This window comes from Callospermophilus lateralis, chromosome 13, assembly GCF_048772815.1.
Source record: "Callospermophilus lateralis isolate mCalLat2 chromosome 13, mCalLat2.hap1, whole genome shotgun sequence".
NCBI classification, from domain to species: domain Eukaryota; kingdom Metazoa; phylum Chordata; class Mammalia; order Rodentia; family Sciuridae; genus Callospermophilus; species Callospermophilus lateralis.
The window spans coordinates 20592063-20736241 of NC_135317.1; the positions used below are offsets into that span (position 1 = coordinate 20592063).

The 144179-nt window shown below is 42.4% G+C and overlaps 2 protein-coding genes and 1 non-coding gene across 7 annotated transcripts; 2 read left to right on the plus strand and 1 right to left on the minus strand.

Annotated features, from left to right (window-relative positions):
* The first annotated feature begins 26247 nt into the window (after positions 1 to 26247).
* Pfkp (phosphofructokinase, platelet) lies at positions 26248 to 83092 on the plus strand. 4 transcript variants are annotated; one of them, XM_076832269.1, is made up of 23 exons: positions 26248 to 26434; positions 38370 to 38443; positions 47740 to 47817; positions 49952 to 50141; positions 51494 to 51659; positions 52783 to 52827; positions 53047 to 53155; positions 56459 to 56554; positions 57721 to 57813; positions 58363 to 58488; positions 60132 to 60196; positions 60668 to 60737; positions 60956 to 61102; positions 63762 to 63832; positions 65865 to 65952; positions 66656 to 66808; positions 71592 to 71744; positions 75255 to 75419; positions 77142 to 77203; positions 77748 to 77859; positions 79005 to 79104; positions 82186 to 82288; positions 82664 to 83092. In XM_076832269.1, exons 1-23 carry the CDS (start codon positions 26323 to 26325, stop codon positions 82812 to 82814), a joined length of 2529 nt encoding a protein of 842 aa, XP_076688384.1. In that variant the 5' UTR covers positions 26248 to 26322; the 3' UTR covers positions 82815 to 83092. The 4 variants fall into 4 exon arrangements, with proteins under 4 accessions (XP_076688384.1, XP_076688380.1, XP_076688382.1 ...); XM_076832265.1 differs by lacking the exon at positions 71592 to 71744; XM_076832267.1 differs by lacking the exons at positions 71592 to 71744; positions 79005 to 79104; positions 82186 to 82288; positions 82664 to 83092 and adding an exon at positions 78733 to 78990.
* Positions 77398 to 77471, plus strand: LOC143379717 (small nucleolar RNA SNORD103/SNORD85). Its single transcript, XR_013088505.1, has one exon. It is a non-coding gene; the product is annotated as a small nucleolar RNA SNORD103/SNORD85 (small nucleolar RNA).
* Positions 83093 to 84122: 1030 nt separating the features above from the next.
* On the minus strand, positions 84123 to 118451 carry Pitrm1 (pitrilysin metallopeptidase 1). Of its 2 annotated transcripts, none has more exons than XM_076831608.1 (27): positions 118351 to 118451; positions 116037 to 116136; positions 113833 to 113939; positions 113344 to 113495; positions 112375 to 112489; positions 112172 to 112268; positions 111134 to 111294; positions 107111 to 107237; positions 106746 to 106834; positions 105752 to 105880; positions 105065 to 105178; positions 104793 to 104889; positions 104099 to 104233; positions 102666 to 102804; positions 99248 to 99364; positions 97608 to 97740; positions 96171 to 96291; positions 95963 to 96039; positions 95541 to 95706; positions 95121 to 95221; positions 93555 to 93675; positions 92504 to 92575; positions 91745 to 91857; positions 86389 to 86514; positions 85349 to 85494; positions 84632 to 84734; positions 84123 to 84507 (listed from the first exon to the last, which is right to left on the minus strand). In XM_076831608.1, exons 1-27 carry the CDS (start codon positions 118404 to 118406, stop codon positions 84414 to 84416), a joined length of 3108 nt encoding a protein of 1035 aa, XP_076687723.1. In that variant the 5' UTR covers positions 118407 to 118451; the 3' UTR covers positions 84123 to 84413. The 2 variants fall into 2 exon arrangements, with proteins under 2 accessions (XP_076687723.1, XP_076687724.1); XM_076831609.1 differs by having other exon boundaries at positions 116037 to 116139.
* Between the last annotated feature and the right edge of the window lie 25728 nt (positions 118452 to 144179).

The window sequence follows — 144179 nt, forward strand, 5'->3', positions numbered from 1 at the left end:
TGCTAAAAAGACCTAGAAAAGTAGGGGCAGCCCGGCCAGCGAGGCTTCCCGGGGACCCAGGCAATCTTCCAAACAGGGCAAGTGCAGAAATTGAGGGACAGGCAGGCTTAGGTGACTTCCAGAGGTCACGGCAGCGTACACCTTCAAATAGCACATTCGCCTGGAAGTGCAGAACACACTACGATAAAGTGAAATCTTGTTTGCCAGCTTCCCATGCTTTGTTCCAAGATTGCGGCTCTCTCCGGAGGTGGAACATTGCGCATCCTCAACTTAAAACCCACGATGTCGCCATTTCTCTTTTGTCCCCCAGCTGCTGGGTTTCATGTTCAAGTCTCTCAGCTCTGTGAGAGCTGCTAGTTTCTTTCTCCCAGTTTTACTTTTCCTTCCTGGGTGTAATGTTCCATTTTCTTAGGGATCATGTGCAGCTTTCTCATGCACCCTCTGCCCAGCTGTTTTGTCTTTTCATCAACATTTTCCTCTTCTCCCTACACACACACACACATACACTACTTCACCTAGATTCTCTGTAAGTACACATTTGGGGTGCGTCCCTAGAAAAATTGTAAATTTAGGCTGAAGTGGGGGGGATTCAGAAAAAGAGACATCCAGATTAAATCATTATTTTAATGACTGTGGGCTCTACCAGAAAAATCTGTAGACTGCAATGTATTGTGTATGGATCTTTAGATCCATTGACTCAGCAATTCCCATCCCAACGCGCATGTCAGAAAAAAAAGTTCAAGGAGCAGTATGTAAAGTTCTTCTGTGGAGCATTGCTTATGGCAGTAAAAAAGCAGAAACAACCTAAATATCCATCAAGGAAAATAAAGAAAAACATGTTGTGGGTGCACCTTAGTGGCAGTGGGGGCTTTGCTGCCCCTTGGTCCTGGGTTCCATCCCCAGCACCAGGTGAGAGTGAAAAGGAGATTTGGGGGCTGAGGGTGTAACTCAGTGGCAGAGTGTGTGCGTAGCATGTGTGAGGCCCTGGGTTCTATCCCAGCATCAAAAAAAGAGAGAGAGAAAATTTAAAGTTCACTTTGATCTGGAATGGGGAGAGGGAGCTGACTTCAGAGGGACTGGGAAGCAGAGCTCTTTCCTTTGAACACATAGAAGAGTAAAGAGATAGTTCTGCCATGACAGTTTTTTATTTCACAAATGCTTTGAAAGGCATTTTGAACATGATCTGTGCTAGAAAATAAGAGAACAATTATGTGTTCCGAGGAGAAAAGCAAACACAGTAAAAAGTGTATTGAGTCCGATGCTCTCTGAGATGTTGCCATCTGCATTTTACTGGAGTTGGTAGGCTTAGAGAACAAAGCACTTTTCTGGTTATTTGTGGGTGTGTGTGTGTGGGGGGGGTGATCTCCAAATCCCTTACTTTTAGCCACACTTGTTCTGCCCTGTTGCCTTATGGCTAACATTCAATCAATTGTTATTAAGAGCTCCCACTCCAAGTGCTGACACAAATCAGTGACAGGCTGGGTGCTTACTTCTCTGGTTATCTCTGCATTCCTACAGGTTGACTTACCTTCCTGTCATAGATAAGAAGACAGAGAGACAAGGGAAAGTAAATACATTCCTAAAGTTCACTGAGCAGCTGAATCGGATTCAAACCAAACTCTGCTGCCAAAGCTTTATATCTAGAAATTACTTCCTATAACATTTGAAAATACAGAACCAGTTCATATCAGCAGGTCCTCAAGGCCTGTAGAAGAGCATGGGCTGGATCACAGCCTGGGAGTCCAGACTGCAGGGGGCCCTGCCCCTCCCTGGACGTGAGGTCCTGGGCAAGTCACCAGATGATCCAAGGCTCAGCGTCCTGGCCGGGTCAACAGGAACCCTAACAGGACTTAACTCATGAGGTCATTAGGAAGATTATGTGACTTAGAAATGCTGGAAGGACTTAGCCTAATGCCAGCACATAGTGCAGCACTCACAGAAAAATGATTTAATAAAGTTGAATACAAAAGACCAAAGACCATACCCAAAGTGAGATCCTATGACCGGGATCTAATATGCGCCAGTGATGAGCTTCTTTAACATAAGATCCCGAACTGACCAATATTTTTCTCAAAAAAAAGATCATGTTGGGATCTGCATAGTATGTATGAGTTGTAATTTGTAAACATAACTCTCAGAGAAAAAAGGTTGCTCATGAATCTGATTTTACCTTCTATAATAACAGTGTTTCTCAATGTTCTTGTGGATGTCTTATGAAAAGAGATACTAAGGATATAAATCTTTTCTGGATCAAGTGAGTATGACAGGTTTTAGAAGGAGTCTCAATTATCTAAAGGTCAAATATTAAAGATGTTCAAAAAAGTGGTAGCTGAGATACAGCAAACAAGTACAGTTGGAATTTCCTCTTTATTGCTATATAATTTTAAAATAGCTTTGTTTAAAAGAATTTAAAGAACCTGAAGGGATTGAATGATTCAAAATGACCCTGTCACTCTGCAGATTAGGAAACTCATCTTTCAGGGAAAACAGTGAAGATGATTTTGCCCTAATCGTTTTGGTTCAACACAGAATTCCATTTCTTCACTGTGATTAAAATGGCTCACACTGACAACATGAGCTTTCTATGCTAAGACTCTCAACTTCTCCTTCTAAACAAGTAAGATAACTTAAAATTAATAAATAGCAGCATTCCCAGTGTTCTTAATGACACATTGAAGCCTGATCACTCCTTTAGCAGTTACACTAATAATTCCGAAGATTTTGTATTTTGTAAGCTTGAGCCAAATAATTTTTTCATTAATATTTTAGTGACTTTTCCTTTCCCTCCACCATAATGGACCAAATTGTCTATAAACATTGAGACTACATGTCCACAGGGAACTCTTAATACCAAAGATAGTCCTCATGAAGCAACATCTTCTTAAAAGAATCTGTTCAAAGAGCTCAGAGTAATAATTAATTCATCTCACAAAAGTACACATTGTCTTCATTAGGACAGAGAAACACTTAGAACTGAGTAATGATGGTTATGAAAAATAAAGTATTACCTGCATCCTTTATCAGAAATTACCTTCTTAAAGATGAAATTCTTGCAGGGCCTCTGAACTTGATTTGATATTCTCTGGCAGCAGATTCTTCACCACCAGTTAATGCCAACTCAGTACATATAAAGCAATTCATTTAAGTGAAGTTTTATGAAACAACAACAAAAAAAGAACAAATTCTTTATAGACCTGAATATAATATAGGAACGATGAGGATGCTAACTGGATGCTGGGTCCCTGCCCTGACTCTCAAGGAAGCATGGGTGAAGCCTCCATCCAACATGGCAGCAGGAAGGCTCGTGCCCATGCAGGCTATTTCCTCTGCTTAATTCTCATCCACACTGAGAAGATTTCTATTTAAAGTTTCATCTTTGCTCCTAAACTTATTCAAAATATAATCTGCATATGTAGTAATTTATGCTGAATTGATCCTCTCTCCTGTGTGTTGTAGAACATTTTGGATGAGGCTTATACAAGTTATCCTTCCAGGCTGAGGACACTCCCTCTGTGTTCCCTTTAGGGGATTTGCTTTCATCTCTCTACCATGGCAATGAGGGTGGGGTTGAAGGCTCACTATTTCCAGGAACTCACTTCCCACCTAGAACAGGAACTGAAAATGAGTCATTCACTGGAGCAGCACCATGACTGGCCATTTGTAATAGCATTAGACTGTTTCTCTCTCTCTCTCTCTCTCTCTCTCTCTCTCTCTCTCTCGCTGACTCTCTCTCTCTCTCTCATTCTCTTTCATAGAAACATTCTCACCACATTTACCAGGACTATTCCTGTTCAGACACTCTATTCTCAATGTCATGTGGGTTAGACGTGATTATGAAGCATCTAGACTTCATGATTATCTTTATGTCCTGGCTGACCAGATGTATAATGGGCACCGTAGCATTCGTGCCAGCGTTATAAAGGAAAGCTTCAACCTACACCATGATTGATAACTCCTCTTAATTTAATAGTTCAACACCATCTGTGCTGAGAAGTGGTCCATTTCTGGACCGGAGGGATTTTTTTTTATAATTTTTAATATTTATTTTTCAGTTATTGGCGGACACAACATCTTTGTTTGTATGTGGTGCTGAGATTCGAACCCGGGCTGCACGCATGCCAGGTGAGCGCACTACCGCTTGCGCCACATCCCTAGCCCCCGGAGGGATTTTTGAGCATGTATGAAACATAAGACTTTGCTGTCCATGTACAAATGCCTGTTCCTATGCATTTAATACAATAAGGTCATGGCTGTGACAGTCATTCCCTGCTAAAGGAAAATATATTGTATATACAGCCAAATGTCACTTAATGATGGGGATAGCAACTGAGAAACATCATTCTGTCACTGTACAACCATCATAGTGGGCACTTCCACAAACACATATAATGTTTCTATAGGTTGTGTGTGTGCGTGTGTGTGCAGATACAGATGCAGGAATGGTATCACCTTTTGCTCCTACGGTTGTGAAAAGAAAACCACCCAAGAGGAGATGATGTGCTCAAGAGACCCAGGAACTCTGTGGCTCACCCATCCTTACTGGAAGACTGAGTGTCCAGCTCATTGTCATTGGAGATGTGTTAATAGACAACAGCTGGTCTGTTTTCCACTGGAGGAACCTCCATTCTTTCCTTTTGATGCCATCAGTGGGTGCACAGTGAGAACAATAGGCCGATGCTCCCTTGGTGGGAGTCTCCCTACCAGGAAACAACTAGGGAAAACCACAGTCCATAATGCTAGGAAAAAAGGAAGAGATGTGCTGGTCACCAGTCACCACCCATGCAGATGTTACACTGTGGCCTACAACTGCAACTCTGTTACACCTGGTCCCAGGAAAAGCTTCCCTTTACAGCAAACTAACTTCCAAGTTGACTTGAGTGCATCTGCTCCTCATTTCCCACAGTTAATACCAGAAAGACTCAGACATAAGGATGGTTACTATCACATTTGGGATGAATACATACGGCTTACACCCACCACAGGACATCTAAACCAGAGAGCCCAAGTCTATTGGGAGAAATGTAGCCACACTTGTGACAAATGACCTAATTACACCTGAGAGTTCTGACAGACCCCAAGATATCAGTGTCAACATATTGTGATTTTAAAGGCTGATGGTTGGCTTGGGAATGATGGGTTCTTCAGGTCCAGAATTAGACAGCATGTGGAGCCAATTTATGGCCCTGGCTTCCTTCAGGCTGATTTTGAAGGCTCACTGTCAGGTACCCATGGATGCAAGGGAGGTGGACACAAAGAACAGGACAACCTGCAAACCTCCCCCAGGGTCCCAGCATAGAAAGGGGTGATTTTCATTGATCTGACCATTTAGCTTCTCTCTTCATCGCACACCTTGGTCTAGAGGATACATTACAGCTAATGGAAGCTGTGACCAGCTGTACTCAAAGAGCTCTCCATGAAACGGAGATAGGTCTTTCTCTCCTTAACATCAAGGTGACGTTCGAGAAAAGCCATTTTACAAAAACAAATGTCTCCAGACGTCCTCATGGTAGCCCAGGGAGGCCCTTGCACCATTGCCAGATGGGATGTTTCGAGCCCATTCCCGGCAAATCCAAAGATGGGACTTAAGTCCTCAGAGATCTGCACTCCCATGCACACGCTATGTCCTCATTGCCCTATCCTGTGGACATTTTGGTTTTCCAGAACTTTCAGATGGGAGAAATTGCTGTTATTATGCTCAGTGGTGTATTGGGGTGTTCTGTGTCTATTATCGTCTGAATCTTGTACCCATATTCTTGCCTTCCTGCTTCTCTCATAGGGCACCCTTCCCCCAGATGGTGTTTGTCTCTTTCTACTGAATCAGAGGTTCGATTGGCCTTACTCATAATCAAAGCATTTGAGTGACAACTAGCAAGGACCTACCTTATAGGCCCATATCCCTAAAGAGACGGAAGTAGAAATGATTTAATTCCATCACCGCTCTCCCTGTATGTGATTCAAGGTCTCCAGTCTTTGAAAAGGAAATGTTAGGTAGCAGTTCGTGGTGAACCTGGAATGCAAACTAATAGCACAGCTGGGGCCAGGGGTTTCTTTAGTTTACCTTTAAGACCAATGAATACTCGAGTAGCTTATAGGAAAACAGTCAGTGCACTAACCCTGAGAATAAACAGCTGAAAACAAGAGGATCCATTGAGAAACCTGTCTTCTGAACATGTTTCTAAGGCAGATCAATGGGGCTGGCTCCTGCCAGGGTCTACTGGCATCATTGTACAGTTAGGATTTATGGCATAGGTTTCCCCCATGCTCAGAAGGGAAATTTCATTAGTAGTACAGTTGCATTAAGACAAGGTTTGCCTGGTCATTGACCCCAGCACCTGCATGAACACAGGATTGACTTGTAGATGAAGCCCCTCAATAGAATTGTTACCGGGACAGGGATGAAAAGGACCAGCCAGGGTCAAACACTCCCTGCCTGACATGGAGGAGGAGTTAAGCTTCAGATTGGGGAAGACTCCAGAAGTTGGCCCCAGTTCCCACAGCAAACATAAATCTGTGATAAATTTGAGAGTAGCGTTAAGTTCCCTTTGCCATTCTCTGCTCAGAGACGATCCAGTCTCTTGCTCTTTTGAGAGTGTTCTTTGCTTGAGCCTCACTTTCACTTAGAACAAAATTCTCTTGCTTGGCTTTTGTGTCTAAATGTAAATTTTCTCTTGTCAGGACACAAGATTCAGCTTCCCACTTGGTGGAAAGCAGTTTTACTCCCATAAATGAACAAAGCCAATGGAGAAGAACATAAAAAGTGAACTTGAACTGCAGCCAAATTTCCTCAGAAAGCAATTATTGTGGCAAGTTCTAAAAAGGGTATGAATCAGTGAAAAAGAGAAAGTTGGTAGATGCATACCATCTTATTTCTAAATGCTAAAATAACAGAATGTGGTATTAGAAAAAGAATGGACACACATGAGTGGTATAGTAACAAGGTACAAAAATAGACTCAGACTTATGGGGCCAAATGATTTCCAAAAAATAAAGGCATAAAGGCAATCAATGAAAACAGAAGTATCTTTTCAAAATATGTTTCTGGAATAATGAAACATATATATTTTGTATACAATAATGATCAGACCCTACCTCACATCATAGACAAAAATTAACTGGAAATCTGAGCTAGGCAAATATTTCTCAGATATGACACACAATGCATGAACATAATTTTTTGAAATGATACACTGGATTTCTATCAAAACTGAAATTTTATTTTAATCTTCAATTAAAAACTGGTGGTGATTATTTTGTAAAACATGTCTGGTGAAAGATTCATATGGTTAACTTATAACTATTCTTGCAACTCAATAATAAAGAACCAAAGAACCCAACTTTAAAATAGACAAAAGATTCAGATAGATAGACTTTTTTCTAAAGGAGATGGCAGATGTCCAAATAAGCCCATGCAAAGATCCTGAAGCTTATGAATTGATAAGGATATGCAATTTAAAACAAGATACCACTACACATAAACTAAAATCTTAAAAATTGACCCTACTGTGTGTTGGTGAGTACAGAGAACATCTGGAACTCTCATACTGCTGACGGAAACATTCAGTGGTACTGCCATTTTAGAAACCAGTTCACAGTTTTTCTAAAAATGTAAACAAATACCATCAATATAACCCTAGCATTTCTTCCCCAGATACAGACTTGTACACTAATATCCACTGAAGCTTTATTTGCAGCCACTACCACCTGGAAACATCCAAATATCTATCAACAAGTGAGTAAAGTGGTTACAAGCTATCCACACAGTGGAATGCTGGTGGGCAGCAGAAGAGAATGGACTCTTGATACATGCGGCATGACCAAAACTGAATCTCAAAACCATCTTCTATGGTGAGAAAAGCTGACCAGAATAAATAAATAAATAAGAGCATACAGTATATTATTTCATTTTATAAAGTTCTGGAAAATACAAGCAAATCTATAGTGACAACAAGCAGGTCTTTCTGGTGAGGAGGTACAGGGAGAGGGCACAGGGCCACTTTGGGGGGTGGAGAGCAACAGTTTCATTTTCTTTTGTGGTCTAAGTTTCCTTGGTGTAATCATATGTCAGAATTCGGCAGTTTGAAGGTTTTAAATATGTGCAGTTTACTGTGCATTGATTATGCCTCAATAAAGCTGCAAGTCAAGGGGAAAATACTAATAAAACAAACAAACAAAATTCAAACTTTTTTGTTGTTATTTGGGCCTGAAAACTATGCAACAAGAAGTAGACTTTCTGAATTTTAAAGTAGACAGAGTCACTCTAAAACACTTGAGTTCAGAGATGGTTCCATAAATCTTGATGTTCTAAAGGAGAATAAATTCCTATAATAACTTAGTTACAAACTATTTTAAGTCTGTACTCCAGATGGGAAAAAAATCAAAAACATTTTATTGAAAGGGGCAAAAAGACACTTTACCTGTCGGGGACCGGTAAACTCCTACAGGTGTGGGAAACAAAATTCCTGGGAAAACATCTCCATCTGTGATTCATTCTCTCCTAATCAGAGACTCAGCATGACGGCTGACAACGCTCCTTCCTGCCTGCCTCTTTCACAGTTGGTAGGGCTCTGGCGCCATCTCGTGGTGATAAGGCAGAACATAATTGTCAGAGGCATACATCCTTGTGTCTGTGGTTAGGGTTAGGGTTAGGGTTAGGGTTAGGGTTAGGGTTAGGGTTAGGGATTAGAAGATTATTCTCTAAATAATTATTCTCTAAATAACCTGAAGATTATTCTCTAAAAACTTTGCTAGATTCATAATAAATAATATAGAAGTGATTAAAGAGTTTTTCAAATTTTACTATGCATAAGAATTGCCCAGAAGTCCTATTTAAATGTACCATATGATCCAGGGTCTGGGGGCAGGATTTAGACTATTATCACTCATCATCTGAGGATGGTAGATGCAAACCACAGACCATGCTCTGAGTATCAAGGTCTTAGAGAACGATAAAAGAAATGGAAATGAATTCCTAAGAGTGGATTTTGATACATTGAGCTAAGTCTAAAGAATAATTCAATACCACAAACATACACACACATAGTTTTTCAGATTGCAATGAAAAACTCAAGCCTTTGAAGTGTGAGAAGGGCTGGAGGCATCCAGTGTGGATGGATGGAGAGACTCTGAAGGTTCTCAGCTGGAACCGGTTGGCTTGTGCAGCAGATGCCACCAGTTGATGAAATCCCAGTCAGCTTGGACAGGATTTTGCTTTCTCAATAATCCAGTAATTATAACACTCATATAAAACTTACTTTTTGAAATGGCTTTCCATACATGTACATATGCAAGTATTTTCTGGATTCCAAATTTAACTAGGGATTATAGCAAAGACAAAGTGGGTGGGGTCCAGTTAGTTTCTGTAAAACAAAAATGGAAGTGCACATACAGGTCAGTTCGCCTGGTGGAAAACATTCCATGTTTGAAGCAAGACATGAGATGGGGAGTCTCTATTGGTCATTATGCAAAAAAAAAAAAAAAAAATGCAAAACCTATCTTCAAATATTTATCATGGTTGTGGGGTAAAGTCCATTTGAAATGCATGCCCCATAAATGAATCTGGCATTTTCCCAATGAATACCACGCCCCTTCATCTTGCTGTTTCTCATGCAATGTGGGCCTTTGGCAACCAGGTCCCTGTCCTTAAAAAGTAATGAGGAGGCATCCTGGCAGGAAAACCATAGGAGGAGGGGACAGGGAGAGGGGCAGGGATAACAGAAACATCAAGAGCTCAGAGAGGAGAGAGAGAGAGAAACAGATGCACCGTTTCCTAAATCAGTAAGAAACTTTCAAAATATTTTAACGTTTTTATTAAAATACCATTTACTGAAATTATGTTTTTAAAAAACACAAATCACACAGAGAAGTGAAATTTATGTTACCCACACACAGCTAAATTAAACTTTGCCAGCTTACTAAATATGAGGCATGTGTGTGTGTGTGTGTGTGTTTAATTCTATTTCATTGAATTATGCAAAAGCTACTGCTCCCCACCGACCTAATAGGCTAATCACACTGCCCACAAACAGAGGGGCACTTCCAGCCCCACACTGACTTGTCCCCAGCCCCACACTGACTTGTCCCCAGCCCCACACTGACTTGTCCCCAGCCCCACCCAGCTTGCTATCATAGTCTCAGCTTCTGCAGCTAAAGGAAAGCAGCCTGAGCTATTTTAAGTGCTTCTCTCTCTCTCTCTCTCTCTCTCTCTCTCTCTCTCTCTCTCTCTCTCTGTCTCTCTCTCTCTCCAGCCTGCTCTTTGGAATCTGCCCAATGAGGTCCAGACAGACACTGGAGAAGTCCAGGGGTGGGGTCGAAGGCCAGGCACCACCCCTTGGCTCCACTTCTCTGGCCATACAAGGAAGTCCAAATCCCCACCAGGATGACTAAGCTACTGACCTAATGGAGAGGGAGGGCTCAAGGGGCAGCATCTGGCCTCACTGCCAGACACCGTCCCACGATTCCCTTATTAGTGTTCTTCACTTAAAAGCCACCCATCTCCACTAATGAGCACTTGGTGTCTGCTCTCCTGACAAGGAGTGATGTCAGCTCCCAGGTCAGAGAAGCAGAAGTGGACACACACTGAGAATCAATATCCAAGTCTCAGTCCCGCAAAGTGAGAGGGCAGGTCTTGCCTGCCCCCCCCCCCCCCCGGGGTAGACAACAGGGCACCTGACCTTGCTTTCCTAATGGAGAAGCCCCCGACTCCCTGTGTCTAACTCCATCCTCTGTGGCTCCATACTGAAAATCACCAAGTCCGTCCTGTTGGGGTGCCTGCCCAACTGCTGTCTCCACCGGTTCCCTTTACCTGCTCCTCCAGTCCTTCTCTCTGCCTGTCCTGGTTGTCCCCTGCCACCTGAACTCAACCAGATCTTTCCTGGGTACTGCCCAGCACTGCCCAGCACCCCACATAACTCTGCCCTCTCCCCACCTTCTCAAGGCTCTTTTAAGAGCCAGTGCCTCATTTCCAACTCCTACTAGTCTGTCCTTCAGGTCACCTTCTCCAGGAAGCCAGCTTTCATCTCACTCGGGTCCCTCAAACATGCCTCCAGAGGACCTGGTCACCTCTGCTGGACAGCTGTTTTTTCCAGTTGTCTGTGTGTTTATCATTCCTCCCTAATCCCAGGGACTTTAGGCCACTGCTGCCCTTGAGCTGATTGGAGTGGGCCCTGGGTAGAGATGGTGTCTTGGAGATGCAAGAGATGAGTGCATGGAGCAGGGCCCAAGGCCTGGGAAGCAGGTTGGGAGTCCAAAAATGTCCTCTATTCTGGAAGATAGGCTGGCCAGAGGCTGGGAGGCCAGAGTCACTGAAGGGCCACATAGGCCATCCCCTCCCTTGGCTTCCCTGCCTGCTGCAGGTTCAGTTTCAAAAGCAAGGAGTACAAGCGAGGTAGGCTTCTGTGCCTAGCTGTGCAGTGTGTGCACATACATTCACAAGCACAGGTCCGCTCGACAGGACCCCCAGTCACGCAGGAACAATCAGGCAGGGCAACAAGGCTGCACACCTGAGAAGCATGGCCACGAGGAATGAGTAAAAGCCAGGGGGAAAATAATGCGCTTTGAGAATCCCAGGAATTCGTAAACAGGATCCATCCGGAATGAGCCATCTCCAGGGAAGAGTTCCAGAAGTGCTTCAGCGGAGGAAATTGGAGGACCTGTCGCCAAGCAAATGGAAGTCGTTCCTGGAATGTCATCAGGATACAGCTTGGGAGACAAGAAAGCAAGTCTATTTAAAAATAGATCTTATTTTTAAAAATGGAGAGGAAAGACCAGAAGAAGAGGAGAACGGGCACATTCTGGAAGAGAACTGTAAAGTCCCGACAGCCAAAATGCTATGCTCTGTGCAGTGCTTTGGGGCCAGGGCACACAGACACTGGGCCGTTGACTTGGTGCCTTGGACAGGGTGGTCAGTAGCTCTTCCCTCCCCCCCCTCTCTCTCTCACTCTCTCCATGTTACCCCCTGATGCTTTAGTAGAAATCCCCCTCCAAACTGTCCAACACGCCTTTCCTCCTCCCACACACCTGCCCTCTGGTCCACAAGATGCTATTGCATTTTCCCTATGGTGGTCACTGGATCACCGAGCCTTGAATCCTCAGGGAGGGGGGCAGTTCTCAGTGCCGCTCATGAGCTTGGGCCAAGGGGACAGAGGTCGAGGGAGGAAGAGACACAACTTGGACTGGTTCCTCGCCCAGGCTCTGGGACTGGGTTTGAGGCCATGGGAAAGGAGGGAGGACCAGGATCTCTGAGACTGTCACAGGGGAATGTGACAGCCCAGCCCTAGCAGAGCTGGCTGGATTTCTCCCCTATCTCTGCAGACAGGGTAATTGGGACAGGGACCTTTTTCCTTTAGTCTGGTTCTGCTAGCTTACAAAAGTCAGCTAGTTTGGATATTGGCACTTAACTTAATCTCATCAATTCTAACAGCTCTTGCAATTACCTTAATATTTCTAAAAAAAAAAAAAAAAAAAAAAAAAAAAAAAAAATCATGGATTGCCCCCGGAATTATTCTGTCATCCATGTCAACGGTTAGGCTTCTTTGGTCTGTCTCCTGACCTCATTGGATGTAAGGCATCTCTGTTAATGTAAGATGGTGTCATGGCTGCTGGCAATGGCTCTCCTCGCCCTATTAAATGAAAGAAAGACCCATGTCTACACTCTTGCACACAGGGAAAACATCAGCCTGGCCTCTGGCCAGGAACAGCATCGCCTTGTCCTTGCTCAGCCTCTGACAGGCTTGAGAGAGGAGGGGTGGCTTTTTAGGATAACAGGGACAAGTGCCATTTCAGACATGGTATTAGAATCCTTCCAAGTTGCCCCTTGGTTAGTAATGACCTTCGAGATTACAACTGGGGAATCTTTAAAGATGTCTGACCACCGTTTCCCTGGCTGATCTTCACCGCTTAGTAGTCCAGTGTGGAGAAGAGGGAAGGGGTGGTGTTCCCTAACTAAGGTCTGTAAGTGTCACCGTAGGGAGCCCCACCTGTGCAGCAGACAGACCTCTCCTCTCTTGACTCTAGTTTTTCAAAAATAATTCTCAAAGGTCCTTAGGCATTGAGGAATCTGAGATTCGTGTTCCCCAAGGTTTGTGTGTTGAAATTCCATTCACCCAATGAGGTACTGACAGGTTGGAAACTTAATCTCACCCTGGTGTTTACGAGTGGGATTTTGGGGAGGTGATTGGAATTCAATGGACTCTTTGGAGTGGAGCCCCATGATTGGATCCTAGTGGCACTGTCCAAAGAGGGAAAGGGACCAGAAGAAACTCATGCATGCTCCCTGTTCTTTGCCAATTGATGCCCTGTGCCCTCTCAGGACTCTGCCAATGAGAAACTCATCACCAATCAGCCCCTGGACCATGCACCTCCAGAACCATAAGTCCCCTTTTCTTTAGAGCTGGCTAACTCTGTGTAGTTGTGTAATTGGCAACAGAAAACAAATTAATGTATAGAGCCCCCCTGTCTCTGCAGCTGGTGTCCCCTGTAGGTGCCCTTTCTGGACCACTGCCATAGCAGTGCAGGTTGCAAATCCCCATGTAGCCTTCATGGGCTTCCTGCCACCTCAGACCTGCCACTCACAGCAGGTGCAGTGAGAACTATCCGGGTCTCTCAGTCCTGTCCTCACCAATGGATCTAGTGGAAACACTTCATAAATCATGGAGGCATTTATTCCTTACCATGTACGGATTTGTGTGCCCCACCCTCAACCTTAAATTCATGCTGAAGTTTTAAACCCCTGATCCCAATGTGATAGTTTTAGAACTAAGATTTCAAGCTGATAATTTAGGTTAAAGAATGTGGGCTTCTACTCCAGTAGGCTGTTATGTCTGTATAAGATTCTCCCCCCTACCCTGCCCACTTTCTCTGACAGTGAGAAGAGGCCATCTGCAAAGCAGGACGAGGCCCTTCCCAGATTCTGCATTTGCCAGCACCCTGATCTGAGGCTTCCAGCCTCCAGAAGGATGAGATAAATGGTTGCTGTTCCCACCACTCAGCCCGCAGTATTTCATTATGGCAGCCTGAGCTGATTAATACAATTTTATTCTCCAGAGCCAGGGAGAACAGGTATTATTATGTTTTTTAATATATAAATGAGAAAAGAAAAGGATGTAAAATGCACCTCCTTCTCCTGGATCAGACAGCCCAGAGCAAAACTTCGTTTTCAGCTCTTAATATCAAAAGCCTGGGTCTTTCCCCTGGCAACTAATGAGCTTATATGAAAAAATGTTCAACATCTTTAGCAATTACAGAAATGCAAATTAAAACCACTCTAAGATTTTATCTCACCCCAGTCAGAATGGCAATTGTCAAGAATACAAACAACAACAAATATTGTGAGGATGTGGGGAAAGGGTACATTCATACATTGCTGATGGGACTGCAAATTGGTGCAACCATTATGGAAAGCAATATGGAGAGTCCTCAGAAAAATTGGAATGGAACCACCATTTGACCCAGCTATCCCACCTCTCAGTTTATACCCAAAGGACTTAAAATCAGCATAACTATAGTGATGCAGCCACATCAATGTTCATAGCAGCTCAATTCACAATAGATAAACTATGGAACCAACCAAGGTGTCATTCAACAGATGAATGGATGAAGAAAATATGGTATATATGCACAATGGAATATTGCTCAGCCTTAAAGAAGAATGAAATCATGGCATTTGCCAGCAAATGGATGGAGCTGGAGAATATGATGCTAAGTGAAATAAATCAATCCCCCCAAAACAAAAGCTGAATGTTTTCTCTGATATGAAGATGCTAACTCACAGTAAGGGTGAGGGGCTAGGGAAGAATAGAGATACTTTAGATCAGGTAGAGGGGAGTTAAGGGAGGGGTGGTATTGGAGTAAGAAGATATTAGAATGAATTGAACATTATTACCCTATGTGTATATACAACTACACGACCAGTGTGATTCTATATCATGTACAACCAGAAGAATGAGAAATTATACTCCACTGTATATGATGTATCAAAATACATTCTACTATCATGAATAACAAATTAGAACAAATAAAAAAATTTTAAAAGCATTTCATGTTTTACTACTAAATCAACAAGAATTGGTGTGAGCAGAGAAGAAAGGGGCACCCACTGGTCATGGCGACTCCACCACCACAGGCAGGAAGCAGTCCCAGAGGCTACTGCGGACCCTGTCCAGAGTTGGCTTCTATTTAACAAGCGCATCTGCCAGGAGGAGATTCAGATACTGGGGTGAGGGAGAAGCAGCAGAATTGGGGGCCAGGCAGCAATATGTCCTGGCTCAGACAGAGGGTAGGGGAGGCAGCCCTAAGGGTCTCCTGGGCCCAGGACAGCTCCCTGACACAGAGGGAGAGACCTGGAGGAAGGGTTCCTTCCTTCATGGGCAAGAAAGTGTGTCCAGGCAGTAAGGAAATAAAGTATTAGGATGGGGCTGGGAGGCAGCTCAGTGGTACAGCACTTGCCTAGCACAGATGAGGCACTGGGTTTGATCCTCAGCACCACCAATAAACTAATAAATAGGAGAGAGGCCAAGATGTTTAAATAGGCTTTGTCCAAGTTACATTTCCATGCGGAGCTTGATCTGAAGGGAAAAGAGAACCACGTGACACTTGTGGGCATTGGAACCCTGCTTAGGACCCAGTTGTGGGTCCTTGTGCCCAACTGCCTCCATGCAGCACTTCTCAGACCCATCTCTGCCAGCCCCCTTCACAAAGAATGTTCCTTCTCTGTAGCTGCAGTGCAGCAGGGACATCTTCGCGTCTTTCTGAGGCTCTTGACAAAAACATAATAATAAAATGACAAAGAACTAAGGTGATAGATAATAAAAATAACAAAACCAGATTTTTTAAAAAGAAAATCCCTAGAATTTTATTCTTAAACACTAAAGGCACAAAGTTGCTGGCAAAAACTGAGATGAGAGTGAATGTAACTTTACTTAATGACGGTGATTTAGGGAACTGGGTTACTCTTCCAAGTGACTTCGTAGGAGCATGGCACCAGGTCTCAGGTGATTTTCACATTTCTGGGGCACTCACTTGCCAAAGAACCTTGCATCCATTAGTGATTCTGTGCCACCTGCTGCGCCTGGGCATGGTGACCAGATCAGAACTGAGCAGGACACAGGACACTCAGGTGAATCCATAATTGTTGTATGGGTCAGAATGTGATGTTTAGCATGAAATAATGACTACAAGATGTCAAGGAGTTTGGAGAAGAGAAAGATCACTTCTCATGAAAACCATCTCAGAAGACGTTGGTGGGGAAGAATCCCACTTCCAGATACCCACCTTCAGGCCAAGGCTGTGTGTTCCCAACATTACCTGTTATAGTGAACTTTTTTGTCACTGTGATCAAAAGAACTGAGAAGAACTATGTAGAGGAGGAAAAGTTTATTTTGGCTCATGGTTTCAGAAATTCAGTCCATGGTCTGTTAATTCCATAGGTCTGGGCCCAAGGTGATGCAGAACATCATGACAGAAGGGTGTGGCATTGAAAAGTAGCTCCAGATATGTCAACTAGAAAGCAGAGAGCTCTACACACCAGACAAAATATAAACCCATCTCCTTTGGTCACACCCTACCTGCCCACAGTTAATCCATATCAGTGGATTAATCTCCTGGTTAGGTCAGACCTCCCATAATCTAATCATTTATTATCTGGGGGCCAGAGGTGGAATGTTATCATTTAGATATGAGATGCCCCCAAAAGTTCATGTGTGAGATAATGCAAGCATCTTCAGAGTTGAGATGATTAGATTATGAGCATTGTAACCTAATCAGTGGATTAACCCACAGATGTGGATTAATCCATAGGTATGGATTAACTCATGGTAACTCTAGTCATGTAGGGTGTGGCTGGGGAGTAGGTCACTAGGGGCATGCCTTAGGGGTTTATATTTTGTCCCTCTGAGTTCTCTCTTGGTTCCCTGGTTGCCATGTCCTGAGCTGCTCTCTTCTGCAGCACCCTGCCACCATGACATTCTGCCTCATCTTGGGCTCAGAGGTGTGGACTCTGCCAGCCATAGCCTGACTTCTGAAACCAGGAGACAAAATAAACTTTTCCTAGTCTATATTGTTCTTGTCAGGGTTTTTGTTCACAGGGACCAAAAAATACCACACACACACACACACACACACACACACACAAACACACCTGACTAAAACAGATCCACATCTACAGGTGAAGGTGATGGGACAGACTTCTTTCTCTGGGCAATGTTGGCAGCCCTTTGGAATGGACACATTTCAGTCTTCCATAATCAATTCCAAATGGTAATAAGGGATTAAGAGATATAAGTCGAACGAATAATAAAATTCAAGGTCTGAACAACAATTTTCTTACTTGAGTGTGTAAAAAGGACCCTCTCTCTAGATATAGTTGTGATGTGGCTTCCATCAACACATGCCCCCTGCTTCCTGCTTTTGCCCTCTTTAATCAAGTGAGGAGGCTGAACTGCATGATCCCAACAGCCCCTTCCAGCTTTCTGTTGGCTGGAAAAACACCAATACCTAAAAAGTTAAAGTGAAATGTAAGTAGGGTATGGGATCATGTTCCACCACATACAAAATGGGACTGGAGGTAAAATGCTTCCACAGGTACAGATCTATGCTTCCATCTAAAGGACCCTGAAGGCAGGCAAGCCTCAGCCGTCATGAGGATCCACAAGACTCCCAGAGAGCCAAGCTTCTACCATTCCCTCAGCCACCTGATTGACGGGGGTTGATTTCCTAGATGGTAACTTTAGCGAGAAGCAAAAATTTTTTTTTCATCTTTCATACATTTGATTCATGTGGGTTATGCTTTTCCATTTTTACCCCAAATACAAATTGCAGAATCACATCAGTTATACATTCACAATGTTTACATAATGCCATATTAGTGACTGTTGTATTCTGCTGTCTTTCCTATCCCCTACTATCCCCCCTCCTCTCCCCTCCCATCTTCCCTCTCTACCTCATCTGTTGTTGTTCCGTAGCGAGAAGCAAATTTAAAGAACACTATGTATTTTCTTACCCTGTCTCTTTTTTCTGTCTCTGTCTTCCTGTGCTTCTCTCTGCCCCCTCCCCTCATCTCTTCTCTCTCGTAGTCGTCTTTGGCTTCACCACACAGGCTCTCTCCACCTGATGAGAGGATGACCCCAGAAATGGATCTCCCCATCAGCTCTGGGAGGGATCAACAGGTGCCTGCTGAACCAGCCTGAATCATGTTCCTCCCATGGCCTGGGCAGAGGGAGCCAGCCATCTCCCTAAGTGGTCAGTCCATGCGCTGAGGACCTCAGGCAAGTGAGGGAGGAACAGTTCACAGGAAGGAGGTGGCCCTGGCAGAGCACATTAAGTGACAAAAGTTATCTGTGTCTGCTCATTAGTAGCAGAAGCTCAGCTCTGATGTTGCACAGCCCTGGAGGAATGGCCTGTTACTGTAGAAAGCTTTTTAGAAAGAGAATCAGCTGTCCCCAAGGAGTGTTCAAATGGCTATCTCTCAACCCATAAAAATAGCTGGAGCTTTGAAGTGACGTGGGGTAGGTGTGCAGGTGCATTTGGGTACAGGAAGAGGTCCGTGGCTTAAGTGAAGACTCCAGCTGGATGCTGGCCATGTGCCACTGACAGGGGTGTGGCCTGGCCATGCACATCTGCAAACTGAAAAGTATAATTTTTATAGCTTTGGTTTCAGGAATGCTAGCTTGTCCTTGAATGCCCAGACTTGAACCACTTCAGTTCTGAGTTGGAACTAAGAGAGCTTTATTTTTTTTTTCTTAAAAATTTTTTTCCACAATGAGAACAGTTTTATTTATTTAGAAAAATGTTTGACAAATTTATACATTTTTATGATATATGATGTAATATATTGATATATATGTACATTATGAAGTGATTAACTAATTGCATATCTATCACCTCTGGTACTTAACTTTCTATGGAAAGAACATTTAAAAATCTACCCTCTTGGTCATTTTCAAGTACTTGATATATTATTACTATATTCTACACCCTGTTCAGCAGACCTCCTGAAATTACTCCTCTTATTTATCTCTGTGACATTTAACAAACATCTCCCCATTATTTCCTTCCCTCTCCAGGCTCTGGTTATCACCATTCTATTCTCTACTAATTTGTTTTTGCAGTTTCCACATGTATGTGAGTTCATGTATTTTTCCATGACTGGCTTATTTCCCTTAGTATGGTGTCCTCCAGCTTCATCTATGTTTTCACAAATGACAAGGTTTTCTTTGTTTTTTTTTGTTGTTGTTGTTGTTTTGTTTTTGTTGTTGTTGTTGTCGTTGTTGTTTGTTTGTTTTTTAAGGTAGAGTGGTATTCCATTGTATGTGTGTGTGTGGGGGGGACTTCTCCTTACCCATTGTCTTCAATGAGCACTTGGGCTGACTCCCTGTCTCAGCTTTTGTGAATAAGGCTGCAGGAACACAGCAGCGAAGATGTCTCCAACATGCGGATTTCATCTCCTTTGATACATACCCAGTAGTGGAGCTGCTGGATCACATGGTAGTTCTATTTTAATTACTTGAGGAACTTCCATAGTGTTTTCCATGATGGCTGTACTGATTTACTTTTCCACCAACAGTGTACCAAGGTCCCTCTTACCAGGGAGCTTTGAGAACTAGTAATTACAAATTCAAATTCATAAGCACAAACAGAGGACACAGGTCCATGTGTAATATATGCGAATAAATATTCAGATGTAGCATTTCATAACTGAAGCATGGAACGTATTTAACCTGACAGTAATGCTGCTAGAATCCTGATTTCTTTTTCTAATTGGAAAATTTGTATGTAACTCATTTTCCAGTGGAGACCAATCTCTCATTCTCAATTTGCTTAAGTAACTATGGAAATGCCTAGTGATGTTCCTGAAAAAGCAAGTCATTTATTGTCTACTTTATTTAACACCATGATTATTCTTGCTTTCCTGTTCCATTGAGTGTTGGAAGATGAGGACGTTTCCATTAATCAACTCATACCAAAACACTAAGAAGGAAATAAAGTTATTCTGTGGAAAAAAAGCTTTAGTGTACTTACTCGTTGATGAAATGGCCCAGAGAAGTCAAAATTCTTAATGGCCTCATACTTTACAGAAATGAAACATTTTTCCTTTTTTCTTTTTCCAGTTTCTAGATATTGTTTCAGGATAGCATGATCCTGCTTCGAAGTATTAGGAAACATCCAACTGTTTCCTAAATCATTTAAAGTTTAACTGCCAGATGGAGAGCTAAGTTAGTTTAAAGGACAGGCAATCTGACCTGCAGCTGGAGGGAGAGGCAAGGGTTGAGGATCTCCTAGTCCAGCAGATGGCTTCACTTCCTCCTGAATTTACCCAATCTCAGGAAGGAGAGGCAGGTGAGAAGGAGGGTGGAGTAGGCACAGGACAGAGAGGATGTCAGGCAGCTGTGGTTGCACATTAGCCCAGAGGCAGCCCAGGAGTAGGGACAGAAGGGAGTGGCCAAGGCAGGGCAGAGTCAGAGTCTGGATCCCGGAGAGTCTGCGTGCACAGTGGCAAGTCCAGCACCGCCCACAGGCTCTGTCCTCAGCCATGGCGACTGCAGCAGGTAGAGTATCCTAAGCTGCTTACATTTTTATTTAAGTTTGATGACACTGACCAAGGACAGTGCTGGAGCCCAGCGATTCACCCTGAGCACCCACAGTCTCCTAAGCTGCTTATGTTTTTATTCAATTTTGATGACACTGAGCCAAGCTGTCCTGGGCCATCCCAGTAAGAAGGAGCAAGGATGGCGGAGGCAGTGAGGAGAGGCACGGGGTTTCACAGCCTCACCTGATCTCACTGTTCTTGACTTCCTACAACCCTGGAAGTATTTTATTACACAGCAGGAATTCCCAAAGAGGGGAATACAGTGCTGTGGGAGCAGGAGTGGAGGATTCCAAGACTGAAAGATGTTGGGCATTTAAAAGGAAAGTAACAAATGAGCCTGAATATATTAATTACTGAAAAAACTGTTTCTAATAATGCTAAGGGGACACTCCAGGGGTGTTAAGGTTACCTTAGGTTGAGTGAAGATGGGGCATGCTGGGGGCCAGGTACTGAGTCCAGCACGGCCCACAGGCTCTATCCTCAGCCATGGCGACTGCAGCAGGTAGAGTATCCTAAGCTGCTTACATTTTTATTTAAGTTTGATGACACTGACCAAGCTGTCCTGGGCCATCCCAATGAGAAGGAGCAAGGATGGTGAAATTCTTCTGTGAGAAATTTCTTCTGTGAGAAATCCCCTCACTTTTCATCCACCCACCCATTCATGTACTCATTCAGTAAGTACTGATGGAGTGCTCCTGTATGGTTTGGACATGAAGTGTCCCCCAGATACTCCTGTGTGAAGGCAGCATGTTTGGAGGTGACATGATTACACTGTGAGAGTTGAAACCTAATCAGTCTACCCCATTGAACGGACTGGATGGTGAGTGTAGGCAGGTGGGGCATGGCTGGAGTAGAGGGTCACTGAGGGCTTGCCCTGGAAGGATGCATCTTCCCTGAAGCCCCTTCTCCCCCTCTCTGCTTCCTAATTGCCATGAGGGAAGCAGGGCTGCTCCAAGTCCTTCCACAATGATATTTTGCCTCACCTTAGACCCAGAGCTCTAGAGTCAGAGGGATGACTAAACCTCCGGAACTCTTGAGCCAAAAAAAAAACAAAAAACAAAAAAAAAAACCCTTTCCCTCCTCTAAGTTGCTCTTGTTGGTATTTTGGTCGCAGCAACAAAAAGCTAACACAGCTCCGTGTATGCCAGGCCCTGTTGGAGGACCTGGGACTGCCTCTGTGAATAAGCAAAGACTTCTGTATTCACGGCACTTGGAGTCCAGTGGGGGAAACCTGCCAAGGAACCAAGTAAACAGGGGAAACCAGGTAAGCCCGCAGTGCGGGTGACAGTAGTGAGCCACACCTCTGGAGGAGAGCGAGAAGGGGAGGAGGGTGTGTGGAGGCTGCAGTTTCTAACAGGGTGCTCCATGAAAGAGACCTTGCTCAATGACTGAGCAAGCTGACGGGGCGAGTGTGAGAAGCCAGTGCCTGAGGCTGAGGAAAGAGCAGGTGCAGAGGCTCTGAGACCTTCATCCGCCTGGACAGACCTGGGGCAGAGCAGGGCTGGTGGGATCAGAGAAGCTTCTGGGGGAACAGGGCACAGGAAGGAGCCGGATGTTCTACAGGCAGAGACGATGGCCTTTGCCCTGAGTGAATGGGGGTCACTGGAGAAGGGACAGGGCCCTGAATGACATTTTAGTCATCCCACTTTGGCTTCTGTGTTGACATCCACAGTAAGGGGAGTGGAGCGGAGCAGAGAGGAAGCTGTCACTTGGTCCAGGTCAGGGACAGTGGCCTAGACACAGGTGGTACCAGAGGTACTGCGCAGCCCAGGAGAGTATGCCTGCAGGATTTTCCAGTGGCTTTCAGATGTCAGAGGCTGGCAAGTGTCCTAAGGTTTCAGCCTGAGCAGCTGAGAAGATGAAGTCACCAGAAACGGAAGCGAGGAAGACTGGGGGTACAGAGACTGGAGTTCATTGACGGTCCCTGCAGGGGTGAGATACCAATATCCCAGACACTGGGAGACCACTGTGGGCAGGGGAGAGGCCCCAGCTTAATGATATCAGACCAGCAAGGATGGCATCCCAACATACCCCAGGCATCCTGAAGTGGGGTTCCCTCCTGGCAGTATTCAGTCTGCTTGCTGACCTGGTGAAATGCTCCCCTTTCCAGAAGCTCAGAACTCGGGGCAGGATGCTGCTTCATAGTCCATGCAGAGAAGAGCAAGAAAGGCATCCACTTCCAGCCTGTGCTGTACTTCCCCTTGCCCTTGGCAGCCCCAAGAATGACTTCCAGTGGTCTCTGGTCCCCAGTGTTCACACCACTGGAAGGCTGGACTCAGTGCCCCAACTAACAAGTCAAAAAGACAGCAGGTCTCCCCTGAGGCTAGGTAGTTACTCATGTGAGTTACTCATGGTGCCCAGTCTCACTGGTTCTTGTCACATACTCCTATGATAGACTCAGCCTAGCAAGGGCTGAGGTCAGCCTGTGGCCAGAGTGAATCTGAATCCTATCCACAGCCATGGTGGTGATCTTGGAAACTGTTCCTTCCCTTTTTGAGTTTCTGGGCACCACTTCAGACAGGGACTGACACCTGTAACAGCCTCAGGGAGACCCAGAAGCAAATGACCAAGTGAAGCCTGCCTGAGGACCTGGCCCACAAAACTACTGTGTTGGTTTGAGCCACAGAGCTTGGGGTAATGTGTTAGGCAGAAGTAAAACACACCCGCCACCTCCCGCTGGTGTAAGCTACACAAGTTAGGAGAGACGCAAGGTCCCCTCCTGAAGTAGAGGATTCTTTCCTAAGGCCCAAATTTTAAAAATATCCTCCAGTTAAAGAACTATTAAAATACTGTAATGCAAAAAGAAAGAAAAAAATAAGTGATGGCTATTTTTAACTATTAACTCTTGTCATTTATTAATATCTTAATCAACTGAGCATGGGGCTAGAGCTCCTCATGACCATGGCTGAATGATCAATTGTGTACTTGAGCCACAACTCTTCATAACGTAAACTCAAGCTTCTGAAAAATATACGTAACTTTGAGGAGCAGACAACTCTAAATCACACTGCTTCTTCACTGGGTACTAGGGATTGAACTCAGGGGTACTCTACCACTGAGCCGCATTCCAGCCCTTTTTATTTTTTCTTTTGAGACAGGTTTTCACTAAGTTGCTGAGGCTGGTCTTGAGTATGCAATCCTCTTGCCTGAACTTCACTGGGTTTACAGGCATGCACCACCAGGCCCAGCTATTGTTTTAAATTCACTATTTTTGTTCTAAAACCCATACTTTTTTTTTTTTAAGTGTGGGGGGAAGACAATATTCAGAACAAACAAGAGAACTGAACTAAAAATACCTAGGCTTGTGTACACACAGAGGCTCACACTGCTTCTAAGCCTGCCTCTTCACTTATTTATATATCCTGGGTGTATTTTCATGTGAATATATCTTTCTAACTAAAACAGTACTTGATTCTTATTCCAGTTTACATTTTTGCCATAATTTAACTCATTATTATGTTTAACCTGAGGTTGTACCTATCATTTTCTATGTTTCAGACAATTTGATAACCAATGACCAGTTCTTTAATTTTATGTAATAAAAATAATTTCATGAGAAGATAAAGGGCAATGGACTAAAAATTCAGTGTGGACCATGTTTTAAAATATTATTTGCTCTAGAAAGGAATGAATGATTGACATTCCTACAGCACAGATCCTAGGCCCTGGGCTACAGAAACCTCTGTGGGTGAGGGTGCTTAGAGCCTGGAACCTCCTGTCTTAACAAGATAAGTGGCACTGCCACTGCCAACTTCAAACACCTGTTATTCAATTCACAATAGCTAAGCCATAAAACTAGGTACCCTTCAACAGATGAATGGATAAAGAAAATGTGGTACATATACACAATGGGATATTAGTCATAAAGAAGAATGAAATTATGACATTTGCCAGTAAATTAATGGAATCGGAGACTATCATGCTAAGTGAAATAAGCCCATCTATTCACTCTATTGGGGAGGGCAGAATAGAGGGAAGGGAGGGGGCATTGGAATGGGAAAGAGTAGAATGGATCAGACATAACTTTCCTATGTTCATATATGAATACACGACCAATGTAACTCTACATCATGCACAACCACAAACATGGGAATTTATACTCCATGTCTCTATATGTCAAAATAAATTCTACTGTTTTGTATAACTAGAAAGAACAAATTTTAAAAAAGGAAAACAACAAAAAACGGTGATTCTCCTCATTAATAGGATAATAGTGTTTATGCTAATTCATTAGAGCAACAGCTCTCAAATTATGCATTCATCAGAGTAACCTAAGGAGCTTGTTAAAAATGTGTATTCCCTGAGTGCATTCCTACAAATTGGACTTCAGGGATGTGGAGAGGCCAGGTGATTCTGATGATCTTGGGGCTTAGGAACCACTCCACCAATTCTAGCCTAAGCAGAGATCAGACCATGCAGGCACCACCACTGTGATTTATTATTTTTTGATGCTCAGAGAGACGAGTCAGAGCAGGAGGCAAAACCCATGTAAATTCTCATACCACCATCTTTTGTCTAGAGTTGACTTAACGTAAAAAACTAGTTTGCGTTGTTTTTGCAGCCTTTGTTCAGTCTCTTTATTTTCTTTACCGTTCAACAGACATTTATTGTGCAGAAAGAAGGCTCGCAGACTGCCACCACGGTGTGGGTTCTTTTATGAAACTCTTGGGATTACCACTGAAGGAGATGTGTATCTCAAGAGACTGTTTCCGGAGGCAGACATCTCCACCACAGCACTAGGTGAAGCTCCATAAAAATTAACTTACTGCTCATCAATCGCACAAGACTTTGACTACAGACATTTCAGAAGTTGCAGTTTCCAGTAGAGCAGCTATCTGGCAGGCAATGCCTTTCTGGGTCTCCTCAGATAGGAGCAGCTGTCCTATTCTCCAGCCCCTTGGCTTCCTGGTCACGCCTTCTCCTGCTCCATGTGGATTCTCCAGACCAGGCCTGGAGGCGAGGATGTCTCAGAGGGTGGCGTCCATAAGTCCTCCTAGTCTCATTCCTTCTGTTTCTGCCAGTCCAGGGCTGGAGGACCCAGAAGCACCAACGCTCTAAAGACGACCCGAGAAATGACAGCTTTGTCATCACTTAGTCCTCAAGCCCACGTTTTCCCATCAACTTGAAGATCCGCTCACAAGTTCTTCCTCCCTGATCTCAGAAGGAGGTGAAACCTGTGGGGTCTCAGAGAAAAACGTTGGGGCACCCCACTGTTCCAGGCGCTTCTCCTGGAATAATCCAGTGGGAAGCAGTGCATGCGTCTCTGTGACGACTGGGACCCCAACCACAGGGCGACCCGGGCTCGCCCGGAACCTCTGAGCCCCACCAGAGCGGTTCCTACCCAACGCGGCGACGCTCGGCTGGCGAAATTCTCGCCCACCTGCTGCGCTCCGCCCACCTGCGGCATCCCCACCCCGGGCCTCTCAGCCTGGGGTCTCCCCACCCCGGGATGCTCCTCGTAAGCCCTCCCCGCCGCGGCTGCACCTCCCCCGACCTACAAAATCCGGGGGCGCTGCAGACCCCCACCTGCCGGGCTCCTCCTACCCCACGCCCAGATGGCAGCGCGCCCGCAAGCCCCGCCCGCGCGCCGGCCCCGCCCGCCAACGCCCATTGGCCCTCGGGCGGGCGGAGGCGGTTCCTGCCCGGTGCGGGCGGGGCGGCGGTTCCGAGGCCCGCGAGTGTGGGCCAGGTCCTCACTGCTTGCTGCGCACCCGAGCGAACCGGCGGCCTCCGGCCTCCTCGCCATGGCCAGCAACGTCCCACCGACCCCCAGGGGGTCCTTCCCGAGGTACCTGGAGCACCTCTCCGGGTCCGGCAAAGCCATCGGTGTGCTAACCAGCGGCGGGGATGCCCAAGGTGCGCGCCCGCCCGCTTCCCGAACCCGGGCGGGAGAGGAGGGCGGCGGAAGGGGTTACTGGAACGGGGGGGAGGGGGATGGGAAGAACTTGAGAGAAACGTTGCTGGAGGATGGCTGGGGAGAATGGATGGGGAGGGAACCGAGGAGAAGGGATGGGGGCTGGAGTGCCCGGGAAAAGAGATGGGGAAAGTGACAGGGGAGAACCGCGGAGAAGCTATGGTGTAGGGCGGGGAGAAACCCTGTTACCTAGAGCCATCTGGGGTTTCTGGGGGCGACGGGAGACGGGGATGGGACTTCGTTGCAGGGCGGGGTGCGGAGGACGGAGAATATGGCGGTAGTATTCTTCATCGGGAAGATAATTTAATTTTCCACCTCCAGCTCTATTTTAGCAATACTGGCAATGGGGTGGAACCACCCTTGGAGGTCGTTCTGTATTTGAGTCATAGAATGGAGCCAGGCATCCCTGCCAGAGCTTGAGTACCGCACGACTCCCCAGATGCCACAGTACCCACCCTTTGGGGATCTTCCCAGCCCCCCAATTGTAGGAAAAACAGCTCCCCCCCCCACCGCGCCTCCTGCCGACTCGCGCCCCCCGCGCGGCGCTGGCGTAGTCCCCTCTGCTGCATTGCGGGACGCGGCGAGGGTCGCGCAGGGGGTCCCTCCTCTGTGCTGCCTCGGCTAACCCGCTGCGCCCGACGTTTCCGCCGGGAGATTTTAAAAAAGGTTTCTCTGCTCTGACCTCCTGTCGTCTTCCGGCTTATGACAAAAGTGAAAACAAAAATGGGTCACTAGGCCCTCCCTGCCAGCCTCCCCTGGACGGGAAAGACCAGGAAGCGGGGACTCCGGGACGTCACCAGCACTCGGGGCGCGGACTCCGGGCTGCCCTTTACCCCTACGTGAAGACTGGTTTCAAGGCGGAAGGGACCCAAGCCTGGGACCCTTCGACTTGGAGAGTGGTCAGACACAAGGCCTTTAGCCCGGGGTGCACGTGGGGCGCCGGGGTTCCCTGACGGTGGGGTTCCCCGGTCCATGTAAATCCCTAGTGAGGGTAAACCAACCACTATAAAGTGGATCTGCGCGTCTCAGGTGAACACACCCTTGGAGCCTTCTAAATCACGCGGGCTGGACACATGTTCCCTGAACTGGGTTTTGGTTTTATTTCCCCCCCCCCCCCCTTTCTCCTAAATGAGTATGAAGGCACTGATGCCTCATTCCTCCCGTTTTGAGGCTACACATCGAGGAGGGATGCTCAGAGCATGAGCCCAGTACCCACGCCTTCTGCCCACCTTGAGGGTGACCTTCCCTTCGCCCTTGAGCGAGGCGGGGCCGGGCCTAGCTGGCGCGGGGGCGGCAGGTTGGGGAGTCCTGAGCACCGCCCCGCCCGCTGCGGGAGCCTACGTGATGCCCAGCCCGTCGCCGCCCCTGCGCCTTGGCCGGGACACGAGGGACACAGGGGCAGCATCCCCGGAGCCTAGCGTCAAGTGGGTCAGCAGAGGAAGCCCGCGCTGCGGGGTGGGGGTTCCCAATGAGTCAATCCTGATTGCTTTTAAGTTTGTTAGCGCTGCACCTCGGAGGCCCGCCTTCCTCAGTCCGAGAAAGGATTGCTCTAGTATTAGTATTATAGTAAGGAGAGCCCCAGTATAAACATTCTTTATGAAGGGCTGCTTTCCTAGGGAAGGAAAATGTTGTGAGATAGCAAAGGCTGGGGTTGGAAAAACAAGAGACTGAAATAGGAGATAACATCGCCTGAGTTATTTAAATAAACGCCTAAAGATGTGCTTGTGTAGGGCAGCCTGGAGGTCTGTCTTGTGACCTGAGTGGCTCCCCAGTCCAAGGGCTTCAAAAGCATCTGCATTTTTTCCAGAGACCTGGTGCTAGGTCAAGTTAGGAAGCACTTTGAATCTTATCCTGGGCTGCTGAAGAAGAAGCCATAGCCACAGGAAGAGGAACTAGTCCCCAAGCCATCTGGGCTGCACATCAAGATTACTTTAGGATGAAGATGCTGTATTGATTGATAAGTGTTTGTCAAAATACTTGCCCCAGTGTTTGCCAAAATACTTGGTGATTGGTGTACAAACCTATGAGATAACTGCTGCAATTTGCAGAATCAGTTTTCTGTTGCTTATCCGGAATCTGCCATTTGTGAGAAGTAATAAATACTTATTAGCTTATGTGATACTAACATGTCCATCTCTCCCCTTTCAGCAGAAAAGATACCTAGAAAATGAAAATTGTTTGAGAACTTCGTACTTGGTTAGTGGGAGATGGCTGCTCTTAGTTTAGCAGGTGGCATGGAAAATGGCGTGGTGCTTTTTCAGCTCTGGGCTCTCACTGGAGAAACCAACCGTAGTCTCCCTTGCTAGAGGATGAAGCCATTATTCATTTTCCTGAGGCTCCATGAAACCACCGAGTCTTGTTGTGTTTTCTTGGAGAGTTGCCACGTTGCTTTCTTAGAAAACTGGCCTCAAGATATATGCTCAGAAGCTTTGGCCTTGGCAGTAACAGGTTAACCAATCCTTAGAGGAGGTTATTCTGGAGATGGTAACTATTATATTCCCATGCTTTCACCATTTTGTCTTGACTGTATTAGTACTTGATTTTCCCTGAGAAGGTTTTTGCACAATAGCTAGAGAGCAAGGATAAAAAAAAAAAAAAAAATTTGGTCTCCTTTTTAGGGTCATTTTCTAATCAGGTATATAATTACAGTAAAATTTCATATTGAGATGGTTATAGGAACTATTTTTTTGTGTGTGTATTTTATGTACTAAGAGCTTTACAATTTCTTTCTCTGGGTCTAATCCTGTAGCCCCAGGATATGTATTTCTTAATTTTGGCATGGGGTTTTTCTCCCCACAGAAAGATGAGTAATTTAGGCAAAGCCATGAGGCTCCAGATAGTTTGGCAAGATTTAAACTAAGCTTTGAAATCTTACCCCCACCCATACTCTCCATTAAACCGTGTTCTTAGGGGGGTTTTCTCAGTGAGATCTTGTGATCCAATCATGCTCAAATGTGAGCAGAGCCCATCTCTCTAAATTATGCAGAGTAAGCCTTTGGACAGCTTTTTCTGGTGGAATGGAAAATGCCTTTTTATAGTAATGACAATCAAGGTGGCTAAAATGATGTACCATCACACTTGATATCAAAGTAACTGAGCACTTTTATTCCCAATGGAGTTTATATAGCATGAAGTAAAACTAAAAGTCCCCCAGCTGTATTCCTGACTCCTTTAGTCCCCACGTTAAGAAAGAGTATTTTAAGGCAATTTTTTTCATCTTCTTAAGTTTTACAGTATATCTGCAATATTAAATTGATTTCACTTTCATCTAAAATTAATCTCTGCTGTATAGACAGGTTTACCATGACCTAGTACCTACCCTCAAACAATATTGTTTCACACACCAAAAATTATCCATGATTTTAGACACAGGCTGTAGTGTTTGCAAGGCTTTGTATATGGTGGGGCTGAGAATGAATGCTTAGGAGTCAAAGTACATTCTTAGGGGAGGTGAAAGATGCTCAGGAGTCAACATGCATCTTTAGGGTGGGTAGAAGGGCTCAGGAGTCAAAGTCCATCCTTTGGTTAAATAGAGGACAATAAGGAATGTAAAGGCACCTTTTTTGCCTAAGGCAAGGAGAACATTAAAGCCAAATTTATGGACAGTACATATAGCATAAGTCTTATCACAGAATAGCCAACATTGAGTTAGTGTTATGTAGCATGCTTGCTGCCCCCAGGTTCTGACTTATTCCTGTTTTATACACACGCACTTGAAACCTGAGATGAACTGGCATTCCAGAGTTTGCAGAGCTGAGTATTAGTGCCTGGCCTTATGGCTGCAGTGAAAAGGTGCCAGACTGAGTACACCTGTGTCTGTTCACGAGACTGTATTTCCAGCACCCAGCACCGGTGGCAAATACTCAGATGTTTGTTGATTGTTCCCTACCTGGAGTCACCCCTGAGGAAGTGGCAGGTGATTAGGGTTCCAGGTCATTTCCTTTGTCATGAGGTCTTCCAAGTAAATGACTCAAAAGTTCTCTTTAATCCTCAGAGCAGGAACATATAGACTTGACCAGAGTGCTAGTTGGTTCTTCAGTGTCTGTCCTCCAATTTATGCCTTCTGCATTTACAGATTCAACCGACCTCAGATTGAAAAATATTTTAAAAAATATTTTAATATTTACATTGTATTAAATATCACAAGTAATTTGGACATGATTTAAAGTGCATGGGAGGATTGTGTAGATTATATTAAAATTCTGCATTACATCATTTTGTAGAAGGGACTTGAAACATTCAAGGTTTTTGATGTTTTTGATATCTGAGAGGATTCTTGGAACCTATCCCTGGAAGATACCAAGAGACAGCTGCATTTATTGAGCACCCAATTAGCATCCTGCTTGGGTCTCTTTGGTGCCCAGAGCTTGCTTATGAGCCTAGTAAAATGCACATTGAGAATACTAGCATTCTGTCTCACACAGCTCTGGGGCCCTTCAGTATCCTGGAATTCTGTGTACCTATTCTTTAATGGGATTATTTTAGTTTAAAATGTAATGATTAATTTAGCAAAAATTAGTGGGCCTAGGAAGCAGTGCTTGAGAATTGTAGCATAGCCCAATTCTGTAGGAGAGTGGTGGATCTGTGTAAATGCATCCTTTTCTATGAATTCAGATATTTTTTGTGGGCCATATGCAGATGACCCTAAGGGAAGACATCTTGTTGTCTTTCACAAAAATGCATATTTTCCTCCTTAGTTCCAGTTGCTGAAAGCTTTTGGTAGAGAACTCAGACCTTCTGGCAGGCAGAATTGGGGCTATTTAAATAAGCGCTACCAATCTAGGGGCTGTCAGAAGCCATTAAAATTAGAATACGAAAACCAAGTTAACAGCATGTTAAAGGGCAAACATCAGTTTATAAAACTGTGCATCCACTACCGTTGTGATGATGTTAAAATGCATATATGGATAAAGAACAGATGCTTCTATGTTAAGGAAATGATTGAGTCACTTTTTGAGTTACTTTTTTTTTTTTTTTTTAAATCAAGCTTTATCTGGTGGTTTATTTTTATGGGTTACATCTGCGGGAGGCTGCAGTTCCTCTTCACTAGTGCTCTATTCTTTGTAACTTTGCCATCATGGACTTTCTTTGTAATTACAGTAACTGCTTGTTTAGAAGAAAGAAGCAAAACATGGCAGAACAGTGTACATGAAACTCAAGAGACTTATTTATAGATCCTGATTCCTGGCTTTGCTATCTACCAGTAGTGAGATAGGGTCCTGGTTTTTGTTTTAGGTGTTTTTTTTTTTTTTTTTTGCATTTACTGCATGAAGACATTGAAAATCACTCAGTCTTCTCTCCCTGCCTCCCTTTCCTCCCCCAACCCTTATCATTAATGAGAGTCTCAGGCAAAATAGGAAGTGTCAAAGAAACAATGCAGGACAGCTCTGGGCCCCTGTCAATGTTTTCCCCAGTGCTTATTATCCTCTTGCAGCCACCTGAGGATCCTGAGTAGAAGTGGGTGCTGAGTGTAGGGGTTAGGTGAGGCCTGAGCCTCGCACTTCGAGGCCACTGGTGCTCAGGTCCTTGAGACTAGGCTCCTCTGAGGTTTTTCCAGAGGATACCATCCCAGGAGTTCCCTGTGATGGATTTCTGACCTTGACCCACATTTTGAGACTTTTTTTTTTTCTAACATACATTGTTTAAAAATGTATAGATAAGGGACTCAACCACAAGTTTCCTGTTTAGAAAAATGACTAAAAGAGTGACATACAGTCACCTCAGGCTCAGTCAGCTGTCATTCCTTCTCAGGGTTTTGGGTCTGGGCTAATATTATGCAGATGGAGGAGGAAAGCTGCTGTGCTCATCGCCACACTGATGACACAAACCCTTCAAAGCGGTGAATGGCCTAGTCCAGGAACACCCATGGAATTTTAATTTCCTGTGGGTGGTTTTTCACAATACCTCCGCCAACTTTTTTTTCCCCCCTGCTATTATGAACACTGCTGTTTAAAAAAAAAAAAAAATACCCTTTAGCCATCCTACCTGTATCAACCTCTGCTCACATACCCCAGCAGGAAGCGGGAGCCCTGGGGCTAGTGGGAGGAAATGGTCCTGGGTGGGTCCTGGCCACTGGTAGACCAGGTGAGGACTTTGGATTTACCTTGTGTGACCTGGAAGCTGTGTGAAGGTTACTGGCTACCTCTGATAAAGGTGGCTTTCTGGAGTGGAGCAGGGAGTGGGCAGGGAGCCTGAGAGAGCCTGAGGTTAGAGAGTTGTTAGGAACAGGATCAAGCCACTAATGGAGGCTTGAGGGGGTGGTGGGTCTGGGGTATGTGAGCAGAGGTTGATACAGGTAGGATGGCTAAAGGGTATTTTTTTTTTTATAGCAGTGTTCATAATAGCAGGGAAAAAAAGTTGGGGGGGGGGAGGGATTGTGAAAAACCACCCACAGGAAATTAAAATTCCATGGGTGTTCCTGAAATGGGCCATTCACCGCTTTGAAGAGTTTTGTGTCATCAGTGTGGCGAGATGTGCACAATGCATCAGGGATTAAGCACTCAGGACCACCTCTGTCCAGTGGGAATGAAGCTTGCATAGGTAGTTGGTGTTTTATAGGTAATTTCAATTGATATGGTTGCCACATTATTCACAGTAAATTAAAATAATGAAATTATATTTCACATAAAAACATTTATTTTCTTTAACCCACTGTTTCAGAACATAGTTATTGATTTTGGGTATTAACAAGATACTTAGATTATTTCCACACCAAGTCTTTGAAATCCATCGTGTGCTGGTACCTACCGCACATCCCAATCTGGGCAAGATGCATGTTTCTCTGGACAGTGTGGTGAGAGAGACATGGGTATGTTACCACCTGTAGTTAAAAGATCCCCATGAGTTTTATGTGAGAGGTTTGAGGAAGGCAGGGGAACAGCTGATAATGGTCCTGACTTCTGCAGAGGACCCTGAAGGTTGCACACTTCCAGCATGCTCTTTTAGGCCTTTGCTGGCCTGGCATGTTCTTCTCTAGATGCCCACTGGCTAACTTTCACCTTCTTCAGATCTTTCCTCAAACACCAGGTTTTCAGGGATGCCTTCTCCAATTCTTACCTGACTTTTGCAGCCTCTCTGGCACCCTCTACACCCTAGGTAGCCTCTGTCCTCATCTGCTTATTTTTCTCCTTAGCACTTGTGCCCTTTTACCAGTGGATATAGTTTATTTGTCTGTCATGTTTATTGGTCTCCCCTGACTGTAACAAGCTGCAACAAGGTCTGTTTTGTCAATGTTGAATCCCAGCAGTATCTGACAAGCAGGAGACTACAATCCATGTGACTCTGTAGATGGTGGAATGGATGAAGGCCTCCTCACAGATGTGTCTGCAGTTATCCCCTCCCTGAGTTAAGCCATGGTGCAGCAGCAGTTGGGCAGTCCAGGAGGCCAGAAAGAGAGGCTATCCTGGCTTGATGACTTTGAACTATGAGGGAGTCAGCATCCCAACAGGATTCCCCCTGGGATTCCCACCTGCCTAAGTTATCCAAAGAGAAAGCTTTAGGGAGAACTTTAGTAGCAAGAGTAAGATAGGGCATATTTTAAATTTGTCTTTTATAAGAGAAGCCAGCAACCTGACTTTATTTTTCAAAAAGGAATTTATAAATTACTGAGATTCGTGAAGTGAATGATGGCAAGTACTGTGAAATATTCAAGAAAAGTGGCTCAATGCTGTCAAAGATCAAGCGAGGAAATTTATTCCACTATTTGGATAAAAAAGGAAGTATAAGGATGGGTCCCAAGTATTTTATTAAATCAATATTTTTCTCATTTTTAGTAAGTTTTATTTTTAATTAGCCCAATTTGTGGGGTACAGTGTTGCAATCTGATGCGTGTATATGCTATATAATGATCGGATCAGTGTAGTTAGCCTTCCATATCCTCAAAAAGTATCATTTGTAATGATGCACAATATAAATTTTATTCTCAAGCATTTGGAAACTGTGAGGCCACCTCAGAGTAGCTCACAAATGAGGACTGACCTCCTACTTTCTTGCCAGGCCCTGCTGGTGGCACATGCAAGACTCTGGACTTCAGGGAAGAAATAACCTGATCCCTGTTAGTTGCACTTGACCTGTTGAAAATGTGTAATATCAAGAAAATAATAATCTGGGCCTTTCTGTTGCATTGAATTATCACTTATTTTCCACTTAACTAGCTGTCTCAAGGTCTGTTTTTGTCTATGGTTCCCATACCTGGATTCTGTGTTCCCTGAGGACTGAGGATTAGATTTTGGCAAATTATGAAGAGGTTACTTTCCCAATACCAGGATTCCTGCTCAGTAGGGGGATTACATTTTCCCACGGAAATGCTGATGAACATTATTGTGTCCCTGGCTTGGCTACCCAAACCCAAACAGAATGAATGAACCCTACTGGGACTGGGCTGTCTCTAAAAACAGTAGCTTGAGTGTTGAGTGGAGAACCCTGAAATGGCCCTTTGTCCCAAAAGGCCTGGTGGCTGAGCCCAAGAACAGCCCTAAGCAAAATGAGGAAACCGGGAATGTTGACCCACTAGGCTGTAAAACCAGTCGGATGGATTTGCAAGGGATTGTTCTCCTGCTTATTTCTTCCCGCCTTGCCTTCAGTTCTTCAGACTTTGGCTCCCTGCTGTGACCCCTCCTAGAACACTTTTTGAGGTTTTCCTTCCTCAGGCCTCTACCTACAGCACTCTGGGGAGGCAGCCCTTTGCAGTGTAGATCACACCCCAAAGCAGGGAGCTTTCAATCGTATCAGGCCCCACCCCTAAGCGATGAAATGAGAATCTGGCCCCTGAAGGCATTCTTATCCTGAAGCCTCCTTCTGAAGCCTTCTTTGGTGATTCCTACACTTGGTCTTTGTAATAGGTGAAACTGGAGAGCCTTTTAAGTTAAAAAAAAAAAAAAGGAAGGATTAAATTGCCACTTCACCATTTATTGATTTTGTTACCTTGGGCAAATCAATGTATCCCCTCAGAGCCCAGCTTTCTCAGGGACTTCTGGAGGGTGGCAGGATCTTAGCAGGCTTCCTGCCTGGTCCCAAACAGGCTGCTCCTAACTCCTGAGCTGCAGGAGTGAAAAAGGCCAGCTGGCTTTCTCCATTAGGGTAACTTGCAAGTGAACCCCCCCCCCCCCCCAGGGCTTAGAGCTGAGCTTCTTGCAATGTGGTTCCCACAACAGCTGGGAGCCTGTTAGAAAATGCCAACAAAGGCCTAACCACCTGCCCCAGGGGGTTTGAGCAGGACCTGCTGGGGCTGCTGCAGGCTTAGGAGAGCTGCCTCCAGGGAAACCAGTTTTCTCCCCCAGGTGGGGGATGGGGAGGCTCCTGGAGGAGGCCCTGGGGGCTCACCTTGTCTTTTGTGTCCAGCTTTTAAAAATTTCAGTCCTCTTGCTATTTCTTTTCCTTGGACATTTCTCAATCCCCATGATTGTTCATTTACAGGCCTTTATGAAAGGCCCTGGGCAACTGTGGTCTTCAGAGAAGAGGGGAGTAAAGGGGAGTCAAAGGGAAAAGGGCTCTTGTGGTACAGTTTATCCCCTGGTGCCACCCAGTATCTATCTACACAGGTATATCTTTGGTGGCTAATCTACCTGTTCTTAGTGTCTGTAGCATTAAGTCCTAGAACAACACAGTCTGTTGGAAGGATTTGGAAATTGCTGCTTTTATCCCTAAGCGTAAGGCAAGATGCCTGCCACAGGTGTGAGTGCCAAGAGGCAGGTGCTTCTCCCTGCAGGGGATAAGGAGAGACAGATGAGGGGGAGGCCAGGGAGTCTCTTGGAGGTGCAGGAGCTGGGAGGCTGAGGGAGAGCTTCCAAAGAGGAGTGTTGGCAGGGGATGCTGACAGGCACTTCCTGCAGCCCCCAGGCAGGAAGGAAGAGTCCCCAGAGCAAGGCCTCAGAGTCCCCCTGAAGAGTTTTCTTCTTGCAGGCCCAGGAGTCATGGGGAGGGGGTGGGTGGAGCATGGCACTGGAATGGTTTAAAACAAAACATTTGTGCTGATGTTGAGTACAAAAAGTGTAAAAATCGTGTACAGGAAAGAAGTATGGAACTATATTCAGGAAGATAGCCATACAGCATCTGATGGAGTTTTCAAGAAGCGGGGGAGGCTTATGTGTCTGTTACTTTATCTGTAATTAAGTTAACAGAATGTATTGATAAGTTATTTGCAAAAACACAAAAAAAGAAATTGCTTCAGTCATTGTGGCCAATTTCTGGTGTGGATAATGATTCAGGGAGACGGTTTAGGAAAAGATGTCATTTTTATAGGCAGGAGCTATTGGAGGTATTGGTTTGAATGGCACAGAAGAAAATTGTTGTGCTGAGCAAGAGTGAGTACAGGGGAAAGAGAAAATTACCAGGATAAAAGAGTTCATTGTATTTAGAAATTTTTTAAAAAAACTTTTTCTTTTTGTTATTATTCATTTATTTATATGTGGTGCTGAGAATCCAACCCAGTGTCTCACGCATGGCCAGGCAAGCACTGAGCCACATCCCTAGCCCTTTTTTTAAATTTTATTTTGAGACAGAGTCTCACTGAGTTGCTTAGCACCTCACTGTTGCTGAGGCTGGCTTTGTACTCACCATCCTCCTGCCTCAGCCTCCTGAGCTGCTGGGATTACAGGTGCGTGCCACCCACCATGCCAACAAGTTTGATATTCTTGAGAGATGGCCCCAGTTAATTCAGCAGGTTGTTAAAATTTCTTTACAGTAAACTGGCTTTTAATATGAAGTAATAAGGGTACTCAATATACACATGTACATAGACATCAGATGTATATCACATACATTTGTTTCTAAGACACAATCCCAAGGCTTTTCAGCTAAAGGGATAGTGTCATTCAAAAGTGGTAATGAACTTATTCCAGAATTGCAGAACTGGCTTAGCATAATTGAGGATTTTTTAAACCATCTTCTGAGCCAATTCACCATATAAATACACTCAAGTTTAGTCCCCTCATGAGTCACAGTATACTTTTGAAGAGCCACAGCTCATTTTTATGGGGCATTTACTTACCAAAAGATATTGTCAATATATTCTGTGACATCTCTAGTTCTAACATTTATTTCCAAAATGTAAATACGTGGAGGAGGCAGATTGGGAGTGGTTGAGTGGTAGCAATTTGACTGAAATTTCGCTTGGGTGTCCCCCCTTATGAAGGCATCTTTCTGGACCTGGTCCTCAGTCCTTCTGTAGCCAGAGCAGTGATGCAGGACTGTTCAGGTTCCATGCCTGTGGGGGGCGATTCCAGTCAGTTGTCCCTCTGCAGAAATGGGACTTAAAGGGAAAGCAACGCAGATTCAAGTCCAGTGGACTAGTATGATTCCACGTTGCATTTTGCTGCTCTTAGTTTCTTTTAAATGTGAAAGATGCCCTTGAGTTATCCTGGTTAGGTTTAATATTAACAGTAGGCAGGTTTTTATCTTCTAATAGAATTGCATGACTTATATTGCACTTAAAGCCATCACCTAATTGTTTATTATACTAATAGCTGGTAATGAAGTAACCAGTTTTTCAGCTCCTCAACTCACAGACTAGTTGCTCTTTTCAGTATTGATTTCTTTGACTGTGGCTAACTCTAAGAAGACTCTGTCTTCTCTGCTGTCCTGCCGCATGTGGAGCTTCTTGGGAACTCACACCAAGCCCAGGCACCGATGTTCTGAACTGAAAGTGCTCTGGATTCTGTTATGGCTGTGTCTCCCATACCCACGGTACCCATGGATGGGTGACCTTGCTTTACATTCCCTGTTTCTCTTAATCCTTACACTAATCCCTCACTTCTCACATAGGGGAAAAGGAACGTAGGAGAGGTTGCACAATTTACCTGTAGTCTCAGTTAATTAATGGCAGAAGCCCGTTATTGGGCCACAGGCTCTTGAGTAACAATTGTTCCTGTTCTTTCTCAGGTATGAACGCTGCTGTCCGTGCTGTGGTGCGCATGGGAATATACGTGGGGGCCAAAGTATACTTTATATATGAGGTCAGTGTTTGCTTCCCATTTATTGTTTATCTGTGCCTCCTACCTGCTCAGAGCTCTGCCATTGCAGGCCTGTCTCCCACTTGTCTCCCAAAGCTGAGCACAGGAAGTGAGGGAAGAAAGGAGATAAGACTGAGCACACGTCATTTTGCTGTCAACTTCCTTTTCTTGATTTGGAGGATCAGTAATCTCAAATGGTGGTATTTCTGCAGCTCTTATTCATGTACAAGTGATATAGTCCTTTCCAAGGTGGGCTGAGTTTGACCAAGCACTCTGAGAAATGGGGTAAAACAGCCACTTTGAGCTTTTCATTATTCATATGAAACCCAGGCCACCTCCCTAGTGTCAGTTCAGGCTTTAGTTTCAGAATGAAGAATCTGTGACCAAATAGCAGGGATGGCGCCTAGTCTTTGACTTTTGAGGTCTTGGCAACTTCAGAATCAGTAATAGTTGGATGAAAGGTGCTAATAGAGATTAAACCACATTATTTATTTTAAGAACTATTTGGAAAATTTTACCTTTAATTTTTACATCTATAAGTCAAAGCTTCAAAAAACTGGGAAGAGGAGAATGTTTATTTTTAAGATTGAATTTTTCTTAAGATGACCATTAGTGAGTATGATTCCTCCCAGCATTGTATATATAAAAGAATAGAAGGAAATATGTACATCTTGAAAAGTATAGCAAATATATATTTATATGCTGTATTTTATACCTGCCATTATGACTGTTTTCTGTTTGGTATATTGATTCCAACTCTTCCTTTATTTATTTATTTTTGGTACTGGGGATTGAACCCAGGGATGTCCCCCCCTCCCCACACCAGCCACATCCCCAGTCCTTTGTATTTTTTGAAACAGGGTGTCACTAAGTTGCTGAGGCTGGCCTCTAACTTGCAATGCTTCTGCCTCAGCTTCCCCATTTGCTGGGGCTTACAGGAATGTGCCACTACTCCTGGCCCAACTCTTGCTTTAAATGATCCAAAATGCTGTATCCGGATTGATGGCCCATTGTGTACTTGGCCCTCACTTCCATGATTCCTGATTCACCATAGCACTGCAAGATCTATATAATATTTAAAACCATCTAGGGTTTTTGTATCACTACCTGCCAAGACCTGGCATTGACTGAGTCCAAACTCATGGTCCTTTTAATGCCAATGTCTGGCCAAAGTGATTTCAAAAATTTCTAACCCCAGCCTGAGGCCCACCCCCACCCAGCACTGTGCCACCCATGCTTGCCAGATACGTGTGTGGCTGCATTCATGCGATTCCCCGGGAGCTGGCGAGATTCCCCTGCACATCTACTAACTCATTTTTCCCTTTTGTGAAATGTCTGTTCCCATTCTTCTCTCATTTGTCTATAGAACCATTTATTTATCATTTGCTGAAAAGAGGATTTTCCTGTGTTTTGGTTTGCTTTTTTTGAAGTGCTATGTGGTTTTTGTATGTACTTATCTGGTTGGGGCAATTTTAAAATGATGGGTTTAACCTCCGTGTTTCTAGACACTGTTTTATCATTTTGTGTTTGGATTGGTTTAAGGTCAAATTGCCCTTGTGAATTTCCATTCCTGGGCTTTGGCCAGGCTCTGATGGCTGCTTTCCCCTGCTTATTGACTTGGAATGAGCACATTAGTGTCGGTGCCACGGGCACCATCCTTCCTTCCACCCCACTACCTTCCAGTTTGCATTCAGTCTCCAAGTCTCTCACCTACACCCACTGGCTGCCTTTTCCTTCTCCTGCTGCAGAGCATACCTGTGCACCCTGAGTGGTTTCCGCAGCCTTGACTTTCTCTTTTCTTTTTATTTCTTTTAAGAGGTGAGGTATGCTCTCTGCCTTAGACCTGGAGGGACAATTTGGTGTTCTGGCCTGGAAGCTGTTCCTAATAAGTGAATGAGCTCTTTGGAATTGGAGCAGCCTCAGATGAGGTTTTTCTGTCGAAATTAGCAAAACATGTTCAAGTTCAACAAAGTACAGGAGGTTTTCCCAGGAAACCTTGTGATTTCAATGGCTGCTACAATCCCTGGCCTCTGTTAATGCTCCTGTTTTACAAATGCCTTCACAACAGCGACTGACTGGATCTTCGTGGTGACTTTGTGGGTGCAGGTTGTGAGGAAGGAAGTTATTTCTGTTATTTCATAGTGAAAGGAGCTGATCCATCCTAGACAGTTTATTTTCTCTGGGTCACTAGGCCTCATTTTTAGGGCTAGGAAGGTGTGTTGACTTCTCAGGCTCCCAGCCCAGGGTCAGGGGACTGATTGACCCCAAGGACACTTGCTAATGTTTGAGACTTTTCGTTACCTCATTCTTGGAAGGGTTCTTGGTGGTGGCACCTAGTGGGTAAGGCCAGGGATGCCATCCAGCACTCTAAAATGGACTGTGTAGCCCCCACCACTGAGGCCCAGCTGGCCTCAAATGTGAGCAGTACAGAGGCTGAGCAGCCCTTCCTTAAACCAGGGGTCAACTCTGCACTGGGTTTGGATATTGGTAGAAGGGGGACCTGGTAAGGCTGATGGATATACAAGGGTTTCATCTTTGAAATAGTAACTGGTCAACTTGATTGGATTTAATGGTTTTATCTTCCTGGCCCTTGTGTATCTGTTTTTATTGGCCACTGTGCACTGTGGTTGTCCACCTGTGTTCTGGTGATATTCAGACCTATGTCTACGAGACTAGGCACATTTTAAAATTAAGGAATTGGTACGGAACACATCTCAAGGGCCTGTAACTGGGAACATGTGGTCTGTCTTTTGAGGTAAACCAGATTTATTCTCTACATCATTGTATTCATTAAAGTTATAGCTGGGGATTTGTTAGACGGGTCCATAAGTTCGGAGGTTGAAAAGCCTCACTATGGCCATCTGCAGTCCAAGGAAATCAGTAGTTGCTCACTGCAAGAAGCTGGAAAGCTCAGTGTGAGAGATGCAGCCCCCAGCCACAGGCTGAAGGCCCACAGCTGCCTAGAGGGCCACTGGGTATAGTTCTGCATTCAGAGACTTAAGAAACCAGACTCTGAGGTCCATGGGCAACAGAAACACGCACTCTTCAGCAGGGCACAGCAGGACTGCAAGCTGTCTCTTCCTGCTGCTTTTTCTTCCATCAGGCCCCACCCTGTTGGATGGTGCCACGTTCAGGGTAGATCTTCCTCAGTTCAGAGACCCACACACCAGCCTTCCCTGAAACACCCTCATAGAAGTGTGCTCTGGAAGGCTCTAGCAGCCGTCCATCCAGCCAAGCTAGCACCCAAAATCAGCCGTCACAGTTATCAACTAGAAAAGTTGGGGCTCTGAGGTCCACACTGCCTGGCAGGCAGCGAAGGTGCCTGAACCCAGTGGTCTCTGTAGGGGCTGCGTTTGTCCTTTCCTCTCTGAAGCGGTGGCTAAGGGAAATTTTGGCTGGTGTGGGCTCCTCTTCCTATCCTTTCCTGGAGGGGGAATGAGGAGTCCTGGCTCTGGGCAGCTCCCATTTCCTTTAGGAACCTCCACAGTTCTTCCATTGAGATGTTGCCAAAGAGAATCCTGTGTGCGATGTTGTTTAAAGACATGGTAACTATTTTACTAGGAGTGGGCACCTTAGATAGAGGCTGTCTCATATCTGAATGTAGTAGTACCTGGATTTTAAAATTCTATCTTAGTGGAGTGTAATGGAAACACCCAAAAGATGAACTCTTTTGAATTGAAATTGCCCATCCAAAGATGATGAGGTGCTTCTCATGATACCCCTGTCCATCTCCCCGCAAAAGGTAATCTTAGTGGCAGAACTCTTCTTCAGATCCTTACAGGAGGATAGTCCTCAATATCTACCTTACCTTGGTTGGGCTCACTGGAAGCAGATTCTCAGACCACCTGAGACCAGAGGGCCTTTGTGCAAGCAGCAGGCTCTTTGCTCAGTAGCAATAAATGTTATCTACTTGATCGGTTTGGAGAATCATTTCCTCTCTACTATAGATTTAAAAATTTTTATCTGTAATTCTGAAATTAAAAAAAATTCTAAAATCTGCAAGATTTTTCTAACTTACTCAGCAATAGCATCCTGGCTGGCCTGTAAGGTTACCTATAAATCCTGGCTCACCCACCCAGTGTATTTGTACATCTGTAGGGGTGGGTTTGAGGTGGTGCATGCTCCTGAGAGCCTCAGGTTACACAGCAGTAATGTTTATACTGCTTGCTAAAATCCAAGCAAGTGTCTTTTGAATTTTGGTCTGCCTCTCACTCAGAGAGTTTGGGTAAAGGATTGTGGACCTATAGCAAACATCTTGGTGGCAAAATGAATAAATTAACCCGTATTCCTGTGTCTTCCTCTGTCCAGTGCAGAGGCCTCCCTACACTAGCACAAGGGGGCTGTTTATGACCAGACACAGCGTCAGAGTCTGACGCTGGTTTGTTTATAGACCTGCTGGAAATTGTGGGTGCCTTCTCCCTGAGCTCTTGAGACTGTGCCCACATTTTGGAGCTTCTTTCTTGACCTCAGCACTATGACATTCAGAGCTGGGGAATTCTGGGAAGGGAGCAGAGTCCTGCACACTGCAGGATATCCAGCAGCATCCTGTCCTTACCAATGAGATGCCAGGAGCACCCCCACCCTTCAGTCATGACAGTCAAAAATGTTGCCAGACATTGGTAAAATGTTCCCTTGGCAGAACAACCCTCATTGGGGACCACAATTCTTGACATATGTGGGCTCAAATTTAGAAGATGGTGCCATTTAGTATTTTATTGCATTTGTAATTTTTTTTTTTTTAGTTTAGTTTCTGTGTTTTGCCAGAGCTTTGGAGGTTACCATCAGACTAAAGCAGTTAAGCAGGTTAGTATGAAAGAGGGGGAATTGAAGGTTCTTTTTTTCTCTCTGGTAGAGGGTGTGTGAAAGTGTATTCATTGGAAGGTGCTGATGTTTCTGGTAAAAGTCTGGCACCATATTAGCCTGAGCTGTTCTATCTGGCTGTGGCTTGCAGACCTGTAAATCTGGGGCAGGCCTACGTGTGGTGCATGCGAAGCCCTTGGCTTACGTGCCAGAGAGCTGGGGAGGGATGGTGGATTAACCCGTTCTTTTCTACCTAGTCTGGCTGATTATTGACTCCTTCTTGTTCTCCTTAAGCTAGAGTTTTTCCTTAAAGACATGAAAGCCTTTAGCTTCTTGGCGATGCAAGAACAATGGTTTGTGGCCAAGGCTGTGTCCAGCCAACTGCCGTGGTTAGGATGGGTCACACTGAGTAGGAAGTGTCTCTTAGCTGCCCCCCAGATAGCTGCTGTGACTGCAAGAAGACCCTGCAGAAGAGGGCTGTCTCCTTGAGTTTAATTTGATATGTGGGTTTAATATCCTGTTGTCAAAAGCTATTTTGCAGATTTAAAAGAACCGTTAAATATGACCAAAAAGTCTCTCATTTTAAAAAGAAACTAGTTTGATGCTACTCATAAACAGGCATTTGTAAATATCATCAGTGTTCATCTCTCCTCTTGCACACCCTGAAATAAAAACTAGGAGTAATCCCATCACTTTAACTGCTTAATCTTACTGTTATTAAAAAGAGCAGATTCTAAATGTGTCTGTGTAAACCCTTCTTACAGTAAAGGAATAAGGGCTAATAGAACGGCATGGGCAGGTAATCCTGTGGTCTCCAGAGCTGCTGTGGTAGCACCTTTTCCCCTCCCTGTGGCCTCAGGGCTCAGGGTTCCCCCTTCCATCGCAGCTTCCAGCTTTCTCTCTGAAGGCCCAGGTTCACCCCAACTGGCCATCTGAATTATCGGCATGTAAATGTAGTGTTCCTTGTTCGGGCCTGAGCATTGTGACTTAATACACTAATAAAGAAGTTTTAATTAATAGATTGGTATCATTTTCTTTTCCTAATGGAGCCCCCTCCTTGCCAGAGGAAACACTGTCTGTCATCGGGGATAGGAAGCACCACCCTGCTCTCCAGTGTTTAAAAGCAAGAAATGGCACCCTGAGACAGGCTCACAAAAGTCTCTCTCATGCACCTGCCCCCTGCTTTGCTCAGAAGTGCTGCTGCCCCCTCTCCAGCCTCAGCATGCCAGCCACTGGAGGAGGGGCCATGAGGTGACTTCTCTGTAGACATGCTGGAATCCAGATAACACCTGTGCTCTTGGAATATGTGTGCAGGGGTCGCTGGTGAAACAAGACGCCAGGCCTTGACTGGGCTGACCTTGTAGGGACATGTCTGTGCCCCATCTCACCCCTCCCATTCCTGATGCTGACCTCCACCTTCCCCCAGCAATGTTGAAAATTCCTCTGGTGTGTCACTCGGGCATGTCTCTTTGATGTTTTAAATGTAACTGTGTTTCTTTTAACTTCATTGAAGCTGAAGCTGCTTAGCCACTGTGTCTGCTGGAAAACGACTGTCCCGGTTGAGTGTGTCCCTCTGTATTGCTGCCTGTGCTGCTGCTTCCCACCACTGTCAGAGGGGTGGGGTGGGGTGGGGGGGCTGTCCCCCCACTAACACGCGGGCATGGTGACCGCATTGCTTAAGTTGCTTAAATCGATTCACAAAAAGCCCATGTGTGTGACCTAGGTCTCTGCTGCATGCCTTATTACCTTTCCACTGGAACACAGGCCAATACACGTCCTGGGACATAGTCATAATTACAGGAATGAGCATTTTCTTTTCTTTTATTAAATGTTCACTGCATGCCAGCTCTTAGGGTAAATTCTTCAAGTGTGATTTGTCTCTGGTGACATGTTCTCAACAGCCAGCCATGTCTTGCTCCATGTTGCTGGGAGCTTCAGCCAGTTTCATCACAGTTAGCATTATTAAATTGCAAATGATCATGAGCTCCTTCCCCTGCCTCTGCCACTTCCACTGCCACCTTTGTCACTGTGGGGCTGGGGGAGCCCCCTTTGAGTTGTGAGATAGCCTCTCTCTGGGAGGAAGGTGACCTGTGTCTTCCTGCTGTTCTGTTGGTGTGACCACTGAGGTTGTGTACTGTTAGCTTTGACTTAAAGGACTTTAATAATGCCAGAGGGCTAAATTAACCGTGTTACCATATTATTTTTTTCCAAAGTGCCAAGTACAGGACTACATAATGGTTTGCTGTGTTCAGCCTACTTTAGAGCTAAGTCTTACCAAGGACATCTCCTAAGACTTCTTTCTCTGTTGGAATTTTCCATGCAATAATTAAATCAACATGCCCACTTTTATGGGATGACTGTTCAGGTCTCTGGACAAGAGCATTTCTTTAGTTCCCTAGTGGAAAGGTGAGCACGTTGGGGAGGGACTCTCCAATCTCAGGTTCTACATATGCATTCCCTAGGGAAAAAAGAAAGTCATGGCCCTCAACTTTGAAAATCACTGACAGAGAACTTTCTGTTGCCTCCTTTTATTGAGTGCCTAGTCTTGAACAAGGTTAAGACTGCGGAGCCATTATGCAGCCCACATAGCCATTCAGAGGCCCTGTGTGCTCACTCTCAAGTTCTGTAAGTGAAATGCTTTGGTTTATTCAGATATAAACTAGGGGAGTCCTAGTGCTGGCAAACTCACAGAAAATGTATACACATGGAAGCATCAAAGCCCATGGATAAATCTTTGAATGCAATAACTACATTCACAGGAAGTCAGTTGTAACAGCATCTAGAAAAATGCTTTCAAAGTGCATCATTTTCAGCAGCTTGTTTTTCAGTTATGGCTGGAATGTTTGTTGTTCAAACAGTTATTGACTGAAGAATTCAGGAAATCAGATTGGAAAAACAAGCTCCATCCAATTAAGATGCACGGATGCACTGAACAAAATTTCTGGAAGAAGAGGTATTTTGCTATAACACCAGCCCATAAATTCCCTCTGAGTCTTTTAAAAAAAAAAAAAATGCTTCTTAGAAGAGAAAGCCACCTACAGCTGGAGTAGTTCTTTTTCTATTTATGGCAGATTCAACAAATGCCTGAAAATACTGGCCCAAACTATTTCTAAAGAAAGCAGTGTCTGGGCTGGGGTTGTGGCTCAGTGGGTAGAGTGCTTGCCTAGCATGTGTGAGGCACTGGGTTCAATCCTCAGCACCACATATAAATAAAATAAAGGTATTGTGTCCATTTACAACTAAAAGATATATATGTAAGAAAAAGAAGAAGAAAGAAAGCAGTGTCTCCTAAGTGATCAGTTAGACGATTACTAATGTTTATTCTGAAATTGCTCCAAAGGATTTCAAACAAGAAATTGAAATGACTTCGGAGTCTGCGACGTGTTCTTAGATGTGAGCAAGTGACTTGCATTAAAACTTCTGCACGACAGTGGGTTGGGCACTGCCCGTGCGGGTCTCTTAGATTCCACTTATGAACTAGGGTCCACAAGACAGATAATGTTTTTGTTTATCGGTCAAAAGCTACGTATAGTCTTAAAGGTATTGTGGTTTGTTTGTCTTACATGAGTCATAGAACCGACTTGGCAAACAAATTCCAAAAGTTGTAGAAAATATTTTGCTATGTTAAAATAAGTATGTAGCCTTCCAGGGAGATTTCATTACGAAAGAACTCATCTGAATTTATACATTATAATACATTTGGGTAAAATTAGACCTACAATTTGGTGACATCTCCTTATTCCTAAAGACAGTTTAAAACTGCAGTTAGCAGTTAGTTACTTTTCAAATGTTACATCTGTGATGACTTTGCAAATTGAAGAATGAGTCATTTCCTAGCAACTTACCACATGTGTACAATGAAGAGACCTTTGAATGCTATGCTAATTGCCCATTGAGTCATTCTTTTTTACTTTTTAATTGTTTTCTTTATGTAAAATAATCAGATTATTTTTGGAAAATATGTCACTTTTTAAAATGTGTGTCATGCTATGTTTGGGGATGTAAGCAGTATAATTTTCACTAATGGCAAGATCAGACAGGTTGAATTCTTATTCACCTGTGCTTTAAAAAAAAAAACTTTAATAGATCCCTAATAAGCCTGCAGTGCCTTGTCAAGTTGGGACCCTGACAAGATGCTTTGACATGTGCAATGTGTTGGTGAACAGTTTGTGTGTGAGTTTGTGTCAAGTTATGAACACTCACAATGAATGTGTCCCTTTTCCTAAGAACTAGGGCATAGTAGGCAAATACTTTATTCCCAGATTTTCTGTTTGGATGAGTCTGGGAAAAAGCTTCCATTATTAAAGGGTAACTTCAGCGGCTTCATTACAGTGTAATACTATCATCCAGTCCAAGTATCGTGCTGTCTTCTAACCTTTATGTGTGGGGGAAGCTGTATTTGTGGCCATTTGTGATTCCATTTTGTGTAATTTGGGGATAAATTAATGTCACTGCAAAGTTCAACCCATTTTTAAGACCTCCTGTATTTTCTCGCCCAGGGCTACCAAGGCATGGTGGATGGAGGCTCTAACATTGTGGAAGCCAAATGGGAGAGCGTATCCAGCATCCTACAAGTGGTAGGTACCACGATGTCTCTCTGAGAAACTGTTTTAGTTTGAAACCTTTTTTACTTGGGCTTCAGTAACACTGAAAACACATTTATGTGCTGACTTCCGTTAGTTATTTCCTTACCGCTTGCATCGAATGAAAACATTATTAATTTGCCATTTAATTAAATTTTAAAAAATAAGAAGTTCTCCGTAATGTAAACCCAGGAAGTATCTGTGATCCAGAGTGTGTCATTGCCTGTTTTCCTGTGGCCCTACGACTGGATTTTTGTTTTCTTTTTAGATAAGACTACAGTTGAGGTGACTTTGTGTGTTGGTGCTGTGTGTTCAGTGGCAAATCTCTGTACTCATTAGGTTTTTGCATGTCTCTTGGCACTGGATGTAACAAATCCTGGGAGCCACAGCTTTAATGGGGAGCCTGCATCACTGTTGTAGATCAGGCAGAGCTGATTTCTGTGTAGTGCACAGGAAGAGGTGATCTCCACTGCAGCGGGGGGAACGGTTGTTTACTCTGAGATTAAACCTAATACCTTCCTGGAACATTTCAGCTCAGCGAAGTCTCCAAGTTGAAAAGTGGAAAAGAATAGACTTCATGAAATGCTTGTAACTTGTGGTTTGGTTTTTTACAATGTGTAGACTAATGCTGTGACTCATTTTGAATACTTTTTATTAGAAATCAAACTCTAGCACATTGGCTCAGAAGATGCTGGTGGAATGTGCGTTGTAATGCTGGCCAATGACTCAGTCTGCACCTAGCTCTGCTGTCCCCGGACAGAAAGTAAAGGAACTTCCATCAGTAATTAGATAGAACAATACTTGTAAGACTTCAGGCTGTGTCGGCTGAATTCCACAGAGAAGAACTTTCCATTCTGCCATTGTGATTGAGATAGGCTAATAGGAGGTGCTTACTGGTTTGGAGGGTGCGGGTGCGGGTGAGGGTCGGAATGGCTCTGTCCATCTTATCTTCCAACCTTGGTATTTCTGGGTATTTAACTCTTCTTCCAGGTCTAAAAAGTCACAGGATCCTCCAGCTGCTCTCTGTCAAGTGAAAGTCCAGAGAGCCAGCATACCCTGCTCTGACCTCTGCCCCTCCCACCCAAGGCCTGCCCCTGAGTGAGCCAGGTTGTATACTGTCGCAGTCACACTTGGAACTAGCATTGTGAGACCAGGAACACTCTTGGTGCTGTTAGTAAATATGAGTTTCAAAATTGGGAACTTTCTCATAATGCTTTGGCCAATTAAATGGTGGCGATTTTAATGTAAAAAGAACATGCATTTGTGTGGTTTAAAATGGGTCTTCATAAACGACGTGAGTTATACAGTGCACTTTTGGTGTCCAGACGTGATACCAGCATGTGAGCGCCAGGACTTCAGGAAGCCATGTCCCAGTAGAAGTCTGCGCAGTCCGGAGATGACACTATTCCTAAGCACCAGCAGACACTTGAGACAGCTGGTCCAAACTGGAGTTCTTATAATTGTATTTGTTATTTAAAGGAGTCTTGCATTTCTCTAAATGCTACAAACAAACCATCCTCAGTTTTTTAAACAGCTAAGTATGAGAAGTCATGATTCATCTCTTGGAAGTTTGAGGGATCAGGTTTCAGTTTCCTCAAGATTTAGCCTCTGAAAAGGGTGGAGGGATGTTTCTTGGGTTCCCCGTTGGTGTTGCTCGAACCTGTGGTGCAACCTGACTCAGGGAAGGAGCCTTGGTCACCTGGAAGCAGCAGCACAAGTTGCTTCTGGGGTCACGGCTGATGACCACGTGGTGGCCGCATGCCACTCTGTGTGCACCTGGTCACGCTCACCTGCTGTGGGTACAGCTTCCATGCAGGCCTGCTGGACAGCTGTGGTGACACCACAGACTTTCAAGTGCTCTGCATACTTGGTCCATGGCTGCCTTTGTCCTCAGCTCCACACCTTCTTGGCCACTCTGGGCATGACATCTGTGTCCTTCACCACAGAATTCCAATATGGGACTAAAAATGAGAAAATCGCCAACTTTCACAGTGGGCTGACGAGACATGCCAACGAGGAAAGTGTAAATTGAAAGTCCCGTGTTTACTCATCAGTCTGCGTGTGCTGATCCATCTGGCCTTCTTTCCAGTTGAAAGGAGATCAATACACATGATTTTATCTTTTCCAGGGTGGGACGATTATTGGCAGTGCCCGTTGCAAAGCCTTTCACACTCGAGAAGGTCGCTTACAGGCTGCTGGTAACTTGGTCCAGTGGGGCATTACCAACCTGTGCGTGATCGGTGGGGACGGAAGCCTCACAGGGGCCAACATCTTCCGGAAGGAGTGGAGCGAACTGCTGGAGGAGTTGGCCAAGAATGGTACATTTCCCTGTCTGCTCATGCTGGTCTCTGGAGCTTCTGTTTTCCCCATTCATCTTCCCTGGCCTTCAGTGAGATTTGAAATGCAAACATTTTGCCTTTGTAAAAGTTTTATTTTGTATATGACGGACAAATAGCAATTGTGCACATTTATGGGTCCTTTTTACTGTGTGAGCCTCTTAACTGTAGCCAAGTAGATTGGGCATCATTGTGGCGGTTCTTACAGCTTGTCATTTCAGGATTTAAATTGTGTTTCTCAAATAATAGCAGTGATGATGGTAAGCCCTACTGTGTGCTGGGAAGCAGTCAGCCATTTACATAGATAGTCCTGTGGAATTCCCACAGCAATCATCTGAGATAGGTTTTTACCTTATCTCAATTTTACAGATGAGGAGTCAGAGGTGACAGGGGAAGCGCACAGCTGTGGGAGTGGCTGGGACTCACGCCAGCCCTCAGACACCAGCTTCCACCCTTTGAGCCACCGTGGTACATTCCACTGGCTCTGCTGGGGTCACTTAAACCTGAGTTGTTGCAGGAGTTTAGACGATGACGATCTGCCATCTTGTCATCCTCAGTCACCTTTGATGCCACCTAGGAAAGGACTTTGGAGAACCCTGTGTATCCTGTAGCTTTCTCTCTTTCACAGTTGGTTTTGTTTGATATGATGTGTGATATGAAAGATGTGAAGGTGAGCTCACGCATTTGTGCTCAGGTTTGTACTTAGGAATGGAGCATTACCACCAGGCCAGAGGTGGCGAGGGCCTCCCGCATCCTGCCGTCCACCTTGTCTGATCTAACACAGATCTGTTGGTGGCACAGAGTAGGAATAGTGACCATGAGTCCAGGCCAAAGCCTGTCCCTGCTCCTTTGGCCATTCTAATTTATTTTTTTTTGCAGAACTGCCTGATCCAGGTGAGTCTGTCCAGAGAGCGCTAGGTAGGTGGATACCCACCAACTCGCTAGCTCCCTGTGGAGCCATGAGAAAGGAACGTGAAACTGGCATTTGTGTCTCAGTACTTAATTATGAGATTGTAGTGTCACCTTGTTTGTAGTGATGTCATTCTCCAAAGGTGTTGCTAGGTAAAGTAGAGGTTCATATGTACTGATTGCAACATGTGGGTCTTTTCATTTCTGTAATTCGGTGCTCTAGTTAAGTGCCCTGTGCCCACTCACGCTTCTGTGACGACTTCTGACTGTGCCTGGCTTTTCTTTCCTTAAGTCTACAGATGCAGGCTGCATATATTTCTGAGGAAACAATGAAGAGAAAAGTGTAGAATCCTTGCTCTCTTTACCTGTGGCCGTCTGCCTAGTCCCTGAGCAGCTCTTAACTGTGTTGCTTGTTTCTAATGCAGGTAAGATCAGCGAGGAAGCCGTGACGAAGTACTCTCACCTTAACGTGGTGGGCATGGTGGGTTCCATCGACAACGACTTCTGTGGCACAGACATGACCATCGGCACGGACTCTGCCTTGCACAGGATTATGGAAGTCATTGACGCCATCATGACCACTGCCCAGAGGTAAAATTCTCCGCAGGAACCAGGGGTGCTGACTGTAGGTAGGCACGTGATGTGCCAGCGCTCACACACAACTGCTGGCTGTGCCCAAGGTGCTGTGGAGGGCTGTCAATATGGTGCAGTTCCTAGCACAGAGAGTTATTCTGTGGTTTACTTTTCACTTTAAATTTTAAAATATTGCTTTTTTTAAAAAAAAATATGATCATAGAAGGAAGTGCACTTGTGGGAGAAAAATTGGACAACAAAATTAAATTATCCAAAGCCTTGCCCAAAATTTCCTTGAAGGAATAGCTTGCAGGTTAAAGGGATGGAGCGAATGAGCTTGTTGGAGAGCAAGGAGGCATTGCCTTGTGCTGGGATTCCAACCTGCAGTTGACAGGAATATAGACGGAGCCACATCAACTTAGCCTAGCCCGCCCAGACTCATGGCAGAGCATTACCCGTCACTTCAGGGCGGCTGAGATTTCCTGAAGCACTATTCATAAAAATCATGTGGAATAGGAAATAGGGCAAGTGCCACCCATTTTGAGATGAGAAGCTTGGGACTTGGAATTTTGGAAAAGTACCCAGAGGGTAGAGCCTCCCAAGTCCTCACGTATCTGTCCCGTTTGCCTCTGTTGCAGACCAGGTGTGAATGTGGTAGACACCTAGGAAACCACTTCATCTCCTCAGGTTTGGAGGGATTGCTTAGAGCAGTTGGCTCTTGCATTCCTTGGAGAGACAGTTTTCATTGGGTGTTCATGGAGCTGATCTGTGGCACTCATGTCTTTACATGGGATGTATCCAGCTATGGTTCTTGACAGAAGCACCTGCCTTTGCCCAGCACATCATCACCTTTGAAAGAGCATAGAATAAATGTGCAAGTTAGTCTTAGGCTCAAGCAGCAGGTGTAGAGTACGTGCCTAGAACCTGCAATTGCTGCTAATGCCCTTCTGCTCATAAGAATCTGAAATACTGATATAGTGGCATTTGCTTTTGTAGAAAATGAGTCATTTTTTGGAAGCTTGGGTACCTGCCATCATTAGGCAGCAGACTTTGTCTCACCTGGCTGGAAGAGCACTTTTCTGTTCACTTTCCATACTGTTCCTACTGGTGATAACTGGATTTTCCCTTTATATCTTTCCAGCCACCAGAGGACCTTCGTTCTAGAAGTGATGGGGAGACACTGTGGGTACGTATCTACAGACACGATTTGAGTGGAAAGGACTTTTCATTTGTCTCCTTCAGCATCCTGCACCCCATATTGTGTGGCTCCCAGAGAAGCCAGCATCTCCTGGTTCAAGTCCAGTGTGACATCTGACCTGGCTTGTTGTTGTGCTTGGGTGCCTGTGGTAGGCCGGCTGGAAGGTTCCTGCTCTGCGTATTCATCCTGTCATTTTGTTTTATGTAGGTACTTGGCCTTGGTGAGTGCCTTGGCCTGCGGAGCAGACTGGGTGTTCCTCCCAGAGTCTCCACCAGAAGAGGGCTGGGAGGAAAACATGTGCGTCAAACTCTCAGAGGTAATTGGTGATTTTGCCATGCGTGGCCGGGGGATTCTGGCTGTTGCTTTAGTTCGGATCTGTAATGGCCTTTGGAATTGCCAAATTGGACAGCTCTTTAAACAAGTGAAAACTTGCTGATAGTAAAACAAAGCAAAGCCTGTTGCGGAGGAGCCTCCTCTGTGGGCTGTCCACGTGTCTGTCTCCTCCTGAAGTGCCAGGAGGGAGCAACTAGCATAGCACTTGGTTGCTTTTCATTCAAGGTAGTGATCCTAGTTTGAGAAGTGAATTCCATGGGATTATGACTATTAAAGGAAACCAGATTTGGAAAGAGAATCTGTTTGTTGGCTCTGCTACCTCCGTGTGCCCAAGCGTGAAGAGACCCTTGTTCACCTCTCCAGTTTTAGTTTCCCCAGAACACTAGGAGTCAGGTATTGTGGCATTTCCTTCTCCAAGGTATGGGATCTGGAGGTTTGCCTGTTTGCTGATTGACATGAGCCAGGCTTCTTTCTTCCTCTGTCTAAAGTGAGCTGCACATTTGTCTCTCATACTGTGGCTATTAGTGTGGCTTGTTTGCCTCCAAGAAGGCTTAATACTTAGGGTATTAGAGGTCTCACTTAAGACCATGATTAGCTTTTAGGATAGCATCTCAATATGTGGGTTAATCCCCCACCCTATTTTGTAGTACTAGGGATTGAGTCCAGGGGCCCTCTATTACTGAGCTACACTCCCAGCCCTTTATTTTATTTTGAAACAGTGTCTTGCTAAGTTCCTGAACCTGGCCTCGAACTTGCAATTCTCCTTCCTCAGCCTCCTGAGTCATTGAGATTATAGGTGTGTGCCACAATGCCTGCCTTCCTTCTCTTATTTTTATAATCATTATTAATTGTTCAAAAGGTAAATTGTGCAAGCACCGTGTCACAGACCAAATTTAGTTGTATTCAGCAAGTGCATACATAGTGCCTGTGAGAATGGTCACGTGTTCAGTAAGGCTTTGACACAAGAGCCTACATTAAAAACTATTGAGTAAAGCTGAACTGTAGCTAGGGGAAATCATGCGTCCTTTTGAAGTTCAAGCTGTTAGTTGACATAGTACAAATACTGCCATTTGAGGAAGAGGTTCCCTGGTCCCTGGTTCTGACCCAGGGGACGTAAGCAGCATTGGGCTTGGATATCATGAGATGTAGGTCCTACTCCTTTTAACAGGCATGTTCACTGGGCCCTGGGGAATATGCAGTGAATTATACAGGACTTTTCTTCTGAGATCTCTGTGCTCAGTGAGCTTGGCCAGTCAGGTATCTGGTCTGATCCTCAGTGACATTGTAGGCCACAGGTCCAATGACAGCCCTTCAAGGAAGACTCTGGGAGGCTGGTTAGAAAGAAAGTCTGCAATAAGATTGGTTCAGTCATTTGTTTTCTAGATACTTCCCTCATATTTGCAGGTGATTAAACTGTGTTGTCTCATCAACAAATCTAATTGAATTCCACACTTATACCCTGCACTGTCAGGTATGACCAGAGGAGGGACACTGGCATCCCCCTTAGGCTTTGGCAGAGGCAGGACTGGTGGTCTGAAGTAATCCATATGTGGAAACACTTGATATCATTCTGTCATTTATTCTTCATTGATCATCAATGCCCCACTGCAAGAATTTTTTCCAATATTTTGGGAAATAAATTAGCCTAGGAAACAAACCCTCAAATGTCTCCAAGCTGTATGTATTTTAATATAAAATTTATTAGACCTTTCTGAGACATCAGAATTCCTAGGTTGAAACCTTGGCTCTACCACTCAACGGGTAGTTTAGGAAAAGTAACCTCACCTTCCTGCATCCAGTTTCTCTGCTGTAATTTGCAAAATCCTTAGTGATTTTGCAAAGAGTCAGTGAATGCATTTGTCCAATCCAGGTACAGAACAAGGAGGTGATCCATAAATGACAGAGGCAAGGGGGCTGTCTTCCCACCTCAATGTCCTGAGTACTATGGTTTGTAATCAGTCCAGAGTGGTGTGTTTGATAGTTGTTTAGCCAACCAGTTATTTATGGATATTGTTATTATCTCTGCTTTTTCTCTTTTAAGCAAGGCTGAAGTTATCACTCTGTACTTTGAACCCATAAGAAGTTGCTTCTGCATAGCAAATTCTTCAAAGCATCGCACATTTCATATCCATCAAGAATGAAAACAGAATATGAGTTTAACACTGATGTTATCAGAGTGAGCCATGTCAGAACAACCCGTCTTACCCTGGTTCTGGCAGGGTTGGCTTCAGTCATGGCCAGGGTCCTCACAACCACCACTGACACTTTCTACAGAATGGTCTTTAATTTGGGACCTTAAAGAAATGTATCCTTAAGAATGAGTTAATCTCCCTCATGCAGTGGTTGCTACATGTTATGGTTCATTATAGGCTCCCGGATACTTCTGTAAGTATCTAAGATAGTGCCCCCAACAGTACCAACTAGAGAGTCCAGACAGCATGACTGACCACTAAGGTACCGCTGCCCAAACTCTCTGTCTGGGCTATGGATCTGCATTATTCAGGTTTCTGTTGTTGTGACAAATTACCTGAAGAAATCAACTTTAAAGGAGGAAAGGTTGATTTTTGGCTCATGGTTTCAGAGGTCTCAGTCCATGGTCAGGACTGCCTGGCAGAGGAGGGGATAGGGTCCCAGTGTCCCTTCCATGGCCCACCCCCATTGACCTGTTTCTCTCCCTTGGCCTCTCTTTAAATGTCCCACCACATCCCAGTGGTGTTTTGGGGTGGGAGCAGGCCTTCAACACATGGAACTTTGGGACATTACAGATGTAGACTGTCACAGGGTCCTTTCCCGCCTTCTTATCGTGCCCCACCCATCCACTTCTCTGCATGTGCACAGTCTGAGTGGCAGCAGATTCCTGGCCCAACATAGGAGTGGGCTGTGTTGGGGGTGGGGCTCTTGGAGAGTAGCAGGAAGCCCCAAGTGTAAAGGGGACCAGACGTGGTTTGCAGGGAGACACAGCTCTGGGGGTCCAGCCTGTGTGGGACCCACCTCCCTGTTGTGGCCTATCAGCAAGTTGGCACTCTACCCCTGCCTTGGCTGGCTGGGGGTTCAATTCTGACCAGTATTTGCAATGACACCTAAGCCATTAAGTCCCACAGAGACCCTCAGCCCTCCCTGCTGTCACCCAGGCTACCTTGTTCCTTCAGTGTCATCAGGAAGCACTTCTTGAAAGGATTTCTGCCTACAAATAGGCCAGTTTACTTTGGGACAAACTTCTGTGGTTTTGTTGTTATTGTCAAAAACAGGTTAAGAATGCGAATGTTTTCATTTTCTGTTTCTTTAGAACCGTGCCCGGAAAAAAAGACTGAATATTATCATCGTGGCTGAAGGAGCAATTGATACCCAAAATCAACCCATTTCCTCTGAGAAAATCAAGGATGTAAGTTTGTATAATTTCTCATTTTTACTCTGTTGTGTACCTAGAAACAGGAGCTGTTAGCATGATTGACAGGGTTTGGATCTAGAACACTTCATAGTACCAATTTTTTTTTTTTTTGGTCCATGATAGTTTAGAATTTTTTTCCTAATGACTCGTAACTTCAATGGCCTGGGGAACATACAGCTCCCAGGCTGGCACTTCTTCTGTTCGCTCTTGTGATATTCCTCAAGGCTATGTGGCTCCAGCAGAAATAGGGAGAGACATATGGTGACCAAGCATGTTCTTTTGGTTAGGAAGTTTCAGCTATTGAGCATCAATTGCTCTGAGGGCGAGCAGGACTAACCACATGGCAGCTGACCTGGGCTTCTCTGTTTGCAGCAGCAGAAGTCCCTCCCCCAACCCGGAGCATCAGCTGAGCACATTCTCAACAAGCTGCCTCATTGGCCATGAGTCATTGTGTCTTTATGGCCATGAAGAAAGGCAGGGTCTGGCAGGATGCTGGCATGAGGCTGGCTCAGTACATTTCTCTCACTGATTTCAGTCCCAGCACTGCACATCCATATTCAATCACTGACCCATACCTATCAAAGACATCTGCCAATGTTTACGAAAAGTGATCCATAAAACCAAGGCAAAGATTTTCCTTCTCCCTTAACTGAGATTAAATCATGGAATACTATGCCAAAAAGGGACCATGGACACAAGGCAGCCAGCCCTGCTGTTGGTAGAGAGGAAGATTCTTGAGTCCTAGAGAATTTTGTCTCTGCACGTCAAAAGCTGGCATTCCTTTGGGTGCAGGGCTGACAATCCTGGGTGATGTCATTCAGATGACAGCTGTGCAAGTTGAAGGTGACTGAGGAATTGCTTACATTTTCAAAAAATATAAATACCTGAAATAGAAGCTACTTGAAACACAGCGCTTTTTGGAAAATAAATGTTATGTTCATTAGCTAGTTGGGAGATATGTTGTATTTGATAATAAAAGTGTTATTTCAAAAAATATCTGTTAGCTGTTCCACTGAACCTTCGGTAGGAACAATCATCTGTGCCTTTAGTTCTGAAGAAAGAGTAGAGAAATCTCTCCTCAGCACAGTGACTGTCTCCACAGCTGAGTTGATGTGCCACATCACAGTTTGGTACCTTCTAATGGAAGTCTTTCCCTTTAGCTTGTGGTGAAGCAGCTGGGATTCGACACTCGAGTGACTATTCTTGGACATGTGCAAAGAGGAGGGACCCCTTCAGCATTTGACAGGATTTTGGTGAGTGAGGATGGCAGGTGCCAATCACAAGGTCTCTGGGAAGGAAATATTTGTGGACATTTAAAGGAACCTGTTTGTCATCAATGCTGAGGGGCAGCCCATCCCTTGAGATGCCAGCAGTCTGCATCCTAAGGTTAAAGATCCTTTGAGACTTGCTCTCCTAGAGGGATTTCCCAGTTTAAAATCACCTCAGTTGATGGGGAAGTCAGTGTGCCATTTCAGAAAGGACCAGGACAGTAGAACCCAAGAGGCAGAAATGCAGTGTTCTGAGTGTAGGTTTCCACACGCTGGCCCGAGGGGACAGCGGGAACCCCGAGTCCAGACCCTCAGGTCTTAATACTCTCTGCTCCCTCGCCTTGTCCTGCTGCCCTCTTGCCAGTTCTCTCTGGAGTCGTTACGGGGAGGTGGACTGGAGGTGAGGAAGCAGGGTGGGAGGTGAGCACAGAAATGGCAGAAAGCCTTGCCATGATCTCTGTGGGCCACCGGTGCCTCCTGCTGAGGATGTGGAAGAGGATGGTGGGCCATCTTTGTCCCCACTCTCATTTCCAGGCTAGTCGCATGGGAGTGGAGGCGGTCGTCGCCCTGCTGGAGGCCACCCCCGAGACCCCGGCCTGCGTGGTGTCGCTGAGTGGAAACCAAGCTGTGCGCCTGCCCCTGGTGGAGTGTGTGCAGATGGTAAGTGTGGCCAGTGGGTGGACATGGAGAGGGGCTGCCCATCTATGACCAGTGCAGTCTCTACTCTCTTGTTTATAAGTTGCCATCCCAGTGGCACTCCAGTGTTAACATCCCCAAAGATGAGTCTGCAGTCAAGAACCAGTGTGCTCTGGGGGGCTTTGAGTGTCTCCTACAAGAGAAAGGATCAGGTGGCACCAGAGTCTGCTGGGAAGACAAGAGCAGGCAAATGGTCCTGCTGGGAATGTGTAGTGTAGCGCTTCCCAGGGAGAAGGCGTGGCATGGTGCATTTCTCCACTTTCAGTCACTCCCTGTCTGTCCGTTTGTCCCACAGGACATTCAGATCTGTGGTGGGACACTGGAAGAGCTTCCGGTGACATTCTGGGAAGCACCATCCCCTTTGGTCCACAGGAATGTCTGAAACAGGATGGAGGAAAAATGAGTTATAAGTTTTCAACCTTTGTTCAGTAGGACGAGGTGGCAGTGAAGTTAGTTGCATTAGAAATTGCTCTTCTATTTTTCCAAATATTTTGGTGTCTGTAACTTTGGTCTTTCCAGTGACCCTGAAGTGGATGCCTTTCATGATATGGAGAAGTGGATAAGTAATTAAGTCAAGGGGCTTAGGCACAGTAACCCTAATACACCTTAAAAATATACTTCCTGAAGCCATCAGGAGGGAAGAAAGTCTGTATATGTGTGTGGTCACGTGTATGTATGTGCAAATGTGTGGTCATGTGTGAATGTGTGTGGGCATCTTGTGCAAGCGTGTTCATGTCCATGTCCTTGGGAACGGGAGGACAGGAAGTGTCTGGAAGTGTGTAAGGGGTGATGGGCTTAAAAGGCCACAGCTCGTTGATTTTGAGCCTGTTTCTCATGTCTCGTGTCTGTTCTAGAAACCAGGGTGGCACATAAAACTTGGCTCCTTCTTGAAACCATCATATTAAGGTTTTGTTACTGAAAGTCACAGTAAGCCATTTGCTGGTTCCCTGCAGTTTGTCTGGTGTTTTCCTAACCGTCTGTTTTTAATAACCTTAGACAGTTTTGGAGAGGGGTTGGGTTTTTCCTCTTATCTTACAGTCGAGGAGATTGAAGTTGGGAAATGGGTAACTTGCCCAGGGTCCTAAAGTTAACTGGGATCACTGGAGCCTGTCATTCCTGTCACACCCTTTGTACTGGTGTGGCCCCAGCCCCTCTGTCCCCTCGGCCTGCTGTGAGCACGCTCAGGTCCCGGACACAGGCCCCCAGAGAGGCTGGGGACTATGTTTTTCTTCTCCCTGTCAGAATTAAATTGAGGAATTTTCAGAACCTTCCCTAAGAGATTGGTTTCCTCTAACTTTGCTCTTGTGGAGTGAAATCCTGGTGCATTGGAGGCCATGAACAACAGATCCCACTCCTCCTCCTCTTTCTGGGAAGCAGTCTGGGCTGGGTGGGTCAGGGCTCTGAGCTCGCAGCCAGGCACCGACAGTCCCACTGCTAACCACAGTATTGGACTCCTGGCCACCTAATCTTGGAGCTGCTGGTCATCCAAAGTGAGACTGAGAGGGTCCAGCTGGGGAGGCATTGACCCTTTCCGCCCAGCAATCCCTACCCAGGGACATAGTAACTCTTGGCACATCCTTATTTTTTTTTCTTATTTCTTTTAAAAGACCCAGGATGTACAAAAGGCGATGGATGAGAGGAGATTTAAAGATGCTGTACGACTCCGAGGAAGGTGAGATATTTTGAAGAACATTCTACTTCATGAGGAATTTATATTCCTTGGGCTTGGTCCTCTAGACTGTGCTTAGAGCTTGTGCTCATCCTTTCCCAAAAGACCTAGATAACAAGGTGGAGAAAAATAAGTTGTTTTTTGTTATGTTTTTAGCAGGGGTTGTTCAGACCCTAGTGAGATCAAGGTACAAGGAGACATGCTGCCTGCATTTTGAAAGGAAACTTAAGAGGAACCCAAGAGTGCCATTTTTCCTTAGCCTGTTTCTGAAGTAGAAAAAGACAGCCTCATAGGCCCTCTCAAGCTCCCTGTAGGACATGTGTAACATCAGGGCCTTGCTCTCCCTAAGTGGCCACTTGGGCATTTGCAGGGTATCTGGTAGGATTATTCTGTGGGGCCCTGCCCCTCAAGTGAGCTCCTTCCTGCTGTGTCCAGTGTTCTTGGCCCTCACTTAGCAAAAACCTTTCTTTTCAGGAGCTTTGAGGGCAACCTGAACATCTATAAGCGATTGGCCATCAAGTTGCCTGATGATCAGATCACAAAGGTAGGTGACTGACCTCCGGTGCCCCGGCCCTCGTGCACACAGGCCCCAGCTTAAATGCTGGCTTCTGGGGAATTATCCTTGAGCTCTGTGGCTGGCCTTCCCACTGTGACCTTTACGATACTGTGGAATGTGGTCACCTGCAGCGCAGCCCGGCGGGGTGTGGGCCAGGTGTAAGGTGTGCAGCATACCTAATGACCTGGGCCTGCCCTCTCCTGTAGAGCAACTGCAACGTGGCTGTCATCAACGTGGGGGCACCTGCTGCTGGGATGAACGCGGCTGTGCGCTCCGCCGTGCGAGTGGGGATCGCAGACGGCCACAAGATGCTGGCTATCTATGATGGCTTTGATGGCTTTGCCAAGGGCCAGGTGAGTCTCCCCAGAGTCCCAAGGCACGTGACACTGTCTCTGCACGTGGGGAGGCCAGGCTCCCGGTGCCTTCCAACGTTTGTCATCCAGGATTCTGTGACACTGGGATGACCGTAGGTTTTCACTTCAGAGGTCACTTCTGCTTGAGACTCCTTCCCTGAGTTAAGAGTCTGGGCCTTCAAGTTAAGCCCAACACGTGACATGTTTTCAAGTTTCCTGAAAAGGTTCTGGGTGATGGCAGTGGTGGTGACATCACAGGCATTTGTCAGGTCTGCACTGGGCCCCGGCAGGCAGGGTGCACGGTCTCTGCTGTGCCAAGCCCTCGGTGAGATGAGAAGAACAATGTGCCCTTCTCACCTGCTGGCACTGGCCCGCATTCCTCAGGATTTACATATATTAGCTCATTTCCGCATTCATCTAAATCTAAGATGTTGTCCTGATCTCACTGAGGAACCTAAGGCACAGAGCCATTGACTGACTCAACCCAGTTTTCTGGTGTGGGACTGAAGCAGGGCGGGAGGACTGCAGAGCAGGCACCTCAGCCAGGAGCCATGCTTGCTGACACTAGCTAGCAAATTGTTTTGTTTGTTAAATTCTTACACTGCGGAGTTAAACAGGGGGTAGGGCAGACCTCTGAGAGAGAGGTGACAGTAGGAAGAGATCCAGTAAACCATCTAGGTTCTTATTCTAGGAGCTGTGCTGAAAAGACACTGGGGTCAAGAGGGTGATGGAGCCCAGCAGGGTTTGCATAAAGGTCCTGCCCAGCTGCTGCTGGGAACTGGATTTTAGACCAAAGGTCTGGAATAGGCAGGTAACTCCTATGAGCCTGTTGTGCTCATCCTGGGCAGAGGAAAGGAAGTGCAAAGGCCCTAAGGTAAGGTGTTGCTGTTCTAGGGTGATGGTGGCCATCCTGCCCGGGCAGGGGAATGAGAGGGTGGCAGGAAGGGATGGGCAGAAAGGAAGCTAGGGTCACATCATTGGTAGACATTGGGGAGTAAGAAGCTTGGCTTTTATGCTGAGCTTTTATGCTAAAATGGGATGGTTCTCAGCAGGAGAGTGGTTCAAACTGCTGGGCTTTGCCAGGATCCCTGGGTGTTCTTCAAAGGCCACAGCAGTAGCACCAAGACTAACTGTGGGGAGGGGAGCAAGAAGTGAAGGTGGCATTGTCCAAAGGTCTGAATGTACTTTCAGGACAGGGTTGATGGTATTTGTTCATTTAATATGCAGCTGTGGGGAAAGAAAACAAAAGGGAGGGAGGGTTACTCCCCTCAGGCCTGAGCCGATGGAAGGGGTAGAACTGCAGTAATGCAGTTAGCTGCAGGAGAAAGCCTGGGGTTGCCAGCTTGCAAGGAAATACAAGGAGCTGAGGTTTAACAAGGCTCATGAAAGATGTCCAGGAAGCAGGTGGACACTGGGGCCAGGTGTCACCAGAGGTGTGGCCTAAAATGTGAGCTGGGAGGCTTTAGCATCAAGATGATAGACTTAACAAACTTGGCATTTCCCCAGTGGAGAGGAGGTAGGACAAGAGCAGGAGCACAGTCTGGGGCCTTGTTGAAAGAAAAGAGCCAGAGGAGCCAGCGCCAGCCCAGGAGGCAGGAGCGGCGGAGAGATGGGGTGCAGTCACCTAATTGGCAGCCCTGGGGAGCACCCCACAGTTCCTTTCCACCTTGGGCAGCTGAAGGACAGCACCCAGTAAGACAGGGTCCCTCTGTCCTACTCTGAGTAGCAGAGAGGGGACTAGGAACCCTGCCATCCTCAGGGCATCTTGCTCTGCCATTGTTCCTGCTGAGGCTTTGGGAGACTTACTAGTATTAAGCTGTTCTTTGCTTTATGTAAATAATTAAGCCAATCCCAAAGAACCAAATGCCAAATGTTTTCTCTGATAAGCAGATGCTAATTCACAGTAAGGGGCTGGGAGCAGGGCTAGGGAGAATAGAGGTACTTTGGATTAGACAGAGGGGAATGAAGGGAGGGGAGGGGTTGTGGGGGTAGGAATGACAGTAAAATGAATCAGGCATTGTTACCCTGTGTGCGTATATGATCACCCAACTCCTGTAACTACCCCATATACAACCAGAAGAATCAGAAGTTATATTCTATTTATGTATGATGTGTCAAAATGTATTCTACTGTCATGTATAACTCATTAGGAACAAATTTTTAAAAAAGAATTACTCCCCTCAAAACTGGCAGTTATAACTTCCAACTTGTGGCTCTCAGCAGCATTATGTTGGATCCCCCCCACCACAGTCTTTTTCTCTGTCTCTGTCACACATACTCTGTCTCTCTCTCTCTCTCTCTCTCTCTCTCTCACACACACACACACACACACACACACACACACACACACGTTTATTCATGCATATGGGCCTGGATAGTCACACTGGAGTGGGATGATATCTTTATTTCAAATATACGTTGGCAGGAGCCCTCACAGCACATGTTAGAGGCCCCCCGGGGAGTTGACATACCCAGGCACATGGCAGAAGCTGGGTGTCCTGGCCTTCACTCCTTCGGCAACACTCTGAGAGCATGGTTTTGTAATGCTTCAAAAAAAAATAGGAATGCAGCCTATTGAAGGTACAGGAATCTGAGCTCCTATTTAAAGTGTCCCTAGTCCCTTTTATCTCTCACTTTGCTGTTTGTGTTTGCCTATCAGATCAAAGAAATCGGCTGGTCAGATGTTGGAGGTTGGACTGGCCAAGGAGGGTCCATTCTTGGGACAAAACGGTAATTTCCAAATCTTAACTCTCAACCTGCTCCCAAAGAAGAAGAAACAGGCACGTTCTAGAAGAGTGGCTGGATGTGGGTGCCTCTTCTGATATCTTGGAATTCCTGAAGAAAAGAAAAATTCCTAAAGAAAGAGGCATTGGGGCACCTACCTATCCTCACTCTGGGAACCCGATTATGTTTGGGAACTGGGGGTGAGTCCCAGGCTTGGAAAGAGAGAGAAGGTAGCTTTTGGACACTCTTGTCCAATCAGTTCTTCATTCCATACTTCAGAAGAGCAAAACCGCACAACTCATTGGAGGTTTCAAGAGAGGTAATCGTCACTGGGCTGTAGTAACCTGCTGTGTGAACAAGCACTAAAATCTTGCTGGAGCAGGTTTGTGGTGTCGGGAATGACACAAGGGAACCCCATAGTGGCTCGGGGCTCATTTCCACACTTGAAAAAATAACATGAGTAATTTTGATGTGTTTATCTGAATTTTAGTATGCTTCAGTGTTTCCCCATTGCTGGGGGGAGGATAGTCTAATGAGGTGTATTATTTAATATTAAATGAAAGTCCTTTTCATCTTTGATTATCCCAGGGGTGCAATATTAATGCCAGTCATTATTATAGTTTATATTTTGATATGGAAAGAAAGCAATTTTTAGGTAAATGTTATATAGGGTTCCATCTGATAGTGGCTTATTGTCCCTAGAAAATTATCTCAACTCTTTGTTCTGCTTTAAAACTAGGACTTCCAAGATCCCCTGCTGCTAGCAGGGTCCCACAGGGCTGGATTAGTTCTTCAGATCTGCCTGTGTTCAGTCTTCCAGTCTGACCATGTGCCCTGGGGTTGGTTTCCTGGAAAGCTCTAGTGGAAGGAGATGTATCTTTAGGTACTTCCAGGCTTCAGCAGACTGGCCAAGACACTTCCAGCATTGGTGTGCTGGGCGTTGCTCTTGAGTCAGGCAGAACAGGTTGGGGGCTTTGGACAGATTCTGACGATGTTTCAAAATCTGCATCAGAAGGCTAGGAGGGACTTTGCAGTTAGTCACAAACACTCTTTTGCTTGGGTTTGAGTATTTTTGCCCTACAAATTTTTATAAATCTATCAAAAATATGAGTACTTTATAAACTCACATAAGCATGAAAGGAAGACAAGGGATGTGGCTGGGGATAGAGCTCAGTTGGTAGAGTGCTTGCTTCATATGCATAAAGCCCTGCATTCAATCCCCAGCACCACACACACACACACACACACAAAACAAAAAACACAGAAAGAAAGACCAAGGGTTAGGTGTTGGGTGGAACCTTGGGCAGAGCATAGAGCACAGTATCGTTTGCCTGGTGTTACACTGTTGATCATGTCATTTGAAGTAGGCAATAACACAGAAGGGTACGAGCAAAGTAAGCCTGGATAGCAAGTGTGGGTGTATGAGATTAAATTATAAGCTGGGTGCAGCGGCACATGCCTGTAATCCCAACGATTCAGAAGCCTGAGGCAGGAGGATCTCGAGTTCAAAGCCAGCCTCAGCAACTTAACGAGACCCTGTCTCGAAGTAAAATATAAAAATGGGATAGGGATGTGGTTTAGTGGTTAAGTGCCCCTGGGTTTAATCCCTGGTACAAAAAAAAAAAAAAAAAAAAAAAAAAATTTTTTTTTTTTTTTTTAATAAAAATGTTCTTGGGAAGCTACAAATTTCTATTTAGACAATTACTGTTAATAATTACAAGCTGCTTTGGTTTATTGTTTTCAAATAAGGCAGAAGGAGGCTTTTCAGGTGCAGGATTAGCTGAAGTGCTTCTTCCCAAATATTTGTGGAAAATACTCTCTCAAGATGTGACTTATGGCCACTGTTGCCTTGGGTGTCCATTCCCTGAGACTCTGCTGCTGTCTCTGCAACAGTGCCGAAGAATGTGGCCACGATGGGAAGTGGGAGGCAAGACCTGGGGCGGAGGGGTTGCCGAGGGGCTGCAGGCGTGATGCATATGGGGGACTGAGTACAGCTGGACAGTGCCTGACCTCATCTCTTTGGTTCATTTGTTTCTAGTGCCCTGCCCGGGAAGTTCTTGGAAGAGATTGCCGAGCAGATACGTGCTCATAGTATCAATGCCCTCTTGATCATTGGTGGATTTGAGGTAAGTCATCGTCTGTTAACCTGCTTGATAGTTTTGGACATGTGACTATCGACCCTGTTTTCACACAAGCACAAAACTTGTTGGCTGCTCTTCAGGAACTTGGGTTATGGATTCTGAGGCTCGTTGCCACTGGCTTGTTTGTAATGCAGAAGAATAGCAGGTGGCCTAAGATTGACCCAGTTCCAGTAAAGACACCTAATGTGGAAGCCAAAGCTTGACTTCTTATCTGAGACTCACCTATTTGGTGAGATCTGTTTTGATGCCTGTCTATAGAAATCATTCCATCTCTTCAATGTGAAGCCCATTGACTCTTTACAGAGGAAGGTAGTCACACGGTTAGATTTTCTTTTTCAGTTTCTTCAGAGTCACGTGTTGGACTACAGTCCTTAATTATGTACTTTTGGATAAAGATCAGTCCTGTGATAATCTTTTGATTTACTTTGAAGAAATGTAAGAACCTCAAGTAATCAGCCTCTCACCAATAAGAGTTAGTGTTCTATGTGATAATGACCTGCTTTCTCCTCTGTACTCTCTCACCCTTGGACTGAATGTAGTTCTGTGGTATCCCAATATGTACCTCGTGTGCTGTGCTGGAAGTGGCTCCCTGATGCTCTCCTGTGCTTGCACTCCCAGCGATACCCTCTGTGCCCGCTGCGCCCCTCCCAGCTTCCTGGCCCCACAATCACACACACTTGTCTGACAGGCCTACCTGGGACTCCTAGAGCTGTCAGCGGCCCGGGAGAAATACGAGGAGCTCTGTATCCCCATGGTTATGGTTCCTGCCACTGTCTCCAACAATGTGCCCGGTTCCGATTTCAGCATCGGGTCAGACACAGCTCTGAACACTATCACCGACGTAAGTGCGCGTGCCAGCAAAGCAGGCACGCTGCTGCTAACCTCAGGCCTGCCCCTTTTATCTACCAGTGCACTAGAAATAGGCCCCAGGCAGCTGGGCAGTGCCTGCATGGGCTCAAAGAAATCTTTCTCTTTTGTCTTTTTCTTTTCTTTTTTTTTTTTTTCCCCCTAAGGTATATTCAAAAGTCCTTTTGCCTCTGAAAAAATTGATCTAGCTCCTCGAAGTTTTGCAGCCTCTTCTGTATAGCTGAGGCACTATCACTGCCAAGGCCATTGAATGGTGTTGGCACCGTAGCTCTGAGTTTTGATAACTATTAAGATTTTTGTTTGTTTGGGCTGAGCCTCATTTACTTCCAATCTGTAAATCTTACTGTGATAAAACCTGGACCATGGTTCTTTGCCTTGATGTCTAAGGATGGAAATTCAATATTTGGTAATTTTATTCATTGATTATTGAATTCTCTGTTTGCATTTGTTGTGTTTTTCATTATGCTGTCAATGTCATTTCCCTCTTAATTGGCAGTTCTAAATTATAATCCAAAAATATTGATGCTGCAATAAGGAAACATAGAAGTACATTCTATGTATCATATTTGTAGTTAGCCTTGATTATTCATATGGGAGTTTGAAGATCAGTATCTAAATCAGAATACATTTGATTTAATTTGTTGTCAAATATTTCAGTAAGTCTCTGGTTTATATTTTCCTTGTGAGATCTAGTTCTTATGAAAGTTTTGGAGTTTTTTTTTTTTTTGAAACTCTTATCACCAAAAAACCTATTTCTAGTGCTGGTAAATAAAAGCCAAAAAGCTTTTAAGATAAGATCTCAAGGGTAAGTAATGATTAGCACTTATTTCTTGCTTTTCTCAAGTGCTTAAACTTCTTTCCGCTTTGTTACTGTAGCAGTGTGATCCTGTCTGCTGAATGTGGTGTTTGTGTGTTTGCAGTCACTAATCTTTTGATTAGATCTTGCATGTGCTTCTTGGTGATTGTTACTGTTTTTGTTGCTTTCAACTGATTTGGGCTCTGGATGGATCTTTGTGAATGTAAAGATCTGCGTCTACCACAAAATGAATTTTCTTTTTCTTTCTCTCTCGCCTGCCCTGCCTAGATTGGGGGTCTCTGTAGACTGAGTTCCTCAGAGAAGCAGTTGGACTTGAGTTGTTTACTCATTGTCACATAGTTAAAGCTCACCTGGGGGGGGGGGATGGGTGGGGACCTGGAGGCTGTCCTTTGCTGTGGGTAGGAGCTTCTGCAGGTGCCAGACAAGGCTTTTGTCCCCTTGATACACACTCTTAGGCACCAAAGAAAGAGTCTCCTATCTTATGATTCTGAGCTTCTCTGCTATAAAGAACTGTTTCTTCCCAGATTGTTGAAAGAGAATAAATACATAGTTGAAAATTTGAAAAACAAAATAAATTGGAGGACAAAACCCAAACCGTCTATCCTACTTCCCTTAGAGGGAGTTTTTGTGACTTTTCTTAAATTGGGTCTTTTATTTATTTGAGTTTCTCAAAGCTAGGTTAAGGAACAATGATGTCTGAGAAAGAAAAAGAAGGAGCAGGTAGTTGATCATTCCTGAGAGCCTCAGGCATGATCACATGGCAAGGGATGTGTGTGGTCTTCCTCATGTGCTGTTTCTGAGGCTCCAAGGAGCTAAGTCCTCTTGGTTCTGCCATCTCAAGGTAGGTGGCCAAGGCCGGGCCAGTGACTGCTCTGATTGCTCTGGGGCCTGGAGCCCGGTGAGGGGTGAGAAAACAGCTAAGAGTCCTTCCACAAGTCCTAAAGGGGTGAAGACCAAACCTGAATGTGTCATTGGCTTCTTCCAGAGATATGTTTTTTGGGCAAAATGAAGTCAATTCCAGTCATTTTGATTTGGGGTTAAACTAGGCTAGGCTGGTCATAACCACGAATCCTCTGCAGGCAATGGGGCATGCAGCACTCTACACAGGTCACCCGGGGTCCCTCCTGCCACTGTTCTGGTGGGTCAGGGCCCAAAGCAAGTTAGTATCAGCTTACTCACCTTATTGGTAGCATAAAGCCGGTGTCCTACACAGGTCCCAGGAGCTCCCTGCACGTTCACATCTAGGTGCTCTGTTTCTACTGGTGTGAGCTGCCTGCTTGGCCCGGGATGGCCTTCTCGTTTAGAATCCACGGGCATCTCCAATACCAAATCACTCCTTTTGTTCAGGAAGCTTGGTGATTCTCGGCTGTGGATATTTTTGCACCAAGGGGCATTTTGAGCATTGAAAGGTATTTTGGATTGCTGCAGCCGGGAGAGAGACTGCTTCTGGCATCTCATTGGCCAAGACCAGAGATGCTGCTCAGTGTCCTGGGAGGTACAGGACAGTCTCTACCACGGGGAGTGATCTGGCTCAGGATGTCAACCCTGTTGAGGCTGACAAACCCTAAGCCAGTCTTATGTGATACAGATATCATTGTCTTTGGATATCTGATCATTGTCTTCGCTGATCCTTTCCCACTTGGTAGCAGTGATGCTCAGCTTGCAGATGCAGCCCTTCAAGGGGATCTCTGTAGCTGCAGTGTCAGTGGGTCTTCTGGGTAGAGCAAAACCCACATAGTACCTCAGAGCAGGCATTTAGAAAACTTTCCTGAGGTAGCTGTAGGCTTTTCTGTTGAACTTACTTTTTATTCCTCCACAATTGTACAGCACTTTGTTCCAGGCAACAATACAAACAAAGAAAGCTGAGCGCAAGCTGCCGTTGATGCCACAAAGGTGGCAGTGACTACAGCCCTGCCAATATCCCTGGTCAGTGATGTGACCATGAAATTGAAAACCATGACTAGGTCCCTATCTGATTGCTCTGGGCCCTGGAGCCCGGTGAGGGGTGAGAAAACAGCCAAGAGTCCTTCCACATATCCTAAAGGGGTGAAAACCAAACCTGAACGTGTCATTGGCTTCTTCCATGACTGTGCCCCATCTCTGCTCTCGGTGTGGGTAGCTCTATCCAGGGTAGCTTGATGGTGTCTCAAAGTGTCCGCCCTGGAGCCCTGAGCAGGGCAAGTCACTGGTGCTCACTCAGGATCTGCAGGCAAGACTTGCTTGTATGTCCTGCCTTCCTGGGCAGGGGGCTGCCCTGTCCAAAGTTTTCCTCTCATTTGCTTGGAGATTGAAGGAATCAAAAGGAGCAATGGGAAACAGAAGGTAGGAAGTGCTACAGCAGTACCACCGCCATCAGTGGTTTCATGAGAAACAAAGTCACTAACCCTGCTGCTCACCTGCCGCCTCCTCCACCCCACCACCCCAGCTGGCCCACGGGGAGCACTCTGTCCGAGGCCATGGCCTGTGTTCCTTTGACTTCCAGCAACAGCTTTCTCAGAGAGACAACTGCTTTCCCCACAGCCTGTCCTCAACTGATCCTGAGCTAGAAAGTGCTGAGGAGCCCATAAAAAGAGTATGGGTACTGGCCCGTGGGTTCCCCCAGATGAACAAGTGCTGTACTAACTGCCACACCAAATCTGGAAAGACAGAGGCCACACAGAGACTAGCCATGGGCCCAGCTCGGATGGAGGCAGAGGACCAGGGCTGAGGGGGGGCCACGTGGGGGCACCCTGCTCCTGTTGCGTTCATCGTCACCCAGTGCAGATGGCCCCATGTCACCTCCAAACTGACTGCTCCAAGGACTAACCTGCACAGGTCCACGGCCCACTGTTCAGAATCCTCAGGCTGTGCACATTTTGGGTTACAGAAAGGCAATACAGAAGGACAGGGGCAGTGGCTCAGTGACAGAGCACTTGGTAGCATGCACAAGGTTCCGGGTTCATCCCCAGCACTGACAAAAACAGGCAATTCAGAGCACATGCCATTTATCATAGAAGTTTCTGCAGCATGCTAAGAAGATGTGTTAAGTAGGACCAAAAAAGACTATAACTGGGTCAGATTTGCAGCAAATGTTTCATAAAAATGCCTTGTTCTGTTGGAGGCTGCATGGATTTAGGAACTATGGGTAAGTGGACCTGTATCCTACTACTAACTTGGTTACCTCCCTGAGGCAGAGAGTTCAACCTCTGACTAGGGGCTGAATAGCTCACCTTTTGACATCAAAGCCAGTTTCCATTGGAATTCCAGAGCAGTTGATCTGACTCTGGCTGATCTATCCTGCTTAATGTAAGCTCTCCCGAGGCCCCTGAAAGGGAGGCTCCCTCCAGAGGGAAGTGGATTCCCCAAACAGCAATTATGCCCCAGAGCCAAGGCTGCGGGTAATGTATCTGCACGCCTTCTTCCGCTTCTGCCCTCCGTGGCGCCGCAGTGCCTGCCTGCAGGTGACCCTGCTCTGCATCTGTGATGCCAGTCATTTGATGTCGACCTCACAGCCCTGTGCTCTCCCTACCCCTCCCTGCAGAAGTTACAGGATTGGTGTTGCGCTTAGGTATCCCAGCCTAATTGGCTCTCCGTCTTGCTCTGAGATGCCAAGAAATGAGCTGCTGTCCGTCTGACTAACACACTCGTGCCGCCTCCACCCCTGCTTTGCTTCGTGCCTACTTTGCTGCTGCCTTGCACCACCAGACTCCACTGCTTGTGGCCTCTGCTGCGGGACGCGGGGGAGGAGGACAGGCTGCACCCTGTGGCCCCGTGTTGTTGGAGCTTGCTCTGCTCCTGCAGTGCTCATCTGGGCCCCGTGGGCTCTGTAGCCCTGCATGAAGCCGCTTTCCACTGGCGACTCAGGCCCCTCCCTGTCACATCCCTGGAGCCACAGCCCACACCCAGTGACTGGCAGGTGACGAGCCTTTGCCTGCTAACTGCTGTGGCCCTGCTGCTTCAGGCTTACTCCAGCGCGATCATGATGGCTAATGCTCGCGACAGCCATGAGGAGTTTTGCATCCCTGTGTGCGTTCTGCCTGCTACCATTAGCAACAATGTCCCAGGCACAGATATAAGTATTGGCTCTGACACTGCCCTGGATGCAGTGGTTGAGGTAAGAGAACTCTGTCTGCTTTTGCTTTGTTGAGTTTGCTTTAACAATTTGATGCTTCTGCCTTAAGAACATTGCCATGAGGTCCAGCTCTCATTTCCAGTTCTCAGTTTCCCTTCACCCCCTGCCTTCCCCCAAGTGGACATTAAAAGGGGAAACCCATCCACTCAGTCTCTTAGGATGATTGGGCCAAATTTATTATCATTTTTTTGTTTCCTATGAGATTGGCTTTATGTCACGTTTTCTGTAATAAGGTAATTTTTCCTAGTTTCTCACAGGGAGAGCCTGTTTGTATTGACCAAAGTGAGACATAAAGCCCTTTGCATAATGTTTCTGCACCACCTAAACAAGGTGAGCTGTGGGCATCCTTCTGGCGAGGCCTGCTGCTCCTGCCTGAAGTTGAATAGCTAGAGGTGTGACTTTAGCGGAGCGTCACAGAACAAGTCATGGGAGCGTGCGAAAAGGGGGCTTAGGTACCTGGTAAGTATGAGGACTCCAAAGTGAAGCAGTGCTCATCTGCACAAAAGTGGGATTCCACTGCCTGGAAGCATAGTCTTCCTAGAGAGATGAAGAGGCTCCCTAGGAGCTCACTGACTGCTGCACCCTGTGGGTAGGGACTAATCCAGCAGGTGCAGCATGTGTGACGTGCTAGGCCTTCATGGCCTGTGACTCCTGTACATTAGACCTGAGAATATCTGGTAGCTCCAAAGGCCTTTGCTGCCTAGACTGTTCCTCACCAAACCAGAAAAAGGATGGTGGCCAACCACGTTGGTAACTTCTGACTCAGCGTGTCCTGTGGGCCTCTTAGACATTCATGTCTGAGTTAGTTCCAGAGTTTGCAATGAAAAGTCATGGGTGTTGGAGAGTTTCCTTAGCTCAACTCGGTACAGAACTTCAGAAAATAGCAGTTTATCTGGGTTGAATAAAATGCAGGAAAAGGAGACGACCTCCCCAACCACCACCACCACCACACACACACACACACACACACACACACACACACACACACACACTTGGGCCAAGTGTCCCAAATCTCCATTAGAATCCTAGCATTTGACTCTTGAACCTATGAAAACATCTTCATTATTGCCTTCTGGCACTGGTTCTTGTGCCTCCAGAGGCCCCAGCTCATAACCACCAGGGTCAAGGCTCCCTTATATCCCACTTATCCTTCTTGGAGTTCTGTTTCTTTGCATGTTAAATAAGAGCACAGATAAATCAGTAAAATAGCTCCCCATCACTGAACTCTGTTAGGGCCCAGGACAGTGCCTGGGCCTTACTCACCTTGAACACCTGGGCTAGTTTAGACTGCTCAAATTGCAAGTAGCACAGAACTGACTGGAAATGAGACTTGCTGGCTCCCTGCCAGCAGACAGTGGCACTGGCCCCTCCTGCCCCTGCACAGCCGCTGCTCCTACCCCATCACTGGTCCTTGGAGTTCAGCAGTCAGCCAGCTGCCTTGGGGGAATCCCGTAGTCAGGAAAATATGACTTCCTAGCTTGTTAGCAGAGCAAGACTGTGTCCCCACAGTACAGCCCACTGTCTTTCCTTCTGTCTTAACACTGTAGTAAACCCTTCCTTATCTTTTCACCTTTCATTTATAGTTTTGAAAACCCAGTGTAAAATATTAAGGGTATTTAAACTATAGCTTGTGTTTTTTCTTCTAGTACAAATTTTCCCAGAAGTTTTCCCCAGGGCTCTGTCCTCTAGTGACTTCACTCTCCATTAAGTGCCCTGGAGACTAGTTTAGGGAATCCTATATGATGGGCTCTGGACTGGCTGATGGATGGGCGAGGGGTATGTGCATCTATTTCATTCTGTGCTATAGTGGGTAAGCCCAGCCCAAGATGCCTGCCCTTGTGGAATCTAGTGAGGAAGAGACACCCAAATCAAATACCTTCATAAGTAACTGCAGGACCTCGTCCTGGGGGGGTTTCTATCAGGAAAGCACCCAGTGTCACAAGAGCCCCTACAAGACAGAACTGGAGAGTCCTAGAGAGTTTTCTTGAAGAAATGACGTTGAACTGGGTCAGAGGTAAGGAGGGAAGAAAATGTCTGTGAGTTTCCTGTGGTTGTAGTTACTGTGCATGCGCCAGTGTGCTCTCAAGAAGGACTTGCTATTCTCTGAAGGCAGAAGTCAGGAAGCTGACGTCAAGGTGCAGGCGCTGGGTGCCTTGGCCTGTGGCCTTTCCTCCTTCCTCCAAGCCAGCATGAGGTATATTGCTCAGTGCTTACTGGTCTGCCGCTGCTGTGTCCCATCTCCTCTTGTAAGGACACATGTAATGGCATTTACAGGTTACCTGGATAATCCTTAGCGTAGTTTATAGATTCTAGGATTAGGGTCAGGATACCTCTGGGAGCTTCTTTGCAGCCCACCACATGCCCAGAGTGTATGAAGACCACCAAGACAATCCAAGTGCAGCATGTCTGCAAATCAGGACGGGGGCTGGAACCAGGAGCGGATCTGGCCATGGGAACTGGCAGGCCAGGGGTTCCATCTCAAGGTTTTGAGCTGTACTTGAAGTACTTAGTGGAAGATTTTGAGTAAGGCAAGAAGTTGATCAGATTTGGATCTCAGTTTTGTGTGAATAGATTGGGTGCTGGGGCTGGGGTTAGAAGCGTTAGCAGAGTACTGAGGAAATAAATGGCGCCTAGACCTGTGCCCCAGGTAGGAGGCAACAGTTGGATGTTCCTGAATTGCTTGCCAGGAGCCTGGAGGTTGGATGATAGATGTTTCATTTTGAGACCAGGTGCCCATGTGTCTGGAAGACTTCTCTGGATGACTGTGTCTAAGAAACTACTGTCTGTCTCTGACTAGAGGTACCCCCAAGCATGATGTAGCATGCATGCCGGAACTAAAGGTGAACAAAACCTCAATGGCACAGACAGAGCTTTTCAAACATAGTGTAGTGATTTCCATCAACTAAGCTGGATAGTTGGCATTTGCATAAAATCTAGATTTGCACTAGCAAGGGCACATCGAAAAATCACAGATGAGCTCGGTGTGGTGGCATACACCTATAATCCCATCAGCTTGGGAGGCTGGGATAGGAAGATTGTGATTTCAATGCCAGCCTCGGCAACTCAGGGAGACCCTGTCTCAAAATATAAAGAAAGGGCTAGGATGTGGCTCTCGGTTTAAGTGTCCCTGGGTTTAATCCCCAGTATCAAAACAAGGAAAAAAAGCAAAGGTGAACTGTCTTGAGTGACCATTTTCCCCATCACCTCCTAAGGCACCCAGGAGAAGGACAGTGGCCAGGCCTCCACCATGGGTGATCATAGCTTCTAGCTGGCCCTGGTAAATAAATGCAGAGGCTGGCTCAGGTTACTGAGGCAGGGTCCAGGCAGCTGCGCATACTGTTCCTCACTATGTCCAATGCTCATGACTGCTCACTCGGGCTTGGTGGAGGGACTTGCTATACCTCTTGAGGGGCGCAAGGCTCTAGGCTGGTGCACATCTGTCACTAGCCAGTGTCCTGGGTTGGAATGACTGATCTCCTTTTCTGTGACCAGACATGTGACAGAATCAAACAGTCAGCCAGCGGGACCAAGCGTCGAGTGTTCATCATCGAGACCATGGGGGGCTACTGTGGCTACCTGGCCAACATGGGGGGCCTCGCAGCTGGAGCTGATGCTGCCTACATTTTTGAAGAGCCATTTGACATCAGAGATCTACAGGTATGTAAAAGGGTCAGGCCCCCATGAGCACTGTTTAGTTTAGAATCCATGTGGTACCGCTGAGTTAATAATCATATTTGTCACTGATTGCGTTTTTAGGGGATGGAGATGGTGATGTAAAATATCCCAAGCTGTATGCCCTTCAGTCATTGCCTTGTTTTATTCAGATTCTGTGACTTTAGTATTAGGAGCTCTTTTGATGGGTGAATAGACAGGGTTGAGGTCACCTTTTATTCCTGTGTGTGAAAACAGGCTTGTATAGAGATTTCATCTCTTTTATGTTTTTTCTCATGTGTGTCATAAGTTACTGAAAGGTGATACTTGTTTAATGGGATCCAATATGTTGAGCAGGCCTATTATGTATGACCTCAGTCCCAGGCCTCTGGAATCTTTGTGGATCCAAGGGTGGGGAGTTTGTGGTAACTGGAGAGTGGTCTTTGCCCTGCGGTGCTGGGGATGTACCCGTTGATGGACCTACATTGCACATCATGGCACCCAGTCCTGATTGACACAAGGACTCACTCATTGCTGCAGCTCTTTTAAACTCCTAAGATCTGTGATGACTGATGAAGGAGGCCTAAAGCTTCCCATTTCCTTCAGTTTGTTCAGGCCAATGGCTGGTTCAGCCAGTCCTTCCAGGCTCTTCCCTGACTGGCTCCGGCCTGGCCAGAACCAGGCTGCTGGATTGGAGGAAGGACCTGTGGGCATCTGGCAGAGCTGGTGGCAGCCTCAGTACTACCCGCAGCAGGTGGTCACGGATTGTGTGGGGAGGCAAGAGCAGGCCCATGAGGGCCACAGTGTCTGCTCAGACTGTAGGGCTAGGCCTAGGCGTGGACCACTCTACCTTGAAAAAGGATAAACATGGACTGATGAGACAAGTTGAGCAACTGTTTTTAAGCAAGTATGTTTCTGAACTAAATCAAGTAATGAGATGTTTGGTGACATGGACATTGCATGAATTTATTCACAATATTGAACTGTTAATACTCGAGGTCTCTCTAAAGACAGTGCCTTATTGGCACTTATGGCTCCTGGCACATGGTAGATGGTTAAGAAATGTAATTATGACAAATTCAACTACTCATTTTTTAGAATGAGTCATTAGGAAATTACTGCCCTTTAGTAATCTTCCTTGCTAGACTGAAATGTTTTTGCACATTCTTTCAAGACCGATTTTTTTAAGAGAATTTATGTATGCATGAGCCTATAAAATTTTTCCTTGGTCAGAAAATGTTTATTAAGCATTTGTATGAGATTCTATATAAAATCAGGCAACAGGTAGTTATTTTCTGAGAGCTCTAAGAAATACACTCATGAAAACAGATGAGGAACAATAGATAATTGTATAAACATTAGGCAAATGCACAGAATAAAATAAATACTGTAAGAGGGAAATCCATTTATTTTGGAAAGCATTTCTTGTGGAAGTTATGATTTCCATTCACTAAATAAATATGCCCAATAACTCAGCCCTGTTGCCACCCTATGTATTATTATCTTGATTATTGTTACTGGTGCATTTATCACTACTATACATATATCACTAATATATTTTTATTTGTCTACTGTAGTCTCCCACAAATAAATAAAATAAATGTAAGCTATAAAAGCATCTGCCATCTCTCTCAATTGCTCTTATATTCTAGCACTTAGGATCTTAGAGTAGGCATATAGTAGGTGCCTAATAATTTGATTGTCTGATGAACAAAATACTCTTTCTAGTCCAACGTGGAACACCTGACAGAGAAAATGAAGACCTCCATCCAGAGGGGTCTTGTGCTCAGGTAATGAAACAGTATTTCTAATCTTACTTCCTTTTTAGACCTAGGTTCTTAGAATCTATCTTGTGATCTGAAACCTAAGGTGCACTCATTACTCCTTTGCCACTCTGATTCTCACTATAAATGCTGAAGGAACACAGAAATACGGCAATTGCATGCTGTTAAAAATATACTTGCATTTAAATAATGGGTGATTTTCTGGCAAGGCTGATATTCACTTGCCCTCACTTAAACCATAGTTTTGTTGATTAGAGCATTATTCCGAGCCAGTGTTAAAAAAATAAAGCAATGAAGGGCAATTTTCAAATTTAATTTTGCTCTCTCGTCTTTTTCTTTTCCCCATGATATCTCTCAATCATATCTTTCATTAAGCCCCTTGACCTTTATGAAGAAAGGGGAAAATACCTAGTCCGGGTAGGGATGAAGGACCAAGCGGCCCACTTGACAGGTGGCTGTGCATCCTGGGCTGCTGGGGTAGAGCGCTTCCCGGGAGACCCCTGCTTGCCTTTGCCTGGTGAATAACCTCAGCTGTTTCCGTTCATGGCAGGAATGAGAGCTGCAGTGAGAACTACACCACGGACTTCATTTACCAGCTCTACTCAGAGGAAGGCAAAGGGGTGTTTGACTGCAGGAAGAACGTGCTGGGCCACATGCAGCAGGTAGGGCTGGAGGCCCAGGTCACACGGAGGCCCCTGTGCTCCTCAAGACGAAGAAGAGCTGTCTTCCAACTAATGCCTCATTATGGCCATTTTTGGAAAAATATGTATTCAGAAGTAAATTCTAGGGTGACTAGAAACAGCAGCTGAATTATTCCATCTTAGCAATCTCACTAGCTTTAGAATTTGTTCTCGTTTATAATTATTACAGTGTATGGAGATTTTAAGAAATACCTTTCATGTAAATAATGACATTGGTTCATTTGGAAATAGTATACAAATTAAAAAAAAAAATTTTTTTTTTTTTTTTTTTTTGGTGTCTGTAATTGAATCCAGAGTCACTTAACCATTGAGCCACATCCCCAGCCCTTTTAATTTTTATCTAAGTTGCTGAGGCTATCTTTGAACTTCCAACCCTCCTGCCTCAGCCTTCCAACCCACTGGGATTACAGACATGTGCCACCATGCCTAGCAAGTATTTTCTTAAATACAGGGTTTAATAAGATTTAAAGTAGAATATTGGACCAATGATACTTGATATTTATAAAAAATCAGAATGAATTGGAAAAGAACTGTAGGGTAAGCTTTAATTTTACGACTTCTGAGTGTGCCCCCAAATAACAACTGGAGCTCAGCTGGCAAGTAGGTAGTCCCAGGTTTCCCAGTTTGAAGGTCTCTGCTGTTTGCATCATTACTCCTATTCCTTATATTTTAGAGAACTTTTAAAGAAGGGTCCACTGATTTATTTCAAAAGGTTCATGAGTCCTTAAATCATATGATGAAATAGGCAAGTGTGTATTTTGGGGGGAAAAACAAAAATCCACAGTTTATTAGATTCTTAAAGGAAACTGACATCTCTCCTTACCCCAAAATAAGTTCAAGAAACCCTGATGTGAGACTCTGCAATACTGAGGGGACTCGTCGGTGATGGTCCAGTTGATTAGAATCCTGCCCTGTGAGAAGGAAGGCTTGCCAACTAGGTGAGCCATCAGAGTTTGGGTTTGTGACCCAACCAAATCCAACAAGACAGAAACAGGCCAAACCATGCCATATTTGCAGGTTCACATCTCTTAAAAATGTGAATCTTGTTCAACTACAGAAACTGTCATTTCTGCTTGCTTTGTAACTAATAACTTAACCACAAACAGGGTGGAGCACCTTCTCCATTTGATAGAAACTTTGGAACCAAAATCTCTGCCAGAGCCATGCAATGGATTACCACTAAGCTGAAAGAGTCCTACGGCAAAGGTAGGAGGTCATGGGAAGGTCATGCTTTTTTGTTTAGCTTTTGCTAGTCTTAGCATTGCTATATGACTTGCAAGATTAAAATAAATATAAATCCTATTAATAAAATAAAATACTTTACTCCTGCTTTTAGTGGTGGATGATATTCCAGTAATTTAGTAGCTTTATATCTGTTAGGCAGAAACTGCTGCACTTATGTTAGACTTTTAACAAGACTGTAAAATGGGCTTGTTTTATTGATGGGAATCACTTTGAATTAGCTTTTACTTAAGGTACTTAGGACTTACTAGTTGCTTCATTCACAACTTTTAAGAGTACAGAATCCCACAACAGAAGACAGGTGGTGTCCACATCATGTTTCTTCTTCAGAACCCAAGTGTGTCCTTCAGTATTTTAGAATTTTTGTGATGACCTGTGCTTGTGCAGATCCATCATCTCTGCTGCTCCAGGCCAGCTGACCATTCTGGTCCTGGCACTTGAGTATCCCACACAGTATGGTAGTGCCCAGGTCCCTGGGAACTGGCTCAATTGTATGCCTAGTTTCTGCTGGACTGTAAGGTCTTCAAATTAGTTTACCAGTCCCCATGCTCACCTGCTGGCATGCAGTGTCCTGTCACTGCCATCTGGCTTACATCTCTTACCCTGACCTTTATTTGGTGTTTCACTGTGGCTTGGAGAGGTGGACTCAACAGGTAAAGAGGAAAATGGCAGGTTGCATGACATTCTTGTTTCTCTGTGTTTTGCCTGTTTTTCTGTTGGCTAGTTGCTAAGAGTCCAACATGTACACAGCATTTTCTGGTTAGTAGAGGCAAAGCTACTATATTATTGGAATATCACCCACCTTTCCCTTTATGGTTTTTCTGTTACTAGAATGTTCTTTTATTTGTAATTTAATCTGCTTAATGTGAAGCTTAAGATCTGAGTTTATTTTTTCCTGTGTGGTATGGGTAATCAGTTATTTGGGTGCCATTTATGGATTAAAAATCTCATTTTTCCCCCACTTTATAATCATAGGCCAGGTAGTAACTTAAACCTTTTTTTTTTTTTTCATTTTTTTTTTAATCTATCATAGGTGGACACAAAATCTTTATTTTTATGTGGTGCTGAGGATTGAACCCAGTGCCTCATGCATGCTAGGTGAGCACTCTACCTCTGAGCCACAACCCCAGCCAACTAAGCCTTTTTTTTAATATAATATTTTCTTTTTATTTGTAGATGGACACGATACCTTTTTATTTATTTTTATGTGGTGCTGAGGACAAACCCAGTGCTTCCCACATGTTAGGCAAGCACTGTGCCCCTAAGCTACGATCCCAGCCCAAACCTTTGTTTTTCTTCATAAGACCTCACATATCTTTTATATTTATTCCTAGAGTCTTAATTTTTAAAAAGTGTTATAAATGGTACTTAAATATTTTGTGCTGGTTTGTAGAAATTAACTTTTCTATGCTCTGAATCCTGATGTAAGAATTTATAAATTCACTTTTACATGTACAATCACATCATCTACATACCACCCTCTTTTTTTGAGACATTTGTGATGTCACCAACTCTCTTCCCCAGTCAGCTCTGGCTTCACTGGGTATAGTGACATTTGAGCTCCTGCCCTTCTCTAATGTGATGGGAACCAAGAATGCCTTTAGCATTTCCTAAGAGTTATCATTAGTATTTAACTCAAGTCTTTGTGATTTCATATTTACTATTAGTCTTTGATATATTTTCATTATTTGCTAGGCATTTTTTCAATTATTAAAGGTTATTTATCATGTTATATATCATGAGATAACTGTTTTTCATCTGTTAGTGTGACAAATTAAACTGACCAGCCTTAAATTTCAGAATTAACTTGGTCACAATGTTCTTTTTTATTTACTGCTGGATTCAACTTGTAGTTCTTATGTGCAGGCTTTTTGTGTCAGTGATTGTGAACATGTTAGCAATGTCCTCTCTGTTACTGTCCTTGTCAAGGGTTGGGGTCAAGTTTGAAGGAGGAATTCCCTCAAAGTATGTAGAGGATGGGAGTTTTGCTTTGTTTTGCTTTTGAATATTTGGTAGCATCTTCTAGTGAAATCATCCATCAAAATACCCAGTTTTCTTTGTAGAAAGATTTGACAGCTGAATTTCTCTCACATTTATAGAAACACTTGTGTTTTTTTCTTTTTACTTGAATCATTTTTGTAAATTTCATCTTCTAGGAAACTTTCAATTCATTTAAAATTCTAAAAAAAAAAAAAAAAATTGTCACTGAACTTCCCATAACATTCTTCTTTCAGTGCCTGCAGCACATTTAGTCTTCATTTAATCCTGAGATGGGCTTTTTGTGCCAATTTTTGTCAATGCCACCCCTGCCCTACATGTTTCTGGGCCAGTCATCTCAGATGTGTGTTTTTATACAATTTCTAGTCTGGCTTACAAAAACACAGCTTATGTAAAAATGGTGATATAAGCAGTTCCAACCTAATTTTAGTATTGAAGAACTGATGTTGGCTTTAATTCCTTCTACTTTGATAGTTTTTTAACAGCAATTTATACTTTGATATATCTTTCTACTTCTTAGATTTCATTTGTGGACACTCCTCTCATTAACTTTCAGTGTCTGCCTTTCTGCAATTTAAGTTCACTTTTCCTTACTCCACTAGTTAGTGAAATATTTATTCATTGTTAAAAACGTTCTTTGCATAAATCCCTCCCTCTATCTGTGGTGGCCGCTGTTCTGGTAAGTGGCAAGTGAACAGCCTCTTTCAAGCTGTGTGGAATAAGGGAGGGAGGCCTCACCACAACCTAGGCCTTCCTCCTCACCAGTCCTGAAGGGCCTGGAGGAAACTCTGGGAAAGTCTCAAAGGACACTGTCACACTGTGCACTGGCTGTCCCCACTGGATAGACAGCTGATTATCAAATGTAATCCATGGCACACATCAGGATTTCCAAGATTACTGGTCAAAACTGGAATTCCCTGCATCCACCCCAAGGTGGCTCTGAGGCATCCAACTCTTACCTCACCGTCACATGACATTTTATCAACATGATGCGTTAGTAGTTCCTAATTTCTTTCTTTCTTTTTTTTTTTTTTTTAACTCTCATAGGAAAGAAATGTGTTTCTGACGACTACATCTGTGTGCTGGGAATAAGCAAAAGAAACGTCCTTTTCCAACCTGTGGCAGATCTAAAGAAGGAAACAGATTTTGAGTAAGTCAGTTAAACACTGTATGAGTAAATGTCATAGCTGTTAGCAAGAATGAATAATAGGAGTCATGAGGACAAAGGGACACCACAACCTTAGTCATTGTAGGTAATGCATGGCAGTGTTTGAAGGAACACATGGGCTCTTCTAGAGCAAGGTTAAAGAATAGTAGACATTGAGAAACAGGGCAGAACTTTTAGAAATACAAAAATGATATTTTCATTTGATCTGTGAAAATTGGCTTTATCATCCAAAGTTTAGTCAGGTGACTCCATAAACCCACCTTTTTTGACAAGTCTCCTTTGGCCTGGCTGCAGCCAGAGGCAACTGGAAATTGTCTTCCAGCAGGGAAGGTGGCACTGTCTTGTCTTCCTTCCTAGGCACAGGATTCCCAAAGAACAATGGTGGCTGAAACTGCGGCCTCTTATGAAGATCTTGGCCAAGTACAAGGCAAGCTTCGACGTGTCTGACTCTGGTCAGCTGGAGCCCGTGCAAGACCAGAATACTCAAGGGGAACCTGCGGCCATCTGAGTGCTGTGCTGACCATCAAAATGACGTGTCCAGTGAGGCCTGGAACTTACCGGGACCATCTTTTTGTAACAATTAAGTTATTTATCGGCACTTTACGCAAGTATTGTTGGCAGTAACAGCTAATCAGAAAGCATCAGTTACCAGTGTCATCTTATTCCAATCATCTGCGACCTGAATCCCTACCCATTCCAGTGAGTTGTCTCCTCCCCCTTGTATTCTATCTCATGCTTCAAAATGTGTCTGTCTAATGGAATTAAACATATGGCTGAAACCCTTAAGAGCACTGTTTATTTTCTTGAATTTAAAACAAGATCTGTGGGTGGCCACTAAAGGATTCCTCAGCAGTTTTCTGGGTAGAAATTAGCAAAATATAGAGAATCATTGAAATACATAAGCACAAAGTCATCCAAACCGCAACTGTGTCATTAATAAACATGGAATTGCCCTTTAACCCATGCTGAAATCAGCCTGGGCCTGGCTCTGATACACCATGTGGTGGATAGGTTAACTCCAAGCTCTTAGTCTCTCTTCAAAGTGAGAAAAGGTACAGAATTAAAAAGAAAAAAAAAAGAAAGAAAAAAAATAATATGTGAACAAATGCCTTAAGTATAAGCTATCATATACTCTATTTGAATCCCAGTTGCACATTAAAACCACAAAGGGAATTGTTACAAAGAATCTGATTCCCAGTATGTCCTGCAGACTACAATAGCCATGCTTCTGGGTGGGCCTAGGTTGGAACTCTTCAGAGGGTTCTGAAGGGCTGCTGGACGGTCAGTCCACAGGCATGGGGATAATCCCACTGAACTGATAAGTCACTAGGAAAAAGCATTTCTGCCTCCTCTTCAGTCCACATATGGGTCTAGTCTGCAGAAGGCAACGTATGAGCACCAGATAAAAAACCGAGCTCTGCCCACCCAACTACTGAGAAAATACATTACTCCAGATAATGGGGGAAAGAGTTCACAGAGGGAAGGGAAGGAGCAATTTAGTAAGTTCTGTTTACAAAATCTGCGGATAAAACAATAGAGGTGAGCTGGTCCTGAGAAGTGTTCTGTCCCAGTAAAGACAGTGGGAAAAACTCAGTTTAATACTTCTTAATAGAACATGCCTTGTTCTTGAGCTGGACTCCCCTCGGGCTGCCCTGTTTGACTCACATCTGTGGGGCTGACTTTTCCGCTGGTCCATGGTGTGATCGCAACAAGCAGACAGATGCTGGAATACCCTTGTCACTTATTTATCAATTTGTAATGAAGGTTTACAATGTTCAATTTTAGCAAAATGTCATTTAAAATAATGACAAACAGGTAGGTCAAAGTTGCCTTTTATTTTTAAAATAAATGTTTTAGGATTAATAAGTTTCAAAATTCTCATTTATATAATCACTTCAATTTCTTCATGATGACCAGACTTCCCTCATACTTCAACTTGCCAGTCAGTACTTTTGGCCAAATTTTAAAAACAACATGATTTTTGGGAAAAGTGGTAACATTTCTGATCTTCCAAGTTAACTCTGGCTCAGAGGCTTCAGTTTTAAGAGTCTATACACATGTAGGTTCAAATGAGTTCCAGAGTCCAGTCAAAAATACTTGAGACCAGTTATCTTATTATCCACGAGGGGTCCTTAGCAATTTTTGCAATCTCTGGTCCAAGTATAGCCAATCCATGTGTGCTCTTCCCAATACCAAGGTACCTGAAAGGAAGACAGTAAATCTGGACTATTTTTTACATTACACACATTCTCCAAGTCAACAGATAGTCTTCACATTTCTGAATTTCACTAACTGGACACGTCACACCACAGCGCGCATACTCACTCATTGCTCACGGCAGTCAGCTTATCATGGCTGACGGCAAAGAGCTGCTCCCTGTGTGCCTGTTTCATCTCATCTGAAAGACCCAACAAGAAGTGGTCCAGTCCTGAAAGGAAAATCACAGGTACAGATGGAGGAGCTATCTGGGTATGGCTCAAGTAGGGGCCGCTGTGCTCACAACCAGGCAGGGACACTGAGGTTACTTTATTGATGTATTTCAAACAGAAGTCTGCATGGCCCAGAGAGGTCAAACTTTGACCTCCACTTACCACAGAGCCATGCTCACCTGTGCTACAGAGTCCCACTTTTGGAGTGTGGATAAAGAGTTGGTAAGGGTCACCTATGACTGACTGGTAATACTGTGAACAAAATGGTGCTACATGATGACATGGCTGTTCTCATGCCGAGTCAAAAATATTCAACTCTAATGCAAGGTGTTTTACTGGGTCAGCAATTCGACCTCGCTGTATGATTCCACTCATTTGAAGTAAAACATCAACATGTTCTTGACTTGCTGTCAGGAAGCATGACTTCAAGGTCACTGTTTAAGTTGTTAAATACGAAAACCATATCACAATGGAAAAAGGACAGAGATGGGGAAAAAAAACAAGACGGAATTGCTGCCTGTAGTCCCCACATGCCAAGAAGCAAGTACTCAGAAAACTCGAGTTTTAGCTGGCAATAACACACATCAAGGATTTCATTATTTACTCAAATTACCTTTGTCTGAAGGAGCAACAGGAGCATCTACAGCAGAGAAAACAGAGAGTTTGGCTTCATCAATGTCCTGCTCTGTGAATTTTCCAGATTTAGCCCAGTCAATAGCCTTCTCAAAAGACTGGAGTGTTTCTATTGAATTTGGATCCCTGGAAAACCACAGTTAAATACTGAAGGATTTTACCAATGGAAAAAGTAATGAAAATCACATGTTGACTAAGAGTTCATCGACATTTTCTATTTGTTAACAGCTCTACTTTTAACATGTCGTATTCTAAACACCACACTGACAGAGCAATTATACTCTGCAGAAGGTTAAATTTGACCACAACAACCTCATGACAAACTCCTTATATTTGGTGACATGGTCTACCTGCCTAATTTTATTGACAAATTATTTTAAAATGCTCTTTTGTGATTCTATCAGGAGAGAAAAACACATGGATGAAGGGAAGTCAGAATCAGTGACATTACAGGAAAAGTAATGTCAGAATCAGTGACATTACAGTGGAAAAGTTCAAGGTTAAACAAAAATAAGTCCACAAGATAAACTCAGAATAGTCTAGAATTTGCCCAAAGGTTGAATAATTATTGAGATATTTCCTTGTATCTGAGTGGAAAGACTTCCAGTTCTTTCTGCCCACCATCACGGTTCTGAAGGCAACTTCTGGGGATCGTGAGGGGAGGATCTATGGGCTGTTTTCACCCCTCATCTAGGTACGGCCTGGGCACAGAGCAGGTCTCTGAAAACCTAAAACAGATCTCCCTTAGGTCTCTACCACAGACAGGGGCTCAGAAGGCTCTTAGGTCACTAATGTGACAATTAGCAAATGAGGATTTACTTAAAAATAAGTAATACAATGTTACAATCCTATTCATGGTCCTTGCAACACCAAGGGTACTACTGTTGGGTGTGGTTAGGTGACAGTCACTCCTATATATAAGATGATATATAATTACACTAGTAATTAATACAGCCAAGTACTAGAAGTAAAACGAAGTGTGTGTGTTCACACATGAGATGTAGTGAAAAGACAACTCACCTGTAAGAGTAAAAAGTGAAAATTCCATTATAGTTGAGTTTGGCACCTCCACCATAAGCACCCCCTTTTTCTCGAATTTCTGTATGCAAGAATTTAGCCGTCATCACACGTGCAAGGATCTTCAGGCTGGAATTAATGTATTAAACAATGCAAGTTAAAAACAACATGGCTGACAGGAAGTACTACATGTAATGTAATCTGAAGAGATGTCAAGAGTATATTAAGTGAAAAGAAAACTAAGTAACATACAGTTGGCTCTCTGTAGCATCCACAGAGGGTTCAATCAAGCACAGTTCAGAAATATTTTTTTGAATCTTTTTTTAGTTGTGGATGTACACAGTATCTTTATTTTATTTACTTATTTATTTTTATGTGGTGAAGATGGAATCCAGTGCCTCACACATGGAAGGCAAGTGCTCTACCACTGAGCCACAACCCCAGCTCCACAGATCAGAAATAATTAACAGCAGCAAAAAAAGTATCTGCAATAAACACGCAGTTCATGTTTTTCTAATCATTATTCCCCAAACACTACAGTGGAGCAGCTATCTGAACAGCATTCACATTGTATTAAGTATTCTAAGTAATTGAGACATCATTTAAAGTATAAAGGAAGAGTTGTAAGCAAAATACTACACTACTTCATGCAATGAATGTGAGCATCCATATATGGTATCTGCAGGGACTCCTGGAACCAAACTCCAACGACATGTCCACATTATGGTCCCACTTTTTTTTTTTTTTCTTTTATGTAATGAACAAAAAGTAAGAATGTGAGGAAAAACAATTTTCAAATAGCTCCCTTGGATCACAGAGTTTGGACCAGAGAGATTGTAGAGATGGAATAAACTTTTCTTCAAAAGACTTCTACATAGCTTAACTTATTATATACATATGTGGTATTTTAAAAGTCTCATATAGTAGAAAGAAGCTATTCTTTTTTTTTTTTACCAATTTTATTTATTTTTTGATTGTTTTTTTGCAGACTTCCAGAAAATGATTAGATTATATAAACTAAAATATGTAAGAGTTAAAGAAAAATCATAATAAGACAATGGCCAAAAAAATAAGTTAAAAAAGTGTTAAGATTAGGATAGGGTTTTTCACAAAAACTACCATCATCATATATTAAAATATTAAACACAGTCCCAAATCATTCAAATATGTCCACATTAAAAAAAGGAAAATTATATACTCAGCATAAAAAATAAAAGGGAAGAATGTAATTTACTTAAAATATGGGGGAAAAACCTTAGTTCTCCATACCAATTGGAGATGCAATAAAATTTATAAAAAAGAAAAAAGGTCATTACTTTACAGCCAAAGCTTTCAAAATTGATGGGTGGAGCACAGAATAATAATGAGTGATTATTGTAAAGGCAAATGTACAAATGATCTTTTAATTAAATGTCCCACATCACAATATGGAAAACTGGTTAGATTTACATAGGCATCTCTATCTAAGAAAATATGCATATTCCAATAGAGCACATTTTTTAATAAAGACTAACTTCCTGATAGCTTCCACTGTGAATGACAACAGTTGGCCCCCTGAGAGAGGAAAAGATTTTAGACAGCATATTAACATAGCAAAAGATCAAAGGGAACAATGATGTTGTGGAAGGGAGCCACAACTGGGAAGTCCAGTGGCAACAGCCCAGGTCTGTTACTTACACTGTGGTGACACTAGGTCCCTGATCCCTACTACCACTGACTGTGGTCTTCTAGAACACTGAGGATGAAACAGGCCAGATGAAAAATGAAGGAGTGGACATGATCCCATTCCTGAAAGACTGATGGAGACGTCACCTAGTATCTCCTGAGTCCATCAGGAGATCTGGTGTGTGAGGGGTTGTACCACTCAGCGCCAGTGCCAGCTTGTCCCCTGACTGAGCTAGGACTGTGTTTAATATTTTAATATATGATCATGGTAGTTTTTGTGAAAAATCCTCTCCTAATCTTATCACTTTTTTAACAGGTAGGACAGGCAGGCCCTGGAGAACAGAGCTTCTTCCCTGACATCAAGGCTACAGTTTTTATCCATCTCTGTATTATCTTTTCCTGAGATATTCAATTATTTACTATTAGGTAAAAACATATGTTCACTTGTTGAAAATTATAAAATACAAAAACTAGCTTCTTACAACATTTAAGTGTTTTAAATTTACATTTTCCTGCTGAATAGTAGAAACATATATCATATACAGCCTACGGAAATATTCATTTTCTACTAACATGTAAACACTAAAAACACAGTTGAGATGAACAAGGCATTTTTACCTTAAACCCTTTCCCTGTTCTTTTCTCAGCCTCCAGAAGCTCATTCATCTGCTGGGCTCCCATGTACCTGTCACTGACACCTCCACGGAACGCACTCCCTCCTGTCCACCTGGTCACTTGTCGCTGGGCCGGCCCTAAGCTTTCCACTTGGGCGGGCAGAGCAGGGAGTCTAACTACCCAGAGGGACCCAGAAATATGCAACCCTGCTTCCATCATCCCGCAGCCTACTTGAGGGGGTGTGTGTTTACTGCCCTCTCTGCTCTGCTGGGCAATTGGCTTTTTCCTTGCCCTCGCCCTCTGCAGCTTCCCTGAGTCACAGGCTCCCTGCTCCTCCGCATTCCTGCTTTCTAAGTTTTCCTGAAGCCCCTGCATGCTGTCTGCCACCTCATCTCCATGCCTTCTACCTTGTGGCTTTATGCTTTTTAAGACTCTGTTGACACTTTGCAGAGTTACTAGAGGGTTCAAATATAAACGCACAGGTTCCATCTGCCACATTTACCCTAAAGCTTCAAGCCTTCACTTATCCAATTTTTACCTACAGATAAGGAGACTAAGTTGGGCATTTTGAAAGGAGTTCATTTAGATCTATAAATGTTAGCATTTTTACAGGAATACTGAAGGATATAAATTGTATACAAAAATAGGCATCATACTGAACAGGGAAAAACAGAAAGTACTTCCTCTAAAGAATTAGGAACAACACAAGAATATCCACTCTCAATACTCCTATTCATTGTAGCTCTTGAAATTCCAATCATAACAATTAGGAAAGAGAAGGAAGTTAAATGCATACAAACAGGAAAAGAAGTCTTCAAATTGTGTTTGTTGATGTCACGATCCTATACTTGAAAGACCCAGAACACTCGACCAGATGACTTCTAGAGCTTATATAGTCAGCCAAGTAACAGGCTACAAGATCAGCATACAAAAACCAATAGCTTTTCTGTATTGCAATAATGACCCTGATGAAAAAGAAAACAGAAAAACAATTCCATTCACAATAATCTCAAAAAAAAAAAAAAACAAACAAACAAACAAAAACCTGGAAATAAATCTAACTAAGGCAGTAAAAGACTTCTACAATGAAAATACAGAACACTGAAAAATGAAATTAGAGAAGACCACAGAAGATGGAAAGACCTTCCGTATTCTTGGGTAGTGTCAAAATGGCTATGATGCCAAAAGCAATCTAAAGATTCAATGTAATCCGCATCAAGACACCAATGACATTCCTCACAGAGTAGCCAAAGCAATTCAGAGCAAGAAGTAATGCTGGAGGCATCATAATACCTGACTTCAAATATATACTACTATAGCACAAAAGCAGCATGGCACTGACATCAAACAGACATGAAGACCAATGGAATAGAAGACACAGACACAGATCTACATAGATACAGTCACCTGACCCTTGTCAAAAGCGCCAAAAACACACAGTGAAGAAAAGATCGCCTTTTTAACGAATGGTGCTAGGAAAACTGGGTATTCATATGTAGAAGAATGAGGCTAGATCTCTCTCTCTCTCTTATTCTGCATAAAAGTCAACTCAAAGTTATCAAAGACCCAGGAATTAGACCAGAAGCACTGTGACTGCTAAAAGAGAACATAGGCTCACCACTCCATCGTAGCAGCACTAAATGTCAGCTCCTAGAGCTCAAGAAATAAAACCAAGAATCAATAAGTGGGATGGCATCCAATTAAAAGACTCCTGCACAGCAAAGGAAACAAGAGAATACAGAGAGAGCCCACAGAATGGGAGAAATTTTTTACCTGCTATTCTAAGAGGGGATTAATATCCAGAATATATGATGAACTCAAAAAACTAACATCAAAAAGAAAATAACCCAATCAGTAAATGGACAAATGATCTAAACAGACATTTCTCAGAAAAAGAAATACAAATGGGCAACAGAACATGCAAAAATGCTTAACATCTCTAGCAACTGGGGAAATAGAAATCAAAACTACACTGAGCTGTTCATCTCACTCCAATTAGCATGGCAGCCATGGAGAATACAAATAACAAATGCTGATGAGGATGTGGGGAAAAGATGCATTTGCAAATTACTGAAATTACTGGAAGGACTGCAGATGAGTACCACCACTCTGGAAAGCAGTATGGAGATTGCTCAAAACACTAGGAATAGAGCCAGTGTATGGCCCAGCTATCCCACTCCTTTTATTTATCCTAAAGAACTAAAATCAGCATCCTATAGTAATACATGTGTACCAATGTTTACAGCAGCACAATTTACAATAGCCAAGTTATAGAACCAGTCTAGGTATCTGTCAACTGATGAATGGATAAAGAAAATAATGTATACATACATGTATATACAATGGGACTACACAGAATAAAGTTATGTTATTTGCTGGTAAATGGATGAACTAGAGAACATCAAGCTAAGTGAAATAAACCAGAGTTAAATAATGTTTTCTCTTGTAAGTGGAAACTAGGGAAAAGAAAAGAAAAACGGCATAAAAATGAGATCTGACAAAAACAGAAGGGAGACAAGAGAGCAGAGGAATGAGACGCAAAGGGAGGGAGGAAGGGATAGGGAAAACACTGAGGAAAGAATTCAAATTATGCAATTTTCTTGTATGAATATAATGAATCCCACTTTTATATACAATTACAATGCACTAATTGCAAAAAATAATAATAATAATAGAAGGGAGACCAGTAGAGTAGAGCAAGGGGATGAGGAAGAGGAAGGAGCAGAGGGAAAGCAGAGATACTGGGAATGAGACTGAGCAAATCATATCATGGGCATATAGGGATACAGCAAAATCAGTTGCACTATTATGCCTAATTATAATATACTTTCATTAATAAATATAATGTTTTCTTTAACACTAGGCATATTGTTGGGCTGTGCACAGACCCCTCAAGGTGCACACTTTGCATTTTTTCCACAGGAGTTCTTGCCTAGTGGGCACAGTCAGCAGACAGATTCCCTCATGTGGCAGTGCTCAAAGTCAGTATGAAAACTGAGCTTGACAAGACAGGCCTTTCTTCTTTCTAATATACTCAAAAAGTGCTGTTCTTAAAGCACAGAACTCAAGGTGCACCTACCTGGCGTGATCTGGATGCACGTAGGGGACAGTCCTGATACACTCACCCACATAATAGACTGGGAACGGCAGCTGGAAATGCGTCTTCATCTGGCAGGGTTTGAAAGTGGGGTCCTGAGGGACAAAGGAGCTGGGTCACACCAGGCTGCAGCAGCTAACACGGCCCACAGGCACTACAACCTCCCTGAGGGAGTCACTCATGGCATGCTCCTACTTAAGAGCAAGGCACCACAATTACTTCACTCCACACAACCTCTGGCTTTAAAACTAACATGAAATATTCCACACTTGTTGTGATGATTTAAAATACAGTGTCACCACTAAACTAAATACTCCATTGCACATCATTTCTATCACAGCTGATTCTTTGGGAGCATGTTAAACTGTCATCTTGTGATGAGCAAAGCCCAATGGCTTCACTGCAAAAGCTGAGTGGGTAGGAGGGGTCAATGGGACCTCCTAACTAAGGGCAGACTGCTGATCAAGCACCATGAGCTACAGGAAACTGTGAGGAAAGGGAGGAGCCTGTGTCCTCCTAGTCACACCTCTACCCAGGAACAGGGCCCTCACTGGGCAGTCTCTAAGGGACAAGGCTCAGAGTAGTAGTGACCAAATACAACTAACAATTCTAAGGACACAGCCCAGCCCAGCAGGATACAGATGAGGCCCAGAGGAGCACTCCCACTCTGAAGGTAAAAGGACACCCTTGCAAAGCAACCAGCAGGGTTCGCTCTGGAGTCAAGGGCTTGTGGCCACTTACTGTGATCAACCTTCTTATGATCTGGGAGCCATTTCCATGTGCACATTCACCAGACCCACTGTGTGCAGGTTTCTGAAAGTAAAACATTTCCAGTAGAAATGAGAAAAACCCAAAACTCACACAAAAGAGATATGGTAGAGACTGTGTAAAACTCACAGACCTGATAAGGATCCAGGGAGATCTATTTTTAACTCTTAAATAACAAATATTTAGACATTTAAAAGAAGTGAACTTACAGAATTTTTTCAGATAGTCAATGAAAAAAGTCCTTGTTGTACATCACAATGAAAAATATTTTCAGATTTCTTTTCTTCTTTTTGCATTTTCTAGTCATAAAACTGCATCCAGAACAAGAGAGTATATAACACGAATGGGCTGTGTGCAGAGTCACAAAGCAACAGGAAGCTGCCCCCACACCGTCTCCCATAGGTGAGGAAGAGAAACTAGTGAGACAAGGGGCAGCCAGGGAACCAGGGCACAAATGGAAGAAGGGATGTAAACATTAACAGACAGAGAGGACCTTGGAAATCATTCCTGCAAAATCCTCCAATTCTCAACACCCTGCAGTGTAAAGTAAGGCCTCTCACTGATCATGGTGAATCAGACTGAAACCACCTTTGTAAATTGATCAGGTTGATCAGGTTATTAATGACTGATATTGCTTTAGATAAAAATCCATGAACTAATGAGTCACAGCAAAAGAATTTTTTTACTATCTTTGTCTTCCAAAGCCTAACAATGGGAGAGACTTCATCAGATAATTGTTTTCAGCTATTTTTATGGCCATATTCCAAACCAGATTCTGCCTTTCCTTATCAGGGGACTGTTCACTGCAAGACACAGGAACAGCAGATGAGCACAGGATGGAGGGCAGACAACAGGGCATGAATTCCTTTAACTCGGCCAGTGCTAGAAAATCTATGGATACCTCTTCAGTTTCCTCACATCGAATGGTTTTAGAGTTAAATGATTAATATATATAAAAACTGAGACTGACCCCTGGTGCCTGCCAGGTGCCTAGTGACCACCAGCTTTATGACCAGGGTGTTACCTCAACCACGTGTGGGCGGACAGGCTTCCGTTCCTTTTTGCTTCGACCAAGACTTCTGATGAACTTTTCTACCTCTTTTTCTGCCTGAGACATCTGCTGAGGAGTAGCATTCACTGAACATCTGATTAAAAAATTATGTATAGTAAACCATTATTATAAAAAATAAAACACTTTGACTGATTCTTCACATTTTGTATAAATCACACAAAGATGAAGTGAATAACAATGTTTTTGTATAAGACAATATTCTAAATGTTAAAAAGAAATACTATCCAAATGTGAAAATAACACAGCCATCTTACTTCTCTACAGTGTTTTCAAGATGTCAGACTTTCACATATTTATTTTAATGTGTTATATCTTCTAAATAGTCATTAAGATGTAAAGAAAAAGTTGTTGACTCTAAATTCTGTGCTCTTAAGAGCAAAGAGAATACAAAGAACATTAATATCTGCCAGTACTGCCTTCAGACTTATGTAATCAGAAGACTCAAAACTTTAAAAATTCTTATCCAGAAGAGAGATCAATTTGAAAATATAAATTGGTTGCTAAAGTAAAAAATTATAAGATGCCAAAAATTACTATGCTTCCAAAAAATACTTTTATACAACTTTCCAAATTCTAAAAATTCACAAATACTAATGTATAAAATTTAGTTGAACTCCACAGTATGTTGGTAGAATATATTTTCCATTTTAACTAAAAGGCTGGTATAATTAAATTAATACAACATTTAGGCACTTAACTAATGGAATTGGATAGATTAGTTCTTTTGTTCCTTATGATAAGCCTGCAAAGTAGGGTTTTATGGAGGAGGAGGCAGAAGACCCGAGTGGTTAAGCCACCCAGGATGGCCATGGTGTACGCTTGAGCACTGGGCCAGAATCTGCGACAGACCTGCCGGACTCCAAGCCAGAGCCTTGACTGCCAGGCTCATCTCCTGCTACCCACAGTACGACCCCAGAAACTGCTCACTGATTGCCAGGAACCACTGGTGAAAGGTGCCAGGACTGTGAAACCAAGGACTTGAACATTTTCACACCAGGGACCAGTGAGTACAAAGTCAGGGTCACTGTAATAAGATGCTGCAAATGAACTGCTAAGGATTTAAAAATTTAATTATGCTCAAACCTGAAGGCATAAGGCCAACTTTATGCGCATGAGTAAGCTGGCCATAATATAATTTTGTTTTTATAAGAAACTGCACTTTTACTCTGGTCTTGAGCAAATTAACCTTTATCCAGCTTCACATTCTCCTTATTTAAGGAACATTGCTTTTGGAAACATATAACTTTAAATCTTTGCCTTAAATCTACTTCGCAATTCTAGAATCAAATTAGCTTGCTTTCTTCTCCATCTCCCACAACTTTTATTGAACTTAAAACAAAATTCTTTTCATTTCCATAGCAAATGATTTTAGCTCATTAGAATGTTAAGTCTAGAATCAATTCTATAACTTATACAAATAGTATTTCTTCCTTGAAGATAAATTTATATAATTTCAAGTGAAAAATATCTAAAAACCACACTCAATAAAATAGAATGAATAAGAATTCAGGAACCTACCTCATATTATCACAGTTTAAAACATGTTTCTTGATCCGTGGGAACTTTCTCAGGATTGGTTTGATGTCTGTCATTTCAGCAATTCTCTTCATCAACCTCACCTGAACCAAAGGAATCAAGCACAAGAATTATCAAGACACAGACAGAGCCCCAGTCTGAAAAGCAAAACCCTCAATATCAGAAGCCTGTAGGAGACACATCCTAATGTTGTGCTTGTGTGTGGTAATCGACAGCTGAGGTGGGGTGGTGTTGAAATAGAGGTTGCACAAGGAGGAAAATGAGTTAAACAATTATTCCCCATGAGATTTGGTAATTATAAAGTTAGTGCTTCTGACATAAGTAACTTAATACCAGAAAGAATCAGCAACTCTGGAAGATGTGGCTAAGCCAGAGTAACAAGCATCCCTTCCCAAGTCCCACCTGATTCATGCCACTGAAGGTCTCTTGTAAGTCCCCTGCAGGCGTGAGGGTCCTGCTAGCTCTGAGGGTTGCGTAGAAATGTCCGGAGTCTGGGATCCCATTGGAGAGCTCCTGAGCTGTCATCTTAACTAACACTTTGAAGTGTTCGTCTTCTTCAAAGGATGGGCTATGGAGAAAGAAAACCAAAATAAATTCCTGAAGATCCATCTGTGCCCCCTTCAATATCATAGAAACCTTTATTATGTATAAGTTTTCAGACTATTTCAGCATCTTCGGGCATTTTACTGGTCCATAGGAATAACAAGTAAAAACAGGCTAGGAAACCCAACAAGGACACCCTGAGTGAAGTCTACTCTTAGAACATTTCAGTGTTACATTTCTGATACATCTGAAGCATTAACATCTTTTGCAAATAAAGTTACTTGTTAAATATTTCACTCCACAGGTGCATCATGTCTGGAAGATTTCGATTCAGGCAGAAAGATGAAAATAGCACACCCTATATCATAAAAGAAAAAAAAAACAAGTAAGAACTTATAGCATAATTTAAAAGAAAAAAAATACACTTTAGAATCAAACCTTTGAGGACAGCTATGATCCTGAAGTGGAATGCTACCTGCTCGTACATACCTGCTCGTACGTGTCGGGGTCAGAATCGTCAGGGAGCACATGGGGAGACACGGTCATGTCTCCCGTCTTCAGCTCCAATTGCTGAGCCTGTTCTCTGTAGTTGAGAGTGCCACAGCCCAGCCTGTCATGGCAAAGCAGCATTTTCTCAATTACCAAGGCATCTGCACTGCATCGCTTTTAAAATTGTGCATCTTGAATTACAAGTTTCTTATACTAACTCACAACATGGCTTTCCAAACCTCTTTCTACATGTCAGAGGTTATAGAGCCCAGATGCATTTTGGCATTAACACTCTCTAGACTGCTCATGTGCCTTCTCTCTAGAGTGGAAACCAGTTCCTCTTATTCAGGAAACTCGTTTCCAGGATCCAGGCCACTAGACACTCTGGCAGCCAGTGTCTAGCACTGAAGATAAAAGTCTGAATCGCATGTGCTCTACCAGCCCTAAGATTGGAAATAGTTGATAAGTGCTCTCTATTTTCTCCTAAGACATTCTGAAACATTTCATTTATTCAAATATATGATGGTCTTAAGGGGAGAAATCCCCCAAATAAATCTTTTTACTTTTAAAGAAAAACAGTATTACTCTTTGCATTGATGCTTCTAAAAGAAACATTCTCACCAATGCTCCTAAGGCAAGAAATAATCTGAGCCAAGAGGACAACTCTGAGGTATTATCTAAAAATGTTACAAGACAAGCAGTGGGAGCTCTTAGGAAGGCTGACACTTTCAAAAGGTGGAGGCCCCTTTTCACGTGACCTAACGCACAGTCAGGGTGCAGTGCCCACAGCCACACAGTGTTCTGCACATGCAAGCGTCTGTACCTCCACAAAGTACAGTCTGCTTCAGTGATTAGGTTCTCTCTGTCTTCCTGGAACAGCAAAGGAAGGCTCTGTCTACTGCTTATCCTGCCACCTTCAGCCTCTGACATGCACAGAGAAAAGGAGCAAGCAGTGTATGTGTACTCCTGAGTGTTTCCCAATCTATTCAGACACCTGCTTACAGAGGACAGTGAAGTGATCTGCAAAGTCAGCTCAGCAGAGAAGCAAACCACAGGAGCAGGAGGCACACCATGCTCTCGCAAGTCAGACCTAGGCCTAAGTCCTGCACTGAACTGCTTATATTTCCTGATTAAACACAACTGTTCCTTTTTAAACTCTTAATAGATAAACAGCACTGATATGATCCATTTGTAAGTATTACCTAATTCTCTATAGATTTATAAACTTTTAATGCTATATATTATAATAAGAAAATGTAATTTCCATAAGAAAACAAATTCTAAAGTATACCATAACATTGTAAGCTTTGAAAAATGAGTCACTGAAAGGTAGTTACTATTAAGACAATATAAACACACAGAACATACACATTTATAAAACACACAAAGATGTGTTGAGTTATATAAATTTGTGCCTGTTACAAGTCTGAGACTCACTTGGTAAGGACGCTGCAAAAGAGGGGCACATACGGCCTCAGCTCCTCGGGAAGTGTGTTCAAACTAGAGAAGGCTCGGAAGTACACCAGGCCATTGGTGGGCTGCGCACAGTACTGCACGGGGATCTCTCCAGCTAGAAAAACAAAGTGAGTAATCATTTTTAACCAGTAAAATTTTAATCATTTTTAATATTTAAGAAATAATGCTATGCTTTTCAAGAATGGAGGTCTAAAACTTAGTAACAAAAAAAATACTATTCACTCATTCCAGTTTACATGATGTTCCCTTTTGTACTTTCATTATGATAAAAAACAAAAACAAACAAAAACCCAGAAATGATCTTTGACACTAAAGCAGACACTAATTTTTGAGGAATCAGAATGGAAGAACAGCTATGCTCATCTAATTAGGTAACTATGCCAGCATCCAGCATTCCAGTGCCCGCTGCTCACTAAAACCTACCCTTCATTCACAGTGACTTGACTAGGTCATTCCAGCAACATCTGACCCAACTGTTTCACAGACTTTAAATGCTGCTCATCTTCCCCCAGTGGTTGTACTGGTCCTTAGCTGTGACTCTTTCTGTGGTACCCCTATGTATCTCCCAGTACATTCTGTGAGCTCTTAGGACACTGTGGTCTGGGACACCTCCAAGTCTCTGGTGAGTAGGAGCTGTGGATTCCATTTTGTGCATTCCTACCTAGCACAACACCTGAAACCAGAAGAGGGACTAAAGCCTTTACTGATAACTGACTGGTCTTTGCTAATTCTTTTAATGAATACCTAATGAGGTTCACTGGTAAGTAAAGACCATGGGAATTAAAACATCAGTGGGACAAGAGCCCCACTCCCCAGAATAAAGGAACTTATGCCAACATGCACATGCATAAGCACACATACAAATATATCAGACATGATAAACACGACAAGCGCTATTAAAAAATAAGAGGCAGGTTTGAGTTGTTTCAAGAAAACAACATGTGCATGTAGTCTAAACTCCTATTCTCAGTTACAAGTTAATGCATAACACTGGCATCCGATCAGTAAGCTCCAACCATGCCCATTGCTAAGTTTGACGTCCATACCTTCCAGAGTAATGTTATTCCAGAGACACATGTCTCATAAGCTACCAACCAGAAGCCAAAGTAAAATTGCTCTGCCAGACCACAGAGCAAAACACTTAGATGAGACAGGAGGCTACCAGCAGCCTTCAACTCTCTTTCCAGTCAGTCAATCCTACACTTTCTGCAGCATTTCTTCATCCCTCCACTTCTCTCCTACACTGACAGTTCAGCTGAAGAGACAGTTTGGCCAAGGACTCAAAAGGGTGCCTATATCCTTTAAAAAACACTTAATACCCACAGCATAACCCAAATCCTTATCTGTTTCCAGAAACAGCAAATTACAGAGCCACTTCTAACCTGCTCATAGGAAAAAAAACACAGGTTGCTACTGAGTAAACAAGTCCATTGCCATTGAAGATAAGGAACAATTTACAAGACATATGAAGAGCAAGACAGTCACATGTTTTCTGGAAAACATCTAAAATGTGACCCTGCTTCTCCTATGGAAACTGATGTTTAATGTAATCAAGAAACTCATACACCCTAAACATGAGTGACATGAGTGTTGAGCGAGACCTGTCAAGGCCACGTCCAGGCTTGTGAAAGGCATGGAGGGCTCAATGTCTGAGACTTTCAGTGCTGGAAGACAGGAGGCATCTTGAGGTTTACTTTGCTGACTCCGTAATTCTAAACCTAAAAAGAAAAAGAAAAGGGAAAATGAAACACTCAGGAATACAATTCACAGATTTTACCCAACTGATCTCCTCTCTGCTTTTCATTATCTGACATTCAAAATTAGCAACCCCAGGCCAAGTGCTGAGTATGTGAGCAACTACCGTGCAGTTCGCATATCCAAGCGAACATTTCACAGGCATTAAATCTGCTTTGTAAGTGGTGTTTGTTCTAAATCTCATTCCTCAACTATTTTGAAAACAAAATTTAATTGGGAAGTGTTTTTTTTTTTTTGCTCAATAAGTTCTCCTCTGAAACTAAAAATTTTATATTGGATAGAATGAACTTATTTTATAACCACTTTTTGCTGAACTGAAAGTAATAACTTTAATACTTGTGTTCTCCTTTTAAATTTTCACTTCTATTAGTAAAACGTTTATATAATCACATAAATTTCACAAATGACAGCAGTATTTAAAAATACACTCCGTAGGCCTGATGATCCATGCATCTAATCAGAGGGAATTCTCTCCCTGGGGAATTACGCCACAGAACCACAGCATCCAAGAGAAGAAAAAATCTACAAAATCCAGAATTTTTTTCTGTCACACAAGCATACAAATGAATTTGTTCACAAACATGGTTTGTAGGATATAGCTGTGCTGAGCTAACAGTTTAACTCAACATCACAATATAGAATACTCCGGATGACTGGTGAGCTGACCTCCAGAGGAACAACACAGCTGCCCTCATCCTCTGTGAGAGCACGGGATTACCTGACAGTCCACTCAGGCATGGCACCTGGGAGCAGGTGAGCGTCTCATGCACTAATCACTCTACAGGCTGGGCCCAAACTAAAGTAAGAGTTGCACGTACACTCTACTCCCCACTCCTCAGGCCTGTGATCTGGAGCAGACAATCTCTGCTCCTTGAGGTGTCAGGAGCCCAGGTTCCCTGTTAGTTCAGTCCTTAGGACCTTCCCTCGCCTGACCAAGTTGAGTTTCCCAATCTTATGCTACTCCATTTCTAACTGTGTCTATGATATGAAAAAGCCTTCTCTTACCTCTTTCCTTCCCAAGTCTCACCAATAGTCTAAGACCCACCTCCTCTAGAACATTCTGCAACTACTCTGACAACCCAATTGCTCCTTCTTTGAGTGTACTCAGTGTCAAAAACATTCAATTTTTCTTTTTTCCCAGCAAATCAAAGCTCTGTGGCAGTAAGAATTTTACCCCTTCATAGCACTTAATACATTACACAGAGAAACTAATATTTTTCAAGATGAAAGTTTTTAATAAACTTATTTCTCATTCATCTTTTTTCCATTAGTGTTAATTTATGGATTAAACTTTAATTCACGGAACTGAAGTCCATATTTTAAGACATACTGACCTGAAATAACTATTAAATACACTACTAGCTGCACTGTGTCCTACCTAAAAGGAACTTGGCAGTGAATTGGTAAGGGAAAAACATACTTTAGTAATATTAGCATCATTTACAATGTACTGGATGGACTATAGTATACTAAACTTTCTTCAAACAAAGCAGACCTTAAAGGCCAGCCCATAATTATGTTAGCAATTTAGAAAACATATATTCTGTTGCTTAAGCATGGACTTACTTTATGGACTTACTATGGCTTTAATTAAAAGTGAAAGCTCAGAACCTGTCAATCAGCATCATCAAACTGCTTAAAATAGCTGTGTCTAAACAAGAACTCAAGTGTCAAGAAAAAAGGTTAAGAGTTGCCATTAAGTTTTCCTTTACTAGATTATATAAATGCAATCTTACCATAATCAAAATGGGATTATTTTCCAGAATCACTTATACTTCCTAATGAGCCAAATAATTGCTCCCATAATCCCAGCCAAAGCTGCTTTCTTTTGTGTGTATGTGTGTTGGAGGGGGGAATATGTGTGTATGTTGTAAAAGTTTTAATAGGCTTTACTAAACAATTATTAATCTGCTCTGTCTCTATAGCTTTCCTTTTCTAAGGGCATCATACAAATGAACTCTACAATATGTATTCTTTTTTTTTTTTTTTTTTTTTGCACACACTAGGGCGGTGGGTATATAAGGATGGAACTCAGGGGTATTTGACCACTGAGCCACATCCCCAGTCCTATTTTGTATTTTATTTAGAGACAGGGTCTCACTGAGTTGCTTAACACCTTGCTTTTGCTGAGGCTGGCTTTGAACTCACGATCCTCCTGCCTCAGCCTCCTGAGCTGCTAGGATTACAGGTGCGTGCTACCACAGCCAGCTTGCAGTATGTATTCTCTTGTGCCTGATGTACTTCACTTAGTGTAATGCTTATGAGATTCATCCATGTTGAGTTAGCCATAAAACGGAGTAAAATTATGATTGAGTCATATTTTTTTAATATGAATATATATGTTGATGGAAATCTGTAATGTTTCAAGTTTTGAAATGTCCTTAGCCCTTTGTAGTTAATTCCTAGCACTAAGACTGCTGAACTTCAGCACTGTGAAGCACTGTAAGAAATTATAAAACTGTTTTCTTAAGTGGCTGTACCATTTTGCTTTGCCATTAGAAATGTGCAAGAGTTCCACTTGTTTCACATGCTGATTACACTTCATAATTGAAGCATTTAAAATTTTTACCTATTGTACCAGGTGTATAATGATAGAATTTGGGGATTGTAATTTGCATTTTCTTACTAAGCAAGCAGGTAGGGTGGAGGAGAGTGTTGGGCAGACAGAAAGGAAGGGGAAGCAAGTGGAAACCAAATGGAGGAGGGCCTTGAATAGAAGCTGATGAGTGCCTGTGTGCGTCTTTATTAAATCACAAGAATTAGGAAGCCAGTGAAAAGTACAGCCTCTTCTGTGTCTTGACCAAGTCTAACCTACACACACCCTCATGGTGCCACATGGCTAGCACAGTCCTTTGTGCCCACACTGCAACCTGCCTCTCTGAACACATTACAGCTTATATTATCTATACTGTTCATTTGGCAATTAATTAAATAATGTGACAATAAGAAAAACTTTGTTGACATTTTACAGTATCTGCTAAACAGAAAGTACTTATAAAATCTGTAAAATGAGTAAATTTCATAAAGCTACTTTCAATTACTCCTGCTTTTCCTGGTGAATCACATAAATTTTCATTTAGGGTTGAATCTCAAAGTTGAGTCCAGTGCATCAGTAGGAATTCTGTAGGTGCCCAATGATTATTTGTTGCTTTCAACTATTATCTAGCTAATAATAATACTGGCCTTCAACTATTATCTAGCTAATAAACAGTTCACTAGGTCTGCATGAAGGAAAGGGAATTACCAAGCAATGGAAAGTCTGACCTTTTTCATAGATCTGTTGCTTGTCTTCCGGAGAGAGAGAATCGACCTTTTGCTTCAGTTTTTCTGTTTCTATTTGTGTTTGTTTCTCATAATACTTGTCATCTGGCTTCATTGATAAAGTCAGTTTATGCTGATTATTCTGCAACAACCACAATAGCAAAAAAGTTAAAATGGGATTTTGTTAATAATGCCTGACCTACTAAACCAGTATCACATGTCCTTGGTTCTGCAATTCATCCATTTTTAAAACAATGATAATAAAACTTAACTCAAGGGTTGCTTTACAAATCAATGTAAGCCACATAAAATCCTTAAAACCAGACCTGTCATGTAGAACATATTAACTAACATAAGCTGTTACTCTTTTTAGAATTATTATTTTAGTCATTTTGTCTTATTCACAACTGTAAAAAAATTCAACACTTCCTTTAAATTTTGGTTGTAAAAAAAAATTTGGTTGTAAAAAAAAAAAAAATTCAACACTTCCTTTAAATTTTGTATTTGGGGCTGGGGATATAGTTCAGTTGGTAGAGTGCTTGCCTGGCATGCACAAGGCTCTGGGTTCAACTTCAACCACATACACACCAAAAAACTGTTTGCACTCTTTAGTATTATAAATCTTGGATGTCAGTTTAAATTAAAAATAATAGAATTCTAACAATTTCTGTTTAATATTCATTATCCTATTAACTTCTGAAAGGCTGGAACAAGTTTTGATTCAATACTTTGCATATTATTAGGACATTAGATGTTAATTTAATATAAAAATAAATGTTGGGTAACTGAGTTTCTCCAATTATTTTAATAATCTAAAAAATAAGTACAAAATGCTCATTTGTAATACTATTAAGAAAAGTAAAAGAATTAGAGTATAATGAAAACCTATAATAAAGAGAAATTGCAGGTCAAGTTATCAAATCATGTTCTATGTCTGAAACAATGGTACATATTAAAAGTTACCCTCCAAAACAGGCAATAGTCTGACCCACCAGTCATAGCTTTTAAAAAGTTTAATGAGTACCTAGAGCAAGAATAAAGCCAAGTATAAATGCCTAGAAATCCAGGAATGCAAGCAAACATTAAAAGAACTCAGTCATAAAAATAGAGAGTATTCAGTGTACTTAACTGTTCTTATAGTTTATATTACTCTTCCATTAACAAAATAGGAAAATGTACACATTTTGTTAATACATACATATATATAAAAATGGACACAGATATTAGTATGAAAAAGATCAACTTGCATTAAAACCTGGCAAACAATAAGTTAGTGTAAGCATTTACATTTTTATCTAGAAATTAAGACATTATACATCTATACATTATTAGAAACTGACTTACATAAATATACACATTATGTTCCCCTAATATTCCTTCTAATATTTTGAAATCCAACTTAAAAATTAAAGAAATAAATTCTCCAATTTTCTTACCATAAAATATTGTTTCACTTTTTCTTGCAAAAATTTAGGATTTTCCTTAAGGCACTGCCTAAATTTAGTCAACTGATTTCCCAACTGCAAGAGTTCCACAGGGTCTCCATCATGATTCCAGCAGGAAGCTACATACTAGAACGAAAAACTTTAAATTATACATAGCATACCACCAACACTGTACTATCCCATAAACACTGTACTACTCGGTAAATGTGGAAGGTATGATATTTTACTAAAATCCTAGTTTCTATATTTAAAAATAATATGGATGATTGTTTATAACAAAAAAAAAATAAGTCTTTAGTTCATTGAAAAGGAAGAAAACTCATTTTAACCTTGTTTTGTTCTAAAAAATTAAAAGCACAGGTTTAAATTACTTTTAGAAAATACAATTGTAACCAAGAATTTGCTAGATATCATAAACATTTAAAGTTATATGTAAATTTATTCCACATTAAAACATAAAATATCAAGAAGCCAATTAAGTAAGTTAGTAAAAAGATAAAAATTTACTATAAAACTAAATTAATTTTATATCTGATTCCAAAATAGCCTAACTTCCAAGGTTCAAATGAAAAGCACTATCAGTATAAATCTGTTTTCAATGCCATCAAGAACCACTAATCACACAAATAAATAAGCAAAACCAAACCAAACCAATGCCAAAACCCAGATAGTTGAGAAATCATACCGATATCAGGGCACGTCCAAAACTGGTTGACTGATGCTTCATTTGAATTTCAATTTTATGAAGTAAAGCTTCTATTTGATCATCTTCAAATCCTTTCCTAAAGAAAGGAGATGGTGAAAAGAAAAAGTTCAAGCATTACAGGTAGCATCAACTACTAAAACATGTTTTGTTCCATATAGAGAAGGCTAAAATATGGAGAAGCCACAGTCCTTCCAGGAAGAGAACTCTTGAATGAAAGAAGAAAAAAAATCATTACAAAAGACCACACTTACTCAACTACTTCATCAAACGTGCTATCCACAAGGTCCCTGACCTTCTGAATATCTTTCTCTGCAATCCCCTGGAGGCCCACGCTGAAATACGCCTCCTTTGTGTTTCCATTATATCTAGAAAACAGAAACAGGAAGTGTGTTAGAACCCACATACTCTCATCATTACGTCGCAACACGCTTTAAAAATGAGAACTAAGAACTTTCAACTGCAGGTTCTATTAAAGAAAGCTCATGAAAGCCATGTTCTCAGATACTCGCTTCTCAGATAACAATTGGCCAAAAGTATATTTATGTCTTTTCAAATACTTATAAAAATCAGTATAGAATTTTTGAACTATGGCAAAATCTAGAAATGGAGAACTGCTGAGTTTTAGAAAAACTTTTTAAGATTTCCAAGACTTCTTCATGATGTGACTTTTAAAACAGGCATCAGTATGATATTCTAAGAATTCGAAAATGCTATTTTTTTTCCAACTTGGCCAAAGGTCTCTGGATCCATAACCTAATTCAGAGGTCCCTGTTAGGAAGGGGGGATGTCCTGAGCATGGCGCGACACTGAGTAGCATCCTTGGCCTCTACCCACTAAACACAAACAACATTCCCTCCAGTTACAACAACAAAAATGTCCCTGACAGTGTTAAATGTTCCAGGGTGGGGCAGTACAAAATTGCCAATAATAAAACTTACCCAACATCAGGAGAAAAGTCTGTGCCAAGTCCAGATTCAATTAAAGCTTTGTAAAAGGGGGAATTGGGCCCAGCAACCAAGAGTGAAGACAGAAGACTTAATGTGAAGGCTTCAAATGTGTCAGTGATACTTTGTGGGAAAAAAGGGATGGGGATAGGCAAAAGGGAAAATCTTTAGCAATTATGAACGTTTCTTAAGTCATTTAAAAAACACTACTAAAATAACACTTTTATGTCCAAACAAACTGAAGTTCTTTTAGAAATTCTTGTGTTTCACATTTGTTTTAATCATTATATGAACAAAAGAGAAAATTTTTTTAATATATCAGGCTGCTTTTTTATTTTTAACTCCAAACCTCGTATTCTAAATGTATATTGAATGCTCATCACTTGTCAGTTTGCCAAGTACTTTCACATACATTATTTCAATTACAGGTACAACATTGCAGCAACACAATAAACGACTGGTGAGAGGGCACAAAGAGTCCCCACTGTGCAGCTGCTATACTACATGGAGCCACAGGTGGGACTGAGCTGGTGTCCTCCCTGTCCTCAATACTCAAAGCACCAGTTCTCGCCTGGTCTCCACAGTCTTTAGAATTACAAAGTTTTGTACGTGGTATATTTTACCATGCAAGTTATCACAGTATTCTCACAATCAAAGGGACCTTTGACCATACAAATATAAACAATTGCTAGAAGTTCTAAGGCAGTTTTTCCTCTGGAGGATTACAGCTTTAAAATAGAAGGAAGTAAATCACTTTTCTGCTGGACAGCTAACAAAAACGGTTTTCCCATGAAATTAAACCACATAACCATTTTCAATGCTATTAAAAATATTCTTGACATTTTGTTCTCATTCTTAAAACCTGCTTGACTCTTGAATCCCAGCTGTATGTTGATTTATAATTGACTTTCAAATTCTCCTCCTAATGTTCTATGCTGGGTATTTTCCTGTTTTCAGCTAGTAAAATATTTAGCAATGTAATACTTACTCTGGCAAGAGGAAGCTAACGCTGACCATTGTTTGTTTAGAGGTGTCTGCAGCAAGCGAATGTGGGCCACATGTTATCTGGAATTCCCTCTGCAAAATGATGTGATGTATTGAGTTAGTGGGAAGAGAATCTGAATGGTGGTAACTTAAACAGGGTTATGTGTGGATATATAAAATGCTCCAAGACAAGCTTTTCACTAAGTTTCTTTCTAAACAAATAACAATTCCCTAGTCTTAAAAAGTTCTTATGCATATTGTAATGACCACTGCATTTTAGAATATAACTATTAGTACACAGTTCATCCTCATTTCAACGTAGTTAATGGGTAAGATAAAACAGTAACAAAAACTGGATGAGGCACTTACTGGCTTATCCCAGTGCTTCTGAGCTGGCACTGCAGTATTTGGTTCAATTTTCTGAAATTTACTCAGTGCTTCTTCATGAATTTGTCTCAGATGCTGTTCTAATTGAAAATTACCATAAGTGAAGAACCTAAAATTTTGAAGGAATATGTTGGTCTGTTTTAGTTTAAATGATTAGAAATCAACAGTGATGTAAGAATAGAAGACAAGGAGACAAATCCACATAAATACAGTTATCTCATACTAGACAAAGGCGCCAAAAACATACATTGGCAAAAAAAATGGCCTCTTCAATAAATGGTGCTGGGAAAACTGGAAATCTACATGTGACAAAAATGAAATTAAACCACTATCTCATCATGCACAAAACTCAACTGAAGAGTGGACCAAGGTCCTAGGAATTAGAACACAGACCCTACACCTAGTAGAAGAAAAAGTAGGCCCAAACCTTCATCATGTTGGATTAGGTCCTGACTTCCTTAACACACTCCTAAAATATAAGAAATAATATCAAGAATCAACAAATGGGATGGACTCAAACTAAAAAGATTCTTCTCAGCAAATAATCAATAATATGAAGAGAGAGCCCATAGAGTGGGAGAACACCTTTACTACATGCACATCAGACAGATGCACATCCCAGATACATAAAGAACTCAAAAATCTTAACACCAAAAAATTAATAAATGGGCTAAGGAATTGAACAGACACTTCTCAGAAGAAGATATACTATCAATCACTAAATATATGAAAAAATGTTCACTTCTCTAGTAACTAGAAAAATGCAAATCAACACTACTCTAAGATTTCATCTCATTTCAGTCAGAATGGCAATTATCAAGAATACAAGCAATAATAAGTATGGTAAGGATGTGGGGAAAAAGATACACTCATACATTGCTGGTGGCACTGCAAATTGGTGCAACCACTCAGGAAAGCAGTATGGAGATTCCTTAGGAAACCTGGAATAGAACTACTATTTGACTCAGCTATCCCACTCCTCGGTCTACACCCAAAGGACTTAAAATCAGCACACTATAGTGAAACAGCCACATCAATGTTCATAGCACCTCAATTCACAACAGCTAAACTGTGGAACCAACCTACCCTTTAATAGATGAATGGATAAAGAAAACTGTGGTATATATACACAATGGAATACTATTCAGCAATGAAAGAGAATAAAATTATGGCACTTGCAGATAAATAGATGGAGCTGGAGAATATCATGCTAAGTGAAGTAAGCCAATCCCCCAAAACCCAAGTTGAATGTTCTCTCTGATAAGTGGATGCTGATCCATGGTGGGTAGTGGGGGTATGGAGGAACTTTGGGGAGGGTAGGGAAGGAAGGGGCATGGGGGCAGGAAAGATAGTGGAATGAGATGAACATCATTACCCCAGGTACATGTATGACTGCACATATGGTGTGAGTCTAACATTGTGTATGACCAGAGAAATGAAAAGTTGTGCTCCATTTGTGTACAATGAATCAAAATGCATTCTGCTGTCATGTATAACTAAGTAGAATTTAAAAAATCGGCAGTGATTTTTTTTTGCATGAAACAGAGGATATGCAGTATTATAGCAACTAACAACCCTCTCCATGTTTAAGTAAACTTTGCAACCAATATATTGTTTTGCTTAGTTTAAATGCAAACACTGATAGACTCTTTTGTCATTTTAATAAGATAGGTGGCTCAAACAAAACACAAACCATAAGAGGGCTTAATTAAATGCAAATGCAGCAAAAAATATTTTTTTGTATTAAATCTAGTATAAAGAAATTACAAAAACAAATGAGTTATTTGTTAAATATTTTACCACCCTAGCTACAGTACTACAATAATTGATCTAATATTGATAAAAACAAGTAATTTCATAAAATTCAATTTTAGGCTGCAAATTTCAGAGTATAGATATAAACTAGAGAAGTCTTATAATGCCAGAGTTGATCATTTTCTTTACTATAAAGCTGTCTGAGCTATAGTTAAGATTTGGGGATTAGCCTAAAGATTCCTTAAAAACTTTTATGCTGAAGAGTTTAGAAATAAATTGTACAGACAAGGACTTGGATAATCCACTAGCAATCAACATCCCTAGAGACACTGATCTCTCAATACCTTTGCCATTCAGTCATAGAATCCAGTGGATAAAGGACTAGCGGAAGATTCAGAGCACAAGCGCCTGGATATGCATGGGGATGCTCAATGAAAGCTAAGAAAGTGTTAGAAATAAACTACTAAGGCTCACAGCTGGGACATTCTGAACATGAAAATATACAGATTTCATCTGATCACACAATCTCAAAAAAAAAAAAAAAATATATATATATATATATATATATATATATATTTAAATACTTTCATAAGATCATAGTGTTATTTAAAAAACAGAGCAAAACAAAGATGGCTGAAGGGCAGGAAAGATAGGAAATAAGCCTCTTTCAACATGTAACCATCTGTCCCACTAAAGTTGGAAAAAAAGCAGTTCTCATCCCACCAGAGCATATTTCAGGGTAACGCAAGAGTCCCAACAGATAAGGAAGAGCTCTTCTTTGTGTAAGTCCAGCTAATAGATGTAGAAGTAATTACAAAATGGAAAGACTCAGCAAACTTTAATAAAGTAGTTGATTAATGCAATAGTTATCAATAAGGTGAAAAGGAACTACAGTAATTTTCATGGAGTATCAGAACCTCCACCTGCCAGATGGCCTGTGATTGTGTGGAGAGAAGCAAACCTCACCGCATAAAGGCTGGGTGTCGCCCTCCTACAGGCTGACTTCAGCAGGCCTGTGGAGCATCAACAGGCATCAGAGTGTCTGACTGGAATGCAGCAGGTGACATGAGCATCAGCCTGAAAGACTCCCCATAAAAAGGCTTCACCTGCCTCTAATCAAGTCCTGAAATCCGTTTCAGTTCTTGAAAAGTCAACAAACACCACGAAGAAGCAGTGGAACAACTCAGAAAGTAGAAAAAGTCTAGAGGAAGCCGGGCCTGATCTCCCACTGTCCTCCTTGAGAAGGTACCCAGTACATGCTGAATAACAAAATGCCATATGTGGGCCTCATTTGGACTGAAAACACATTTTGGGGGATATGGAGAGTTTGAATATGGAATAAGAAATACATGGCTTAAAGAAAGGATGCTTTGTTTTGTTAAGTGTAAAAATGTTATGCAAAAAAACATTCTTGTGTTTTGGGGTCACAAACTATTTAGAGGTGGACAATTGTGATGTCTATAATTTAATTTAAAAAACTTAAAAATTATCTGCATAATAAGTGTATGGGGATTCTACTTTTATATATACTTGAAACTTTCCATAACTAAATTTTATTTTTTTACAGAACAATCTTGTTAAGTATGATTTTACGCTAATATTTATTTGTAAATAGAATTGTTAGTGATACATTAAGCCAGCAACAATTACTACATCTGCCCCTTTAATGTGCCAAGGGAAAGCTTCAGCTTTCCAGGTACTGTGAAAATTAGCCCTACAAAGTGGATGCCATCACAAGCATTCCCATTTTACAAGTAATGAAGCTGTTACAGAGGCCAAAGAGAAGCACTGGAACTCTCCATCAAGGTGACTTCAAAGGCTGCTTGGAATGACCATGTTGTGTGCCAATGACCATTATCACCACACATGTTCAGAATGAACATCAAAATAAGTTAGGCAGGAAACTTAAACAAATCATCTTCCCATGCCTTACCTACTTCTTAAGCAAACATTTCTTTGCTAAATGTGAGGGAAGCCATGTCATTTAGTGTAAGAAGACAAACAAATCAATTCTTAATTTACCATTAGTCCTTTAAAACACCATGTTAAAGAGTGCTAAAAACAAGTATGTGAGTTGAAAATGATATTCAGAGACACCAAGGGCTCAAGAATAGTCATCTGCTTGGAAAAAACCCTCCAAAATAAATAAATAAATAAGTTGAAATCATGAGGCTTCTGTTGGTTTAAAAAATAAATAAATAAAATAAACAAAACTATGAAAAATGAATAAAAAATGAAACAAAATATTACCTGGCATTACTTGGGTGGTAGTGAGTAGCATGAAACTGTTTAAGCTGCTCCCATGTGAGCTCTGGGATGCACAGTGGATCACCTCCGGAGATCACTGAGTAAGTGTGGTCAGGAAGAATTTTGTTCTGAAGGTGCTGGGAGAATATCCTCTCATTATCTGTCTTGAAATTTAAAAAAATAATAATAATTCATATGCAAAATACAGTCAGGCATTGCATAACCACATTTCTGTCAATGATGAATCACAAGTGCAATGGTGTCCCATAATATTTCAATATGGCCTAGATGAGTAGTAGGATGTGCCATCTAGGTTTGTGGGCACATACTCCGACATTCACAAAACAACAAAATCACTTACTAATACTTTTCTCAGCACTAAGTGATATATGACTATAAAACACACTATTATGTTACAATGCAACAAATTAATCATACTCTGGACCATATCTCTATATCACATGGCAAATAAAACTGTTCTAAAGGTAATCAATGATATCCGTGCAGTTATGATTTAATGTTACATTTAATTTACTCATTATCTGTGCACTGGATCCAACAACTGGCTCTATGGGAAGAGAAGAGCAATTGGCTTTTCAATATACTCTGGGGGAAAGGCTGCACCACTAACGTCAAGACAACGGCTGTGTAGGATCCTTCCGTCCACTAGCCATAAGGACCTGAGGACGAGAAGGTGTCTTGGAAGACATGACACCAAGTGGGGCATGAAAGGATACATTAGCCAGATGAAAGAGGCCCCAAGAACCAAGAAGTGACATGGAACACACAAGCCTTACCATGCCCTACAGAGACTAGGACAGACAAGGCTTATCTTCCAAGCCAAGAGGACACACAATGATGCCTGGCCCTTCAACCAAGGGTCATTTCTGGTCACAGCACTGACCCAGCTAATACAATGTTATTATTTAAGATAAGAATGTGACACAACTAAATGTTAACTACCTTCAAGCAGTTCTATATTTCAAAATGTTATACAGGTAAAATGATTTTAACTCAATAGATAAAAGAAAAAATACTTACAAATGCTCCCTTCATTTCATTAAAGACAACTCCTTTGAAGATCAAAGGCGTCTGGGGATCACTTGGATCCTCATGTTCTAGTCTCCATCCTTCCTGCCTAAATCATAAATAAATAAATAAAATGAATAAATGAATGAATGAATAAATAAAATAGTGATTCTAATACTAAAATCTAAGTTAACCATCAGTTAATCTGTACATACCAGAAATCTAGTTCCCGCAAGCATGGAAAAAAAGTTGCATCCAAATATACTGAGAGGAGATTCTGAAAATCCTTGTGATTTTGTGTGGAAAACGGATACTGAGTAAAATCACTAGCTGGGTACAAATAAAAAGTAAGATTTTATTTTTTTAACTTTTTTTCTTTCATATTAATTTCCTTCTTAATTTCCTCATTTTTATTGGTGCATCATAAACGTACATATTGATGGGATTTATTGTTACATATTCATACATGTGCACAACATAACAATAACATTTGGCCAATGAAAAGTAAGATTTTAAAATACAAGAAATTTCTGCAGAAGTTGTTTTCAAGCCTCACCTCACCATAACAGTGAGTGTGAACTGTCAGAGGAACAGAAGCCAGAAAACCCAAGCTCCGATCCACGCTTCACTTCCACCCTTGGCTGTCACCCCAACTTGCTGAGACCTACCAGATTCAAGGTTTTCCCTTAATAGACATGAGCACTAATTTTCAGTAGATTTTTATGTAGTTCAAATTCCTTTAGAGAGATTTTCATATTCCTGGAAAGGCAGTCTTAATTCTGCGTAGGCACTGCTTTAATTTACACTTTAATCTCACTCCTTCCTAGAATACTTGGGCACACCAGCCTATTCACATTCTTGAGTAAACTCAAAACAACACTAACACTAACCATAACGCTATAGGCACCTAATATAGCCATATTCCCTGAAAAAAACTACTCTGAACTTTTTCAGAAAATGCTCACATATCTTTCTTCTAAAACTCCAGTTTTTATGATCTAACCATGATGTGGCTATCCTAAAGGAATAAATTTCTAACATCTTTCCACTAGATTAGAGATCAGTGATTTATTCTAAAATATTTATTAATGGCCAACAACTCTCTTTCCTCATAGACACTAACTGAATGTCAGTGTTTGCACCTGGCAAACCCAATAGTGATTATGGTTCAGGATTAGTCTTACCTGTGAAGGCATTCATGAAAGTGGATAATGACCTGTTCAACATTTTGAAGAAAGGATCTCTACATGGATATTTCTGAGAGCCACACAGGACTGTATGCTCGAGAACATGTGGAACACCAGTACTGTCCATTGGGGTAGTACGAAATTGCACACTAAGAAAAAAAAGGATAAACAAATCGGGAAAGGTTAAGCTTAATACTGTCCAATAGAAATCCTAAACATGGGATCACCCCAATTATTAAAAAGAATCATTCTAACATCACAGTCTTTCAGCATTATCATTTCTGATAATGTTGAAATCACTGAGTCAGACTGTAAGATTTTAACGTATTTCTGAAATAAGGATAGAAATTCATGTAATCTTTTCCTTATGTTTTCAGGTTTTTCTGTCTATAAAAGTAAAATATCCATGTGATATCATTTTAAATTACTTAATGTACAGTAGATGCTTTAAAGAGAAAAAATATGTTGGTACAGTGCATCACACACCTGAACACATTATTTGTGTCTTCTCTTGCCAGGTGCAAATATCTGGCTCCTGTGTTGTCATGGCTGAGCTTCACTGCAGTTAGAAAGAGTTCAGGAATAGATGTTACCTGAGGTAAGAAAAGGCAACATGAGTGGAAAACATGGGAGAAATGGTTATCTTCAACACATGGACCGAACAGGCTGCTCTGTTTTAAATTAGACAGTGCCAGGAAGCCAGCACTTGAAAGCTAGACGCAGAGGCCATCTTGTCCAAATCCCTGATCCTGCAAACAAGAAAATTAAGACCTGAAGAAAGGCTGATGTTTCTGTTTCTGTTTTCCTTAAGCACTTACCTTTTTAAGTTAAGCATTTGGTTAAGCATTTTCTAAACATGTCATATGTAACCTGTGAAGGAGATTTTTCTCATCCCCTTTTGTAGATGAAAAACTCATGGCTCAGAGTGATGAAAAAGCAGCCCAGGCCACATAGCCAGGATTCCCTGGTGTCTCTGCTCTTCCCCATTATTCCATGTCACATCTAAATACCAGTGGCTCAATTTCTGCATGTTTACTGTGCATCTCTGGCTTTTGCACATATGTTCTATTTAATGCTAAATACTGTCCTATAGGAAAGGTAAATGTAGAAATGGCCCTGAGCGTGTGAAAGTAGAAGGATTCTCCTAGAAATAAACTTTGCTTGTTCTAATTTAGGATGAGTTCTCTGAGGCAAGCAGGGGTTATTACCAGCTGCTGATCCCTCCTGGAAGGATGATCATGCACATAAGCAGGACCTTTAACCAGGACCTCCTGATAAGAACCAGGAGGGTATAAATGTCCTCAATGAAAATGAATGAAACTTTACTCCACAGGGAAGGGGGATAGCAAAAGAGCGGGCAATCATATCTTACTTTAGGTAAGCCTCCACATACGTCTCCAGAGTTCTTGATCTTAAAGAAAGTATCCTGTCTTTCAACTATGCCAGCCCTCTTTCCTTTAATCAAAGGCCATATTGTTATGGTAGCCACATCACTTACCATCCCCTTTTTTCAATGCCCATCAAAGTTACCTGTCCATTATTAAAAAGGATGTTACTGACAGAACTGCAATCAGAACTGGAATCTGATGAGGAGCCCTGTCACATACATGACACACATAAACTAGTCTGTTGATTCCTGCATAATTTACACATAAGTTATTACTTATGTTCTCAAGTTTATTATACTTTAACATAGGTGATTAATATACTCAAAATCTGTAGACATGGTGAGTTATCCTAATAACAGCTTTCAGGGTAACTATTTCTCAAATAGGAATTGTGGTTTATCGTAAAGTAAGTTATTTTTTTTTTAATTTAAAAATAAAGGACTCTACCATTCTGAATAAGATCTTTTTAAATGGTAACTTGTACTATAAATCCAAACTTCTTTGCATGGCCTTCAAGGGACTTAATGCACTGACCCTGTTTTCATGACTTATCGTTCCTAGACTTGCCTGGAACTCCCCTGTGTCACTGGCCTGCCCAGAGTCACAGGCTTTCTTTCTTAAATATCACCCTCATCATAAGCTTTTCCCTCTCCTGCCATCAGCTTTCCTTCTCCCCTGGCCCATAGCACCTCTGCACACTGCTCATCAAGCCATGCCTTATCTTACAAGCTTTTTTTCTTTTTAATTTATAACGCAGCACAAAGCCAACCACCAAATATTTAAATATATACTTTTCAACTTACATTAAATAAAAAAAAATCAATACAAAAGGTTTAAACAACAAACAAAAACCAAAAATCAACAAAATCCATTTTAAGATACATTGAGTAAATACTGGTCTACAATCTCTTCTCCAAAATTTTGAGACCCAGATGGCTCAGAAAACAAGTTTAAATGCAAGTTTAGAGGAATCTATTTGATGCCAAAACTTGACTGGACAGATATAGGAAACTGAGTTTTAATTGATCACACTCCAAGAGAAGCACCAGATTTGGCTACAAGAACATTAGTGTTTGATTAATAAACTACTAAGAATGTCACTTTCTAAAATCTGAAAAGGTGTCAGGCTTGAAGGGACACAAGTAAGGGACTGGGACCATTTCATTTGCACAGTTGGTCTTCAGGGTCTGGGAACACAAGAATAAGATCTTCAGTCTTGGCTCTGAAGAATCTCAAATGCCAGCAGAAGTTGTGTACATGACCTGCCTCACTTTAGAAAGAGCAAATGAACACAGACTGTACCTGGTTTACGGTGAAGCCGTGGATCTTTTCTCCCACCTTATACTGCAGCGCTCTCTCATAAGCTGGGTTACTCATCCCCCTCCATACTCTGGGCTGTGTACTGCTGCATTGAAACATCATCAAAGTCAGGAAAACAACTTAGGAAAATTGTTTGGTTAACATAATTCAGCAATATGTTGAAAATACTGCTGTGATAAAGATGATTAACTAAAGAAAAATTACATTTCACACTTCCAAAATCTTGAACATGTCAGTAAATTAATTTCTAGTACAGTTCTTTATATTGTAACCTTATATCTCAATTCAGATAAATTTCATAATGACAATTATCAATGAAATGTTGAAAACTTTATTTTTACATGCTAACAAATAACTACAATATACAAGTTTTCCTTAATTGAATACAAAGAATTCTTATGTTGAAATGGTTTCTTTCCATGACAGAATTCTCAGAGGCCTTCACAGTAAAGTAATAACTCAATAATACTTCACAGTAAAGTAATAACTACAATAAAATCCCATAACTTATTTACCAAGTTGATGAAAATTTAAAAGCTTAATATTACCATGAACCCTCATACACTGAGACTAGGGGTGTAAACTGGAATAATTTTGGAAAACCTTGTGGTGTCACTGTATTTAGAAAAATTGGAGTTCAACAAGTCCTTCACCTCTTTCTATAGCCTTGAAAACTTGTGCTTAAACACAACACAACACACACACACACACACACACACACACAGAATGGTGGCACTAATCCTAACAATCCCAATCTCAACTAACTCAGACGCCCATCAACAGAGAATGGATAAAAGCTGTGGATTATTCATTCAATAAAATATAGCAATAAAAATAAAAGGACTGCAACGTTTAAAAAGATGTGGGTCACATAATGTTAAACAAAAAAAATTACAAGATTAAAAAAAACAATTTTATTCTAAGCAGGTATTATTCAAACAGGTAACACTATTGTAGGAATGTATTCAGCTGGGAAAAATATAAAGAAGAAGCAAGGAAGTAATTATAATTCAGGAGAATTATTACCTGGAAAGGAAGTAGAGGGTTATAATCAGGGTAAAATCAAGCCTAGTAACAGTGACACAACTTTTTTTTTTTTAATAATTACTCTCTCAAACATGTTTTATAAGATATTCTACATTAACACCATATTCCGAGATATTTGTTTTAAAGGTTATATACACAGGAAAAGGAAATCACTAGTCATTGGCAATATTAGGGAGATACAATAAAATGAATCCACATTTCCTTACTAATTTAGTAAATTTTAGATTATGAGTTAGAGAAGAATTTTAATAAATTGTTTCTTACCAAAAGCACAATATGTATGAAAACCCGGAGAGACCAAACTAAGGTTGTTCCCCCTTTATACTTTCTGGTAACCTACTACATACATTGTAATCTATTACCTACAAGAATCAAGTTCCTGTTGCCAAATTTGAACAGCCCATAGAGGCCTCCCAATCACTGATACCCCCATGTTTCCCTAAACGGGCCAAAAGTACCTAGACTGCACCATAAATTAATTTAGATTTTGTGGATTAGTGTGAAAGTTAAACACTTTTTAAATCATCTTTATTTTTCTGAAAATCGAGTCATTAAAAAAAAAAAGAAGTTCAATTCCAGGCTACAATTTTATATAGCAGCTTAAAGTATAGCTTGTGGAACCCTCAGGCCTTTAAAGTACTCTGCCTCATAACAAAAATTAAATGGGAGTGAATCTATTAATGAGAACTATAAACTGCCAGTTACTTTTTTTACACATGTTAAGATCTACATCAATGACCAACTCCACTTCAAAAAGTCCTGACAACCCACACACAGGGCCACCCACCCTGGGATCACCTGAGGTCAGGAAAGGAATGATCTCAGATGATTTCCTGGGCCTGGTTCCCCCTTAGACCATAGACTTCCCGGATACATCACCCCAGCCCTGGTAGCTGGGACAGAAACTCCTGGGAGGAAACGCTCTGCCATTCCCAGAAGCTAAAAAGATTTATTGGCAGTCCCGTAGGGGCACTCCCTCTGGACTTGGGGTATCTGGGTTTGGGACCTTACAGGAGGCGTTTCGGAGTTCAGGAACTCTAGACAAGAAGTTTCGGGTGCAGAAGCCCAGACAAGAGGCTGCAGGTGCAGGTGCCTGCAGAATCAGAAGCTGTCACCCCAGGTTCTGGGATGGCAGAGAATCTGACGCCTCCCGCGCACGCGCCACCGCCCCTTCCCTGGTCCCAGTGTCCCCGCCGCCCCGCAAGTTTCCTCCCCAGTCTCAGCGTCCCCACCACCCCAAGGGTCTCACCAGCCCCTCAGCCGCTGCAGTGCTTCTTGCACCCGCCGACCGCCGCAGCGCCACATGGCGTGTGACTAACGGCGGGACAGCGGATACTCTGCTCTTAACCCGACGCACGGCGCAGTGGGGGCGTGACTGCCGCAACTCTCATTGGTCGACGCTTACGGCAACGTACTCTCCGATAGGCTAAGGAGGAAAAGGGCGGTTCCCCTGCTGCGGGGCCAGCCTTGAGGGCGGGGCGCGGGGCAGGTCCTAGAGGGGGCTGAGCTGGTGCCTATCCCGAGTGGGGGCGTGGTTGAGGGCGTGGCTATAACAGATGCTGGGCGGGGCTCCGACGAGGCGGGGCGCAGGGTAGCGAGGTGCGGTGACGGACTCAGAGCAAGGCGGTGAGGGACTCCGCGGCTTGGTGGCCTGGCGGCCTGCGGGCTGGGACTCGCGGTTGGGTCCCACCCGACGTGGCTGAGGCTGGTGAGCCTGCTTTCTGCGTGCTCGCTCGCCCGCTAGCAGGGGTAGGGTGAGAGTAAAGGATGCTCCGCCGGGCCCTGGGCAGGTCCTTAACCTGCGGGACTGCGTGGCTTCCGGATGTGGCCCACGGGCTGCCGTGGCCGGTTCCCAGGGCCACGACGCCACAGTGTTAGGCAGGATTTCCCCAGCACCCCGCTGGACGCTCAGAGCTCCCGCGCGCTCTGTGGTCCATGGCTTCCCACCTCCCCCTCTGCATTTCGTGTGTAGGAAGATTGCACCTCTGTGTTCTAAGATTCCCGAAGTACCCACGGGCCCTTCTTGGAAACAGAGTGGGGTCAGCCCTGCCGCTGTGGGTTGGTAGGGATATTTGGAATTAACGACACCTGGAACGTGCTTAAATGGAACTTGAAAACATCTACAGACTAGACTGACCTCAGGGTCTCAAGAGACTTTGTCTCTTCCCTGCATTCTTCTCTCTCCTCTCCCTGAGCCCACTAATGCAGACTCCAAATCTTCCTCTACTTTCCTTTTGGCGGTAATGTAGAGGGTAATACAGTGAGGAAAAGCCACAAAATGTCTATAGTGCAAGGGATTCTGCAGTTAACCAAGTACTTTCTTACTGATGAACTCGAATGAACCAGAACAAAGGCGATAATAAGAAGTTCTCCCTACAAACATGATCTGCTCTAGGGAGTACTTGAGTCATCACAACATCTCTGTGATCTTGGGGGAGATAGTTGGGTATTATTAACCCTATTGTGAATGTATAGAAAACTGAGGCACTGGGGGGGGGTTATAGTATTTTTCTCACTCTCTAGAATAGATGCTATATAAATCCAGTAATTACCACCTGCTAGTATGTTCCCATAGGACACAACCTCACTGATGGATAACCTAGATATATGTACACAACAAGAATTTATAAATAGTTATCTTGAGTAATACCTGACCTAATTTTAAGACTTAAATGTAATCTAAATAAATATTAATATAAGTAATTACAATGTAGAAGTAAAAATTATGTATGCAATTTTCTATGTTACAAAAACAGATCCTATGGTATAGTGAAAATCATTGCTTTAGTAAGATTATTGAGTAAGCTTTTTTAATAGAATAGACTGTGCCCTGTCAAAATCTTAGAAGGATAATCAAGTGAATATTGAGTGTTAGGTATATAGAATTGAGTCTCTCCAAACATGCCAATACTTCAAAATGTGACTACATTTGGAGATAGGGCTTGTATGGAGGTCATCAAGCTAAAGTGAGGTCTTTGGGGGTGGATGTCACTCCAGTATGATTGGTGCTCTTAGAAAATGGAGAAATTTGCATGCAGAGACAGGCATACACAAGGAAAACGCAATGTGAATATAAAAACAAAAATCAGGATGAAGTTTCTGCAAGACAAGGAATGTCAGTCCACAAACTTAGTACAGACCACACAATATAAGGAGAAAGCTCCATACTGCCAGAAAAACCTACACACCTTCAATCATCTATTCATCTTTTTATCACTCAACAGATATTATCAAATGTCACTATTTGCCAACTTTGTTACTGGTAAGTTTACATAAAATATTTCTTCTTTCTGTTGAACTTGTAAAAAATGGGCTTACTGTAAAAGGAGAGGAGACCAGATTTTCTTGAATTCTCTTTTCAACTATAAAATTCTTTTTTTTTTTAATACTAAGAATCTAACCCAGCATGCTTTACTACTGAGCTCAAATATCCTCAACTTTTTTAATTTTTTGTTTTGAGACGGGGTCTCACTAAGTTGCTAAGAGTCTCACGAAATGGCTGAGAGTAGCTTCAAATTTGCTATTTTCTTGTCTCAGCTGCCCAAGTTGCTGGGATTATAGGCAAACACCAATGCAGCCAGCTCTACTCTAAAATTCTATAGATATTTTATCCCAGGTCTTACTGAAGCATTGATGATAGAATTGGCTTTAGCCTTCAGTTTTATTTTCTGCCTGTTTAAAATGATCCATTAAGAAAATAAAATTAATTTGGCTGCTTTTGATTTTCTTTCTGATTCAAATTATGGTCCCTCATATCTTCCTTTGATGGAGATCATCTCTTCTCCTGAATTAATTTAAATTTAATGTTGAAAATACTTGTTTAAGAAAACTTAATTTTGAATTTCTTCTTGGCTAATTCCCTTGATAATTTTAAAAACTTTACAAATTGATACGAAAAAATGCCAGGATTATTCATAAACAGAAAGTACAGTAACCATGTGACATTTATTCTTTTATCTAGCAGATGTAACAGTTTGATAAAACTTAAGGGTAGTGAGGTTTGTGGCGGTATGGGCATCAGGTATTTTCATATTCTGAGTATATTCAGAGCTATACATTTCTTGTCTTTCGTGAAGCATTTTAGTATATTTGTATGAATTTAAATGTGTATGTTGTCACTGGAAATTTCACCTCATGAAATTCATCCTCCAGCTGGAGTTTCACAAGAGCACTTGATGGATAAATAAAGATGTTCCCGGCAGCATTTCCTTTTTTGACTACAAGAAACACAGAACAACAGAAAAGTTTATTATGAGTTTTCCTGAATAAAATATAACACATACATGTAACTAAATACTATGAAGATACTAAAATCAGTGATAAATATGTGTGCCTATATAATTTTTCACAGACATATTACAAAATAGTAAGCAAAAATCAGCAGCGGCTAGATAGATACCAGATGCAAGATGAAGCTCTTGCTTGAATTCGAAAACATTCTCTGTTTTAACTGGAAAGAATCCAAATGAGATTTTAACCCATGACCCTACTATATAATAATGTGATGAAAGGTATTTATGAAAATATAAATGAATGGCAAAACATTCCATGTTCACAGATGGGAAACCCAGTTTGATAAAGTTCTCAATTCTCTCCAAATACACAATGCAATTGCAGTAAAACTCCCAATAGAATAGTGACACAAAATGATCCTAAAATATAATATGAAGGAGAAAGATTTAAAAACAGATGTCAGGGGCTGGGGTTGTAGCTCAGTGGTAGAGAGCTTGCCTAGCTAGCATGCATGGGGCACTGGGTTGGATCCTTAGCACCACATAAAAAAAAGAAAATAAAGGAATTATGTCCATCTACAACTAAAGAAAAAAAAAAGAAGAAAAGAAAAAAAAAACAGGTGTCAGCTTTGAAGAAGAAAAATGTGGAAGGCTTATTTTTGCCAGCTATTATAATAATCCCTTCTTTTTAAGGGCTGCTTCTTACAGACTTATTAAATCTTCTGAGGTGTGTTGGTTTTGAGTGCATGTCCCGCTCCACTGGCACACCTGCTGGAAGCTTGGTCCTTGGTGTGGGGATGTTGAGAGGTGGTGGAACCTTAAGAGATCGGGCCTCTGGGAGGCAAATTAGGTCATTGAGGTCCCTGCCCTTGGAAGGGATTCATGCTGATGTCATGGAGTGAGTTCTTATGAGAGCAGAATTGCTATTAAAAAGCAAGACTGGTCCTTCCCACTCTCTGGCTTCCTGTCTAACCCTGTGACCCTTTCTGAATATGTCAGTTTTCTTTTCTGCCCCTCTCCATGTCATGATATAGCCAGGGAGACTCTCAGCAATGGGAAGAATAGACGAGGCTGCTCAATCTTGAACTTTAAAAATGTGAGCTACACCAGTCTCTCTTTAAAGTGCTTAGCCAAGCTACGAGGATTTTGTTAGAGCAACAGAAAACAGACTAATAGATAAAGCTATAGTAAATAAGACAGGGTAGCATTGGCACAGAGATAGGCAAAGGGCCTGTGTTAGTCAGGTTTCTATCTCTGTGACAGAATACCTAGGGGAAAAAAATACTTAAAGAAGGAAAGGTATATTTTGGCTTGCAGTTACAGAGATTCCAGTCCACAGATACCCGGCCCGTTGCTGTGGGTTTGTGGTGGCAGCAGAGGTGTGCAGAGCAAAGCTGCTCATCTCATGGCAACCACGAAGCAGAAAGCAAGAATGAAGTGACCAGGGACAAGAAATACCTGTTCCAGAGTGTGGCCTCACTGACCTACTTCCTCCAACTAGACCCCACCTTCAGTTTCCACCACCTCCCAATAATTCGTTCAATTATGAACCTATCAGTTGATTACCCATTGGTGCCATCAGAACTCTCATGATTCCAATCACTTTATGAAAAGCCCCACGTCTGAATATTGCTGCGTGAAGGACCAAACCTGAACACATGAGCCATGGGGGCCATTCCCAATCCAAACCATATAGAAGCTAAAAGCAGAATACAGAAGGCCAGAGTAGACCTAGTCCTACAAGGAGACACATTCATATGCACAGACAGGAAGAATGGCAGAGATAACTTACTCGAGAACAGATTCAATTCATGTTGTAGTTTGTATGGAAAAAAATTTTTTTAAATCACCTTCCACCTAACCATAAGGCCATAGTAATATTATATTAAGGATTATAAAATTTCACTGTTGTCACACATGCTTTGAATATACATGGTTTAAACTTTGTTTCTGATTCTTGCAATAGGAAAAAGATTTTTTCAAGACATAAGTGACCTCTGAATAAGTCATTAGCTTGAATTCTCAACTCAAAGTAGAATGTTCAGAATGCAGTACAGACAGAAAGGACTTTCTGCTCATCTGTTCTTCTTGACATGTATTTACTGATGCTTCAAAACTTTAATGGGAAACAAAAGTTTTGTGTACTTCCTATTGCTGCTATAACAAATTACCATAAAGCTAGCAGCTTAAAACAACACAAATTTATTATCTTATAAGTCAGAAGTCTACTTTGGAACTCACTGGTTTAAAGTCAAGTTAGAAGCAGGACTATGCTCCCTTCTGGAACCTCTAGGGGAGAATCCTTTCTCTCCCAAGAAGTCTTCAGCTGGAGGGGTCTCTTCCTCCAACTTCACAGGTAGCAGTGGTCAAGACTTCCTCCTGATACTGTATCTCTGGATCTGATGTTCTGATCTCTCTTCCTCAGTTAAGGACCCTACAATTATAGTGGGTCCACCCAAAAAATATCAAGGTCATCTGCACAGCAACTTTAATTTCCACCTGCAATCTCAATTCCACATTGCCACTTTTCATTACCTATTCATAGGTTCTAGGGAGTAGGATAAGGATATATTTGGGGGTCATTATTCTGCCTGCCACAAAGTTAAAACAAAACCTCCTTATGAAGTACAAGAACTTTAAAAATTATTTGGTTGTTTGTGAAACAAAATTAACATTTTATTAATCTGTTGTTATTTCAGACTACATTGGTCAGATTTACATTTCTAAAATATGATAGTTGATTGATACCAATTCATTTTTTTTGCATTTTTCCCCCAAGCTTCTTCCTTCAATTTTATTTAGTGTTCAGAATCATTATTTTACAGGTGCAACGTGAAGAGTCTATTGCAAATTCTTGGTATCTTCAGCAAAACCTTCTACAATACTCTAACTTTGCATGAAATATGTATGAAGGAAGGATTTTGATATGCTAGACCTAGAAAGAAGGAAACGAATCTTGTAATTTAATTTTTAGACATCACTTTTTGGAGCTTTCAAACAAATACCTGTCTGTTCTAGAAAGAATGAATGGGTATGTACCAGAGGATGGAGGAAGGGAAACATTACCCATGATAGCATTTATACATCATTTTCTGCATTAGTGTTTGTGGCAGTGAAATAAATATTCATTAGTGAAACGTCTTTTTAGTGAAAACAAGCCAGAGGCGAAAACATGTTTATAGAACATAAAGTTCAGTAAGAGAAAAACCTTTTTTTTTTAAAATTTCTCAAATGATTCTTTTTTGATTCAGACAACATCATCATTAAGGAAGATTCACTTCAACGCTCCTCTCAACACAGTAATCATTAAAATTACTTCATTATTGATAACATTGAAATGCCCTTTGAGGGAAAGAGTAAATGTCTTTTAGGTTAGGAGTCAAACAAATTTGTGCCAAAGAATGGGTCCCAGTGGGCAAGGATGCGGCTTTATTTTCTCTCCATAGGTAGGCTGAATAAGAAGGAGAAGAGTGGTCCTACTTCCAATTTCAGTGTTCTTAGAGAGATCTGAGTGAAGATACAAAAGTAAGAAGACCTAAATGCAAATATGAATTCCAAATTCAAAGGGAATTTAATCTTGTAATGATGAGTGACACCATTCTTAGTTAATCCAATTGGATAAGATTTAAATGTTTGAAATTATTAGTGTCAAGAGAAGCTCCTCCTTTATACAGTTGATGGAAATATTAATTACTACAAATATTTTGGAGCATTAGATGACTGTATTAATCAGAAAGTAAAATAATACATGTTCCTGAAAACAGACATCTTGCCTCTCAATGTTTTCAATACCCATACATTCACAAAAGGCTGCAAAAATTTTATGTACAGCCTAGTTGTAACTACAGACAAACATAAATGTCAACTGACAGATTATTGTATACTCATCTAAAGAGAGTTTTACTGGAAGAGCACACCATCCTAAACACTGTGCCTGGTGGACTGAGCAGCCTGAGCTCAGTGAAGCTCAATCATGAAGTGTCTTCCAAGTGCTCCATCTCTGAACCCCATTTTTCAGAGAAGCCATGCTTTCCAGTCTTTTTAGGTTTTACAATAGTGCAATCCAATCCTTCTTACTCCAGGTTATGACTTAAATTCATAGCCTTCCTTCCTCCCCAATCCACTCATACCCAAGGGCTGGGAAGGACTTCCTAGCCATCTCAGACTTTGCTGGCTGGGGGACTCACTGGCTGGGGGCTGTGCTAAATCATACATGAAAGAGAGAGTAGGACATCTCTAAAATCTCCCCTAGGACCTCCAGACATGGGACATGCTCTCTGATACAGTAGTCAACCTCTTCTCACCTTGTCCTTCCCTTCTTTGAACAGCTTTTAAGAAGAACTAGGAAACTTATTCAATACTCTCTCACAATGTGGCCACTCCAAGTGCCCGTAGTACCTACCAATGGCCAATCTATAGTGTTGTGGGAAAACCCAATCAGTGTAAATAGCATCCTTGAATACATTTTTTAAAAATTTAATTGTGATAATAAGGGCCACATTACTTAAACGTTACTGTCTTAACCAATTTTTTTTTAATGTTCTGCAATGTAAGCACATGCATTTTGTTGTGTCCCCATTCTCCAGAACTTTTCCCATTGACCCAAGCTGAAATTTCATACTCATTAAATGGTAACACCCCATTCCTCCCTCCCTCTAGCCCTTGGCAAACACCGATCTATTCTCTGTCTCTGCAAATGACTACTCTAGGTGCCTCATATAAGTGGAATTGTACAGCGTTTGTCTCTTTGTGACTGGCTTATTTTATACAGCATGATGTCCCAAGGTCCATGCATGTGTGGCCTGTGCCAGAGCTTCTTTCATTAGAAAGGCTGAACACTATCCCACTATATGGAGAGACCACAGTTTGCAGATCCATCCATTCATTGGTGATCCCATAGTTGCTTCCACCTTTGATTTTCTGTGAACACTACACCTATGAACATGAGTATAAAAATATCTCTTTGAGACCCTGCTTTTGGGTGTATACCTACCTAGAAGTGGATTTGATAGATCGTCTGGTAAAATTTACAAAATTTAATTTTGTAAAGAACCACCTGTGCGATGCTGTATTAAATAAAAAAATTTTAAAGTATGATATAGATATAGCTGTCATAAAAGTGTAGCGTATCTGGGAGCATGTAAACTACTACTAATCATTATTTTCAAAGAGTTAGAAATGGAATGGGGAGATAGAAGACATTGACTTTTCACCTTTCAGTCTTTTGAAATGGTTATTTCCCCCCCATGGGTATGTATTACTTGAATATCAAAAATAAGCATGAGTGGAATTTCTGTAGACTTTTATATACTGCTTTGCAATAGATTAATAGAAACATGAAAACAGAAAGCCCTTAGGTCTCTACATAGCTCCTTTCTTGGGTGAAATTAAGATGTGCTGTTCACAGGTTCTGTATTTTGGTGTTCATTTTCCTGGGAAGGAGCCATATTCATAAATATTCATACATTTGTTTGAGAATTCCTGGAAGGTAGGGCCACATGTCATTCACATTCATGCCATCCATTCCTATATCCTTTTGAAGTGCAGAAAAAATTTAGTGTCTGTTACTGTTGACCTGCTTGTTAATTCCTGAAAAGATAACTTAAGCTCAGATCAATCTCCTCCCTTATACACTTGGAAAAGATAATTCTTCTTTTACTTTTCCACTTCTTTATTTTTCTTCCTCTCCTCCTCCTTCTCTTCCTCCTCTATCCTTCTCCTTCCCCTTCTCTTTCTCTTTCTTCTTTTTTCTCCTCTCTTCCTTCCTTCAAGACAGAAAAGCTATGGGAAAGTCCTGCATCCTCCTGACTAAAATCTTTCAATTGGCCTTTATTCCTGTAAAGTTTCTTCATCTGCTCTCCTACTTTTTATACAATAGGCATAAAAATATAATTTATATCAAATTGCTTAGGATTCTCCTCTAAAGTGAGCCAAAGCAGTTATATCAAAGGAAATTTTATAGTCAGAAAGATTTGAGTTTAGATTTCAGTTTTAATACTTTTGGGCTATTTAACCTTAAATACTTTGCCTAAATTCTTTAAGTTTAGTTTTCTCTAAAATAGGGATAATATAACCTATCTCAGAAAATACATAAAATGTTTAGTATAGTATCCTTTACTACACTAACCCTAACCCTAACCCTAATTAAAACTAATACTAACAAGTATTGATACCAGTCTTGAAAATCAGAATCAGGTCCTTTATTCCCCCAGAGCTGAAGATTAAACATCAGAGAAACACTGATGTGAGAGCAGAAAGCAAATTTTATTTAAGAAACTGGAGAGGGGAGGGGGGGAAGGGAAGGGAGATAGAGAGAGGACGAAGGAGAGGGAGAGACATGACTCCTCTGGAGAGGAGTTGGGGATCCAGAGCTGGTGTGGTGCCAAGAGTGGGGGTGTCTTGCATTTTTATGAATTCCCACCTCTTTCTTCCCTGGGAACTTGCCCAAAAGGCAGGAAAGAGTAGCCCAAGGGGGTAATAGCTTGTGTTGGAAAGTTCTATCCATCCCCTCCCCCAGAGGTGTTAGCAACTAGTTGATGAGGAAGGGCTATCTACCCATTTCCTTTTCTTTGATAATCAGTTACCTGTCCTTTGCCCCCGTCTCTTTATGACCTTAAGGATTATAATTATCATTTCAACAATCTTCCCACTTCAAACAGGTTTCTTAGTTTTGTTAGGGTAGCTGACCCAAATATCCAGCTGTGAGTTCAAGCAAAGGTTTATTGATAGAGAATATCTGCCAGGCTGCCCTTCTACAAGGCACAGCAGCATCTGGTGTAAACTTCTTAACTATATAGTCATGTCCAATGGAGTAGTTAAAGAATAACCCATCGGGTCCTGTAGTTATTTGACATCTTTGTTGTGGTTTAGATAGCTATGGACTCTTCTGGGACTAGCCTAATGGAAAGGTCATGCCTGGGTGAGCAGGTTTTGACATTCAAAATGAGTTACTTTGGCCTAGGGACCTAACAGGTTTACTTCTTGGTTAAAAAAAAAAAAAAAGTCATCTTAAAATGCATGTGCACAGCACATAACAATTTATAATCTGACCTCTCTTCACAGTATTAATACATGATTAAAATATTTTCCCTTGGCAATGCTAAATTCGAAATTAATAGTTTTGTGGTAGTTTCAATTAACCCAAATAGTAGACTTTTATATGCTTTTTAGAATACAGCAATTCAATCTTTAATCCACGTCCCATGAAATGACTCTTGCTTGTAATATGAAATGGGGGCTAATAATCCAGTGCTCATCTCATAGGGTGTTGCTGAAATTGAGCAGATAACATGGGAGGTGCTGGTCAGGGCTGTGCAATCAGCCCCTGAGATGACCCTGAGCTCAGGCTGCCTGGAGCTAACTGCTCTGGTCCTTCCCTCCAGCACTTCAGCTTCTTTAAGGTGACCAAAGCTTCTGGCTTCTTTTCTGCCACTTCAGTTAAGATGATCATATGAGCAGTAAGATACTGCAGTATCAGTATTAACCAGATTCTAGGAATACTTTCTCAAAAGTCTCTTTTGGAATAAATATACTGCCCATTGTGATGAACACCACCAAATTTTCACAAATGAATCATGGTGCTCAGTTTCGTACACTTGTGTATTCCCTTGTGTTCCTGTATCTACCCATTGAATTGATAGATCTCATTCAAGTTTTTCTTTCCTAGCAGAAATTATACATAAACTATTTTAAACATGGCTCCTGGTGTTTTGGAGGCATTTTGAATATTTGAGTTATAAGAAAGTTATAAAGAAGAACATTAAACCTAATATTCAGAGAAAATATGTATGTCATCAATGAGCCTGGTTGTGCTGCCTGGGTTGTCATAAGAGTTGATTTGAACAATCTAGTGGGTGAGTTGATTAATTGCCACATAAGGACAGTGTTCTTCTAAAGTAATTCCAACAGAGTTCATCCATTGCTTGTCAGAGATTTAGCTTCCAAATCAGTATGCAATGGATTTATAGATAAGTTTACTTAATTGGAAAACCTTGTTAGGATTCAAAGGCTGGTCCATGATCAGTCACTACGTGAAATCAAACCAGGTTTAATATTTTAATTTATTTTCATTCAGTAGCTCTGGTGTCTAGTGACATGGAATACAAATGGGAAACCTTCATGCCAGAGTTACACAGTAAATCTCACACTCAAGAAGCCTGCTTGTGTCATTGTACAGAGGTATCGCAGATCTGTGCTGCACAATAGTTTTCTGGTATAAAATGATGAAAATTCAAAACCTTAGAACTAAGAAAATTTTTAAATAGTAAAGCTAAGAGTTTAGAAATTGAGAAATCAAGGGTAGAATTTAGAAAGTTGAATTGAATTTATAAAGTTTAGAAACTTTCATTATCCTTTAACAAAAATGTCATTAATTTAAATCCAAGATTTAAAGTGTGTGCTTGTGATTTTATATTTATTTTATTTTCCTAATAATCTTCATTGTATTTTTAGAAATATCAGACCACCGGAATTGGAAATTCAAACAAAACAAGATGTCCCTTCATCACAGATATACTTTGGGAAGCCCTGATTTAGAGGCATGTTGTTTGTACAATGAGGGACTCTTTTTCAGTGTGTTCCTTGCCCTATCCCACACTCCATGGTGTCTGCCACTCAGGAAGTTGTTAGACAGGGGCTACTAATCCCTTCCCACATAGTGTGATCCCAGAGGTGCAACTGGGAACATAAAAACACTAAGACCTGATGGAAAATGTTTGGACAGAGACAAGCATTCTGGTCAAGGAGGCAATTTTACCTAAACATTTTGAGTTCATGACAAAACTCAGCCAACAAATATGGAAATAGTGTTCTTACAAACATGTGTTAAGTAGGCAAATGTTTAACAGTGGGCCCTCCAAAGGGGTGGGGAAGGGAAATCCCCTCTCTGTAGCATTTGCAGATTCCCTTGATGTAAATGCTACCATTGTAGGTGACTTTCAGTGACCAAGTGAAGTTCCAGAAAGCAGAGATATTGATAGTAGCTTTTGAACCCCAGATAAGCTGCTCCAGCCACCCCTAAAAATCATGCTAACCATCCTAGTCAACTGCAGACAAAGAGACTGATAGGCAAAAAATAATGATTTTGAATTTTGGACCAGACACTGCCATTCAAACCCTGGCAAAAGCTCTTCCTGAATTACTTCATTAGATAATCTGAATGACCCCCGGGCATTCCTATCAGGACATTCCAAAGGCTTAAGCCTTAGAGATGGCCTTCCAGGAGGTAAGGGCAAAGGCAAGAACTCTCTTTAGGCTACCTTAGTTCTTTCCTGCACATACTTTAAAGTTTTATGATAGAAGTGTTTTTGAACTTCAAAGATATTAACTAAACAATACAACTACCCTACCATTTCTCAGAGCAAAAAGATCAGAGCAGCAATGCTCTTTCCCGGATGCTACTTAACAAAGCTTATTCTACATTTACAAAAAACCTACAAAATATATTTTCTTTTTTTTTTTTTAAGAGAGAGAGAGAGAATTTTAATATATATATATATATATATATATTTTTTTTTTTTTTTTTCTGGTGGACACAACATCTTTGTTTGTATGTGGGGCTGAGGATCGAACCTGGGCTGCACACATGCCAGGTGAGTGTGCTACTGCTTGAGCCACATCCCCAGCAGAGAGAGAGAGAGAGAGAGAGAGAGAGAGAGAGAGAGAGAGAATATTTTCTTAAAGTACTGCATATATTAGACAAATGAGACATTTCATCTAAGGTATCCACAGCACCTTACCCGGAATATGCCCATCCGACAGTCCCTTCTGGGGCGGCCAGTGTGAGGCAGCAACAATATGTGACGGAGGAAGTGACTCCAACTGATTTAGAAATATGCACCTGAGTCACTGATGTCTGATAACTGAGGTCCATGATATAACTTGATGCCACAGACTCTGCCCAAACAATCTTAAATCTTCATCAATACTTACTAGTTGAGCCAATCAGAAACCCTCTCCAGTAATTTCTAATAGAAATCAAAGACTAAGCACAGGAAATGAGGAAACAGGTGTTGGACTATACAGAACCTGCATTCCAATAATAGCAGAGACCTCTGGTTCCTCTTTATGGACCCTCAGGGCCACCGTGGAAGCACAGGGTGGTGGCCCTCCTGTGATTGTTAAAAATGTTCCTGAGGTTCACTCTCTCCATTCCCTCACACGCTAGCTTCTGATGGACCCCTTGTCCATCAGCTATAGAGCTGAATGGCTCTCCACTTCCTGAATTCTGCTTAGAAAAATGGAACCAACTGTCCATGGCCTGTGCTGAATGAGGGAGGCTACTCAGAGCTTAAATCATCCTCATTTTGAGTGAAAGATGTTGGAGGATTTTCCAGACAAAAGCAAGGAATGTCATCAATACTTTCTGCTTTATGAAATCCTTGCATTCCTTTTATAGCAAAATATTCATTTCAGTGTCTTTTAAAAATGTAAATGACAGGTCTGTATTGATATTGATCACGTATTACATGGTCTCTTATGTTCAGGGTGATATTATTTTATTTCCTATGAATACTAAATTTGATAGGCTGATTCATCTTTTTTTCTGAAGAGATATTTTTGCTGATGTTTAATAATGAATATTTATCATATTATTTTATTGTTAATAAATAACAACTTATGTAAAAATCTAACAATCTAACATTAATACATCTGCATGTGGGAATATTTTGATGAAAATTTTAATATGAAAAAGCAGTCTCCCGGGTGGGGATGTGGCTCAAGCTGTAGTGTGCTCGCCTGGCATGCGTGTGGCGCTGGGTTCGATCCTCAGAACTACATATAAATAAAGATGTTGTGTCTGCCGAAAACTAAAAAATAAATATTAAAAATTCTCTCTCTCTCTCTCTCAAAAAAAAAAAAAAAAAGAAAAGTAGTTTGTTCATGAGCCATAAATTCCTTCTAGTTTCAGAAAATAATAGAAAAAAATTTGTATTACAAATAGCATCTGTCTCATCTGTGATTTCAGAAATAAACTCTTCTTAGAATTTTAGCAGGCATTTTACATGTGTCATTTGAATGTTGACAAAGCAATACCAACAAGGTCATGCACATAATTCCAGTCCTAAATAATTGTTGAAAGGTAGCAATAACATTCATTTCAATGCCCATTTTGGGCTGAGAGTTCAACTCTGTGTGCTCTTCTGACCAAGCTGTGTGGCTCTGGAAATTCACAAAATTTCTCTTGGATTCCATTTCCTTTCCATTTTGTTTTCCTTTTCCATTTATTTGCTTATTTATTTATTTATTTTGGTACTGGAGATTGAACCCAGGGGTGCGTTATCACTGAGCTATGCCCCCAGTCCTTTTTATTATTTATTTTGAGATAAGGTCTTGCTAAATTGTTGGAATTTGAGATCTGCTGACTCAATCTCCCAAGTCACTTTGATTATAGGTGTGTGTCACTACTCTTTGCTGTTTTCTTTTCTGCAAAAAATAAAGAGCTCCAAGCATACCTCTAAAGTCCCTTTCTGTTCTAACAATTCTGTTATTCCATGAATTAATTATACAGTAATGAATATATCAGGAAAGAACAGCAACTTATAAACACCACTTCTTTTCTTTGAAACTTGTAACCATTAGCATTTATTAGGGAATAAATGCCCTGTAACCCCATCTTCCTGCCTTGCCCCTCTGGGCCAGGTTCTCTCCTGCCGCTGTTTAAACTTGACTTAACATCAGATATGACAAAAATTCTGCTGGAAATGCACTCGATGATGGAATACAAATTTCTGTATCTGAACTAATACATGGTAAGTATATTTTATATATTTATACATTTTGTCTTATTTTGAAATCTGGACAATGGCATATTTGTTCCCCAAAACGATCTCCTCCTTCTCTGATCCAAGATAGCTGTTCTCTTGCTTCACATTTCACATATGTTTATTACATGTGTCCATCGCATTAAAGCATACATATTTCTTATTTTATTGATTTAACCTTTAGTTGATTAAACAATATGATATGGGAAGCAAATTATTGGAAGGTGCTTTTTGCACTTAATATTCCATAATTAAGATGTATTCACCTGGTTGGATGGAGACTAGTAGTGGTATTATTGGGTCACTGCAATGTGAATAAACACACATACTAAAATTAGTGAAATCCAGTAGTAGAAAATGTTGCCACTGATATATAGAAATTGCAGGGTGAGGTAGTGAGCCAGGAGCAAGGTTGAGTACAACACAGGCCTAAGAGAGGAAATGAAAATGTTTCTGCATTATTATCCCATCCATGAATTTCCAGGTAGGTCTTGTCTTTTATTAAAGGAACAAATAATGTATATTCTTAAGTCATTTGATTTCCTCTCACTGATAAAATGATTTTCACACAAGTAAAATTGTATTTCCAAATCCATTAACTTACTCTTAGCAACAATATAAAAGGATATGTCACTAGATGGCTGCTTTTATAATTTCCTTGACAAGGATTCTGCTTTTGAGTAAATATGGCCTTTATGTGGCTTATTTATTTTACTAAAATTGCTTTTCTGACAATTATTCAAACTTACAACCGCCGTATTCTGGTAGGTTGGTCTTTTTTAAAAAAGGGATAAATCAAACAAAGCCAATGTCGTGGTAGATAAATGGAAAGGCAAGGAGGGTTCTCCAGTGACCTGGGTCTTGTGTGGGGCTTTATTGCTTGGTCTTTGACAGTCTGGGTGTCCAGGCCTGGTGCTAGTGGGAACGCAGTGTGTGCAGAGTCTGGAAGGGACAGGGTTTGACTTTGCCATGATGGTGCTGACCCACCCACACTCTGGGCCTGATGCCTCCCCTCCCCCATTGCACACACTTCCAATCATGGGATTTGGAGCAGGTGACTCATCTCCACTTTAGACCTGGCAAATGAGAGCATTTCATTCCCCTTTGGGAACTGGTTAAGAGATGAACAGTGATGCCAGACATGGCAACGAGAGCCCATTTCTAGTACTTTTGTGGTGGAGGGCCTATGGTATCCACAATCCCTCTATTTTCTTGACATCCAGAGATAGCCCCTGCCAATGTCTGATGCTTACACTTATGAACTAATTCTACGCAAATGTTTATAAAGACATGGTTATACTTAATATCTTCTCAGATCTGCATTTTACCCATTGTACTTTCTGTGCTTTTATATATTCTTCAACATCCTAATTTTTAATGTCAGCACAATGCTCCAGCCTATAATCAAACTCTCCCCTTTCTAACCCAGCCTCTGCTTTCTGTTCTCACCATGCAGATTCCCGTATACCAGTTCTTCTCTTAGGACACCTTCATCCAGATCTTCAGAGGGTGACTGAATATTTAAGACAGCCCTAAGTTCGTCTCAGAAGCTCTCACTAGCTTTTAAAAATATATTTCATTTTAGGAAAGAGTACCTCAGATTGCAATCAGTTTGGGGAAAAACTGTTCTGACAGGGAATCACACAGGGAGTGGATTTTTGTCACTAGCTGGACACACCTGCAGACAGAAGTGGTACCCTGCCACCTCGGCCCAGGGTCCTCTCCCTGGTGCAAGTGGCTGGCAGCCCAGACATTCTGTTGATCAGGAGAGTGGGATCATTTCTCTGGTCATTTCCCCATCTGTCCTGGGTAATCCAACTCAGGCACTTAAATTAATATGAGCTTGGATTTTGTGTTGGATATTTTGGTAAATTGTGAACTGCTTTACAAAAATCAAAGGTAGAAAACCCCTCGTGGGAGATTTGTTTGGAGAAAGACTATAACTAGAAGCGAATATTAGGTAATTAAATTTCAATAGAGTCAATATTTTCATATTAAAGTGTTTCCTATTAATGAAAGCAATTTGGTAATTTCCATTTTTCAGGTTTTTGTCATTATTATAATGGAAAATGGAATCTGTATCATCTCTTTCAATTTCTATTATCCCCTTACTACTATTGTCTCATTTCTCCTCAATTATATTTATTTTTAAATCAACTCCCTTATCACAAGACCACCCTTTCCACTAAAATCCACAGAGATCCATTATTACATGACCTCCATTTCTAAACCAAATTTTATTCCAGGTACCTCAGAACAGGGAATATATTCAGGAACAAAAATATTCAATTTGCTTTTTCCAGATAGAAATTAATTTATTAGTTTATACTTTATGTTATTCATTAGTTTATAGGTTTTTTAAAATATCTAAAATGACCACATTTTTCCTTTACAAAATGTAGGGACATTTATTGGACTCTGACTCTAACTAATTTGACAATTATTTAATGAGCTTCTACTATAGTAAGATCCTGTCTAACATTGTGTATAGTTCTGTGCATGTGGTAGGTTTTCTTCAAATATCTATGGATTGCTTTAAGTTTATCTAGGTAAATGATAACATCTGGGAAAACCAGTATTGCATCCTTTCTATGCATTTCCTGTTTTTCTAAATGAAATATTGCCTAATTCAAGGATTAGAGATACACACACACATTAAAAAAAAAAAGAAAGAAAGAAAGAAAGAAAGAAAGGCAACAGCAATATTGACCAAAAAAAGCAACAGGTAACTCATTTAAAATGCAGGTAAACATTTGAAAAGAGATTTGAACTGAGGGTTTAGGGAAATGTTTGTTTAAAAAGTATAGGACTACAGTGGGGCACTGTGGTATATACCTGTAATCCCAGTGGCTCAGGAGGCTGAGGCAGGAGGATTGCAAATTCAAGGCCAGCCTCAGCAATTTAGAGAGGGCCTAGGCAACTTAGTGAGACCCTGTCTCAAAATTAAAAAAAAATAAACAAATGAAAAGGAACTGGGTATATGGCTCAGTAGTTAAGTGCCCCTGGGTTCAATCCCTGGTACCAAAAAAAAAAAAAAAAAAAAGTATAAGACTGTGGCTAAAATGTTCAAAGATGGATGACCAATGTGTTCAGACAGAAGGTTGGGTAGCATGTTCTGACCAGCTGGACCAAACTCTACTTGTTTTGCAGCCTGTACTTTGAGATCCTGTCATGTAATAAACTGTTACAATTCTCTTAGGTTCAAGGAGCCTGGCTAAAGACCTCTGGTAACTGTAATAACTTACTACTAACTGGGGCAGAGGAAATGGAAGAGGATGCAGGGCCATATTTAATGGCTAGTGTTGCATGGATTCTCTCCAGGAGAACATCTGTATTTAACACCAGCTACTGAGAGGTGCCTGGCTGAGCCAGGAGATCTGGGCACTCAGTCAGCCCTGTGTGCCAGCTGGGTCTGCATCATGGATTCAATCAACCTTGGATCAAAAATATTATTTTTAAAATTTAATCTGTACTGAACATTACAGTTTTCCCCCTTTGTCATTAGTGCTTAAACAATTCAGTATAACACCTATTTACATATCACTTATATTGTATTAGGTATTGTAAGTCATTTAGATATGATCTAAAGTATGCAGAAGAATTTGTGTAGGTCATATGCCAATACTGTGCCATTTTATATGGGAGACTTGACATCTGTGGATTTTGGTGTCTTTGGGATCTGTCTTGCAACCCCTATGGATATCAAATTATGACTGACTTCCATTAGGTCATTTTTTTTCCTTTGAAAAACACAAAGATTCAAAAAAATTTGAAGCCACAATCCCTTTTTTGAGTACTACAGTGGAATTATGCTCAACCAAATGAATTCCATCCAGTCATGATAATTAGAAAATTAATTCAAACTCTATCTTGGTTTCTAAATCTCTATTCAAACCATCAACAGTCTCTGGCAATATTTATCTAATGCCCCCCCTTTCCAGAACCCTGCCATCCAATGCCCACACACAATGAAGTTGCTCATGGGCCTCTTTTCTCAAAGCAAAAACAAAAATACAAGCAAAACGAATCAACTCCATCCTCCCCACGCCCACCACACGTTCCTTTTATGTCCTCTTCATCTTTCCTTGCTTCTGGATTTTCTGCCAGAGACCCAGGTGCCAATCTGGACAGATAGGCCCTTCTTGGGGGTAGGGAACACTTCATGTTAGAAATTTACATCTTGTTACAAATCTTCTTGGACCAATATAATTAATCCCTAAGGAGAAATGTCAAACTGTCAATGATCTACCCAGAGACTTTTCCTCTTTGGGGTATGGATCCTCCCTGTTTCTTTCTTCTAGAGGCCCTGGTAAGTCGAGCTGGTGGAGATGGGGCCTTTCTGGGTGCACAGACCCTTGCTTGGGAAAGAGGAGCAAGCAGATCATACCCAGGGTTTGAGCTTGTTGCAGGCCCCCAGGTCCCACCAAAAAATAATAATTGTCATGTTCAATACAGATTAAATTTAAAAAATAATATTTTGCAGGAGAGAACCCGCCTTCTAAATCCAGAGGTGGCCCAGCATTCCACACATTGTGTTTCCACATGGGCTTTGGAGGAACCCCGATTGGACTGGGAAGCAATCTTTCTTCACTCACTGAAGGATTGTGTAGGGTCTATGGCCCAGGAAGCACCTGCCTTGCTTCCATCTTTCGAAGGAGGCTCTGGACTTTCAGGTCAGAGCTTGATTAGTGAGGCAGACAGAGAGGTGGCGATTTGTCATGGATTACCTGAACCTAGTTCTACCAGTTGGGGCTACAGGACCTTAGCAAGTCACTTTACCCTTTGTTATTCAGTATCCTTCTACAAACCCAGGGTGATGATAAGAGTTTCCAACTCTGCATTGCTATGACGATTCAGGAGTAAATACATATCAAGTATATCGCAGAGTAACTATGATATAAATGCTTGTTACTAGGCATATTATCCTGATTCATGGTGGTTTCCCGAGGAACCTCTTTTCCCTTCTGTCCTGGGTAAAGTCAGCAGCCGCCCCGAGGGCTCCTTTGTTACCGAGGAAGCACCTCCTTCCCTTCCCTGCTCACACCTTCCTGACTGTGAGTGGCCCCATTCCCCTGCATGAAGGTTTCTGGTCTGTACTAGCCTTCTCTGTTGCTCCTGGCACTTGTCGCTTTGAACTGATTATTTTAGTTGTTACTGAGACATGGACATGGCTGATCTGATCACCGCCTAGGTAACAAATCCAGAAGCAGGCCAACTGCTAAATAAATCCATTCACAGAATGACTGCTTTTTAGAATGCCCAGCTAGCCAAAAATCAATTTGCTAAATTTATGGGTTTATTGTTTCTTTGATGCCAATTTATCCAAAACCAGATTATAAGTTGAACACATAAATACGGGGTAGTAAGGTTTCCTGGTATTGATATTTTATGTCTTAAGGTCACACTTTTTAAGTGTATGGATGGCATTCCCACCAGCCAGGCTTTGTGATGGCTCTCATCCCCAGTACATCACCCCGAGGGTCCCCCACTCTGGGGAAGAGGCCAGCCTGGTGTCCTGTGTCGAAAGCCTGCTGGAGTGGCCTTGCCTGGGAAAGGCAGGGGGAGAGCTCAGCTCTGATCTCCTCCCCTTGAACTTTTATTCCCTCCAGAGATGGACCTTGAATTTCTTCCGAGATTGTTTGCCCTTCGGTCGGACTGAGTTTCAAATTCCAGCGGGTGACGTCTAAAGAAGGTGTAACTATTGCTCTTGGTTCTGTTTCAAGTTCCTCTTTCATTTCTTCAGTTTAGTGAAACAGGAGCACAGGATTCCAAACTCAGTATGGTCTCTGTGACATTCTCCCACTTTCTGGTGGTCTCCCAAAGACCATCCCAGCCAACGTCAGGACACTTTTGTCCAGTTACGCCAGCAGTCCACCACTGGGAACCTTCGTACTCTCTTAGGCCACTGGTGCTTTGTATCCATCCTAACTCTGCTGGGAACTGCATATAGACACCAGCTGTGGGCCCCCGATGAGAGCACCCTTTGATGTGTTATCAGGCTAGAAGGTCACACAGAGATGTCCATGGGCAGGAAAGGGGCATACAGTGAAGAACAAAGGGATAATGCGTACTCTTTCTGTCCATTCCCTATGGATTTGACCGAGGAGGAGAAGAGTTGGGAGAAGGGAAACTCACAGGTGAAGTCATTTGCTTTCATCCTCTGAACCCTAGGGATGCCCCAGCTCCTTCACTAGCAGTAGCCTAGTAATTCTTTGTCTTTAGCAGTAGATACCTCTGGGACCTTCCTTTCATGAGACACTGGGTGGCAGCAGAGGTCCAGCTGACTGCTAGGCCCTCTAGGGAAACCCTGGGAATTTCTCAGATCTCTGTTTTAACCCAGAGGGAAAACCAGGGTGCTTTCCTCCTGCCAGGGAGGGTTAGACGCTAATCGCCTCCTTACTTCAGAAAGTTCTGGAAGAGATACTCCATTAAGTCTCAGAGCAACTGTGGTTTGGAATTTTTGTTGTGATCTTCTAAAAGATGCGTTAATTTAAGTGGTATTCTTCTGTTTGAGGATTTCTTTGCGTTAAGTCATAGTGACTAACAAGGTTACTAGGGACAAAGATCTGGGCTTTGTTGTCACTGGCAAAAAATAGGCAGTAAAATAGTTTTGAGAATTAGCTCACTTTCAAGTCGTTTTGATGGAGGCCGTTCACACTATGCCTCAGCACTTGGGTGTTAAATTGCCTAATTGTGAGACAGAGTCTAAATCCAGTGTTGTTAAAGAGGCCTCATAAAATTGTCTTCAGTTTTATACAACTCTCGAAATATCTGTAGTAAGACAGTTTCCATTGTGAGCTTATACAGTAAAACATTTATCTGAATATGTGAAAATCCAGTCAATTGGACACATGTGAGTTATCAGTATGATTTTGACTTTCCTTTTGAACATTGTCTTTCCTTTTGTTTATTCTTTGGCATTTAAGTACAACCTAAAGTACAGTCTATTCTCTATTATTTGGGAATGGATTAATAAATTTTCAGACAAAACATGTTTAGGGCCAGGCTGGGCTTCAAGAAGTGTCCATTTTATCTGTGAAAAATATTCCTTAGGAAGAATGGTTGTCTCAATCAGCTTGGGCTGCAATTACAAAACACCAGAAACTGGTAACTTAAACATCAGACATGAATTTCTCTCAGTTCTGGAAGCTGGGAAGCCCAAAATCAAGGCCACAGCAGATTTAGTTCCTGCTGAGGGCTGCTTCCTGGTTTGTAGAGGGCTGCCCTGTTGCTGTGTCCTTGACCTCACATGCTGCACACAGAGCTCTTCCTCCTTCATCAGAACACTAATCCCTTCATGAAGGCCTCGCCCCATGACCTCATCTAACCCTAATGGTCTCCTGAAGGTCCCAACCTCCAAATATCATCACATTAGGGTTTTGACATGTGAAATTAGGAGGGAGGAACATAAACATTTATTCCAGACCAAAGGGGAACAGAAAAGTCATGTTATGAGTTATACCGTGTCTCCACACAAGTTATATGTTGAAATTCTAACACTTAGGAGCTCAGAATGGGTCTGGGGTTGGAGGTAGTATTTTTAAGTGAGGTGATTAAGATGAAGACATTAGAATGGGCTCTAATTCAAGTTTTCTGGCCTTCTTATCAGAAGACGGGTCTAGGACTTGAACACACACAATAATGACCATATGAGGACTCAGTGAGACGATGGCTATTGACAAGCCAAGGAGATTGGCCGCAGGGTAAACTTGTCCTGCTGATGCCCAGTTCTGGGACTCCCAGCCCCCTGGAACTGAAGGATAGTTTCTGTTGTTTAAAGCTCCCTGCATGGTGGTGCTTTGCTAGGATAGTTTGAGCAAACTAAGTCACTTGTGGGCATGGATTCCTCTGTGACAAAGCAGTAGAGAGACTGCCTGGGCAAAGGTGGACATGTGGTGGTGGGGAGAAGGCTGGAGTCCCTTTGGCTCTTCTGCACCCTGTTTAGTTCTTGTGGAGCCTTGAGATCTGTTCCTAGCAGATGGAAAGTCTGGCCCGGTGCCTTTTGTAGCTCATCTCTTGCCTGTACTACCACTGTGTAATGGCCAACTGGAAACACCAGTCCTCCAGGAGGGACGGTCCCAGTAGTTGGGGCCCAGCACTGGAGATTCACAACTGGCCTCAAGATTGTCATCCCACCAATGAGGCCTTTGCTTGGTGTCCTGTCCCATTTGATCATTAAGTGATGCTTTCAAATCTGGAAAACAAAAACATAATAGAACAAAACCCCTTGCCACCATGCCACCCAAATCCCCTGAGTATGTACTGTGTGTCAGAGTCAATCAGGGGCTGCACGTTCAAGTGTGAATAAGACATCCCTCATCAGCCATTAGAGTTTTAATTTTTTGGAGGAAGGGGTCCCCAGATAGTTGGCTGGGCAGGGGCCCCCATCTGGATTGCTAAGGCATAAAACCCGCCTTTCCATGGGAGTCAGAATGGCCTGGATCATGGTAGGGCCTGAGCTACAGCTGGCTCTGCTGGCTCTGTTCAGCACAGATGGTCCTGACCAGGGAGGAGAGTCCTTGTCAGCACTCAGCCACTGTCTGCCGGAGGTACCAGTTTCTTGTGAGCTTTCTCTCATTAGATTGAAATTTCCCAGAAATTTTGGGGAAAACTATTGTTATAGATGTGAGGTGTCCCCCCAAATCTCATGTGTGAGACGAGGGAGGAAAGCTTAGAGGTGAAATGACTGGGTTATGAGAATCAGTGAATTACTCAATCAGTGAATTGATCCCATGATGGGATTAATGAGTGGGAGCAGGAGGCAGGTAGGGTGTGGCTGGTGGAGGTAGGGCGTTGGGGGCATGCCTTTGGGGCATACATTTTACATCTGGTGAGTGGCGGCTCTCTCTCTGCCTGCTGATTATCATGTGAGCTGCTTCCCTCCACCATACTCTCCCATCGTGATATTCAGCCTTACTGGAAGCCCCAAGGAATGGAGCTGGCCTTCTATGGACCGAGACCTCTGAAATTGTGAGCCCCTAAGTAACTTTTCCCCTTCTAAAATTGTTCTGGTCAGGTCTTTTAGTTACAGCAGCAAAAAAGCTGACTAAAAGTAGCATCTTGTCTGCTTCTTATAGTACTGAGCACATAACAGACAATTTTGGCATATATTTGATGAAGAATGAAAGAAATGGTTCAAAGAATTCTAATCATGGAAACGATGTGTGTGAATCGATTAAGATGAAAACATTAGGATGGGCCCTTAGGCTGTGGAATTCCAGTTTCAACCCAGCACTTAGGCACAGGGGAAGCTAAATGAGGATGAGTTGTCCTCTGATCCATGAAGCATGGGTGTGCTCAACCATGCTAGGTTGGACTGGAGAAGCTGTTTGTGTGGAGGAGCTGTGATTTGGGAATCTTGGTTTTGTTATTACCCTACAGTTCCCTTCACGTCATCAAGTGGGACTTCCTTTCTGAAGGGCTTGTGCTAAGTGATTGCATTTGAAACCTGAATTCAGAGAGAGGGTGGGATTGCAGGCTGCAGACATTTCTGGTAATGGCAATGGTCAACTGAAGCCTGTGACTATGTTGAGAATATTTGCATCACTCAGTTGTGAAGGTCAAGGCCAGCAGTCAACAGCTCAGTGTGAGTGAGTTTGTTTAGTTTTCCCAACATGACTTCCAAGTCACAGCTGGTGCCCGTCAGTGGTCACAGACTAGGGGAGGGAGGAGGAGGGCAGGGGCCATAAGGGAGACACAGCTTCATAAAGACATTCAAATAAATAAATAAGCAAGGAAGCCAAACAGACACCTTGTGGGGTGATGAGTCCTTAAGGGCAGGTGCATAGATGTCAAGTTTAAGTCTGATGAATTAAATCACATTTTGCAGCAAGTAGGAAAATGTAAACTGTCTTAATAAAAGTTCTTGACTCTAAAACTTAAATAACACGCCCATGGCAGGTATATTGGTATATTTTTGAAACACAATAAATCATTTACATTGAATTTATTTATTCATTCTTTCAGGGAATATTTACTTAGGGCACAGAGTAGGAACAGCCCACGCACTAGGATCTGAGAATTAGCTACTAATTTCCTTCTCTGAAGTATCTTAGGAGCTAGCAGAAGAGGAAAAGGTGCTTACAAAAGGGAAAATAGTTTGGAAATTCTGCCGCTACTTCAGAGGATATGTAAAGTGCTGTAGGAACGACAGGAGGCTGGGACCCAAGCACAGAGAGCTCCAAGCGCAAGCTTCTGCAGAAGGTGCAAATGAGAAGAAACTACTGGTTGTGTGGATGAGTGTAATTCAGTGCAGAATACACCAGACACACTTCCAGAGGAGGCACAGTCTACACTGCTCCCTGGAAGGAACCCAGCAGCCTCTCAGAGAAAGTCAGAGATGCGACTATACAGGGATATATATACTATATAAATACTATATAAATATATAGTATATATTTATATAAATATACAAATACTATACCCTAATTTTTAAGCACCCTAGACACACTACTCCTCACGTCATTCTTTTCCAGCTATTATGTGTGAACTAAATATCTGATATTTTAGCACAGTCACCTATTCATTAGTTTTGAAAATATTTGACACAAAATCTGAAATGCAATGATGCTTTATTTTTGAAGGATCCCAAGTAAGCAGCTGGAGTGATCGCCTCAGTACTTGGAGACAATCACAGAGACAGGAGGATGCAGGATCCGTTGAGGGGCACTGACTCCCCGGGTAGCCACACTCTACTTGCCCAAGATGCCTTATTTCCTTCTCTTAAGTGTTTTTTTTTTTTTTTTCCCTGTCATCTGGTAGAGTCCACTTCCTAGAATGGCCACTAAAAACTTTGCAAAACAAAATTATTAAAAACTGAATAACTCCTAGATTTCTCCTTTTCTAAAAATTCTTCATTTTTTTCTGGGTTCCAAGTTATATGTGATAATGGGAATTTTCTTTTGGGTACTAGCAATAGAGGATGGGGAATCTCTGACCACAGTGAAAACCTTGAGAAGATACAGCCACTCATGTCACGACCAAGGTCCGGCCTGAATCCCAGAGCAGTGCTCAAGGACAAGGACACAGAGTGAGGAATGGGACAGACAGACAAATCCTCCAGGAAGGAGATAATTGGATGTCTG

Excerpts from the sequence above, each read along its gene's own strand:
- Pfkp (XM_076832269.1), top strand. The coding sequence starts at position 26,323 with ATGGCCAGCAACGTCCCACCGACCCCCAGGGGGTCCTTCCCGAGGTAC. Across the intron at positions 38,444-47,739 it reads AAGTATACTTTATATATGAG|GGCTACCAAGGCATGGTGGA; the intron begins GTCAGTGTTTGC and ends TTTCTCGCCCAG. Across the intron at positions 77,204-77,747 it reads CAGAGGGGTCTTGTGCTCAG|GAATGAGAGCTGCAGTGAGA; the intron begins GTAATGAAACAG and ends CGTTCATGGCAG.
- Pitrm1 (XM_076831609.1), bottom strand. The coding sequence starts at position 118,406 with ATGTGGCGCTGCGGCGGTCGGCGGGTGCAAGAAGCACTGCAGCGGCTG. Across the intron at positions 104,234-104,792 it reads TTGGACGTGCCCTGATATCG|TATGTAGCTTCCTGCTGGAA; the intron begins GTATGATTTCTC and ends TTTTCGTTCTAG. Across the intron at positions 93,676-95,120 it reads TTAAACTGTGATAATATGAG|ATGTTCAGTGAATGCTACTC; the intron begins GTAGGTTCCTGA and ends TTTTTTAATCAG.